At 39.8% G+C, this 144179-nt stretch overlaps 5 protein-coding genes, 1 long non-coding RNA gene and 1 other non-coding gene across 7 annotated transcripts in view; 6 read left to right on the forward strand and 1 right to left on the reverse strand.

The window, feature by feature from the left end:
• Positions 1 to 21859: 21859 nt before the first annotated feature.
• On the forward strand, positions 21860 to 27784 carry serpine1 (serpin peptidase inhibitor, clade E (nexin, plasminogen activator inhibitor type 1), member 1). Its single transcript, XM_042401100.1, has 9 exons — positions 21860 to 21935; positions 24258 to 24496; positions 24997 to 25221; positions 25354 to 25548; positions 25657 to 25855; positions 26007 to 26107; positions 26636 to 26722; positions 27142 to 27225; positions 27330 to 27784. The coding sequence occupies exons 2-9, from the start codon at positions 24259 to 24261 to the stop codon at positions 27368 to 27370; spliced, it is 1170 nt and encodes a 389-aa protein (XP_042257034.1). The 5' UTR covers positions 21860 to 21935; position 24258; the 3' UTR covers positions 27371 to 27784.
• A 3098-nt stretch (positions 27785 to 30882) lies between these two features.
• Positions 30883 to 33020, reverse strand: LOC121889127. The gene is made up of 3 exons (XR_006093445.1): positions 32944 to 33020; positions 32668 to 32791; positions 30883 to 31308 (listed from the first exon to the last, which is right to left on the reverse strand). It is a non-coding gene; the product is annotated as an uncharacterized LOC121889127 (long non-coding RNA).
• Positions 33021 to 33818: 798 nt separating this feature from the next.
• On the forward strand, positions 33819 to 54858 carry ap1s1 (adaptor related protein complex 1 subunit sigma 1). Its single transcript, XM_042400834.1, has 5 exons — positions 33819 to 33990; positions 37705 to 37883; positions 45136 to 45244; positions 46991 to 47128; positions 53913 to 54858. Exons 1-5 carry the CDS (start codon positions 33988 to 33990, stop codon positions 53958 to 53960), a joined length of 477 nt encoding a protein of 158 aa, XP_042256768.1. The 5' UTR covers positions 33819 to 33987; the 3' UTR covers positions 53961 to 54858.
• Positions 54859 to 62661: 7803 nt separating this feature from the next.
• vgf (VGF nerve growth factor inducible) lies at positions 62662 to 69674 on the forward strand. Its single transcript, XM_042401190.1, has 2 exons — positions 62662 to 62905; positions 65956 to 69674. The coding sequence occupies exon 2, from the start codon at positions 66006 to 66008 to the stop codon at positions 68202 to 68204; it is 2199 nt and encodes a 732-aa protein (XP_042257124.1). The 5' UTR covers positions 62662 to 62905; positions 65956 to 66005; the 3' UTR covers positions 68205 to 69674.
• Positions 69675 to 101963: 32289 nt separating this feature from the next.
• Positions 101964 to 102045, forward strand: trnal-aag. The gene has a single exon. It is a non-coding gene; the product is annotated as a tRNA-Leu (tRNA).
• Positions 102046 to 104152: 2107 nt separating this feature from the next.
• Positions 104153 to 113848, forward strand: snapc2 (small nuclear RNA activating complex, polypeptide 2). The gene is made up of 6 exons (XM_042402079.1): positions 104153 to 104588; positions 106685 to 106858; positions 107125 to 107263; positions 108407 to 109066; positions 109302 to 109390; positions 112880 to 113848. The coding sequence occupies exons 1-6, from the start codon at positions 104373 to 104375 to the stop codon at positions 113258 to 113260; spliced, it is 1659 nt and encodes a 552-aa protein (XP_042258013.1). The 5' UTR covers positions 104153 to 104372; the 3' UTR covers positions 113261 to 113848.
• Positions 113849 to 122849: 9001 nt separating this feature from the next.
• The window catches only part of LOC121889859 (mucin-17-like), a 26266-nt gene continuing 4936 nt past the window's right edge, over positions 122850 to 144179 (forward strand). The window contains exons 1-9 of the mRNA XM_042402080.1: positions 122850 to 122859; positions 123015 to 137594; positions 137725 to 137840; positions 138613 to 138677; positions 138899 to 138944; positions 139032 to 139087; positions 140955 to 141076; positions 142328 to 142387; positions 143898 to 144069. Coding sequence (XP_042258014.1) covers positions 122850 to 122859; positions 123015 to 137594; positions 137725 to 137840; positions 138613 to 138677; positions 138899 to 138944; positions 139032 to 139087; positions 140955 to 141076; positions 142328 to 142387; positions 143898 to 144069 — 15227 coding nt within the window. The remainder of the gene's footprint in view (positions 122860 to 123014; positions 137595 to 137724; positions 137841 to 138612; positions 138678 to 138898; positions 138945 to 139031; positions 139088 to 140954; positions 141077 to 142327; positions 142388 to 143897; positions 144070 to 144179) is intronic.

Consider the following 144179-nt stretch of genomic DNA (forward strand, 5'->3'; position numbering starts at 1 on the left):
TGCCAGGGGGAGTACAAACAAAATGTTACGTGAACACGATAAGGGTGTGCCTGAATACAAATATGTTATTTGGCAAAGCACAAATAGTGGGTTTTTTACGAACATTTGTTTTATACAAATATTTTAAAAATCATTTGTTTTGGGGAAGAAGAAAAAACCATGTCAAATACCAGTGTGTAGGTCGGTTACATCGCTATCTCAGTCTCTCTCCTCTGCTCCCCTGTTACGTCTATCAGCAGGTCTCAAGTAGGGGAGTCACATCAACCTGCTATATGACATCACTCCTGGAGTTGGGGGTGTTCACTGACACTGAGCTACTGACACAAGGAAAGTGCTTACAAAGGACTCTCCATAACTTGTTGGTCCCCTTCTCCTTTTCAAAAAGTTAGGTTGTAAAAAATAGGCAATAAATGAAAAGTTCAAAGCAAGAATTGCATTTGAAGTTCTTCTCTACATATTACACGCTGAACTGTCTCTGTGTTATGGATGTATAAATAAGTAGATGTCTGTCTGCACATTGGAGATGCATTTGGTTTAGCTCAGTAGTCAGCTCAGTCATCCGCTTTGTAAGATAGTTTATTCATAAACACATATTTTAACACTTTAATATCCTAAATTAAGAGTGTAATAAAAATAAAAACTGGATTTGTATGCCTATTTCCACTTTTATTCGAATACAAATACAAATATAAATAATTTTGCCTCAACAAATATAAATACAAATACAAATACCGGGCTCTCTGCACATCCCTAATACATGCACTGCCCTGGAGCTCGCCGTTGCTGAGGGAGAATTTGTTGCTTATGGCTATTAAAACTGCAAAGGTGCTGCAAGAGGAGATGGTCTGTCCATTCCTTACATGCAGAGAGACATCTCGATGGGGAACATAGCCGTATTGTGAGGCCGATGCGAGCTACTGATGAGGAAATGCACTTCAGCTACTTCCATGTGTCCATGTGCAGTGTGCACCTAGATACAATAATTCAGAGGTGCATGACCAAGCGTTGCACCTCTGACCAACTTGTGGAGCCTTCGTGCTCGACACGAAAGACACAATGACATCATTTTTGGTGCACTCACTCTTGCGCTGGGGACACTGCATCGAGCATAAACCTAGTTAAATGAGGTCATGATTGCAAGCTTGTAGTCATTCAGAGACTTAAGCCGTGTCTCAATTCAGGGGCTGCATTGTTCAAAGGCTGCATTTGAAGACCGAATGCATCACAGTGGTGGAACCGAGGCTGTCCAACTTCGAAGGCTATCTAGGAATGCATTTTATACGCATGGTTACGCATGGTTACTTTCTCGTCTGAAAAAAATATAAACTGATAATATATGGTCAGTTTATCCAAACAACACCTATTTGATAATTTGCTCAGACGTTTTTGGAGATGTTTCGGAGACACTGGCCAGGTGAGACCAGCCGGTCATCTCAGCCGCTAGCAGCCCAGCTCTTGAGATGATTGGCCGGTTAATATCCGTCATCATCCCAGGGAGAACATCCAATGAACTGATCTGTGTAGCTCTTTGGTAATTTACTGCTGGCTCTAATGTCTCCACAGCATTTTGATTTTTGAAGATAAATGTTGTTCTCACAGATGAAATCTAAAAATTGTAGCTGTCACCTGGGCCGAATTATCCATATATTGCATCGGGCGAGCCAATAGATGCATTTTAATCAGCATAAAAAATATAAAGTTTGATGTGGTTAAAGCAGTAAAGCAGTCTGCATTGATTTATAAATTAAAATGATTGATTCTGACAGTATCTGTTGTCCGCAGCTGCTTTATACTATATGAAAAGTTTCTCCTTCAGTTCATTAAATCCCTGAAGCATCTGAAGGCAGGAGGACACAGATTAATTAATCTGTAGCCTCTACACTTCAGACTGCTCAATTAGAATGGGTGACATCAGATTACCTGAACTCTTTAATACTGTATGTAATGAAACTTCCTTCCAATTTTGTTTGCAGTTTTTCAGTCATGTTTTATTTTTGAAATGTCTTACTAATACTGTTGCATACATTTTGCGATATGATATGACAATTTACAAACTTGAGCTAGTGTAGAATTAAGACTAAAAAGCATTTGATTGATGTGATCATATACAGGGCTTCTTCAAAGTTTTTTTTTCATTATTTAGTTCTTTAATTAATTGTTAAAAAACAGCAACACGTGTGTGTGTTCACATGGTGCTACCAACCCTCCTCATTGCTGACTTTTAGCTTCTCCAAGCACTAATTTAAACCTCTTGCCATCCCAATGTAAAATTTTCTAGATCCACCACTGATTGGTCAAGGTATTAGAGTTGTATGAGATGCTCTAGGCCTGGCACACCCAGTAGCCTACTGGTTAAGATGCATGCCACTGCTACGTCTGCTTTTTTGTATGTCATCAGCATCAGCAACATGTATGTCAGCTCTGTACTGTTGCTAAATAATAAAAGAATAAAATAAAATACAAAAAAACAAAAAATATTGAATTGATCACCTACCAAGGCATGGTGGTTAGATTTCGTGTCCATATTGTTCTGGAATTGCTGTGATGGCATGCTGACATCAGTAACGATGACGATGATGATCTACAGCAACACTCATTTTCTTTTAATTGTAAAGATTTAGATTTTATTAGTCTGGTCAGTAGCCTACAAATATTACAAATAGCCCACAATATGAATATTACATGGTCATTTAATTCTTGCAAGTATTATTTAGTGACACAAAATGTTTGATAACAAACTTCTCAGAATAACATCTGTACAGACTAATGTTAAGATCCGACATTGTAATATTTGACACATCAATGAAGGAAAATACTGTGTTGTATTTCTTGTATTTGAATTTCTTTATGTCAGTATGTGAATGAACTGAAGGTGCACAGGCAATATGATGGTATTCTTTACATGAAAAAAAATCTAAATTATACAATCTAAGTAAAATAATGTAGTAATATGGAGCTTAGAGAATAAATGCTGTCATGATGTCACACAATATTTTAGTATGCTATCATTATGATATCTTTATTTAAACAACAATTATTGGAGACTTCCTGTATATTCTAGAGGCGCTGCTAGAAACTTTGGCTTGACTGCTGCTGCCCGATCATGTCCACTTTCCAGATGGAATCCATCTCAAATTAGCCTGCATTGTATGTTGATTTTTTCTAAACTAACTGCACAAACAGTATCTTGTAAAGATTAATATACAGTAGTATACAGTCAGTATAGAACACAGTTGTCATCTTCTGTTGCCTCTGTGCCCCCCTACTGCAGCTGCTGTCACTTTTAACTGTAGAAGGCGATAGTTGGACTGGAGGTGCAGCTCTGCAATGGGATGATCACAGCTTGGACTGGTTTCCTGTTGCTTTACATCTTTTTTTTTTACATCCTCTCCTTTTTTGTCTCTTTTACCCCTTGTGTTGTCCGTATGTGGTGAGAAAGTCAGTGCATGTGTCACAGAGGGGTTCTCCTAAGGAACATTGCTGCATGGGAAAGATGAGTAGGATTTTATAAATAAAGTGGAAACAGCCGGTGGAAACAAGCATGCGCAGTTGAGTCTCGGAGGTGCAGGCTGGGCTGGGATAACATATACCCTAGAACCAGTGGAATGGGTAAACAGGATATGTGCTCCTTTTATTACAAACAACTCTCTGTTTCTCCTTCTGTTATTGTCATAAATCTCTAACTTTACTGGAAGTGTGCATGGAACAATGTGTTCAGGGTCGAGCCTAGACTTGTAATGACAACTCTGAAGCACTGAACCTTCGCCAGCACGCAGAGGATGATGGGAAACACAGCAGGGGAAACATGACTGAGGCTGAAGGGGCATGTTTGTTATAATACTGTAAGAAGTGAGTCACTGCAGAGAGTTGTGTGTGCTTTTTTGCTCCTGTAGTTTTTATATTAAAAGAACAAGTGGCCTTGCATACAAAGATGGGGAAATATTTTGCCAGCTTCCCTGGCACAATGATCAAATTCAGGGCATGCCCCAGTACCCTGATGCATTCCATGTGGCCACGGCATCTGCAGTTGGGATCCCAGTGATGTTTCATGTATTCCCCATCTGTCTCTCTCCCCTTGTTTCTTGACGTCTCTCTGCTGTTGCTGTCCAATAAAGGCATGAATTGCCCCACCCCAAGAGAAAAAAAATAAAGTTAAACCTGCATTAACTGATCTTTTTGGCCACTTGGAATTGTGTTTCTTTTCTTTTTTTTATTTAGAGAGATGAGACAAAACAGGTGATACAAGACATAACAAGACAGAACGTAATCCAACGGATGACATGACAGGATTTATGTGATAAGACAAACGTGCATTGAGGATTTACAGCGATAACAGCAGAAAAGAAAAATTCAGATGTTAGTACTTATGCAGGTGTATGGCAGTCTGTTATACAGGATTTCTGTGTGTGTAGGTGTGAGTGTGTATGTGTAGAAGAGCAATTGGGGCGAGTGGTTATAAAAAAAAGATTAATAATAATGATAACAAGTAAATAAATAAATATATATTTATAATATCCCCTCCCTTTTATAATATAAAGGGAGAGGAATGGAGAATTTTTTTAATTAAAGAGAATAATTAAGTTAAAGTCACTCATCTCCCCCTCCTTTCTGTCAAGCCGCACCTCACCAGCCACGGCGCCACGGCCTGCTGTCCCAGAGGCGAAGCAAGGAAGGAGTGAGGAAGAGCAGAGGGGAGGAAAAGGGAAGAGAATGGAGAAAAAGGGAAAAATGGAGAGGGAGAATAAATAGGGTAAGAGAAGAAGATATCCCAGTTACAGCCAATATTTTCTTTGTGTGTTAAATGTTTTGACTTTGCTTTTTTCCCCTCTCCCCTTTCTCTTTTATCCTTTTTTTTCTTCTGAAAATAAATTTGGATTTTTGCTTATTTCTGCGTGGGGCTGGGATTTTCCCTTCCTTAGCTGCCTGGAGTTGTGTTTCTGTCCACCTGGTGAATGTAAGTCCAAGATTCACCCTCTTTAAGCTCTGTTTTTGCTCTCTACCAACTCCTGAGGGAAATATCTGGCTCTTTAGCTGCTAAATGCTCCACTATGTTTACCAGCTAGTCTACAGCTAACTGTGTGTTTGTCGTTTGGTGATGAGCAGGTAGTGTGTAGTGGTTTTTTAGATCTAAAAAGGATCAGAAGGCTTTGAAAAGCTGAATCAAAACACCAAAGGAGAGAATATCTTTTGGAGGAATGCTGTTCATCTTCCAGAAGTTCCACACACTTGAGAATTTCTGACAAGGACCACTGCAGATGTTCTGGAGGCTTGTGGTGGAACTACATATTTAATTTGTCACCTACGTGTATTTCTCCCAATCCTACACTGAATCAGTGCATCACAAAGTGCAGCATACCTCCATCCTCAAACACAAATACACCCACTCCATCACCAAGCTCTTTGTGCACTAAACATTACATTATGTCATAATCTGCACTTTTCCTCAGGTGATTTGATTAAGTAGTGCCCAAAATTAGAGACTGAGACTATGCTGTTGTCTGTTAAAATGCTGTGAATTTCCTCATGCTGATAAATTCAGGCTAGATTAGTCACCAGGTTGACATATTAGTTTTTTAAGTGAAATGTCTCAACAACTATTGGATGGATTGCTATGAAATAACAGGAAGTGAAACATCTAGCCCACTGGGTTAAAGGGCACCAAACTTCAGACTGCCCTCTTGTATAGTATTTATTTGTTTAGTCTTCTTGCTCAGACACAGATGTGTATCTCTTGCAAGACACTGACAGCAAACTTATCAAGGTTCTGAGACATAACTGAGTGTATAACTGTACACACTCACAAAAACACTGATTCATAGGCCCTCATGGGTGGTGCAAAAGTAGTCAAGAGACAGTGAGTCATTGTCCTCGAGATAAAGGTACAAAAGAAGGGGTGAGGTGGAGGTAAATCAATCAGGACTTGATGTGCAAATGAAAGTAGCACCAACATACTGTGTCTACTGCTGTAATGCTGGATTTCACAGCTCCATGTTTGAGGTGGTATAAGTTTCAACAAGACTAAGAGTCTGCAGCCATGCTAGCAGCTTTGTGAGGTTTTTGTACTTAGATACAGTGGTGCCTTGAGATGATCCTTCAGTACTTTGAGATGCATCAGCATGCTAACATGCTTGATAGTTATCGTAGTTTAGCATTTTAGCATGCTAACATTTGATAATTTGCGCTAAACACAATTTAAAACTGATGTTGATGGAAATGTCATTAGTTTTGCAGGTATTTGGTAATGAACTGATGTATATGATCAATTTTGACCACGTGGTGGTGATAGACGAAATCACAGGATCTCCAAAGTGATTGAAATTCATGAGTGTCTATACAAAATTTTATAGCAATTCATCAAATAGTTAGAATATTTCAGTCTGTACAGTCTGTACAAAGTGGTGGATCGACTGACTGACATCCTTATAGCCTTGATTGGCTGGGAGTTAGGCAGAGTCACGTACTGCCAAGATGGCGACGGCGGGAGTGGCTCACTTTGAGCTTCAAAACAGCTCTTCAGAAACCAACGGGTGACGTCACGGTAACTACGTCCATATTTTTATACAGTCTATGGCTAACAACTTGAAGGGGACAAAGAGGAACAGGCTCGATAAACTGACTTGGTTCCCCAGCAGTCTGGCAAGTATGGCACATCCTGACATACTTTGAAACATCACGCTTCAACAGAGATCAAAAGAAGCAGCGCAGGACACATTGATACATTGTCTTTATCTCCAATTGTCCACGATCATCATGCACAGTTTGCAATACTACATCACGGAAATTACTCAGCACAACAAACTGAAAACTAACTTCCCACTTTTTCACCGGCAAATCCTCCTCAGGAAAGTATGCGTGTGCCACATCTCTTATTTTTTCTACTGGCAAATCTATCCCACAACAAAGAGGAATCAGCCTTCTGGGGTCCGTTTCACAAAGCAGGTTCAACAAACTCTGAGTCTAATCCTGAACTCTGAGTTGATCTACTCTGAGATAAGAAACTCTGAGTTTCCGGTTCCAGAACAGCTGATTTGAGTCAGTTTATTCAACTCGGAGTAGTTTCACCTGGAGTTAAGCGCGTGCACCACAACTATAAAAAGCCAGCATCAATGGAGCCCCGATTCAACGAGTCACCATGGCAACGGGGAAGAGGAGGGCTGCGTTTTTCGCCCCACCAGAATTAGAAATCTTAATGCGATAATACGGCGAGTTTGAACATGTTTTCAAAAAGAAGTGCAACACCACTGCAGCTGCAAAAGAGAGGGAGACGGCTGCTGCTCGGGTCAATGCGTAAGTTTAAATGTAGTACTTTGCAATCACAATAATATTACAGAGGAAAACTGCTTGATTGGTCGCCTATTAATTTATTTTATTTAGGTCCAATCCCGCGAGGGAGAAGCGCACTTGGCAGCAGTTTAGGATAAAATATAAAAACATTGTTCAAACAGGTGAGACCTCGGCATAATCTCATGGGGGTACCTCACTTTGATCATGTTTTACATTGTAAAGTAAATATTAAGTGGCTGTTTGACTGTGCAGTTGTTTTATCCCCAACATAATGCTGGTTTCACACACATAAATGTCTTCTCATCTACATCATGTTCTGTTAAATAATTAATCCTATTTAAATTAACACAGACTTCTACTCAGCCAACAGAAAGAAGGCAGATGTCCGTAAAACGGGTGGTGGCCGAGCACCGCCACCTCTAACGGAGGCAGGGGAGCTGGCCCTAAGCCAGAATTTAGGAAGGCCAGTGGCTGGCCCCGACACTGTACAAAAAACTTCCGTTTGCAAAGAAACGCAGCGCAACACACAATATCTGCTGGGATGTGAGAGAATTGATTACGATTAGTAATGTTGCAAATGTAAGGACGGATTAGGTTGTGTATGTAGATGATGGACTGTGACGTGAAATGGTACCGCTCAAAAAGATAATTGTCTGGAAATGCTAGAACATCTATGTGCGGTCTGATAACCATCTCTCAACGAATATTTAATTCTCTGCGCAGTAATGCTGCACCTTCATCCACGGGATCGTTATCAAAAGGACATGCCATGTTAGTGAAAAATGTTACTGTGTCTAATGGACTTCTAATATACTGACTCTGATTTTTTTAAATGATTTTTTTAAATGACAGACGGCAGAACTAGGCTACGCCAAAACTCGCCTGCTGACTGAATGAATGAGGAAATCAAATGGAGTGTGTGGCTCTGAAAGAGGGCGGAGACTGAGAGAAACTCGAGGTTCATTGAGAAAAACCTGGTCCCGACCAGGTTAGGTTCATAGAGTCTGTTACTACGGTAACTGACCGAGAGCTTAAGTTACCCCTCTCTGTGAAACAGGCTAGAGTTATCCCTCTTTCTCTGGTTTGAGTTACCTCCCTTTTTGAAACGGAAAACTCAGAGTTTCCCTCATTTCAGGGTTAACAGACCCTGAGTTTTCACTAAACCTGCTTTGTGAAACGGACCCCTGATTCTGCACCCTCTCCTCCCTCGAAACAGGTGGAGGAAGATCAGGCAGTTTTGGGAATCAGGCCAGAACCAGAACCAGTACTCATATCCACACACAACGGTCTCTGCTCCAAAATGCGAAGGCAAAGGTGAATGACGCAGAGGTGATGGTGAAAACACTTAGTTCTTAACTTCAGTAGTGGACAGAGCTCCTTACTATGACGCAAGTTCAACATACTCAGGATATCGTTTTGTTAGCTGGCTTTACTGAGCCTAACACTTGCCATCCAGTAACCAGTACTATGAAGCTGGCAATCAATTAGCTCAGTCAACTTGGGGTTTTCCTATCCTGCTACGAGTACATTCATGTGAATGAGGTGGGGTTGTTAATTACAAGTGACATCATCAGAACCATGAATGAAATACTTTAGTGATCCCAAGTATCTGCGGAAAACTTCTGTTTAAGGGACAGCAAAAAGTCATATTTGGCAAAGTGAAATATAAACGAAAGTCTGTAATCATGTAACAGAATAAGAAGATGTAGAAATAGAAATAATTTCCAAATATTAAGAGTACACTAAGTCTTAAAATACACGTAGTTATTATTATATGTGACTTAATGAAGAATGAATGAAGAAACCATTCTGAATATGTCACATAAAAAACTTATAAATAATGCCAGACTGTTTGTGCTACTGAAGGAAAGAGTGGAGACATAGTTAATGACTTATGAGGTCTATCTGACCCAAATGTTGTATTTATAATCATGGGAGCCAATTAACAGTGGATATTGCTCTTTTATTTATCACTTTATTGTAAACTCACTTTTGTCAATGTCAGGATCCTGTAGGAATGATGACTATTTTGATTGACAGATTATTATCTGATCCTCTGATCAGATCACATCTGGTACCTACACCATCTCCAATGCAAACCAATGCATGAAGTCACACCTTGCCACGTTCATCTTTATATACAGGGTATGATGTAACCAGAGGTGTTGAGAAGCAAATAAAACAAATTCGCCAACATGTTTAAAAATAAGTTTTCTTACCTAAAACATGATTTCACAACTTGATGTCAATCAGAATGATGTCACAAAACATAGGGATCCATTGCCAAACAGGACAATTACAATCAGCAAAACAGAGTGATCAAAAAAATGAACTCAGGCTCAAGGCACAAGGCTCAGAATGGACATTTTTAGGGTTTTTTTCATAAAAAGCATGAACATGTATACTAATACTACTATGCTACTCACATGCAAAATGATGGCATTTCTGATGGCCTTATTTGTCCAGAAAAAAACAATGTATGGCATACCTGGCTGACACATATAGTGACCATGCAATAAGCTTATAAATGAGGGGATTTAGGCCTTTCTGCTTTGTGGGACAGCTAATAATGAAGACAGAGAAGGCAGAGACATGCATCACAGACCTCCTCACCATAATCATGCAGTATTGGTCTATATGGCTCAAGAACTTAAATCTACCTATGGTTACCTGTTTACCTGACAAGTGACCTTTGGTGGTCATGTGAGCAATAAATGTCATTTCTGCAGGAAGCAGAAAGAAAGACTGTGTAGCTATCACAGTTTTATAAGTAGGATGACCATATTTTCAAACCCCCATACCAGGACCCTTAAGCGTATATTACCACAAGTTCATGCACGCGCACATGTACGCACCATCGGCGTTTTCATCAGGATGAGGGACAATTATTTCAGCGCTTAGCACACCTACCAGGAGTATCCAGATGGCTGTCACCGGCGTTTGCCCCATTGAAGTAGGTTGCAGAGGTGCTAATTCCCACTTGTAGCAGACTTGCCAACCTGTACGTCAAGTCCAACAGCAAGAGGCAGCAGCTTGTAGCCTGCCAAAAAGCAATAGAAGAAGGAGAAGAGAAGAGTTCGACCAATCATAGCACCGGATTCATTCTTCCAGCCTTCACCCAAATATATGGTCCATACATCCATGATATGGTCATACTTGACAAATACGTAATGACATTACAAGAGATTGCAAATCGAAAGCAACATTTCAATGATTTTAACCCTCTCGATCCCCCTTCTCACTCCAGCTGGCTATTTCCTCAAGTGAGGACTCTACTTTTAACTCCTTTGTAAACGTAAACGGACTGGGGTGGATGTGAAAAGTTGAAATTGTAAATTGTGTTAAGTTAACGCCGACCTTCCAACTTTGGGAAAATATTTAACGTTAATAACTTGCTTGTTCACCAGGCATTTAAGGTGGCAAAGTAATGTTAGGATATATTGTCCTTATGTCGCAGATTGTAAAACGTGACTTTTTCATAGTGTGTATTCACAATTATTTTTGCAGCCAAACCTGTTACTGTAATGAGAGGAGCAGTGGCACAATGGAAAAAAAAGTGAGTTAATGTGCCACAGAAATAACGTTAACATCACCTAGAAAGTTACTAGGAGGCATGTGTGCACAGGTGTGTGTAAAAGGCAGAATGGGCCTGTTTCCTGTTAGGTGTGTGTGTGTGTGTGTGTTTGTGTGTGTGTGTGTGTGTTGGCACTGTAGTCTATAACTTTGCCTATTCTGAGAAAATTTTCTGAGAAAAATTTCAAGGAAACACCCCCTCACTGCAAATTAAGTACAATATTTAAGGAGGGATGTAATTGTGTTGTCTGCTTTTGTGGTTATGTTTTGTTATTTGTTGTTGTGTTTTGTTATTTGCTGTTGTGTTTTGTTATTTGTGGTTGTGTTTTGTGATTTGTTGTTGTGTTTTTTGATTTGCTGTTGTGTTTTGTCATTTGTCATTGTGTTTTCCTATTTGTCGTTGTGATTTGCACTTCAGGGCCACCGTAGAGAACTGTTGTATTAACCAGCTCTAAAATATTTATTTAATTGTAGCTACAAAATAGTCTGGTTTGGGTTTTACAGCTACATCGTCATCATCTTTTCAAATTAGCTGAAAATCATTGAAAATTTTCAAAAATCAAATTGGCTTAAAGTTTGATTATTGTGGAGGTTTAAAAAATATAAACTATACAAATGCAGCAGTAGTGGGAGGTTAGTGTTTGGCCATCTTAATATGATCTTTTATATCGGTATTTCCACTGTACGTGACCGAAAATGTACTCTTGCAGTGTGTACGCAGCATTTTCATTGGCAGGCACTTGATGAAGCAAGGAGTAAGTGTCCTGGAGCTCTTTAGATAAGACCGACTCTCTCTTCAGCCATGAGAGCTAGCCGTTAGCATAGACCACTGACAGGCTCTGTTAGAAAGAGCCGCAAGCATCATAGGCAAGCAACAGTCTTGACAACGATATTGATAGACACACATACAGACAAATCAGTGTTGAATTCAGATGTGTGGTGCCTTGTTTATGGTTTTATATTGGGTTAGGTAATAATGAAGTGGGACAGAACATGATAAAGGCCTATGTAACTGCTGAAAACAAGTATAATATAATTATTGTGGTGAAAACTGGGACAATTTGGTAGTGAATGTAAAACAAAAACAAGACATTTTAGTGTTTTACAGGTATTTGTTGGGATTTGGCACACCCAGCTTGAAACTGGAACGATCCTGGACAAACTGGGACATCTGGTCTCCGTATTTATAACACCTTTTAGGCAGGGGGTCAAGATGGATGGACGGGCATAGAAAGCATATGACTTTGACATCAGAGACCACAGCTTGTATCCAACTCCTACCAACAGTAAACATTGGCTTCCTTTAATCATGGCCACCATCTTTCTCTTACTTCAACCAAGTAGTTTTAGCTGCCTAAAATGAATTAGACTTTAACCATAAAAGTGGCAGATCATAGGAATTATTTTGGAAGTTGGAAGATTTGCTGAACCAACATTTGAATATGAGCTTTCTTGACCCTGGAAATTGCAGCTTGTCAAGAAAATTCTCATCAAAAAGTCCAACTTACCTTGCCTGAAAGCGTAAACTTTAAAGAAAATTCAAATCAATCAAACATGTGCTTTTTAACTAAACAAGCAGTACAAAACTGATCTTCCGAAGTACATTGATAATTCCAATTCTAGTCACTCCCTCTACATCCTGTGTTGCTGTTTTGTGAATAAACCACGCCATCCAAGGAAACATTGGGTGGATCTGGGCAAGATGCAGGTCCATGCCAAGTCCAGACCATTGCTAAGATGCCAAGAGTCCAAAATGTGTTATCTGTGAAATCACTGAAGGGCTTATCTGGATTTAGGCTTGTTACAGCGTTAGAGAACAGGAATGTGAAGTGTTCCAGACTCTTTGTGTTTATGTGTTTTATCTTGTTTTATCAGCAGGAGCTGGTCAGGTTATGTAACTGTGTTCAATTCAAGTATGTTCATGAATGCAGTGTACCAATCTTCTGTCTGTACAGACAGTCTGGTTCACCATAACCTCACCCACTTACTCACTCCAACCACATGCAGGTAAACACAGACCAAACAGTAGAATTTTCCTTTTACCTCCTGCCTTGTGGTTTACCATCATATACTGTACATCCTGTTGCTTATACACTGAACTCTCTGCTCACAACAACAAAGGAAGGATTATGTAACAAAGTCAGTTTAGGCCTGCAGTATATAACAATATTTTGAAGGCCCAATTAGTGTCTTGGGTGGATAGGTTGAGCGGTGCCACTAGGCGTCATAAGATGACATCAACATCACACAGTCGTCATATATAAGTTTAACAGTGACACACTGTTTCACATATGATACTGACTTTATTTATCAGTACTTATGAGTTGACTACCTTAGTATATGTCTTTTCTGGTTTCCTGTCCTGACAGGGCATTCTCCAGAAAAAGAGAACCCAGCCCTAGTGACTTCAATTCTATTGTAGAATGGGTAACTGTTCAGAATTAATTCAACAGAATGTATAACTTAAGTCACTTTCACTCCTGTAGTTTCGTTCAGATGGTCTGAATCCATTGTAGTCTTTATATCTTGTATTGTAATATTATGGGGGGATAGTTACTGTGTGGCTGCTAGGTTTCACTCACTTTTTAATGAAGACCTGATAAAATACACAACAAACCCTAGCTTCTCACTTTCTGATGTATCAAATAAAACCCATGCTGGAGTGCATATGGTTAAATAAACATACATTACTCATTATGCCAACAGCAAACACTATGTTACGGTTTGTAAATAAAATGCGCCTGACTCATGGTTGGAAACAGGAAGGGAACAGTGGTTGAAACGGGAAGCAAACAATGGCTGTTATTGTTATTGTTAAAATTACTGTATTACATGAACAATACACTAACAATCATTTGTGTAACTGTAACTGTATCGAGAATTTAGGAGTCTAGACTGTCAGTTTGAAAATGTTTTAATATGGTTCAACATTTCACTTTGAACAATTAACTTGAAGCCTCATGGATTTGTCTGTCTGCACAAACCTAAAATGATTTTACAAAATACACTTAAGCAAATGAAATTAAAAAAAAGTTACTGCTTTCACGCACTGCAGTTCTTTAGTTTTTTTACAAAAATAATTTACAAACTTGTAACAGAATTTTGTTGAAAACATTACTTGACACTATATAATATAAAAACTGTATCCCTAACCCTTTATTCAAGGCTGACAGATGTAGGGTATTTTTGACAAAATATAAATGAAATTAAAACAAAACAAAATTCTGTTTGTCCACATGTATATGCTTTGTAAACGATAAAGTAATTTACCGTACAATTCTCTGGCATAGAAGACAGGTTTATGCTTTGAAAATGATTTGACTATAATGCTTAGCCAAGCCTCACGTACTGACAGTTGGTTTTAAGGTTAATGAGAACTATAAAACTACAAAAGAGCAGACCACTACACTTAAAATTATTTCAAGTACTGTACTTCTTGACAGCTGTAATATCAAAATCTTTAGAACAGAAGATGTGCAAGCTTTCAATCTGAACAGTTTTTTCTCCATACTTTCAAATTCTTCAACGTCATCTATTCAAACTTTTTGCTTAATGGTACAAAGCAATTATTGCAAAGTTGTTATTTATTTTCCTCTTGACAGCCCACTGACCAAAGGCAGGTTGCAGCAGGAACCCAACATGTTAGGCATCATCACATTGCCTAAATATTGTACTGGGTAACCAAAATGCTTCAGCATTCATTATTGTAACTATGCCTGGTGACATAGTGAATACTTGCACTGCTAAATGGCGAACTACTATAGCTGGCAAGCTAACAGGTAACATGCTAGCTGGCTAGGAACATATTTGCACTAGCCAACCACAAAAGACTGCCAAGCTAGCTTAGTCACTAACTGAACAATAAAGAAAATAACAGTTTGTAAAGAGAGGGACTACTGTATACAGTATTTGAACTATTGACACCTGTCTATGACTGCCTGCAGACCATTCCTCTACTGTGGAACAGTTTATACTTCAGCAGAGCAAAGTTATATCACTGGATCTTGTGACACAACCTTAACCTGCCTTCTTTTGGACTTTCTGGCTCTCTGTTTCCTTAAAGGTCAGCACCGTCAAGATGGTTTGCATTTGCTCATTGACACATAAATTAGCTTGCCAAAGTTCACAAAATTTTAACTGTATGCAAAGGCTGAAAGCTTTGCATGAGTTTACTTCACCTCTGAGAGTGGGTCTACTCGAAACATTGATTCCATTGAAGTGACTGCTTGACCAGAATGTGACAGGACGTGTCACACCAAGAGTCAGTACATGATGATTATGATGCTTGATGGGAACTCATATTACCTCATCACACTAGTGCAATTCCATTCAAGTCTTGTTTTTTACAACATACCACAGTCCTAATAAATTCCAAGACTAATAAGATAACCTTTCTTGCAGTCTCTACTGTGAACTCAGGAAGTGTGGCTATCGCTTCCACTTGATTCACTTCCTGTTTTCAATCCCATGAGGCATCTGCTGTTGTCTGATGTTACATGACAAAAGCAGGGCTTTTCCAGTTTGTTCTTTCTAGTGCAAACAGGGGGGCTCTACAATTGAGCCAGAGTTGCACAAACATCTCTCTGACAGAAACTAGCATCTTGCAAAAGCACATCAGTACATCTTCCATGCGGATTGTGCGAACCCCAGGAGACTCCACTCCAAAAACTGATGCAGGCAATATTAAATATTTTTGTGTTCTGTTTTTCATTAAATAAAAACAAGTCATGCAAATCAAATGACAAAATATGTTGTCTCTCCTTGCTTTTAAAAACGACCCAAAGCTTTCTCTGATCTGATGCAGGCAGGAACCATAGACTGTATAAAAATATGGACGTAGTTACCGTGACGTCACTCGTTGGTTTCTGAAGAACGGTTTTGAAGCTCAAAGTGAGCCATTCTGGCTGTCACCATCTTGGCAGTGCGTGACTCTGCCTAACTCCCAGCCAATCAAAAAAGGGAAAAGAGGTGGGCCGAATGGCTGAAACAAGCCATGTAGCAGCTGGCGGACCTGTCACTCAAAGCAGCCAAATTTAAACTGGTGAGTTATAAAAAATTCACCCCCGTGCAGTTGTCATGAAAGGGGGAATTATCTATAGAGATCAAAACTGTTTTGTACTTTTTTGTACTTGGCTGTAAACATGTTTATTTCTGCTGTAAAGTTGGGCATTTTAACATGGGGGTCCATGGGGATTGACTCGCCTTTGGAGCCAGCCTCAAATGGCCATTCAATGAACTGCAGTTTTTGGCACTTGCGCATTGGCTTCATTTTTCAGCCCTGGAGGTTGCCGCTTGGCAGGAACAGAGAAATGTATTTGATTGTTTCCTTATCTGCCATCACTATGGTTAAGGTTTGGTGAGGCACAGAAACTACTTTTTCAGGGAAATAACAGGGTTAGGAAAAACTTATTCATTAAGGTTGCTGGCTATTGTAAGTTGCATGCTTTGTTGAACCATCCATCCACTATAAAGTTTTGTGACTGTAACTCACTTATCTCTGCCCTTGCTCTGGACATTTCACACAGCCACTAAAAGGTCCTTGTCTGTTAAATGTAAGCCTACTGTCATATTTAGGCATATTTAAGTGTGTTTGTTTTTCTTGGGAGGAGTGTCTTCAGGAAACATCCAAGCAGTCACATTTCCCAGAGGTTTTACTATGCCGAATTAAAGACTTATAACATCCTGTCCATCATTTGGCAGTGCTGTAGATGACAAAACTTTTGGTAAAAAGCAAAGACTAGCTTGACGTCAGATTCAGAGTTGAATTATAACCCATTAATTAAGTATTTGTTGTTGAACCGTCTGTAACACCATCGATTATAGCTGGATTTAGAATGGAATATAATTTCTTTTAGAGATGCAGGGACTGAATTAAAGGGAGAAATATATTGTTACTTAACAATGACCTTAACATTAACCTGTTGTATTGTTGAGTTATCAAGGATACTTTAATGTTTTTGTGTTGATAAATTTTAAAGATATCATTAAAAGAAAGCCTTAACATGGTGACAGTGAGGAAAATACTTCAGGCTCTGAAGTCCTCCAGTCCTCCAGCAAGCCAATAGCAAAGCTTCAAATTCTGGATTTCAAATTCCATTCATCCCTTGGGCAGTCTAAAATCGTCTAAAAAAATGTTTCGATTAAAAACTTTTTAATCGAAACATCAAACAGTTATATAAAATAACACAATAACACAAATAACATAACAGCTCAGATAACTACACAACGCAAAGACAATGATTCAAACAAGATGCAACTACTGTATGTGGTTTCAGTGATAGAAGCATCCATACCAACCACCACAGCAATGATAGAGAGCCTGAAAAAAATCTTCGTAACAACTGACAGACTAAACATCATATACATTCGCTGAACAAATCTGAAAATATTGCATTTTCCACTGAGAATAAAAGGAATGGCAGCCTTTTTTTTGTTTTTGCAGACAGAAGCTTGACAGTCACATGACGTGGATGCAGGCCAATAGAGAAGAATAGGCCAAAAAAACATCGGCATCTTTCAATTTTAGAGCTTTTATTGTGAAACTAATACAATTTGCACTGTGGACCAATGTACGTATTACATATTTAGATGTGAGACTGGGTTGCTTATTTGCATGATGTATCTTGCTACCAAGCTATTCTAGAGCTATTTTCAAGTCAAGTCAATTTTATTTGCATAGCCCAATATAACAAATCACAAATTTGCCTTCGGGGGGCTTTACAATCTGTCCAGCAATCCAACATCATCTGTCCTTAGACCCTTGAATAAGAAAAAACTCCCTTAAAAAACCCTCCAAAATGGAAAATAAACAGAAATTGTGTGTACATAACCAATTTTTATTCATAGGATGGATAAAAAAACAAAACAAAAACAACAATTTCCTGCCATTGTCTAACACAGTGGAATTTCTGGACTGAGGAAAATGACTCGTTGCTGATAAAACCCAATCAGTGTACTTATTAACAATCACGCTCTATAGATTTAACTTTATGTCCTAATTTATATTGTAGCTTTGACCTTGATTTATATATTAATATATGTGTGTTTCCTTCATAGAAGGCCTAAGACATAAGTGAGGTAAGCAGCTGTTAGGAAATGAGGAAATTGGAAAAATTCTTATTTTATGTACTGTCTTTATGTTTTTACATTGCACCAAAGGACTGCTTAAACATTGTTGAAAAGAGTGGCATTGAAAGGGTTAATCTGCCAGTTGGAGGAGGGAGGTGGAGCCTGGATTGGCTGACAGGCCTTAAAACAGGATTGGGTTTAGGTGTGAATCCCTTATCCCTGACCTGCTGCACAGCACTGAGTTCCTCTGTTTGATGAGTTATTTGACTGCGTGAATATACAAAACCAGTCTACTAACAGTCATAAAAATCATCACTACTGAACTGAACTGAACTATCAATTCAATTTGATCCATTAATCTCAGACTCTCTCTGTGTGTGACCGCACTCCCATAATGTTTAACCTTATCTGCAACAATCCTGTCATCAGTCCATATTATTTTACAACCACCTGGGATCTAATGACTACCAAGACTGTGTGTTGTTGTGTGTTGTCTTGGCAACAGTTTATTCCAATGTTTCTGAAGCCCCTACAGAGAACTGAGTGGGTGGTACATGCCAAATTTCCACTGACAAGCTTATATGGAATGTACCAAATCTTGAGGGGATGTGGGGGTTATGTGAAGTTAAGTAAACAGATGTGTTGATGCATCTTTATATTTTAGGCAACACTGTCTGAACAAACGGCAGGATGACGTGTAGTCGCAACAGTGGTAAAACAAAAGTCTTATAATAACTTCTGAGGTCACTGACCCACTGCTCAAAGCTATTATCCTGTCATTTGTGCGGCTGTGTCTGAGCACGCACTCACATTTCCAAGTTATTAGTGGGAACTTTGTATTATGTGCTTTAACAAGGCAATTAAAGGGCAACAACACTTAAACAGCACTAACAGGATGCAGAGATACAGTCATCAGAGTTCAAGAAACAAGGCAAAAAGTACAAAGCACAAGAGAAAGATAAAAAGCAGAAGACAATGACATCAGGGTAGTCTAGTTCCTAAACCATGTCATCTCAGTTAATAGCCTGGATTTGTCCTTTGCTTTGGTGTCATAGTAAGACAGCAGGTATGTCAGTCTGCTAAACTTTATGCACAGTTTCAGAACAATCATAGGAGCTTTGTTAAGAGACATGATGGAACTAACCCTATTTTCATCATCTTTAACATCTCATCTTTGACGATTTAGCCAAAAAGCTGGCAGTGTCAGTTATCTTTGATAACCTTATTTCAAGGGGAATTAAAGAGAATTTCTTCATTAATGACTTTGTAGGAGGACATTTTTGTCTTTGAGAGCTGGAGTGGGCGTGTTACTCTGGGCATTGGTGTTACGGTAAAATATGTTTCAAGGAGTCCAGTTTTAGTCTGAAGGCTTATCAGACACCAAAACACTGCACAGGCAGTTTATAATATTATGAGACAGGATATTACAATTCATCTCAACGACCACAATCACTTAAAATAGTCTACCATTCCAGATGAAGTCGCACTGGGTTGCAGTAAATGCTGAACCAGGTAAAATGTTTGACATATGACCTTATGATGTTTTGGCACTACTTTCCTGATCTCTCAACAAGACCACTGTCTTTTTTATGTCTTTGCAATCTAAACTCAATGAATTGTAGCAATAGGGATAACAGCACAAACAGTGTCTACAACACACATGGCTAATCACTGGGTCAAGTGACCTCTGTCTGATTTTTGGAAAGAAACAGAAATCGTCAGAGGCAGCCCCCCCAAATTCTGACATTGAAAAGATGTGGGGAGAGGGGGTTTTAGATGCTGTGAGAAAACCTTAGATCACTCAACCACCACTACAATACTTTGTTGTTCCATATTAATGAGTAAGTAACACCACTCTGTAACTGTAGTAGATGTACATTTGGTCTGCAAATCACCATCTAGCCCAGTATCTCAAAAATATCTTCATATTGGACGATTCCACACCTCAAGCAACATTCAGTGCAAATGTAGGAAGTATTGCATCCTTTATGTAGAGAGACAGAATTAAAGGGTGTGCAGGTCAATGTGGTGGATGGGTGTGTAGCACCCAGGAGACCAGAGTTTGTGTCCTGTCAATGTCTAACGATTAACCACAAAATTTCCCTACACTCAACCATACTGTAGTTTCCATGCACTGATATTGTAGAAGGAAATCATCTTTTAAAAATTGTCATTGAACATAATCCAGGATTTGCAGAATCACCAATATCAATGTCTACCTGGTGTTAGAGTTTTTTGTCAGGAGTGATTCTGTTACTCTGGATAATCCACAGATTCTCATCTGCTATTTCTTTGGCAGAAAGTAGTTCTAATGATGATTGTCATTGTATTTTGTTGATTATCCAGAGAAACTGGGACACTGTTTCTGGAAAGAGATATGACTGTTATTGTAATTTTTCAAAACTGTGAGCATCATAAACTAATTTCCATTCACCTTCATTGTATTGGTGGTGAAGGCAAAAATCTCAGAGACAGATACCTCAAAACCTGGGCTAATAAAACCAGAACTATCTGCATGGAAAGGTACCACCAGAGTGAAGAGAGAAAACATGTTTGTTGTGGGTGACCCTCCCTGTCTTTCCTCCCTTAACACCTTAGTATTTGAAATGGCTCAACACCCTCTGAAAATCCTAGTTTGTCCTCTACTCACTGAAGGAAATCAAAACCTTAGACATTAAACACATTCCATAACTGAGGCACCTAAGGGAAGCTCTTATTGGCTTTGCTTTTTAACTTCTAAGACAAGTGGTTTTAATCAGAATTTTTTCTGCCTGAGGCCTCATTCCACATAGATGGAAGAGGTATGTTAATTCCCGTTCTCTGTCCTGTCTACCAGATGCTTGGTGAGTAGTGGGATAAGGAATGCTGGTATCCCGGACCAAATTTGGTGTTTTGATGTGTCACTCCCCAAAGTGAGAGTCAAGAGAGTGATTGTATATTACGCTAATGTTAGAGTCCCACTCAGTAACATTAACTTCTGTGACTGGTGGTAAAAATCATTAAAATAATAAAAGGTGATCTTCGTGGAAGCATGAATGTGTGTAAAATTGCTATTTTAGCTTCAGGGTGGCACTAGCAGAGAGCAACCTGCTCATTAGATTCAGTTATTTCTTGGTGGCTTCACATCAACTTTTAAATGCTGTTTTGCACAAAATGACTGTGTGGAGACCCTGTGGATTTTGGCCTCCATCATTTACATTAAAAGCACATTTGAAGGGGATCTTTTGATAGCCAGTATGTACAGGAGGAATGATTACAGCGAGGAAAACCTCTCTCACTTTTCATATGAACATTTGACTGTTGTTTTAAGACACACTTTTAAAATTGTGAACCTGTCCTTATAAGCCAACATTAGAATCTCACATGTTTTTACCAAAGATCACAATAGATTAGGCTAGACTAAAGTACTTATTCATGAGAAAATGAAACAAAAAAATTACACCCATTTCCTTTACAGCCACCCAGACTTTTTCTTCAGGAGAATCACAAGTCATGTAATGGTGCAGCCCCTGGCTGTCAGCCAACTGATGATTTATCAATTTCAAACATTCAATGACCCAGAGGGATCCATGTATAAAAAACATGACTGCACCTTCCCTCTGAGGACACCATACTTCCTGTACATGCCAGAGTGATGTGTGTGTGCGTTTGAACAAGACAGGGAAAACCATTAAGTGAATTTCCAAATGAGCTCTGTCATGCTTTTGGGCAAAAGAGACAGACAGACAGAGAGAGAGGAAAGTGAGTGTGGGAGGGAGAGTGGATGTGTGTGTTCATGAAAAGGAAGCCTATCCAGACAGTGTCAGATGACATCATCATCACTAATAACTTCTGTGTGTGTGTGCGTGCGTAGGTGGGGGGCGGGGCTTCAGACCATACAGCTCTACACTATAAAAAGAAAGAAAGTCATTCAGACATTCAGACTCAAGCAGCAGCCACAGCAGAGACGGAAACCGAAGCTGTAATAACAGAGACCATCTCTACTACATCTCACACACTTCAACTGCAAGGTAAGCACTATAAATGGAATAAACAGTCAGAACCTAACTTAACTCTTTAAATATTCTATTCATATTACTGAGAAATGAGCGTGTAAACACAAGAAGTCATTAGAGTTATAAGACTGTGTCAAAACGTTTAGAAGGTGTGTCAGTTGGTTATATCTTGCTGCCTCAAAGATGCTTAAAATAACTGATGCTTCTAATGCCAAAAAGTCCAGAAATACAGTTTAAATGCACGGTTTAAACATCAGTGTGGGCAAAATCAGGACCTAAAGTCAGTCTAAGATTCTATTTAGAGCAACAAATTTTCTTCTCTAAATTGAGTAAGATATAATCTTCATTTATGTTGCATTATTTTTTCTGTCTTATTTACTGTATGTTTGTGTGTATTTATTGGTTTATTTCATTATGGTAAATATTTATTTGACCTAAGAGAAGTCACATTGAAATACATTTATTTAAAAATATGCAAAGATAGCTACAGCCATCATTTCTACTAGTACTGGTGGAATTATAGTCATTATTATACCCATACATTACTTATCAATTCATTTTATACTAGATTTAACACTAGCAGTGGTGGAAGATAACTTTGTACATTCACTCAAGTTTTTACTTGAGTATTTCCATTTTATGCACCTTTATACTTATATGCTACTAACTGACAGCTTACTAGTTAATTTGCAGATTCAGATTTTAGGGGTGTTCTAACAAAATCAGGAGCTGCATCCTGATCAGGAGCCGCCATGTTGGAATCAGTGTCAGTCTAATGTTTTATTTAGAGCAACAAAGTAAAGACATCTTTATTAAGTATTTTTGTGTTACATGCATATGATAAAACAAACAAAAACAGAATGCAAGTAAAAAAAAAATAAGGGTTATGAAAACAATTCCACATTGAAGCTACAAACTATTAAGTACAAGCTGTGTAGTTTTTGGATAGTGTGAATAACCACCTTAAAAAGGTGCACCAGTAATCAAATTATGCATATTATTATACCTATATGTGAATTAACACTTCACTTTATACTAGATTTACTTAACACTATATTTATTCATCTAATACCACAAAGGTGAAGTGGTGCGCAACTGGGAGATCAAACTGTGTGTAATTCTCTGTGGTGAGCAATAACGGCATGTTTGTTCAGAGCTGGAAGTGAGTAGTTAGGCAAAGACAGACTGAGGTCATAGTGTTGACCTTTGACCCAGCACCAGCTCTGTGATGCTGCTGGCATGTAAAGCTGCACCTATGCAGTGTTAATGCCTGCAGTGGAAAACCAATATTACTGACACACAGATTTTCCAGTTAACACACTGACATGAACATGAGTCACACACACACACACACGCACACACACACACTTGTGATGCAGTATAGCAGTAAGGACATTCACTGACAACATTTGTGCTTGCACAACATTTAAAGGGTTAGTTCAACTATTTAAGATGGTATCCTAGATTAGAAATGAAGAATCTGAATATCTGAGATGATGCAGTAAATTATTTGAAGTTGAGTTAAATAGGATAGAGGGGTTTATAATTAGACCTGGCTGATATAGGGATTATATAATAGAGGCACAGTTTAAAGGAGGGGTAGATGGAATAAACAGAATGTTAAACTGATGGAATGATGTCTAACTAATATGAATGATCGCTGAATCAACAGGTTAGTCATGTTGTTCATTTGTATTCATTTGTTTTGTTAATACTGGCATGTTTACTGGCATACCAGTAATTATGCCAAAGTTTGGTTTTTGTTTGTAATTAAATCTTTGTTACAGTCAGCTTACTAATGTGGAATCATTTCCGGTGTCATTGAGCGAAGTTAATTTTCTTTCAACTCCCAAAAGAAAACTGTTTAGAGTTACTCTATTACTCACTGTTCCTTCTCAATAAGAAACAGAAACACTGCACTCACTGACAAATGTGTGTTTCACTTCCAACTCTTTTGGGCAAAAGGCATTTAAGTCTGTCTATACTGTCTATTTAAATAGAGGTTTGAATAGACAGTATTGGGCAACATTTTGTCCATCCAACACATTTGCTGAGCTTTTGCTCTCCTTTGGAATAAGGTGCTATATTTACTCTCTCACGATTGACGCATTTTACATGTTTGTGCAAAGAAGAGTAGGGGCAGGTTTTATTAACCCAGTGACTATTGGCATTCAGTGCATGTTTGAGAAAAAAGCATTTTTTCAATTGACTAAAAGGTTTTACCTTTAGGTTTTAAATTCAAGTGTACTTGAGGCACACTAAATCAGAATTTAAACCAACCAGCATTTGTGACAAAAAAATATCACAATCAAACTTACCATCTTATTTCTTTCCCAGGATGCTTTGCGTGTATATTTTCCTGTTGCTAACCCTGAGCAGAGTGGGGCTGGGCTCCCTACAGGATAAACAGACTGACTTTGGCCTGAAGGTCTTCTCCCAGCTAGCCCAGGGCTCCGTGGACCAGAACGTAGCCTTCTCCCCGTATGGGGTGGCCTCCGTCCTGGCCATGGCCCAGCTGGGTGCTGCTGGAAGCACCCGTAAGGCCTTAAATACTGCAATGGGCTTTTCACTGCAAGGTGAGTCATACAGTAGTTAAGAGAAGATGGTTTGAGGATTCTTTTAGGAAATGGGACTAACAGCAAACCATAACAGTGTACAGAAAAAAATAATAATTTAGAATATAATTGTACAATAGTTTCAACTTTTTATTTTTATGCTGAGTGCAACAATAAAGAAAAAAAAAATCACTTTATATTGAGTGCAATGCTTAGCAGCCATATACAGGTGCATGTACTGTATGCACCCAGTTGTGACTGTCCTGTAGCACCCTGTACAGGCCCACCAGTCTCACTGTAGCTGTAGAACAGAAATTTATAATATGTGACAGAAATAACAATTAGAATAGGAATAAAAGGAATTGCATCACAAATTGCATTAGAAAACTAAAAAATAAAAATAAGAAAAACCAAGGTTAATACAATATAATCATAAGCTTATACATTGGTGTATTATTGCAGCAGTTAAATTGGTGTATTATTGGTGAGCGCATTAAACCGTTTTCTCCGCTCTCCTGCAGAGAGAGGGATGTCTAGGCAGCAGCGTCTCCTGCAGCGGGACCTTTCCAGTGAAGAGGGTGTGGAGATAGCCAGCGGGGTGATGGTGGAGAGGAAGATGAGCTTGGAGAAGGGATACCGCCGGGCTCTGTCCAAGGCCTTCCAGACCCACCCTCACCAGGTGGACTTCACCAAGCCAGACCAGGCTGTCGGCATCATCAACTCATGGGTCTCAGACCACACTGCAGGTACTCACAATAACCAGCTAACAGCATGCCATCTTCTCCAAAGACACCCTCAACTTTGTTTGAAGGGGGCTGCTTTCTTTGCTTCCATCTTTTGAAACCTTTGTGATTTATATTTTGTATTTTCTTCTGTAGGTGCCATCCCTGAGTTCTTGGCATCTGGATCTCTGACTGATGAGACTCGCCTGGTTCTCCTTAATGCCCTTCACTTCCAGGGCCTGTGGAAGGTTCCCTTTGACCCCAAACTGACACAGGAGAGGATGTTCCACTGTGCCAATGGCAGCACCGTGCCTGTGCACATGATGAGACTTACCCACCGCTTCAACTACGGTAGGCTGAACACGCTGACTCAGTGCAGATCTCAGTTTGATGCTGGATGACAGAAAGTCTATTTGCTACTTAGAAAAATACATATATCTCATTCTCATCAATCAACAGGTGAGTTTGTGACTGCTGATGGTGTGGACTATGATGTAATCGAGGTGCCATATGAGGGCGACTCACTGAGCATGCTGCTGGTGTCACCCTTTGAGCCTGAGGTGCCATTGAGCGTACTCAGTGCAGATCTGAGCAACCAGAGGATTCAGCAGTGGCGAACAGAGCTGAGGAACGTCAAAAGACAGCTGGCCATGCCCAGGTGAGGCAGACATTAGACATTAGACTGTCCTGTATGAGGGTAGATAACAGTGTAGTGTAGTTTTCTGGGTTGTTTGTGTCATATTGATTCTTCCATGGCTACCAGCCTTAAGCAACGAGTATGAAATGTTAATTTTTGTGTTTTTTTGCAGGTTTACTCTGAACTCTGAGGTGAATTTGAAGACTGCTCTCCTTAACATGGGTCTGGGAGACATGTTCAACCTGGCTACAGCTGACTTCACACGCATCACCAGTAAGTTATAGAGTGAGGGTATAGAGTTTGTCTTCACCACACACCATAAATAAGACAATTAACTTAGGACAGATAATCAACAAACAACATGACTCTAAAAAACATAGATGCAGTTTTAAAAAGTCCTAAAAATACAGAAAGAGGCTAAATGCAAAATGTAATTAAAGACAGAGGCACAAGGAGGCTGCATTCAGTACTGTAAATGCATTATCAGGAAGAACTTGCTGTACACGTTTATTCTGGCTCTTACTGGTCTACAGCGCCTCCTTAAGGGTAAAAGCTCAAAGTTCAAGTGCAAAGAATGAGAGGGATTACATGGTATGACAAGCTTTGCTCCTAGTATTTAATTATTAGTTGCATCTGAGGCTTCCGTATCATTTAACAACCTGTATATGCATTAACTAATATCAGCAGTTTCCCTTTATTTCAAACATTGAAGTGTCCATACCACACAACCACATTACAGACTACAGTAAAGTGCATTCAGATGAACTATGTATCTAATCTCTCTGTGTTTCTGCCCTCCAGCTGATGAGAGACTGTGTGTTTCAAAGGTCCTGCAGAGGGTGAAGATCGAAGTGAATGAGCAAGGAACCAAAGGAGCAGCTGCAACAGGTAGGCTCAATACTGAATCACATACACACACACACACACACTAAAGGTATCAATTTGTTTCATGTGAAAAAAGTGAATGTTTGAGTCAAATAAAACCCATCATCTTATAAATTGGAATTAATCTTTAAGCAAAGCTGCAGTCAAAGCCAGAAACCCCTGATAAAAACAAGTTTATAATTATTTTATCCACGCAAATGAAACTTGTATTCAAAATGTACAGAAGAACCACATCCAGTACCGCATACTCGTGACATATTGACACACTCATATATAGTGAAAGTCATGTAATTTTTTGTAATTAGTGATTTAGCAGCTTACAAAATAGTACAGTTAAAATGTGACAATTGTACCATAGTTTGCCTGGGGGGCTGCACACATTACAGACACTGACCTGTTTGTATGTTTCCTCTCTCTGTTAGCTGCTGTGATGTTTTCTCGTATGGCAGTGGAGGAGATCACTCTGGACCGACCGTTCCTCTTCCTCATCCAGCACAAACACACAGGTAACACTCTTATTATGTTTTAATATGAAATGTCAATTTACAATACCATTGAGCAGTGCAGGTGGAGCAGGTGGTTTATGTAATGTTTCCCTTCCTGTGTGCAGGTGCTGTTCTGTTCATGGGTCAGTTCAATAACCCACTCTAAACAGCGGCCTTCATTCCACTGTGCCAGACTACTGCTGCTCATATGCCACATGATGACCATACATATGATGACCACACCAGACCAACAGGATTCATGTGGCTGCTTATGACATTATCGACTTATTTTACTGGACATTTTATTTATAATGTGCCTAATGCAAGAGGACAAAGTGACACACCTATTTGACATGACTGAGACATTCTTTGTAAAGAGTTTATGTTTGCTGTTAATTTATTTCTCTGAATGTTTTATGGTTGACTAGACAGTACGAAATATGAAGGAAAGTGAGATTTTTTTTGTGTGACACAACAGACACTGATGCACTTCACAGAGAGAGATGTTACTGCAGACAGAATGATGGCTGCATTAGTGCCAATAAAGATGTATTTTTTATCTGTTTTTACTGTTGATTATAATGTCTATTTTTGTGTTATTATGTTTGTATTTTTGTAGTATTTATATTTATTAAAGTACAATGTTTTTACAAAGCTGCAGTCTCAGTGATCACTGTAGTATTGAGTAGATAGATGTGGAAGGTCAACACTGACCCCTTGTGTCCAAATAGCCCAAATTCATAACTTCACAACAGTTACCAGATTGGGTGGTTTTGGTGGGTATTTTTGGGCATACTGTGATAATTTGGGCAACATTTTGCACCATTTGAGCAGTTTCCACTGATGAAGAGTTTGACTATATTCCAAATAAGTTCAGCAGTTCAGCAGGCTCAGTTTGACACGCAATGACTGCTAATTGAAGAAGAAGAAGAAGTATTCAGATCCTTTTCTTAAGTAAAAGTACCAATACATCGATGTAAAAATACTCCATTACAAGTAAAAGTCCTGCATGAAAAATCCTGCACCAGTAAAAGTACATAAGTATTATGAGCTTGATGTAGTTAAAGTATTGCAGTAAAAGTAGTGGTTTGGTCCCTCTGACTGATATATTATTATATATGACATCATTAGATTAGATAAGAGGAGGAAAGGAGCAAAAAAAGAAGTTAAAATTAAAATAAATTCAGTAAAAATACAAGATTAAAAAAAAAATCCAAAATAAAAGATAATACTGCCACCTTAATGATGATATTGATACAATAATAACAATGATAGCAACAAAAATAACAGTAGTGGGTATGTGTGTGTGTGTGTGCGCCAGTGAGTGAGTGAATGTATTATATAGAATGACTGATTATTATAAAAAAAAAAATAAGTAAGTAAATAAAAAAAAAATAGAATTAGAATTAAATTCTAACAACATTAACTTTCCCATTCTCTTTAAATGTATTTTTTCTTGTGTGTTATACTAATTCATTTATTTCTTCTTCTTGTTCTTATTGTTGTTACCGGGTTGTTTGAAAAGGGCAATAATTTGTCTACCAGTCACTATACTTATTTATGGACAGGGTGCGATTTGTAAAAAAATGAGGGGGGGGTTGAAATGTTTTTATTCATGAAGATAAATCAGAACCACAGTGCTCATATATAGACTATGAAACCTATTAGGCTATTTTTTGCAACAGTAACATTTATAAAATAATTATGAATTTTAATAAAACAATTACAGAATTTGAACTTGACCACCACATTTGCAGGAATATTTTAATCAATTTTTTAAAATTTAACTCATCAAGTAGGACACATAGGATCAAATATAACAAAACAAAAGGTTAAATGCTCATCTAACATACAAGAATTAAATCCCTTGAATCCCTTTCAGTACTGTGTATAGCACCACTCGGCCAGACATGACAATACACTTAACATCATTCTTGTAAGTCACTTTTTAATTCAGCTCTATGTGCGGCATGCAGCAAACTTTAATATCGAATAGAAAAGGCAATTTCTGAAGAAACTGTGGTGTGAATGCTGGCTGTTTAAAGGCTGATGCTAAACTGGATTGCTGACTTTAATTTGGATGAAAAAGCTGAAGTAGTATGTATGAGTTGGAAAAGTGGGAAATTTTTTTTAAGTCTGAATGAGATTTAAAAGTTGTATGAAAGATGTGAGACATTTTAAGGTTTGAATGGAGTATGAGTCAGTAGATAGGAGTTGACAATGCATGAAAAAGCAGCTGAAGCAGTATGAATAGTTAGTGGGAAGATTTCATTTGTAGTAAACTTGGGATTCACATATACAATTGAGTTCTGTGTGAACTTTTTTCACCCACAAACAGATAGCTGCATTACTGCAAACCTTTTTTGAAACCGCTAACCTTTGTGCAAATCTTCTTTATGTACTCACACATTGGGCCCTATCTTACACCCGGTGCAAAGCGACGCAAAGTGCAACGCAAGCGTCTTTTCTAGTTTAAGACCAACGCAGTTGTCATTTTCCCATCCAGCACCCACGTTGTTTAAATAGCAAATGCACTTGCGCCTATCTGAGCACCCATGGGCGTGTTGGTCTAAAAATGAGGTGCAGTCAGGCGTACTGTTGGCGCACTGCTATCTTGAGGTGGCAGGAAGTGATTGCGAGATTGACCAACAAAAACCTGGTCTGAAGTCAAGGCGCTGTATTTCACTGTTATTCCAAGGGCGCATTGTCAAGATAGTAATATGTGCCAAGATAGTAACATGCAAAATATTACAAATAAAAGAATTATAATGTGAAAGATTATTGTGTACATCAATATATTTTAAAAAATACATAATGGTGAGTCCAAATATTTATCAGAATTAGCTAATTGCAGTGATGACAGATGAAATTGTCTAATTATTTGACCAAACTGTGGCAATACACATAGGTATTTAAACAGACCCATCAGGTTGAGGGTGTCTGTCAAGACCCAGCACACAGATATGAACAACAGATCAGACATGGATCAACTTTCCTGCTACATCAATGCATGAGGACAAGGGGAACACATGGGGAAATAAATGAGGTCAAAACAATGATTAAACTAAAGAAGGAAAGAACTGTGGACAGCTTCTAGCTGCTGCTGGCAGCAGGATCAGCACCTTGGAGAGCTGATCAAATCCTGATAAGGCCATTTCTGAAGAAACTGTGGTGTGAATAAATAGTTAAATAAGTAAATAGTTGTGTGATGATTTTTTGTGTGATGATTTTTTACATGATTAAAATTAATGATTTAATTTTTGAACAATATTTAACAAATTTTCTTTAACAATTTTGAGATTACAGTGATCAGGTTTCCATACTTTCAGCAATTAAAACCCCTCTGATTTTACTTGTTACCTGGGGGAGAGAGGGTCTGGGAGTAGTAATGGATCGTATGCTTTCACTTTGTGCACCAGCAGATCTGTTTCCTCTGCAGAGAAGTGTTCCTTCTTACTACCTGGCAAATGTGCCATTATAATAGCAATCCACCAAAGTACAAACGCACCTGGCTTTTAAAGGGAATGGGAGATGTCATTCTCATTGGTTTATTGCATGTTATGCCCAAAACAAACCCATGATTAATTAAGTGACTAAGGACAATCCTTTCGAACCATTCGCTTGGCGCTACGACCATTTTTTCTGCCATTAAACAAAAGTGGATTTGGACCCACCGTAAATGCACTTGCGCCATGCGATTCAGACTGTGTGCTTAGATCATTAAAATACGGTTAGGGTTGGGCTTAGGGTTAGGGTTAGGGTTAGTTTTGTTCACAAAATGTCATGCACAGCGTCGAGCCTCCTTACGGATTCAAAAATTACATTTATTTGTTAAGATATTTTTTACACATTCAATCATTTGAATTCATTTGCTCAAAATGTTTTTACACAATCACACATTTGAATATATTAAAGAATGTTTTCACGCATTTAGATATGGTGACACACACAGCTACAATACATATGACCCTCATTTTATTCCATATGCACCTGTTTTGGAGGTCCTTGATATGAAAAAGTTAGAGATTGTCTGGTTTTTCAAAATCCCAAGAGTGCTGGATTTTTCTTGCTTCGATTTATGTCCATTGCTCACTTTTTGCTCCTCTGGAAAGCGGGACAAAAAGTAATGTTATGTTATACTATGTTTTATCTTTCTATTTCTATACTCAGAATATTTAAATCTGAACCCATGATTTGAAAGTTTTTGCTGTTTAATAAATGAAATTCTGACTGAATTTTTACAAATTTCTGATTTGTTTCTTTCATAAATTTAATAAATAAATAAGTAAGTAAATAGTTGTAGTAGTATGCATATTTAAAATATTTTTCATTGTTCAACACAGGCCATTTCAGTAGAGGCATTAAATATACAACAATAAAGGAGAGAGAATTTAGTTTTACTTTTGTACAGCACTTTGTAGGCGGGACTTTTTACAAGCATCATTAAGTTCTTTCATAATTCGATAGTAGCCTACAGTCCAAAATGGTGGAGGTGTAGCTCTGCTGCTGCGTGCTGATGTTGCAATGGAATGACCAATTACCTTTCACTTCTTATTAATCTAGTTCTTTGTCTGTACAACAGGAGACAACAAGGAGAAGGACAGCAGCCTGGCTTCAACCAGGAGGCGAAAGACAAAGTGGAGCATCTTTATTTAACCCAATGGTCATAAATCAGGATTGGGCTCATCATTAGCCGTGTTTCCATTAACCTATTTTATGTGCATTTTGAAGTATTACATTAAAAAAGCTTAATGGAAACGCAAAAAATTGAAAAAACTTCAAATTCAACCTCAAAAAAGAGTTTACGTGCGCAATGGGCAATGGAAAAGCATTTGTCAAATAAATAATGACGTAATAAACATTTAACTCACATGACTGATCAGCTGTTTCCACCCTCAGCGTCTTCCAGCCTCTACAGATAGCATGAAGCATGGCCAATACTAGCTGACATAAAATAACAATGACAACTTGCCCAATTGAAACAAATTCCAAAAGACCTCCCTCCATTTTTCTCTCATCAAGGCAATATAACTATTTGTTTTGTTTCTGGTTGGCAACCTCTGTTTCTTCTACTCTGTTACTGGCGGATTATTTAGCCTATACTGCCATCTACTGATGAAACTATGTGTTGCATAGCCTAGTTTATTCGCTTCAAACCAGTTGATGGAAACGCACCTAATTTGCATTGTCCTTTTTGCAACATTTAAAAAGTTTGCTTAAAGTTATCTTGTAAATCTAATGGAAACACAGCTAATGTCATCTCCAGGTGAGTGTGCTGTTCTGTGCTTGCCTACATACTGGCAGTACCTACAGTTTGCTAACTTAGTGCTAGCTGTGGTAGTTGTGTACAAGCTAGTTCACATTAGATCATTTAGTTCAGGTGAGCAGCAATAGATGCTGACAACTGTAAACTTGCATGGCCAGTGTTAGGTAAACACAACCAGAATGGTGGACAGTACAAACCTCTAAAATGTCCCCAAACTGCATTTCAAACATATGACCTTGGCAACATGTCTATCCATCCTGCTGTGCACTGTGGCTGGCGTGCAGCAGTGTGGCTCCTCGGTGCAGTACCAGGAAAAGAGATCTGACAAGGAAGAAAGAAAAATTCAGTGCCCCATATTGCTGTTTTCCAAGCTACACATAATACAGCCTCTTTGCTTGACTCAAACTGTTAACTTATAGTCCTTCTGAATTAACGTTTCCCATTACTCAACACCAGACACCCACTGAACATACTGTTAGGAAAGAGCAGACTGGCGGAGCAAGCACAGACACCAAACCTAGTGCTTGAATGCTATGTGTGTCAAGAAAAGTACTGGGATCCATAATGACACCTCTCTTGCGGACAGAAGTCGGAGTAGCACTGTGTGCAACTTCTTCTTGTACTAGTCTAGTACATCACAACAAAACAAAGGGAGGCACCACCTTGTGGTGCTATTTGGCACTGCAGTAATACCACATTTACTAGACTGGCCATTAGAAGCACAACAGTGAACTCCAACAAGAGCAGCTGATACACACGCTGCAGCCCAGATGACCATATAAAGAAATCCGTCATGAGTTGAAATCAGCTCAGTTTCAAAGTAGAAAAAAACGTTGGAAAGTGAATGTTCAGAGCATTTTTAAGCTGGTGCTTTTTGCTCACAGGGATTACTTCTACATAAGGGCCCTATCTTACACCGGGCGCTTTGCCCAATGTGTGGGTGCATAAAGAAGATTTGCACAAAGGTTTGCAGTTTCGTTATTTGAAACTTTGGTCACGTAGAATATATCTGACATTGTAACATTTATATATATATATATATATATATATGTATATATGTGTGTGTGTGTGTGTGTATATATATATATATACACACACACACACACACAGAACACACACACACACATACACACACACACACATATATATATATATATATATATATACAGAACATATATATATGCAACTTCCATAGTTATTTTTATATAAATTATATATTTTTTAAAAATGTTTGAGTAACAAAATAATGTAATATGTAACGTAATTTTTAGATTTGACGAATTGACAAAGATAGTGTTACCTGACAGGCAAAACTCAGGGCTTGGGGTTTTATGAATTGCGCATGCTCCGCAGGAGCCGGAACTGCTCAGGGAATGGGTCCAGTGTTTAGTAGTACAGCATCTGACACAGACATGGACTGTCAACGTTAGCTGCAGTGTACATATTTACGTTGGACCAGGCAGTTTAGAGGTAGAGTTCGTCTGTGACGTCGTGGTAGCTTAAAAAGAATCCGAAAAATGGTAAGTTACTCCGTCTCGTTCGCTAAAAAGGCAGCAGTTAGGTGCTAAGCTAATGCTAGCAAGGTGTATGATATCAGGAAGTACCTACCTGCGGTACCTGCACCTGGCTTCTCTCAGCGTAGCCTGCAAGCTAACAGGCCGTAGAACAGCATACGGTGTGAAATAGCCCTGACTAACGTAACTGGCACACTTTGGGCTTTTAAATCAGCTTATAGTCGTGTTATGCTAGTTGTTTCACAATAACATTCGGTAATGTTAACATTTAGCATGACAGACTGTGATATTTGAAGGTCTGATTAGCTGCCGAGCTTCCTCATAGTTACTGAATTAAGCTTCAATTGTTTGTCAGTGTCAACAATAAAGGTGTCAGTGAGATGTTTCTGTCTGTCTGGCAGTCGACAGGATGTATACACAATGAGTAATTGATGATTAGATTTAAGTGCACGATAAATGTTAAGTTATTAAGATAAAATATATCATTTCTCTTGAGGCACTGTTCTCACATTATTGGTACATTGTACACAACGCAGTTAAAACAAACTCATTTTTTCTTTGCACTAAACAGATGTGATTTCCAATAACTCCACTGGCAATACTCAAATATCCTCCATCCAAGTATACTGCTGCTGTAAAACAAACAGACACCACACTTTCTCTTTGTCATAGAGACCATAGAGAGAGCAGGCAGATGTAAGTAAAGACAACTAGTAGGTAGTGGTAGAATTGTGTTATGATTGTGTGTATTGTAGAGCCTTTAATAGAATTAGATGAATCCCACAGTCACTGCAGCATGTGTTGATTTTCCTGGTCGCATCAGGTTTGTGTAACTATACCTGTATGCTTCTTCTAGCTGTGGACAGGCATGTTTGTTCATGTGTGGAGAGAATATCACACCAAACTCCATTTAGATATCTGATGACAATAGATTAATCAATTAACATCCACTTCAGAACAGAACGCACAGCACCTACGTATCCCCAGCTTATGAAGTTCTAATGGCTAATGTGTAAGCATACCATTTCCTACCTACATACTCAGCAGACACAGAGTTAACATTGTCATCCCATTGCAGTCTTGTTTGTGGCTAAATTACAAATGCAAGTACAATAATCACTGATCTTTTAGCTCTGTTTTGGTCTCCACCAACTCCTGAGGAAAAATACCTGTCTCTTTAGCTACTAAATACTCCACTATCTTAACCGGCTAGTCTCTAACTGTGTCTGTATGCTGTTTGGTGCTGAGCTGGTAGTGCACAGTGGCTTTAACAATGTGCTGTAGAATTAAAGCAACAAGCTTATGAAATGTCTTTCTTTAACTTCAGAACTGTGGAGCTGTATTATAATATTGTTAGCTTACTTTAACTTCAGCACTGTGGACCTATATTATATTAGACCAGAGCTAGGTTTTAGCTGACACTAAAACTTGAACAACAGGCCACATTAAGTAGTTTTAAAGAGAATTTTGTGTGATGTTCTCTATAGTGCAGCATGTCTCCATTTAAGTGTTCTCCATGAGGGCTGAAACTCACTGAGGGTATTTGGATTGAAGTTGACTGATGAAGACATGTATGATTTAGTTAAAACTAACCTTGTTTGATAAAAGCAGAACCAGTATTTAAGCATAGCCTTGAAATGGGCAATATGTCACAATATGGATAGAAATCATGATACATTAGATATGGAAAAGCATGTGAGAAATAGTTTATGGATAAAACATATGAACATGTTTTTTTTTTTGTTTTTTTTTTTTGTTTTTTTTGAAAATCCAGTAAAATAAATACCTGACAAATAACGGTATGGTAAAGTATTCTGAATTCAAATAATAGATGAGTGTCCAGCACATGCAAATGCTGGTTGCTAATACAAAGAAAAGAGGTAAAAGTTATTGAAGGGGGTATAATTACCTATTCACTCTCACAATAGCTCACAGTATAATGTACATTTCCACAGAACAAAGTCATTAAGTCATGCTCACGATGCTGCTGCTCTCTTTTCCTCTAATACCAACACTTTAACACTGATGCTGTTTTATTTTTATAATTATCTTCAGTCACTTCCTTTTAGCCAATTTTTGATCGTTGTCAAGGTAAAGCTGTTAAGAAACTCAACATTCCTGCAGATGTTTCACATACCAGGAAGGGAGGCGTAATGCCCTTTAGAGCTACTGAAAGGCTTTTAATGTGAAATATCTGTGCAGGAAGTAGTGAATTTCATTGAAGCTAACTTAACTGTGAAAAAACAGTAGAAGAGACTGGAATTACATACTGAATGAAAATATATTTATGTTTCAGAGGAGAAGGTGTTCTCAGCAGAGTGTTGAGGATGTGATGGAATAAATGCTGTGAAAATGTACATTACACTGAATTTATCAAGACAACAAGTCACCATGGAAGAAGTGTTGAGTTTGCATTAACAGTAACAGGAGCAGATCAAAAACAAGGGGGCTTCATACTAAAATATGAGAAATGAGAGGCCAGTCTTTAAATAAGATTGTTTCATATAAATACCCGGTCCTCTCTGCAGGTGAGGTAAGTAAAGGCCAGTCAGTGCTGAAGATTTTATGGTACTTCATCTCATTCATGTGAAATCATATAAAAATCCATTGTTGCCATGAATCAATGCTGCTGCTCAGCTAGTTTGTAACACTGCCCACAATTGCCTAATACAACTAGAGATAAATAGTATGGCAAAATCTTTATCTCACAGTATATGGTACCAGCCAAAACTTGGGACAGACCTGCTCATTTTTTCTTTATTTTTGCTATTTTCTACATTGTAGAACAACACTGAAGACCTTGAAACTATGTTTGAAATGATGTTTCATATTTTAGATTCCTCAAAGTAGCCACCTTTTGCTTTGATGACAGCTTTGCACACTCTTGGCAATAGCTTAACCAGCTTCATGAGGTAGTCATTTGTACTAGGTGATGCGTGCAGCAGAAGTGTGAGACTTGTAACTATTTGAAATTCCTTTATTGGAGCAGTAAAACTGCATTTTCCCATGTTGCCAGATAATACATCAACATGAAAGCCGTCATTAAAGTATTTGGCTGACAATTTCTATATTTTTCTCATTGTCAATAAATCTCATGTGCAGAGCCAAACCAAGAATGAACTCATTGTATTCAAAGCCTGATATATCTTATTCCTCTGTGCTGTAGAGCTCTGTTGTTGTTCAAAAACGGTTAAAAACATGTCAACAAGCCACACTGTTGAAAGAACTTAAGTACAATGTCAAGAAGAAGTTGTGATATGTAGTACAACAAGCGAGTGAAGCTGTAAATGAAACCGCGTTCCCTCACATGATCAGTGGTGTCTGCCTTACACAGAACTACTTTCCTGAGACTGAAAATGTGATCACTGTTATTAGTCTTTGGAGCCGTTTCTAAACAAACTAACACAACCAAACTCTTGGTGATGAAGGAACATGTCACCTGGTGCAGTGGTGTGGCTGACTGACGTGTTTTTAATAGTTTTTGGACAACAGCAGAGGTCTATGGCAGAGTTATTTGATATATCAGTCTTTGGATACACATACAATTCTTGTTGGTAGGATACATACATCGTTGGTTTTGGACTTTGAATTGGATTTGTTGACAAAAAGAAAAATACAGAATATGACCAGATTGTTTTTTTACTTTGACATTATTAATCAATACTTTCCTGTCCTTGTTCCTCTCTTTGCTTTTAATGTTTTCCATCCTTGTCTTTGCAGATGCGTTTCATGCTGCTGTTCAGCCGGCAGGGGAAGCTGCGGCTGCAGAAGTGGTACACAGCCACAGCTGAACGGGACAAGAAGAAGATGGTCAGGGAGCTGATGCAGATAGTGCTGGCCCGCAAACCAAAGATGTGCAGCTTCCTAGAATGGAGAGACCTCAAGATTGTCTATAAAAGGTAAAATGCTAAGTCATTAATTGTCACAGAAGTGTCTTTGTTAGTGATTCTTTGATCAATCGATTAATGGCTTTGGCTATAAAATGGTTAAAAAGCCCATAGTGCATTTCTCACAGGTGGTGTATTCAAATTGCTTGTTTGCAGTTCAAAACCCATAAATGTTTAATTTTCATAATAAAAAAATATTCGTAAAAATCATATGACAAAGAAGAGTATCAAATCCTCACACTGTAGAAGTTAGAACCAGTGAATGTTTGGCACTTCAGATTAAAAAAATTTGAAAATTGATGAATCATTTATTACAGTAGTCGCTGATAAATTTTCTGTCAATCGAGTAATCAGCTTAACCTTAGTTTCAGCTCTATTCATGACACCTGAATATGTGTGTGTTGGGGTTTAGACCAGCTGCAAAAAGGTAGAAAATCACTGTAAATGTTGGACTTTGGAAATTACAGTGCAGTCATTTAGTTTTAGAACACTTGGTTATTGTTGCACAAGCTGTGAGGAGTCATTTCATATTTTTGGCTCAAGGCAAAAATCAGAGAGAAGATCCGCACACTGCACTAGTAGCTCCCAGCAAATTTAATTGAGCAATGTTTTGATCTACCAGAGATCTTCGTCAGGCATTGTCAAATCACCATCACAGAGCAAGACAAACAATATGTAGCCACAGACGTATTCAGCAACTAGTACAGTGTGCGGATCTTTTTTCTGATTTTTGCCTCTATGTGATTTTTGAACAAGCACCCGTGAAAGTTTTTTGGATGTGCGTACTCTCACTCTTTTTGTCCTTGATATTTTTGGCTTAAACCATGAACCACATGGATATTCTATCAGCTGACATCCTCTCAACTGACACTCTACACAATCTAAAACCAAACAGTCCTATTGGTTCTGCTTAAAGGTGGAAAAACGTCTGTTTAAATACTATGGTAGCCACTGTAACCATAGCAACATGTTCTAGGCAATAGCTATTAAACAGATTTATTTACTCATTTATTTATTAGTAGATGGATATTTTGGGCATGTCAGGTTTTATTGAATAGCAAACAGTATAGACGGATGGATATGACATGCAACAGGTCAGCTGGAATTGAACTGAGGATGTTGTGGTTATGTGGTATGTGGCTTAAGCATTTATTTATTGGTATTATTTTCTACCAGGAACTGGCAGCATTATTTGCAGCACTACTGCATGTTTAAATCTTTATACTATTGTCATAGAACATATTTCTTCACCTAAAACAAAGACCAGGGCCTTGTTTCCCAAACACACCTTAATGATGATTAATTCACAAGTGACTTCTACACACTCGTAGGAGGCTGAGAGCATCTTAAGAAGCTCCAGAACTTACTGGTGGAACCGAAAATAATATTTGTATTCATTTTAAAGTCCATAATTATATCATGAACACTTATGGTCTTTGTTAAGTGATGTTGATATCAAATGAGAATTAATGTGTAAAAAAGATAAAGTAACACAAATTACTTCAACAATTAATTTACACAATCTAGTTTGTGTCATCACTGTCGTCTTCTCCTTCTTCTCTCCTCATTTATTCATTTCTTCTGGCCAAAATACCACTTTCCTGATGGAATATTTTCCATCTCTGGATCTTCTTTTCTTTCTATTTCTGGTGTGTATGTTGTTTGCTCACGCTTACATACAGCAAGTCTAATACAGAAATGATATTCATGAAACTTATAGGAACAGCCACTGCTTCATTTTCAGCTGAATATGATCTTCAGAGTAACTTCTTCCTCAGGCAGCAGCTAAATCAAATAAAGTAAGTGACTAATAACAGCGATCATGTTTTCAGTCTCTGCAGAGTAGTTCTGTGTAATGTAGAGGCCACTGCACATGCGCTGGAATGTGGTTCCATTTACAGAGGTTTGCAGTGATACACAAAATGACACTGTGAAGACAAGTCCAATATTTTTGTATTACAATTACTTATGACGATAACCTACTGGAAAACACTTTCTTAACATCAGCAGTCCTGTTGAGAGAGTCTATTTATACCTGTAGTTCAGTTCAGTTGATCCAGACAAAAGAAATTAATGATCATCTTTGTCTTTAAGATCTGGTCTGCTTTATGTTCACATTGTCTTTGACTAATGAAGTATGACACTAGTCATGAAGTCACATGGACAGACAGGTAACTTATTTATTGGACAGTTTTTATGAAGTCATCCTGTATCATCAGCACTACATGGATCCACAAGGGGAAATCAATTTATGATGACTGACAGCAGGTCATGCTGCACTTTACTGAACCCTATGTGTATATTTAGCTTTTCTTTCACAAGCCCTGATATTTGCTCTTCAATGTAGCTCACCTGTGATTATGAGAAATATATTATTCATGGCTGCTGCCCAGTTACACTACAGGCCAATCACCTAAATGGTCCACACTAAAGTCCGTTAACAGCCAACATGTCAAGTTTCAGGTTTTACCTCATCTGTGTAAAACATCAGATTTCCACACTGCACTGTAGAGCAGGAGTTTTCAACCTTTTGTAACATAAGGCCCACTTTTATTGATTTGATTGAAAAAAAAATTTCCAAAGACCACCTTCCCAAATGAATGAGAAAAAAAACATAACATGACTAGAAACGGAGAAAAAATAAACTGTAAGCTGTAATAAGCTGTAAATATGTGTTATGCCACTGTCAGCTGTAATGGCCAAAATAAATACTCTGCTTACCTTCAGTGAGACACTTGTGCTTACCTCTGGGAAATAATGAGATCAAGCTGTGGTGGAATGGGTGAGAGGCTGACAGGTAGAGTAGCATTCAAAGTTGCTTTCAATTTGTTCCTTGCCTTTGATTTTGTGACAGTCACAATGGTGAAAGGCAATGGAAATTTGATTGCCTGTTTTGACAGAGAGGGATATTGACTGGCAGCCAGTATCCAGAGTGAAGCAAGGTCAACTTGTGTGAACTGAAGCTTCAGGCTGCTGTTAGCTGATAGTTCCATTAGTTCATTTTCCAACACAGTGGACAGACCCATGTCTTCTGAAGCAAGATCAACAGAGAAACTTAGGTAGCTAGCTAACAGTGGCAAAACATATTTGTCTCTACCTGATGATGTGTCGTGGTTGGCGTGGTGATATTCAAACGGAGCAGGTTATTGAAATTATGCATTTTAATTTGACGTTTTTATTTACGGGAATTCTTGAGCACATTAAGATATAAAAATAACTGCTTTGTAAATTACCAAAAGAAAATTTAATCTAACCATTTGGCAGTACCAGTGTCTCTGCGGCCAACTAGATGGCGCTCTGAGGCCCAGCTGTGGGCTGTGGCCCACTGGTTGCGAATGACTGCTGTAGAGTACCTGTCCTGTGTGGCTGCTGTCAGCAATAGAGGAGGTTGTACCAACATCTGACTCAGTGTCTAACGTTAAGTTAGTTTAGTTTCGTTTATTTGCACAGAGGTTACAATAAAATATTCCACTTTTAAAAAGTTATATTGATTTTGCAGGAGAGGAAAGAAGCCCATACAAAGTCCCCCCCTTTCATTTCAAAGTCATTAAAAACATACGGGGTCATAAAAACAATACAACATCAAATAGACAAAAAACATGTATAGCAGAAAAAATGATCAGACAGAAATTTGAACACTTTAAATGTACAAGAGATGTAATACATACCCAGGCACATAAAATTCTATTCAATTCAATTCAATTTTCAATTCAGTTTTATTTTTATAGCACCAAATCATAACAAAAGTCATCTCAGGGCACTTTTCACACAGAGCAGGTCTAGACTGAACTCTTTAATTTAGAGAGACCCAACAATTCCCCCATGAGCAAGCATTTGGTGACAGTGGCAAGCAAAAACTCCCCTTTTAACGGGAAGAAACCTCACGCAGAACCGGGCTCTAGGTGGGTGGCCATCTTTTAGATAAAAGATATATTTTTAAATGTTTTTAGAAAGTTATTAAAGAAGATGACAACTTCAAAGTTGTACTTGGTGAATAAGTAGTTAAACTGACTTCACTAGCATACAACACTGGAGCTGAGAGTGTTGGAGCAGCTAACTTAAACGAGTTGCACTTCATTGCATCTCTCTGCCCTCCATTTCCATCATCCATCTCTGTTGCTACCCACTGTGCTTGTTAATGCTGGGATAGAAGACTTCATACTTTTCATCTCAAAGGAAGCTTCAGTTTTAATGTCAGGCTGGAAATCCCTAGCGAAGTCAAATATACCTGTATTTTGATTTTGATTTTAGCACCTTATCTGTTTTTTTTGTTTGTTTGTTTGTTTTGATTTGAAATCGGTCAAGGATTGATTCCCAGGTAGCAATTAAAAAGTCTTACATTTGACTTCAGTAAAGCAGCAGTGTCTCTGATTTTAGTGTGTGCACTCTTTACTTTAGTTCACCTCCCACAGACCGATGAAAGTTCTTGTCTGTTTGTATGTAGGCTGAGCTGCATTAGATTTTAGGTGGGTGGACAGGGTGAGACCCAGCATTCCACTCTCATTGATTTAACTGCACACACACACACACACACACACACACACACACATATACATACACATACACACATACATACAGATGCCACAGTGTGTGAACAGAATGCAGAGGTGGACAAATAAAACAAAGGAGAACCTATCAGCCTGTGCCTGTGTTTTGGCAGGTGGGTGGGTGATGAGTCAAGCACAGAGGGATTTCCTGCAGAGAAGATGGACCGAGGGAATACTGCACTTGTAAAAAGAGCTCTGCTGCTCATCACAAATCTCCTGTTAACCCTTTAAGCCTGGCATTTTAGATTTGTTTTAATAGAATATAGCAAATGTGGAACTTGTCAAGTTATAAGATATTAGACTTATTCTCAAAGAAAATCTCAGATCATACAACCCTGATATGATCTAGGCATGAACTAAACTTAGCACAAAAATTAAGTAAATTTGTGTTTGGTAGATTATTTCTTTGTTGTAACAATGCTTTTTGCAATAAATCATGTTCTGTTGGAAAGCCTGTTTATTTCCCTTTTAAATGGTGCCACATTTGTAAGGAACATGCGTTTGTGGGATGAGCAGCAGTGCCAGGCTGTTGTGGCTGTGTATGGTTCTTCCACATGCTACGGAGGCTCCTGTTTGTTAAATGAATTAATTGCTAAATTGCCAATATGTCTTGTTTCTTCAAACTTCAATCATCCAATCCACCAAACAAGAGTCAATGGCAGAATAATCTGTTTGGCATTGGCAGAGAAGATTTGGCATATTTTTCATGGACGCAACCGACATACTCAGCTCTGCTGCTCATCCCATAAATGCATGTTCCTTATAAATGTGGCACCATTTAAAAGGGAAATAAACAGGCTTTCCAACGGTATAAGATTTATTGCCAAGAAGCATTGTTACAACAAAGAAATAATCTACCAAATACAAATTTCCTTACTAATTGTTTTAAGTTTATATAGCTGTCCTCTTGTAGTTCAAACATGCAACACCCTCCACGCAGGTCTATAATAAAACCAGTTACTTCAGTTATTATAAAATGCAGGTAAAGTTGAAGGTTGCATGCTGTAGGTTTTAGCCATGCTAGTAGTTTGGTCAGTCGCTCCACTACTTTGGTCCAGACTGAAATATCTCATTGGCTGTTGGATGGATTGCCATGAAATTTGGCACAGACATTCATGATCCCCACAGGATGATGTGACACCAAAGTACTCTCAAGGTACTTTATGATCTAAGAGGTAACAGTGACATTGGTGAAGTCTCAGTCTTGGTACTATTAGATTTAAATGCAGGATTTGATACCATTGACCATAACATTTTAATTAAAAGGCTTGAGAAGTGGGTAGGAATTTCTGTCTCAGTACTTGACTGGTTCGCCTCCTATCAAATGGACGACGGAAATTTTCTGTGTCTCTCTGGAACTTCATCTGAATGTCGACATTGTATGCCTCAGACTAAGTATTAAATACTTAGTCTAAGTATTGATCCCCCTTTCTACAATTGTACTATTATAATTGTATTATAAATACATCCTGCCTCTTAGCCACATGATACATGAAAACAGCATATGCAACCATCATTATGCTGATGACACAAAGTTATACCTGTCCCTGTCCCCTGGAGACTTGTGAAATCACTGGTTGAAAGCATCAAAGACATAAACACCTGGATGTCCCCCAACTTCCTCCATCTTAACCATGATTGATGCTAAGCTTCTGCAGCAAGAAGTATGTTCTCTGCTAGTCTCTTTTTCCCTAAAGAGTACTGTACAGGTTAAAAATCTGGGTGTCATCATTCGCTTAGACCTAACATTCTAGAGCCATGTCACCAACATCACAAAAACTAAATTTTATCAGTTAAAGAACATATCCAAGAGGATTCTTGTCTCAGACAGATACAGAATAACAACTACATACATTTATTCATATCTTGTTGGTTGGACTATTTCAATACCCTCCTCACTGTCTACCTAGAAAGACTGTGGGCAGACGACAGCTCATCTAAAACGCTGATGCCAGAATCTTAACCAGAAAGAGCAAATTTGACCACATCATACTTGTTTCACAACTGACTGCAAAATTTTACTCCTGGTCCATAAAGCTCTAAACGGCCCTGCTCCACAGTACCTCTCTGGCCTACTCATTCAATATAAACCAATCAGAACTCTTAGGTCCTCTGGCTCAGGCTTTCTAGTTGTTTCAAGAGTTAGAACAAAAAAATCATCATCCATTGTTAATATAGAAATATCAATTAGTGCAGGTTTAACACATGATGTAGCACAACCTCACTGTTGTCGGACAACTGTCTAACATGTTTAGTTTACAGGGAGGTTAAGTGAAAAGACAAAATGTCAATTGACAGTGCAAAAAGCAAGCTAGAAGCTAGGAAGCAATGGCAGAATTCATGGAACAACTCAATGTCACTATATTATTAACCATTGTGCAGTATTTTGGTGTCTGATAGCATATCCATATCAGATAGATAGATAAATACTTTATTTATCCCAAAAATTAAAATGCAAATCATGGAAATATTACTCAATCAAGCCAACACAGACATTTTTATTTTTTTTTAACACAGGGCTGTGTTCAGTCTAATGCCTGGTAAGGGTCAAAGGCATTAATGTATGGAGGAATAGCTTATGAAAACAGATGTTACAGTGAAGTGCAAATCCATCCCCATTGACTTTGACCATTTATTCCTTTTGAGGTTTTACAGTGTTTCTCTCTTTTATGATTGTGATTTTGTGTGTGTGTGTGTGTGTGTGTGTATTCATGCAGGTATGCCAGCCTGTATTTTTGTTGTGCAATTGAAGAGCAGGACAATGAGCTGATCACACTGGAAGTCATTCACCGCTTTGTAGAGCTGCTGGATAAATACTTTGGCAGTGTAAGTCTTAGATCTCTAAAGCTCTCTCTGAATATTTTACCTAGATTTTCTCTGCTGTACAAAGCATTATGTGTGTTTACATGTACTCAGGCAACCAGGTTACAGTCCGCTATCTCCAGTAATCTGATTTTTTTAACTATCATTTAAATGAGGAACCTGGTTTCTGTAATCAGGGCAGGATATTAGAAAAGAGGGAAAACATTACATCATCACATTTGAGATGCTGAAAACAGCAATCTTTCGGCAATACTTAAAAAAAGATGAATCGATTATATTATGTTATCATACAGTGGAAACTGCTTATAGTGATCACGGTTACAATGATCAACCGCTTATATGGATCAAAAAGCTGGGGACAGAATCATCCCTATACAAATGCTGTTTAAATAATTTTCTTATAGTAATCAAGTAGTCCGCTTACAGTATTCATTTTGTGCCATGATACACATATGATATGTACTTAGCAGCTGCGGCACTATTATCAGGCGCTGTGGCCTACTTCCACAGGTTTGTGCTGAGGTGTGGGGTGGGGGTGCGGTATTTGTAACCGTCATGAAACAATCAGAAAATAAAGTATTATTCCTCTCATTCACCGGTTTTCTCACTACCACCGCTCACTCTCCTCGTCCACTCTCTAGCTCACTCGACCACTGCTTCTGTCTCTCTCGCTCTCTCTCACTCTCTCTATTCTCTCGTCTTTTTTAAAATGAGTCAGGAAGCTGTCAGCAAAGCCTAACTTTACTTTTAACTTTATCAAAGAGAAATGTCCTCCCCTCTTCTTAATAATGTTTTTGTGCCCCCTCATGGCAGGGTTGTACAGCGGGTTTCATTTCTCCAAAAGTTGATTCTGATTAAACTTTCTTACTGCAGGCCCCTGTGGCCCCCACCCCCGCCGCCTAAACACACGACCCCTCTGCTTCAGGCTGGTTACCTGGTGCTGCACATTGACATCATGACGGGAAAAAGAAAGTCATTCTCTCTCGATGAAAAGCATAGTCTCCTTGAAGCTTATGACAAACTGCCAAAATCGAGCCAACGAGATGCAGCAGCAAAACAACAAGCGTTTGAAACTACTATATTTTGAAACGGTCAATAAAATTCAGTAAATAGTGAAGCTGCACATTGCATTGCTTTATATTCATGTAATAAATATGCAAATATCAATTAAATGGTAATCTGCATGAGTAATTTAGAAAAAGAAAAAAAATCGGTTATAATAATCGTCCACTTATAGCAATCAATTTCACCCAAACAGACGTGATCACAACAAGCATTTTCCACTGTATTGTAATAGTTCCAGGTAAATTTAATTTTTTTCAGCTCTGAACACAAAGTAGCCTATAAAAGTATAAACAAGTGGGCTTCCACCACCAGCATTTAGATATTTGTTAAATTCAAACACTTTTCGTGCCTTTCTCTCTCACTGCGCTGTCAGTCTACTCCCACACAAACTGTTAGCAACACGCTGTCTATCCATGACTTGTAGCTACAGCAGTTAGTTTACTCTTTCTCCAATGAGACATTAAATTTTGCAGTTAATCTGCGGTTCACATGCATACCGAACTGTGGGGGGGCGATCCGTTGGGATCACAGATCAGCTACGTTCCGTTACACCACTAGTTAATATCAGTAAGCCATGCTTCTAAATTCAGGTTGTGGGTGGGGAGAAATCTGGTTACTGATCTGCTGCTTGTGCATGTGGATTTACAGAAACTATACCTTGATGATTGGTATTTGTTTGTACAGGTGTGTGAGCTGGACATCATCTTCAACTTTGAGAAGGCCTACTTCATTCTGGATGAGTTCCTGATGGGAGGGGAGATCCAGGACACATCTAAGAAGAGCGTCCTCAAAGCCATTGAACAAGCTGACCTACTGCAGGAGGTAACCTGACCCACTATCTCTGTTTCTGTTCTTTTTCTTTGCCTGGTTGTTGGTTATCAGGAGATTAGAGTTAAAGGGAAACCTCAGTATTTTTCAACCTGGACCCTATTCTGCCATCATTTTGTGTCCAGTATTGAGCAAGAGCGCTTCAGCCAGTAGCCACAAACCGGGCTAAAATGTAATCTGATGGGGCAATAGTGCTAATCAGCTAAATATTCGCCCATGACTTTGAAAATCTTTTAGATAACACAAACTTTTTGGTACTCCAACACAACAAACTCCTCCCAGCACTCCTCTCTCCAGCTTTATCATGGCTCAATATTTAGCTGATTTCGACAACAAGTCAGCTCTTGCGATTTCAGAATGAGACTTCTCATTGAGCAAGACTTGGTGAGACATGCAACAAACAAACCGGATTAAGCAAAAGGTTAAGAAAAAAGTTTTATTTCTCTGTATGGTCCTTAACATAATGTTGTCAGACACTTACAATAACAATCTGTTCCTGTCAGTGGCAAAAACAAGCACTTTTAGTGGATGGACATTGATGCTTGTTATGCGGCTGCCAGCTGAAGCGCTCTCACTCAATATTGGACCAATTTCAAAAACTGTTGTCCCCATTAGTCACTTATACACAAAATGATAAATGAAAAATAGGGTCCAGGTTGAAAAATACTGAAGTGACATGGTAAGAGCTGGATAGCAGAACTGAAGTTTTTATTTTTTCCCTGACATTTCTCTTATGAACCACAAAGTGAACATATGATGTGATCAATCTATCAATCGTCACCCTCTGAGCTGTATCAGAGAGATCATGATTATTAATTTAGTTAGCAAATGCCTCACGCTTTCTTCCTCGAGGTTAACATTTTATAGAAATCCCTCTGACCTTGGTGAGGACACTCTTTGTTTCAGTAATTTTCTCATTTGCTGTAATACATGGTGGGAAGCCCTGACAGTAGAAATGTGGATCTGATCTACTATTTAAGACAAATACCAAATAAAAATAATAGCAGGGCCCCTGAATCATTTTGTTTCCACCACAGAAACCAGAGTTTTACATAGTTTCCCGGTGCCAAAAAAGTCCCTGCTTTCAGAGGTGGTGCTTTCTGATCTGGTGGAGTTTGTAGTGCTGAATGTCATTGAATGGTCAAACCCAAACATAGGCTGCTATAACTTGTGTACAGCTTTAATCATCCAGTTACTAGTGGTTAATGTGTGAATATAACTGGTAATATTACGACAGGGAAGACATTTCTTGTCATTTTTATTTGATTAGATTATGAATCTGTTCAGACTTTTAGCTTTCAATACTTGGTAGTTTTCAATATTTGGTGTTACAAACACATCTTGGTTGGTGTCAAAAAGCATTGAGGTTTAGTACTAGCACTAGTTGCTCAGTTGACTGACCCATGAGTTTGAGAGCAGTCTTATCTGTGGTCTGCCATAAATTAGATTATATGCATTTTTCTTTCAGCATTGCTGAATATTTTGGCGGGCTGCATAATGCTATAATTAGGGCTGCAACTAATGATAATTTTCATTATCGATTGATCTGTCAATTATTTTCTTGATTAATTTATTAGTTGTTTGGTCCATATACTGTCAGAACATGGTGAAAAATGTCAATCACTTTCCCAAAGTCCAAGATGATGTCCTCAAGTGTCTTGTTCTGTCCACAGCTCAAACTACTCAGTTTACAGGGTTTGTACCAGGGCTGGAAATCCATGAAAACACTTGAATATTAATGTGGTATTTTCAAAGTTTGAAATGTTTTTGGATTTTGAATAAAGTGCTTGAAAGTGCTTGAAATTGCAATTGCATTACTTTCATGGCCAAGTGCTGGATCAGTGACACATTTCTTTTAAATTTGTCTCCCTTTTGTAGAATGCCGTCACTAAACATAATTTTGGTTGTTTATAGCATAGTAATACACAACAACATACATACATACAACATACACAACCATACAAAAAAAAAAAAATCCCCCTCTCACCCCCCTCCCATGGGGGGTGGTGATGTGTCTTCCTCAAGCTCGGGTCCCTTGGGCCTGGGAGTTTCAGGGTTCTACACAGTATCTTAGCTGTTCCTAGGACTGCGCTCTTTTGGACAGAGACCTCAGATGTCGTACCTGGAATCTGCTGGAGCCACTCTCCCAATTTGTGGGTCACAGCCCCCAGTGCTCCGATTACCACTGGCACCACTGTTGCCTTTACTCCCCACATCTTTTCTAGCCTCTCTTTCAGCCCTTGGTATTTTTCGAGCTTCTCATGTTCCTTCTCCCTGATGTTGCTGTCGCTTGGGAATGCTACATCTATCACCACTGCCTTCTTCTGTCATTTGTCGATCAACATGTAGGGGCTTGTCCCTCCATGATGGTTCCTCCTCTGCATCATCAGGTTTCTGCTGCCTGAGGTATTCACTTAGCTGCTCATCTTTGGGGGCCATCTTCCTGATGTATTCCTGGATCTTGGTTGTTTCATCCGGGATAGTGGCTCTGACGCTCACCAGTCCTTGGCCTCCCTCATTCGGCTTAGTGTACAGTCTCAGGGTGCTGGACTTGGGATGAAAACCTCCATTCATTGTGAGGAGCTTCCTTGTCTTGATATCAGTAGCCTCTATCTCCTCCTTTGGCCAGCTTATTATATCAGCGGGGTATCTGATGACTGGCAGTGCGTACATGTTGATGGCTTATATCTTGTTCTTCCCATTCAGCAGACTTTTCAGGACCTGCCTTACTCTGTGTAGGTATTTGGCTGTGGCTGACTTCCTTGCGGCTTCCTCATGGTTCCCATTTGCCTGCGGGATCCCAAGGTATTTGTAGCTGTCCTGAACATCTGCAATGCTGCCTTCTTGTCGTTCAACCCCCTTGGTTCTGATCACCTCCCTTTGATACCATCCGACCACACTTATCTAGTTTGAATGACATTCCAGTGTCGTTATTGTTGATCCTGGTGATGTGAATCAGTGAGTCGATGTCTCGCTCATTCTAGTGCAATTGGCTTTGAGTTGGCATTTGAGTCATTTTCCACAGCCCCATTGAGTTCTTGATGAAGGTTCTTGTGTCCTGTTGATGTTGTATGTTTCCAAGCATTCCAGTATCCATGTGTGTGGCATGAGGGTCTCCGGCAGGTCTCAGACTGCTTCTCTAATTTGGGCCTGTCTTATATGCTACTTTTGTCTAATTGACGTCCAGATCTACATTTCCCAGTTATCTAGATCGACATTTTCTGGTTATTTATCTCCTGCAGTAAATAACTATTTGGATCATTAACTCGGATCACTTTTTGGACCCCGGTATGGATCAGGCCAAAGTTTCCCTTCATTCGATTTGGGACGCCATTCAGCGGACCACATCTGACATAAAGACTTATTTTGACTCTAAAATTGAGACCATCCAAACGAGTCTCTCTAACATTCAAGGATCTTTATCCACCTTGTGTGATCAAGTCTCTGAGCTTGAACATAGGGTGAGTGCTTATGAGGATAACGTTGATGACCTGATGAAACTTAAACAATCACTTGAAAAAGAAAATGCCTACCTGAAGGAGAAAGTTGATGATGCAGACAACAGAAGTAGGTCATCTAATCTTCGCTTCATTAATGTCCCCGAACAAAGTGAGGGAAGAGACATGATCGCCTTTGTGAACCAGCTGATTCCACTACTGCTTTGCAAGGAGAATTCCCCCACGGTCCCAGTCATCGAAAGGGCTCATCGCCCTCCCACCTTCAGCTCCTGCACTAGATCTGCTCCCAGACCCATCCTGGTTAAGTTCTTACATTTTCACATTACATTACTCTCCACACTTTGACCCTACGATCCAACTGCCTAGGCAGAATCTGGACTCATCGCTGAACATAACGTTCCTCCACATGTTCAGGTTCCAGTGCATGTGTTGCTGACACCAGCGCAAACGGGCCTGATGGTGAAGAGTAGGCCTCCTGGCAGCCCTATGAGACTGGAGATTGGCTGCGTGCAGTCTGTTCCAGATTGTCGGGGTAGAGAGCCGTCAGCCATATCGTCCTGCAAACCTTGACTGCAAATCTGTAGAAGACAGCCTACGGTACCTAAGTGCTGACAGGGTGAGGAAACGGTCTTCTTGGGGTGTCGTCTTCTTGGGATGCCCACTTTGCGGCCTGTCTCTGACATCCCCCGTTATATGGAACTTGGCCTTCACTTTGGAGATGGTACTAGGGCTCTCTCCAAATAATGCTGCAACTTGGTTTTGCGGAACACCAGCTTGAAGTTGTCGAATCGCACAGGCCCTATCCAGATCAGTCAAACGTGGAATGCCAATTCTTGGAGCAGACACCTACTGACCACTGTAGCAGGGCCCATGCTCACAGGTGCTTCCAATCAGGTGCCAATCAGTCACCTGATTAGCAGCACCTGGGGGAGTCAATAGCAAGAGCAAAATAAGCTTTTTGGCATTGGCAGAGAAGATTTGGCAAATTTTTCATGGACGCAACCCACATAGTCAGCTCTGCTGCTCATCCCACAAATGCACGTTCCTTTCAAATGTGGCACCATTTAAAAGGGAAAAAAACAGGCTTTCCAACGGTATAAGATTTATTGCCAAGAAGCATTGTTACAACAAAGAAATAATCTACCAAGCACAAATTTCCTTACTTTTCATGCTAAGTTTATTAATTCTTTTCACTGCTTCAGGACCTCTTTATTCTGTCATCGTAAAACAACCTGTTCATGCTTTTAATTTGTGTGTATTTGCAATTAGAAGATGAATTGTTTCAAGTGCTCTCGGTACTGATGAAACTGATCTGATTTTACGGGTCATTTTTCATTTCTTGTATCTAGCTTCTTGTACAACTGCTGAAGGTGGGGGGTGTGGGTGGCAGATGATGAGAGAGCTGTCTGTATCTGTGTATTTGTAGTCTATGTTTGTTATATAACGTTGTCATTGTAAGTATGTGTTATATTCTGTATTTTGTGTGTTTTAGGACCCCCTTGAAAATGAGATGCTACATCTCAAGGGGCTATCCTATTAATAAATTCAACTAAATATATATATCTATATATCATCCAAAACATTAAAACCACTTGCCTAATATTGTGTAGGTCCCCCTCGTGCCATCAAAACACCTCTGACCCATCAAGGCATGGACTCCACAAGACATCTGAAGGTGTCCTTTGGTATCTGACACCAAGACATTAGCAGCAGGTCCTTGAAGTCCTGTAAGTTGCGAGGTGGAGCCTCCATGGATCGGACTTCTTTTTCCAACACATTCCACAGATGCTCGATGGATTGAGATCTGGGGAATGTGGAGGCCAAGGCAACAACTTGAACTCTTTATCATGTTCCTCAAACCATTCCTGAACAGTTTTTGCAGTTTGGCAGGGTGCATTATCCTGCTGAAAAAGGCCACTGCCATCAGGGAGTACCAGTGCCATGAAAGGCTGTACTTGGTCTGCAACAATGTTTTGGTAGGCGGTACATGTCGAAGTAACGTCCATATGAATACCAGCACACAGGGTTTAACATTGGCCAGAGCATTACACTGCGTCCGCCAGCTTGCTTTCTTCCCATAGTGCATTCTGGTGCCATCTCTTCCCCAGGTAAATGATGCACAGGCAACTGGCCGTCCACATGATGTAAAAGAAAACGTGATTCATCAGACGAGGCCACCTTCTTCCATTGCTCTATGGTCCAGTTCTGATGCTCACTTGCCCATTGTAGGCGCTGTTGGCGGTGGACAGGTGTCAGCATGGGCCCTCTGACTGTTCTGCGGCTACATAGCCCTATACGCAGCAAGCTGCAATGCACTGTGTGTTCTGACACCTGTTTATCATACCCAGTATTAACATTTTCAGCAATTTCAGCTACAGTAGCTCTTCTGTGGGATCGGACCAGACGGGCGAGCCTTCGTCCCCCACGTGCATCAGTGTGCCTTGGGCAACTATGACCCTGTCACTGGTTCACCAGCTATCTTTCCTTAGACCATTTTTGGTAGTGACTGGCCACTGCATACTGGGAATACCCCACAAGATGTGCTGTTTTGGAGATGCTCTGACCCAGTCATCTGGTCATCACAATTTGACCCTTGTCAAAGTTGCTTAGATCCTTATGCTGGCCCATTTTTCCTGCTTCCAACATATCAACTTCAAGAACAAACTGTTCACTTGCTGCCTAATATATTCACTTCATCTGTCAGTGGTTTAAATGTTTTGGCTGATCGGTATATTTACAGTGGGATCTAAAAGTCTAAATGGGAAAGTGGTCTCAGACATTTTGGACCCTGCTATGTATGTATTAAAGATATAGTGCTAAATGCACACACACACATACATACATACATACACACGCATGCACGCACACACATATATGTATATATATGTGTGTATATATATAATTTGCTTGAAAAGTGCTTGAATTTGATTTAAGAAAAGGTGTAGGAACCCTGAGTGTCATAAAGGACTAAAGAAATTAGAAAATATTCACATTTGAGAATCTGGAACCAGAGAATTTGGAAATTTTCCTCTTAAAAATGACTCAAAACAATTAATCAATTATCAAAATAGTTGGCGATTAATTTAATAGTTGGCAACTAATCGATTCATCCTTGCAGCTGTAGCCATAATGTAATGTGACGGAACAAGGCCTGAGTCTGCTCGCTACGTCTTAGAGCTGGTAGCTAATGAAATATTCATATACACATATCTTTTTTATTGTATTCATTAACTGGTGTTCTTTGTACTTACTGTGATTAATTAGTGAACGTTAAAGACTGTAACTGAGTCTTCCAATCTCTGTGTCTGTTTTCTTCACAGGAAGACGAGTCACCCAGGAGTGTGTTGGAGGAGATGGGCTTGGCGTAGTACACAGCACCGTTGTGAGAGACTATAGATACTAAGGCAGAGGGCTGGATGAGTGGGGGTGGGATGGAATCTGGGAATGAACATGCTTGGACTGACAGCACTGGTTCTGTGTATCTGTGGGCTCTGGGGACTGATAAACAGTGTTTAACTGAGGAAGAGACTCAGTTAGGACTGGAAGATCCTTGTGTGTGTCTGTGTGTCTGTGTGTCTGTGTGTCTGTGTGTGTGTGTGTGTGTGTGTGTGTGTGTGTGTGTGTGTGTGTGTGTGTGTGTGTGTGTGTGTGTGATCTGTGTGTGGCTGCAGGAGGGTTCAGAATTTTAAATGGGTGAGATGGAGTCCAGTTTGCTTATAAGAGTTAAGATAATAACCCACCATGGATACTGGCTTTAGAGCCATACTGAGGCAGGTTTGTAGTTTCGCTGATGCTTTGATACAAATAGCACACTGTTTCATGGAGTTTGGTCAGATACTCAGTGTGGGCTTAAGAGTAGGTTGGGGATTTTGGGAATAGAAAAAGAGAGAGAAAAAAAACTGGGAATCACTTAAAGGATAAGTCTGGTGTTATTATATATTTTCTTATTGTAAACAATTCTCTTGAAGAGACCAAATCCAACAATGTGTTAGTCCATCTCTCAGTACTTCTGACTTCCCTACCCTGTGTGTCGCTCTCAGTCCCAAGCACATTGGTTCCTACTGAAGATGTAAATCTTAAAAAATAGCTCACAAATATATAGTTTTGTATTTAAAAAAAACAGCTGGTCACTGTAGTTTTTAACAAATGTTACTCAAACAGGAGGAAGTAGTGCATTTCAAGGGGACTGTTTTCAGCGGCGGATGAATCCACATTTGTTGCTTCACAGCACAGAGAAATAAGATATATCAGGCTTTGGATACACACACAGTACTTGTTATTGTTGGTTTTGGACTTTGAATTGTTGACAAAACAAAAACTACTGGATATCACCAGACTTATTTAAAGAAAAAAATTCAATGTTTTTGCAGTCTTGCTTTTGTAGTGTTCGCCATTATTCCTATTGATTATGGAAGCAATAATATACCAGAGAATGAGTGTTCCACCAGTGTGTTGTCATCAATATCAGGACACCTCGTAGAGCTATTATCCCACTTGGATTATTACCTGTCACCACTGCAAAAAAACCCAAAACAAAACAAAAAACTGTGTTCAAATAGTCATCCAATTTAAGTCATGATTAGTTCTGTTTAACTGATGGTTGCATTGCATGAAGCTTTGGTGTTATTGCTATGGTTACCTGCAGTTTAATATACAGATGCAGGGTTTCCCACAGAAAAGCTGTTAGGTCTGGTGACGAGTATCTTTTGACAGGGGTCGGTGGCCCGTTGCAGACATGGCAACATTAAGGTAGGCCCCGTCTGTACCTTTCACAAATGTAGAGTGGTGGTTAAAGTGTTGATGAGTTTTCCTCAAATAGTTCTAACAGACACTCACCAACCATTAAGAAACATGCACTTTCTGTGGCCATGGTGCAGCTTCACTGCTGGTGTCGGTGGATGCAGCCACTCTGTTAGATACAGTCTATGTCAAACAGAACCAGACAGGTTGTAAACGAATCCCCAATTTAACCATATTATATCAACTGGATTCTGAATAGAAATCAACTGAAACATACAGTGTAGTAGTCATCTATAATGTAACTAGGGATGCACCGATCTGACTTTTTCAGTCCTGATACCTGGGCTTTTGGTATTGGCCGATACCATGTACCAATCGATGACCAGTGTTTAATTAATAAGCTGTATACCTCACTGTGTGGAGAAGACTGGGATCATTCTTTTATATGTAAGGCAATATCAAGCTTGACAAAAACGTTGCTTTCTTAACTTTGTAAAACAAAATGTAACAAATAAATACATAGATATAAATTTACTGAATTGTTATTTATTAAAATAATGGTATCCAATACCAAATCGATCCATTATCACGGATACCCAATCCAGCTATTTGAGTCAGTATCAGACCAGTATCTGATATCAGTGCATCGTTATTGGTGCATCTCTAGTTGTAACACTGCATGTTCATATCTATGTACTATCTCTGTACTCTAAAAGATCTAATGGATGTTAACAACAGGCAGGCTGGGTAATTTACTTTCACTTCCAGTGAAGTCATTTAAGCACATGATGGCTTGAATGGCCTGTGTTGTTGCTTTGTGCATCACATTATAAAGCCGGGTTGAGTCAGCATGATCCCAAGATCTCAGCAGTGAAGATACAAGTGTCGTCATAACTAATAGGATTTGAGGGCCACAATTACGACATCTTCCTTTCTTTTCTGGCCTCACTCTCTAGTTGTTCTAGTATATAATCCAGAGATGGCATCAGAAACACCCGTCACTATATTGCAATTTATTGAACAATTGATGCTTCAAGATTTTATGTTGACTTTTTTCATACAGGCAGAGTTGTACCTTTTGAAATTCATTCCCGTATCTGTGATTGGTCCATCTTACCCAATACAGTGGGCCTAGGCTGTTAAACTGCAGAATGGATTGAGAATAATGAACTGAAGACATTTGAGATTTGCATCACAACCTAAAATAGCTTGTTCCCATATGAGCCATTCATATGCACCATAGATTGACTGATGTACTAACAAGATTGAAATGTCGAGTCTATCTTATGCAATTTAACAAAGTGCAACTGAGAATCACATCCCACTTAGTTTACCTCCAGAAAGCAGGAAGCTAACGCTGAGATAGAGTGACTGACACTACATGTTAGGACTGGACTCAAGTTCCAAGGCAATTAGAAATAAATGAATAATAGACAAGTACATCCTATGGTCAGACATAATTTTATGAATTTTTATCCTTTGAATGTCTGGTTGTTACTGATGTTGCTGATCTAATCTGATGTCTGTGTGAAATGCCATCAAGGGCAGGAAGGTAAAATGGCAGGATCAGATATAGATGCTCTTCCTTTAGTAGATGAAATGACATTTAAGTTAAACAAAGTGCATTCTTTAAACAGTAGTATGCCTGCAATCAGTTTTGAATGTATTTCTTAGGGGTGTAACAGTTCACCAAAGTCATGGTTTGTCCATACCTCATGTTTTAGGTCAGGGTTTGGTTTGTTTCCCAGTTTCTATTTCAACTTGATTTAGTTTAGACTGGCATGTAAGTTGCTGGAAACGTATGCAAATGCACAAAGATCTTATGTTTATTCTCACACATGTGCAACTTTTGCTCAGCACCTGTACGAGGCCCATGCAGGCCCTATACAAAGCTGACAATGTAGAGTGAACATGTGCACTGTTACACCCCTGGTATTTAGTCTAAAGTTAGTGTGTGTTGTGTTGTGTTCTTATATAATGTATTACATGTTTACTTCATAAGCTGTGGACAGGGATGATTATATTAGCTGTACTATCAAACTTCCTTCGCAGTCACTTTTAAGGTATGTACAAAAACTCATCATTCATCACATGTAGTGAACCAGATTTTCCCTTGGATTAACTATTCGGGAAAATAAATGATTGTACAGTGTCTGCAAGCAGTCTTATCCATGTTCCTTCATGGCAAGATGAGGTTTTAAAAAGCCAAAATGCTTCAGGAACCACTTAGTTTCAGCAAATGTTCACTTTCTTCAAATAAATACATTGAAATAATTATTTTCATAAAATCAGAACTGATTATTACAATATCATGTCATCAGTGCTTTCACAAAATGTATCAATCACTCATTTCACACAGCTGAAACAGATCTTTTCATTTAAAATAATTTCTTTTAGGCTGAATTACAATATTAAGACAACCAGGATTCCAGATACATTGTTTTGTTAGCAGTTGCTACAAAGGTCTTGTTACATTTTCCAGTCCTATGTAAACCTACAGAGGAAAACCTTTCTTGTACTGCCTCAAAGTAAATGCTTATCTTTCATTATACAGGATTATCATTTCTACAGTGTTCTATCAGGAATTCTGAATCTCTGAACCTCCATCTAATTTCTTATAGGAAATTACTTTTCTTTCTTTGAATGCTTTCATCACATTCCTAGATCACAGCCTTTCAAATGTATGAAAGACAGGGGTGTGGTGGTTGGTAGTAGATGTGGATGAAGGAAAGTTGGATGGCAGTGGTTACAGGAGGAATTTGGTTTTAGCTTGACTGCTTTCCTTCTTTTCTGGGTCTTGCTATCGTGCTCAAAGAGTTGCTGCAGTGCAATTAAAGAATGATGTGGACTGTCAAAGATGTGATCAGTTCAAGTGAAAAATGTTTAGATGTTCAGATTATGCTTGAAGTTTGTACACTGTGTGAGCAGCTTGATTCTGGTTGGTGATGGGTCTCTATTTAGTTTTGTTTTAAATATTCTTTTTTTTAATGCTCCAATATTGCTTTTAACTACAACAAGAAACAGACAACAGCTCATGACAGACCATCCACCCACCAGCCAAGTTTGTCACACACCTCATGTGACCTCCTGAACATGTTATTGGTATATTTGTACAGAGAACTTTTAAGTGAATATCGAATTGTCATTGCAACACTATGTTCTTTTAGAGGGCACATCCTCATGACCCTTGAGTAAGTGTACTTCCTGGAGAAACTAAGAAAGTGTAGAGGTCTTAGTTGGGAACAGGCTGCAGTACATTCATGCTGAACTTTTCTAAGGAGGGGCAAATGGCACTGCAGAGTCAGTTCTGTTGAATGTCTGTTCTCTGTACACATAAATCCTTTTGTTTTCCTCTGTATGAGACACCTGCTGAACTCTAAATGTTAGTACATGTTCCAGGAGTAAGGGCTCATCGTGTGATCTGATTGTTTTCTAATATGCCAGAGATAGAATGATGCATTGTATCGCTGTGTAAGAGGGACAAATGCGAAAAAAGGAGCACACAGGGAAGAGAAGCTGAAAATGTGTTGCAGTACAATCTGCTGGAAACTGCTGCAAAACAAAGACACCAGCTTGTCGGTTGTTTCCGGACCAGCATCGGAGACGAATCATTTCAATTCTGAGATGGCAGTATGTTTAATAATTTGAGAAAAATGTTACAAATCTTTGTCAAGTCTTGAATTCCGTCATAAATCTCAAAATTCAGTCTAATCTCAGAATTTTAATGTATTTTTTCCTTTATCCCTGTGACCCTCAATATTCTTCAAATGAACTAGTTGGTGCAATGTGACAGATGTGCAACATGTTTCTAGTTGTTTTGAATGGCCACTCATTAGAAAGCAGGGTATCATAACCTCCCCCTCTCTGCATCACACTGCCTCCCCCAAGAATTTGGTGTCTGTGTCATGACTTTGTAGTTCTGACGGGATAACAACACTCACTTTTGGACAGTCTCACCTCGAAGACATTCACAGGGTTGCACACAGTTGTATGCGTACTTTGACACCTCAGCACACCTGTCCAAATGCTGCTTAAAGTTGGTGTGATTGTCAGAAATTCTGTTTTGGCCACAATCCAACAAGCACTTCATTTGAAACATACTGAAAGGGCAATCCTCCTCACATTCTTCATATTTGAGGGGCTTCCTGTGGTTGTATCATTAACCCTGACCTCTGCTGCCCCTTTTTCTCATTCAAAGGGACATTCTTCTAACGTGGATAACTTTTAATAGTGTGTTAAATAACGTTTTTTTTCTTCTCCACTGGGTGAGATTTTATTTAATACCCAGTTTCAACTTTGTCTTTAGTCAATCAGCTCATCATATGTTTTGACTTAATCAATTTGGTGATTGTCATAAATTAATTAATATAAAAGAGAATGAAGATTTTGATTTTAAATCTCTCTGTTTGAGGAAGAAAATTTGAGACAGTGTATTGTTGAGTGAGCTGTAAAGGGGCCCTAGTGTAGAAAAGCAGAAGCTCTTTGAATCTGTGTAATGGTCTACAGGCAAAGGCTAAAGGGACTTGGTGTGTGAATGTAATTTTATAAAGAAATAAAACATTTTAAGCAAAATCAAATGGTGTGTTCCTGATGTTTTGTGATAGTCTGGCTCTGTCTTTTTCACACAAGCACAAAGTGTTGAAATCAGAAATTATTGCAAAATACAGAGCTTGGAAAAATATATTCCAAAGTCATGATGTATAAAAGGTATGTTCTAAAACACCAGTTCTCTTCAAATAATTCCCAAATGATTTAGTTTTAACACAGAAATGAATGGAAACAGTATACATATTTATGTCCAAAACATTAAAACATAACCAAAATGAATGGGGTAGAGTCGCATTCTAGATTATTAAAAACAAATAAGATATGGAAGCATTTGTAAAGATAACCAGAGATTTCCAGACTGTCCTCCTGAAAGAAATGACAGCATCAGTTATATTTTGAAAATGCCCAAAACGACTAAACGACGACCTAAATGACTCTTTCAAGGAGTGAAGGAGGAAGAAGCCTGAGATTACTTGACTGCTGTTCATTTATCCCACCAACAGTCAAATTTGGATTCTTTTTAATCGCAGTCTTTTAACCCTGACCAAGTAGTTTTTGTGCCTGAACCTAATGATCCACAGTCTCTCATATACTGAACATCAAAGGTTAGACAAAATCTAGTGGATCCAATGGTTCAAGGCACCTGTAACCACACCCAGCAGTGATGTCATGGTGTACTGACAAAAACCCTGGAGTACAGTTGCACATCACTGAAGCAACATAAGAAATTGAATCACTTGAGGTCAAATGCAAAAACAAGATTTTCAGGGTCTGTTAAGTTGCTCTGTAAATGTCATTTTTCAATGTTGTGTACTATAAACAAAATTCCATCTCATCCATTTTTCCACCACTGTGCCTGAAGAAGAAGTGTTTCAAAATACACTTTCATAAGTTCTGCATTTGGAATTTTACTTAGGAAAAAGAGAAATCTGAAGACCTGAACGCAGCACTCATACCACATTCTGTCCTCCAATGACTCCCAACTGGACCTCTCAGCATTTAACCTTTATTTCAACCTTTCATGCCTCCCTTTATTTTCATTTCACAGTGGCCTCTTCCACCTGTTCTCTCACCACACCCTCCTTAAAAACACAGTGTACCATCTTCATTGTTCCTAGACACTAAAAGCTGTGTGTAATGAGTGGGCAGCCTGAACTTTGAGGTGATTCACTACTGTTGATTCCTGATTGAGAGTGCAGATGATGACCTGCAAGTGGTGCTGCATCTGCAGGTTTTTCACCACCAACCAAGGCTCTTGTGTCTGTTTAAAAAGACAGAAAATGTTATTTCAAGTCTTCACAACCAAACAAACGTGGCAAATGAACAACAAATCATTTAGAAACCTGTTCAAGTTATTACAGAGATGGTGCCCTCTGTTTTTGCTCAAAGATGGTCTCTGGTGTCAGATGTGAATGTTCATGATCTTTCTCCAGTTGTCCACTGACTCCTGGTGAATGATACTTTTACCTCTTCCCAGTGGATGCTGTGAGTGATTTTGGTCTGGTGTTCACAGACTGCTGGGGCCAGATGTATTTGATATCATTTTTATAATGTGCTTTGTATGAGAAAGAATCAAGGGCTGTTTTATCCTTGTCTCCAGATCACAAATAATAACTCTTGCAGTGCTCATTTTTACACCACCTTTTCACCAATCAAGTGAAAGCGCTTTTCTTTATTAGTTTAGTTTAATATTTGATTTGTTCATCTGTTCAACATCTAAACTTAGGATCCACATTAGTTGATTAATACATTTGCTTTATTTACTTTTCAGTCAAGTATTTGTTTCATTGGTTTCCTGTTTGCTTTGATTTCTAATCATTGTTTTGTCCACTTCCTGGTTGAGGATGGTGCTCTCATGAATGCGCACACATGAATGCAACTTTCTCTAATAGGTGTTGGCAATATGGACTGCATGTGGACAATATGTTTTCCTTGCAGCCCTAGTAAAATTAACTCTAGCCTGAATAGCATACTGTGGAGTTATTGTACATTTTAAAGCATCAATGGAAAAGTCAATGTTACCATCATTGTAATAGCTTTAATTGTTTGTTTAATTTTACCCTAGATATTAGCTTGGTGGTTTTGCCAGACAGTATTTAAAGCATTTAAAGCCACTGTTAAGTTCATTTGGCCTTATGTCTGTGGGCTGGGGGACTCCCTCTGTGTCAGTAAATTTTCTTTGTTTTGCATTTATGGAATTTCAATATGTATTTTGAAATTGAGAAACAGTAAAAAGCAGAGATCTCAACCAAGTTCCTGGACTTTTGTGCTCATTTCTGGTCCTCCAAACCTCACAGAACTGCTTCCCAACATCCTAATCAAATGGGTTTCAGATACTCACCCTACACACCTCCGGTATACAACAATCCAGGCTCAATCATCTCAGTGGTGGCGATCATTTTCTCTGTGTGGTTGCTTTTCCTGCTCTTATGTCTGTCTGAGGGTACACAGAAATCAGTCCATAATGAAAGCCACAGTATTAGCTTGAGACACGGAGACACGTTCCTCCTCGGCTCAGGAGGGCCTCAGAAGGGCTGAGTCCGGCCCTGAGAGATGTTCCCATAAACGGCGAATTCATTCACCAGCTTCTGTTCATTCAGCAGCTCGAGCACTGCAGCTAATTGATTCGATCAGAGAGGGGAGGGGGTGCAGAAAATCTTATGAATGAAACTCAGTCTGGTGACGTCAATGGGGACCGCTTGACGCATGAATCATGTGGGCCGGGAGGGCGGAGGTATAAGACAGCCGCAGCCGCTGTCTGTAGTCCCGAAAACAGACGAGCCAAGGAGCGGAATCCCGAGAGAGGAGCGCAGCAACGGAACCCAACTCAATCACAAACAACAAAAACAGTGACGACAGTTAACACCAGAGGACAACAACAACAACTCACACACAAGAACCACACCACAACAGCACAGTGCAGGCAGCGGGCTCTGTGCATGACAACAGGACTTCTAGCAGCTCGAAGTGTGACGTGACGAGGAGGGGAAGCTGGAATCCCCCCGCTGCTCCCACTGAACTGCAAGTAAGTGTCAACTTATTTGGACTTACTTAACCTTCTTTTCTGACAAATAATATCCGTTTTAATGCTGGCTCATTATTAATCCCGAGATATTAAAAATAAATAAATAAAATTACTCTGAAGCCTGATAGGCAAACCAAATCCCAATTTGTTTCAGTGTGCAGAGCTTCACAGCACAACATATCACACATGTACAGAAGAGGTTTTTCTTTTCTAGCAGAGTGTGTTGTCTGTGGTGCTTGATGGATTGTATCATGTTTGATAGTTGAAGTATAAAACATTTAAATTCCCTGTAAGAATATGAGCTATGACAAATGATATCGTTTATTAATCATATACATTCCAAAACATCTTTCACTGCCAACAGAAATATACATGAGCGGTTCTGGCGGTTTTTAAATGATGTTGTGGTGATTTGCGACCACTGTGGGAGCTAAATATATCGTTTTTTGGACTGGCCATATTTCTTTGTTTATGGTCAACACAGAGGTGGCCGTATTGTCCTCCTCCTCCTCCTCCTCCTCCTCCTCCCTATCATCACCATCATCATCATCATCACCACCACCACCATTATCGTCACATCCAGCCATCATCACCATGGCTCGCTTTGCCAGAAATATCCAGCCTGAAAAACGAAGCAGAATGAAGTTACTACAACCTGTTCCCTTTGTGTGCATTAAGGTGTGGTGACGTTGACAACAAGAAGGTTATGATGCCACAGAGACAGTGACCATGACAGTCTTTTGTCGTGTCTAAAATTTCTACAGAACACTGAGGGTTAGATATGTAGGCTGCGGGGAGGTTACTCATGAAGTCTGGAGGTGCTTTTACGCTTTTGATTTTGCTTTATGATTTTGCTTGATCCAGCAAAAGCGGATTATTAATCCGCTTTGCTGGTATAAACTCTGTGACCTGCTCAGGCCAGAAGCTCACCTTCTGTAAGAGAGAATAAGACTGGGAGACACATGCAAGCAAGGCGGTTCGTTTGGATTGTATAGAGCATGAGCTCGGTCATATTACATCCTGTTTATCTTAATCATTCGCTGCGACTTTGCGCATCACGCATCACATACCCCCTGCAATCCAGCCACCTCCACTGCAGAACCACAATCACAATGCCCGGCTCCACCAGTTTTTTGCTCTGTTACTGTGTCTTGAAATATTTGTTTTGTAACTGAAAAGGGAGGAAATAATTTCGTAATAGGAAAGTTAAACACGGTTCCAGAGATTTTCTTGAAAAGAGTGTAAATATTTAGAAATACGTTTGTATTAGGATGACAAATAATAATCTCCCAGATGACAGGTGTTTTTTTTTTCTTTTTTTTTTTCGCTTTTCTTGAGGAAATAAGATTTTTATGAAGGCATAATAGACACAATGACTGCAGATATTTTTAGCAGTGTCCTAATACTAACTGCAGCAAACGGTGTCGCTTGGCGTTTAAAAGAAGATCAGGTTATTGTGGCGATGTAAGCCAGCTGGAACCACACAGTGATCTTTTAGACCTGCGTGCATTTTAACACAAATCCAAGAATGCTGGGTGGATGGGAAACGTTTGTTGATGCCAACTGGAATAAGGAATGACATAACCCCGCAGTTATGTTCAGCTGCTGTGATATTTGAGACAAACCAGTCAACGTTACTGCACTTGTTGCAACTCAAAACGCTGAAGATTTCAGCACCAAGGACAGCGGCGGGTCCCTCCCCCGCCAGCAGCAGCATCAGGGGCTGTCCTTGGTGCTGAGCTGAAGTGAGTAACATTACTCCCTAAGCAGTGGTGCCTACTGTTGGTACTGCGTATTCTCACCTCGTCCTGCTCAAGAGTTGGTGCTTTTTGGTTTTGTATGTGATGTCTTACATTTTACAGTTGAAATGTCTTGAAAACAATGAGAGGAACTCCCGCACATTGTCTCGCTCACTGCTGGAAGGTTCATTAAATCACAGTGTTTTGGTCCGTCCGACCTACATCAGGCATATTGGCAGCATTTCCGTAGGAGCTGCTTCAACCATCCAATTAGAGGACTACAGAGATTAGTTTGACAGTTGTGCACCTTGACGTACGAGTCAGCAATACCCCGAAAATCTCAAAGTAATACAAAATAATAATGCCAATAAATTTTACAATACCAATAATAATACCAATGCCAATAATGTGTTATCAAACATAATAAACCCATTAGAGGGTCAGAAAGGAAAGGTAAATTAAGGAAAAGTGTAAATTTGTAAAGAAAGAAAAAAAACAAAAAACAAAAAAACTTTGCAATATTATCATGCATTAGAAATTATATCTACCTCCAAATGGCACTAAATTGTCACAGGTCAAGGATGTACTTTGGCAAAGCATAAATAAGGGCACAAATGCCAATTCATCATTAATCCGTATGGATCCATATAATCTAAATATTATAAGAAATATTATAGAGGCTAGGGATAAAATAGTGCAGAGGACCATTACACTTAACCAATGCGTAGATATATTTCACCCAAAAAAACAGTGTAAGGAACAGGAAAAAATGTGAACCTTGTCATAAAATCATGGCGGAAAAAGGATGGCAAGGGAAGTTTTTAAAAACAGTTGAAATGTCTGAAAATCACATGTTTTTAATATGTGGTGCTATGGACACATTTTGTTTATTACAAATAAAAAAGAAAAAACTGGATTGACTGAATACTCAGCACTAAATTATAATATAAGTGTGTGCTTCCTCATTATTATTCCTACTATTCACCAACAGGGATCAATAAAAGTTACAGATTTAAAATGATTAATTATAACCAATAGCCCAGTCCAGTGCGGTACTGTAGTTCAGAGGTTTATTGTCCCCATTCAGTGAAAAGATCCTGGTTTTAACCCATGGTGTGCAGTTTGAACATTCTCGCCTTGTTGGCAGGGTTTTCTTTTGGATTTCCCTACTGTGGACCAAAACTAGATCCAGTCTCCATCTCTTTTTTCTTTTTTCTGTGTCAGGGTCAGGGGAAGGTTGTTGTTAAAGTTGATAAAAAGGCAAATGTTAATTGCAATTAAATGTTCATTTCTGTGTTTTTCTCTCTTCAGGCATTTCTGATCCCCCTTGCTGCTCACAGCCAGCCCTGTTCTGAGTGGCCATGATTGGGTCCCACGATGCCTCAAGTGCCCTTATCCTTCTGGTCCTCCTGACAGGGGCTTCTTCAATCCCCCATCTGTCCGACCCCAGCCCTATCCTCACCCCTGGAGATAACCTGCAAAGTGCTGTTCCTACTGGGCTGGTGGTGTCAGGAGAGAGGGAGAGAAGGGATGAGGAAAGACAATCTATACAGAAAAGAGAAGCAGAGGAAAAAGAGCATGAGGACGAGCTGTTTAAAGATGTGGATCCCAAAACACTTGCAGCAGTTTTACTGGAGGCACTGAATCACTCACAAGTAGAGAGAAGGAGGGACGGAGAGTATGGGATGGAAAAACAGATGAAGCCTGAGATGGAGGAGGTTAAAAAAGAGGAGGCATACAGAGAAGTGAGAACAATGGAGGGAGCAGACCGAGACAGAGATGGAAGACAGGAGTTAGAACTGCTGATGACTGCACAAGGGAAGGAGCGGGAAAGAGAGGAGGCAGATGAGAGGAAGAAAGCTCAGGAAGAAGAGGAGAAGATGACAGAGAGGGTGACCAGTCACACTACAAGCCAGACAGTGCAGGTCCAAAATCAACAGCAGCCTGCTATTGCAGATGGAAGGGGGGTGGATGGGCTGGATGGTGTCCCCCAGCAGGAACCAACTAGCCTGGAACAAGGCAACGAGGAGGAGGAGCAGCTCAGCCCAGAGGAGCTGAAGAGCCTCGAGACCATGATGAAGGAGTTTCCTCGTTTGAACATTGCCACTAGGAGGGAGGGAGATTCAAAGCAAACCCAGAGAGTGAGCAGGGGTTACAGCACCTACAATGACATCATACCAATAAATAAAGGCAGCAACCTCGCCATGTCTAAGAAGAAAATGAAGTGGCAAGAAGAAACGCAGAAAGCTCTGAACTTCCCAACATTCAGGGGAGGCAATTTTATGGAGGAATTTGAGGACAGTAATTACGCTGGTGGTAATGCAGCACAGTCCCAGCCTCCGTCGCAGCAGGAGGCAATGGAAGATGATGAACCAGAGGAGGAGGAGGAGGAAGATGAAGAGGTATTGAGTCCAGAGGAGGAGGAGGCTCAGGCAAAAGCAGAGCAGGAAGAGATGAGGAGGCAGGCAGCTGAGGCCCAGAGAGCCAAAATGGAGGAGGAGAAGTTGGCCGACATTGCCTCAGACATGCTGCTGCGCTACATGGTCAAACAGAACAACGGGAACAAGAAATACAGCTCGTCTCTGTCCAATGCAGCAGAGGACAAGAGGTCTGATGAGGAACAGGGAGTGACAGAGGAGGACGATATCGATCCTCAGACTATTGACAAGCTGATCGAGATCTCAAGCAAGCTGCACCTCCCTGCAGATGATGTGGTGGACATCATCAGCGATGTGGAGAAGAAGAAGAAGAAAGACGTGCTGCCTGAGATGACGTCACGTTGGCAGCGCCCCCTAACGCCCCTGTCTGTGTCATCATCGACCAATGACTTTTCAGTATCACAGACCAATCAAATCAGCCCCCCTGTCGCTAAGCAACCCTCACCAGCTGTCAATGTCCTCAAGACCTGGTTTCAGGAGAAGTCTCCAACAAAATCGCAGGATCTCTGGAGCAAAACTACAAAGCCTACAAATCAAAATCTTTGGCCAAAACCTCAGAAGGCCTTGTCAGTCAAGCAGGACCCCTGGCTCAAATCAACCAAGTCTGTTTGGACTGGTTACCCCCCTTACCCCTACACATACCCCTCCTACTACCAGAGGAAGCACTACTCAGACTATTACCCCATCTATGTCCCTACTCCTCCAAGACCGAAACTCCGCTATTATGTCCCCAGACCTGCTCTCACCCTCAACAATCTCCTGGGAAATTCAGTGGATGATGCGTACACTTTCCCTCCCAAACGCCGTTACCATAGCTGGGTCCAACCTCGGCTGAGAAAACCCCCCTCAGGCCTCCACCAGAAGCCTTACTACACCAGCTACCCCCTCCCACTGTACCTGCGGACATTTCAGCCATTACTCATCCCCAGACCTCACTCCCCTCCCAGAATGCCTGTAATCCCTCCTCAACAGAAGCAGTTTTATTACTCAGCCCCAGCACCCACAGCGACTAGGAACCAAGATTATTATGTGGCTGGAAAGCAGCCAGATAGCAGCAACCGTGACGATCTGGAGAAATACATTCAGCAGATACTCATGAAGCAACCAGAGATGTTGGACTGAAGGAGGGATGGAAGGAGAGAGAATGGGAAAGATGGAAAGGAAGCGAGATGAGACTGTATGTCTTCATATTTTTACTTTGCTGGTATTCTGTTTCCTATTACATATGTAACACATTTCTTTATCCTATTTTGATTGGCTGTCATTTAGAAAAGGACCTTGCAAAGGACTTTTTTCCAGTGACAGTCTGAATTAAATGGAACTTTAGTAGGAAAATGAATCCACACTCCTCCTCCCCTGTGAAGAAGGGGAAACAGTATGAACATGGTCGGTTGGAAAGCATGATGCTGCACACATTTGTATCATGCTATAACTTTTCATCCAAACTCCCAGCATCACAACATTCTCCATTTGGACATTTTACAATGCCAGAAAAGGAGGACACTTAAATATGTTGTTACCTGTACCTTTAATAAATCCTTTTTCAGAGTCAGAGTGTGAGAGCTGGATACATTGTAGGTAGTGATGGATGCTGGGAAATGTTTGATGGCTGATGTAATTCTACTCAAAACAGAACATTTATGTGATAATCTGTCAGGAAAAATATCTCAAATATTATCTCTCAGTAATGACATACACTACATGGCCAAAAGTATGTGGACAACCAAGAACTGTGGTCATGTAACGTGATTCTGACACCATGTTCATGAATGTGCTGCTATAAAAGCCTGCAGTCTTCTGGTTTCAGGCTTTCCAGCAGATGTTGGAACCTGGCTGCAGAGATTTGTTCCCATTCAGGCACAAAAGCATTAGTGAGGTCAGCACTGATGTTGGTGATAACGTCTGGCTGGTGTTGGATGGGAATGAGGTTCTCCCACAGCAAACTGGGAAAAGCATTTCTATGGAGCTGACAGGGGTATTATCACGTTGAAACAGGAAAGGAACAAACACAAACTGTTGACACAACAAGTTGGAAGGACACTACTATCTAAAACATCATTGTATGCTGGAGCATTAACATTTTACCTCATTGGAACAAAGACACCCAAACCACAAAAAACAGCCCCAGACCACAAAGGTGTCCAGATACCTTACTCATGTCTTAAAGGGGATACATTTTTATGCGCATAATTTCTGTGTTGTTTGTATAAAAAAGCAGCAAAAAATGTCACCAAAAGAATTCCTTTTCATTGTGCATATCCACACATACCCACCTAAGCTGTTTTAAATGAAATATAACACAGCAAAAAGCATATTTCATTTAAAGGGCAGTGGGAGCCACACTAACATCACTATAATGGCTTGGATGACTCATCCTTTTGCATAACTTCAATTACCTTGTTGCTATGGTGCCAAACCCTGGTCAAACTGTATATGGCATTCTTTTACATATGATGCCTTCAGAAGAGGATACAGCTGTTGTGTTTAGTATGAAGCAGTGAGCATACTGTTCTTTTACTAAACACGCGCATTTTAAAAAGACAAGGCTGATGTGATTCTGTATTTTTCTTAATATCAACAAATCCAGTGAAAAGACCAAAACCAATAATGTGTTAGTCCATTTTATTTTTAAAAAAGGCTCACTAATGTATGGTGTGTGTGGGATTGAGTCAAAATAAACCACAGTGTGTGTGTTCATGGTAATGAAAGAAAATATCACCCAGTGCAACACTGTGGCTCATTGATATGTTTTTAAGTTTTTGGACAACAATGGAGCTATACAGCACAGAGGAATAAGATATATCAGATTTTAATACAAACATAACACTTGTTAGTAGAACTTGTTAATAGATCCATTCATTGTTGGTTTGGGTCTTTTCATGGGATTCATATATTTGTATTATAGAATATCGCCAACCTTATCCATTAAAGATAGTCCATGATTTTACTAACACGCCCCAAAGTGCCCTCCAAATCCCAAAGTTCCCTTCAGCTCAATGAAGATTATTTAATGTGATTTTAGTATTCAACATTCGTTTGGAAATGATTCTCTGGAACTCATTCCAATGGATGAATGAATTTTAAAAACATAACAAAGGTATTTTTTTACCGTATGGATTGGATGACAGTGTTATAAAATTATTGTTGTTTTTTTAACATGACAAAAAAAGACTACTGGTGAGATTTCTTGTTTTAACTTACATGGGTTACTGATAATCAGTAATCAATAAACACTTCCTTTTTTCCTTGTTCTCAAATATGTCAGAGGGAATAAGATCAGATGTTGCTCTTTGGTTTGTTGGTATTGTTGACCTTTGTGGCCATCTGTTGCTAAGGGATGAGCAAATCACAGCGTGTGTTGCCAAGCCAAAACAGAATCATGGCATTGACAATCTTATCATGAAAAAAAATCTAACATGAGGCCATCAGTTAAAAAAAAGAGAGTGAACTGAAAGGAGGAAGCTTTTTGTAATTTTTAATGATTTTTTGATTTTTATGAAATTAAACAGGAGTTTACAGATTAAGAAAGAGGAAAGACTGAGTGGCTGAGTTATGGAGCGACAGACCAGATGTGAGGGTACAGTGTCTGCACGTTTATGTGTATTTGCATCTAAAATTTGCTTCTTTGAAGATGTACAAAGCATCAATTAAAAATGAATAAAAAAATCTTAAAGATGACAGAAACAATGACGTTGGTGTACCTTAAAATCATTGTTTGAGTCATGTATGCAGCGAATATTGTCTATGGTCTTTCTAGATGTACCTTGTTGTAACCATCGTAATAAACATGCGTTTGCTGGATGTAAATATGCGCATGTCAATGACTACGTTTGCTACACATAAAAAAACAAATAAAGTCAACTATTTTTATTATGAAAATGCATCATTGTGGAAAGAGAGAATTTTTATGTGAGTGTGAGAGGAGCCAGATAAGGTGGTTTGGGAAGTCCAGGACATCAGATTCCAGGATAGCCACCTTACTAAGCCTGGACACTCAGGCATTCATATGAAACAATGTTGAAAACTCACCAGGTGGTTGGCAGACTTCTGTAGTGATTACTACACTTAGAAATGAATATTATGCACTTGTAAAATTAAAAGGGACACCACCTCAATTAATTAATTAATTAACTAAAGGTTCTATATGTAGAACTGTGAAGCAATTTACATGTGTTAATGTTTTTTATTGCGTGATGAGTGATCAGGTAGTAATGTTATAACACAACAAAAACTGTGCTATCTAACTAGAAACACCCTGTAGATATTAGCTATCCAGCTAATGAGATGGCTGGATAGTAAACACGATTGGTAAAAAAAAAAAAGTTGGCGGTTTGTGGGTCGGGTCAGGTTCGGGTGGTCTGTGTGTGTGTTTATGTGTGAGCGAGCGAGCGCACGTACATACAGTGGGGGGAAGGGCTGACTGGCTGGGAGTGAGAGATGCTTTGCTGAAACATGGTGCAAAACACAACCTGCAATAGTCTCGAGCATGTAAGCATGCACGCGAGCACATGAGCGTGAACACCAGGATGTTGACTGTACCTCATTTAACGGCCACAGATGTCACGAATGAAGAGGAATTTCTGATTCCTACATACAGAACCTTTAATCAATTAATTAATTAATTAGGGGGGAAATTAATTACATCAAATTAATTAGTCTTATATCTGAAAGTCGTGAACTCTGAATACAGAGAACTTCATCTCCGTTAAAAAGGAATACACAAATACACAGTCTGTCCTCACAAGAAAAAACAACAGCATAGATATAAAATTCAGGCCTAACGACCTATAGTTATGTTTACACCATCTAGCAGCTGTAGGAATTATGTGTGGGAAGTGACACAGGTGAGATGACGTCAATATAATGTGACTTAATAGATGATTTGTTAGCTTCTAAACCATCAACCTGTCTCTTAGACCCCATCCCAACTAGGCTGCTTAAGGAAGTCTTACCCTTAGTTAGCACCTCTTTACTAGATATGATCAATCTGTCATTGGTAACAGGCTATGTACTACAGTCCAGTAACTATAATTAAACCTCTTCCTAAGAAGCCCACTCTTGATTTAGCCAACTATAGACCTATATCTCATCTTCCCTTTCTCTCTAAGATCCTTGAGAAAGCAGTCACCAATCAGTTGTGTGACTTTCCTCATAACAATAGTTTAACAATAGTTTACTGAGGATTTTCAGGATTTAGAGTTCATCATAGCACAGAGACAGCATGGAAACACTCCATAAATTTTCATTGTTATGCAGATGATACCCAGTTATATTTATCAATGAAGCTAGATGAAACCAATCAGTTAAAGAGACTCCAAGCATGCCTTAAGGACATAAAGACCTGGATGACCTGCAATTTTCTGCCACTAAACTCAGGCAAAACTGAAGTTATTGTGCTTGTCCTTAAACACCTTAGAAACTCTTTATCCAATGGTACAGCTACTCTGGATGGCATTACCCTGGCCTCCAGCACCACTGTAAGGAATCTGGGAGTTATCTTTGATCAGGATATGTCCTTTAACTCCCACATAAAACAAATCTCAAGGACTGCCTTTTTTCACTTATGTAATTTTGAAAAAATCAGGCACATCCTGTCTCAAAAAGATGCAGAAAAATAGTCCACGCATTTGTTACTTCTAGGCTGGATTATTGCAATTCTTTATTATCAGGCTGCCCTTACAAGTCTCTAAAGACTCTCCAGCTGGTCCAGAATGCAGTTGCATGTGTACTGACAAGAGCTAGAAAAAGAGATCATATTTCTCTCATTTTAGCTTCACTGAATTGGCTTCCTGTAAAATCCAGAATAGAATTTAAAATCCTTCTCGTCACCTACAAAGTCCTTAATGGTCAGTCACCATTGTATCTTAAAGAGCTCATATTATCATATCATCACCTTTTGGATTGTCTGGACTCAGTATTGCAGAATATTTTAAGATGCGCTGGTCTTCAGGTAAAAATGGGGGGTGATGTGTTGTTTTGTCTTTCCCTGCCCCTCTAATCTCTTTTACAACACCTTTGAAAACATCATAAGCTGATATGAATTCTGGGTCCTGCATTTAAACCAGCCCGAAGCCCAAGGTAGCTGCTGATGCTGTAGAGCTCCCCTTTAGTTGTCTAGATGGATCCACAAAATTGCCTCAAGACTGTATTTAGCTTGGTCTTTTTAATGTACTGAATGTCAATGTTTATATTTTTGAGACTTTGCCAAGTCTGAAAGCAGTTCAAAGCCCATGTTGTTTGCCTTACAGTGTTAGTTTTGCTCTTCTCAAACTTGTCCAGGTTGGCTGATGTCACACCTGGAGGTTTGCACTGAAGTATCCAGGCTTATTTCCTCCCCTCATCCTCCCCTGATGACCATTCATAATTTAACTCAACTGTTATTTGTGGAAATATGTTCATCTTTGCGGTGCAATGTTTGTTACAATCTAAGCTAGATAACATCCATTAATGTAATTAACGAATATTAGAACACATGTAAAGCAGAGTGATAAATGTATAGTTAAAAGTCCCAGTGCTGTTGTACTCTATATCAACACTCATGGAATGCCTCTTGTCCAATTAAATTACTTGTTCGGAACTAACTTGTATAAATTGCAATATTGATTAACCAAATAAACATAGAATACAATCAATACCTTAATTTTCTAATCTGTAAGAACCATTAAGAAAGGTCAACATGATCTTTGTACTAAAACCATAGCTAAATAATTCACTTACACTAGTTAATATCAAAATACACTCATGTGGTACCATGTCAATTAACAGATTTTGAAGCAGAATTTGAATTTCCCATAATATCAAAATAATTAAATTGTTCTGAAACACAATAAAGGTTAACATTGGTTACAAAGTCAAAATATATAATTTCAAATAATTTAGTGGCATTTTGACTATCCTAGGTACTCATTGTGTAAAAAAGAGGAGAGGAGGAGGAGGATACACTCAGAAAGAAGCTTCTTCCAAAATTTACTTCAGACTTTAGACTCTAGAGAAAGTGTGAGTGGAGGGTGGTTCATCCAGGTTGGGGCAGAAAAACAAAGTCGTTAATTCCAACTGACATTTTCCCTTTGTAGCTGGGAAAGGCTGGGTTTTTAGTTCTGTTCAATGTCTTTTCCCGACATCCTTCATGCCTTTAGGTCAGAGGTCATTGTGTCTGTGTGTGTGTGTGCTCCTGCACCTACACAGACTGTTAAACCAAAATAAATCATAATGTTTTTGAGAGAATTTTAGCTTCCTCTCATATTCCTGGGTTCATCCCCTACACTTCTTAGCAACTTTTAAAATAATAAACATGCAGGTGTTAAGTCACAAAATAATGATAAATTCTGACAAAGAGTTAAAGTATCCTCCATTAAAATCAATACAAACCACGTAAATTCAAAGATGGTGCACAGTCTCTTTCTTGCTCACTGAGTTCAGTGCAGCTTAGCAGCAGCGTGCTGCTGTGAAGATATGTTGCAGCAATACGAGTGATCTAATAGTCTCATTTGTATTGCTTGCAGCCACCAGTGGAAGACCTGAGTGTTATTTTCAGAATTCTTTCTGTATCAACTGGATCTGAACAGAAAAAAAAAACCTGGTGGATCATTTCACGCATTTCACCATTTCAGGAGCAAGTGGTTGCACAGTTTTTGCGTCCAAATTAAATATACTTTTGTCTAATATGTAGCATTTATAAGACTAGACTTTGACAAATGTGTTGTCTGTATTTATTACACTTGTATTCACAGCCGTTTTTCTAGGTGTTTCCTGGTTTTCATGAAGAAGTGTGGCTTATCCATATTTTGCAATGCTTTACATTTCTTCAATTACTTGGTTCTATTAGAACTGAAACACTTTCAAATTTGAGGGTCACATCTGTTTTGGAGTTAAATATAATGAACATATTGGGTATCAATATCTGTGAGAAATGAAGCCTAGGCTATTTGTCAATCTACATCAAATCCACCTCTGAATTGGGATCCAAATAATCCTGAGTTCTGGCATCAATTTAATCCAGATCTGCCCTAAATTTTGAAATACTCAAATACAGCATTTTGTCCGGATTAAAGGCAAAGTTGGATTACCAAATCTGAATCTAAATCTTCAGGATCAGAAATCTTTGGATCTGCTTTGAAATACCTAATTTTCAGATAAGATCATAATTTAATCTAATCCAACCAATATAATCCTGTGAGATCATTTTGAAATACTGGCCCCAGAGTGACTGAAATGTCTAGCCCTCTGTGGGGTAGTTATATGTACTATGTAAATTGTACAGTAAATTGATAAAACTGATGGATGGATGAATGGATGGGTGGATGGATGGATGGATGGATGGATGGATGGTTTTTGAAGCACTCACTATGAAATTAAAAGAGAAAGAGAGGGACATTAGGAAACAGTATGAGGACTGTGAATATCAACAGCAAATCTCATTAAAATCAAGGTAATAATTCTTGAGAGAGTTTATCATCAAAAAAATCTTGGTCGGGCACAAATTCTAACTTCTTATGTGTTTGGTTTAACAAAATTATGAAAAACATGCAATACCAGTCAAAAGTTTGGACACACCCTCCCGTTCCCTTGAATGAGGGAGTGTGTCCAAACTTTTGACTTATATTGTATTTTTTCACTTAGTTCTAGTGGTTTCTCTCCATGAAGATAGTTTTGGTTTTCTTTGTACAGGTTTTAAGGTATGTCTCTGACTTTTCTGCATCCTCTCCAATACAATAAATGTAGATGGAATTTAGTTTGTGCTGCCCACAGCTTTGAAAAACAATATTTTATTCAGAGTAAAAGGGACACCATGGTCAGCACACATAAAAATTAATGGTGCAGGTTGCTTTTGTTTATACATTAGCACTGTATAAACAAAAGCAACCTGCTCATTTATTTCAGGGGACGATACCAAAGGTACTGGCAAAAAAACACAGGGTTGTCCAACAAATAAGTCGAACCTGCTTCAATGCAACATCATCCGGCAACACACTGATGGGCAGTCAAACATGTGGAAGAACACATTTCCTTCAGCAGAATTCTACTGTTGTGACTGTCAAGATGGAGGGACATTTTTTCTGGAGAAAAAACCACACACACAAAAACACACCATTCAGCTTCATTGTTTTGAGGTGGAGGCAGAAATATTAGAGACCCTTAACTGAAAACTTGGACAAATGAACATGAATAAATACCATGAGAGGGAAATGTTTTTTGTCATTTGCCTGAGTGTCCCTTAAAGGATGGGTTCACAGTTTTTCAAGTGTGTCTTAAAACAGTTAGGTGTCCATATGAACACTTAAAGAAGTTTTTCCTCACTGTAATCACTCCTCCTGTTCATACTGGCTATTAAAAGACCCACATCATAGATTGTTTATAAAGATGGGCAACATGCTAGCTCCCCAAAAGTGAATCCAAAATATCTTGATCGTCCCATGGTGGCTGGTTGCTGTATAGGTATAAACCTCACCCCTCCCATGTTAGTGGATGGGACATGAGCCAAACTAAAAGAAATCAAAGCCCACGTCCAATAAAGTTTTCCCAAAGATAGTTTCTCATTTTAGGTAATTCTCAGACAAGCCGAGTGACTGCACTAGTTTTTGATGGAAGATGCTAATGTACGTTTTCATTTGTGATTCACTGCCAGCTGTAGCTGCTAGTTACCAACTGGTTTTTCCAGTAACACTTCATTTTACGGGTCCACAAATTTCATGGTAATTAGGTGGTAATTAGCAAGTAATTTCTTTGAAATTTCTTTGAAATTACCCCAAAATTTACCTCAAATTTCATGGTAATTAGGTGATAATTAGCAAGTAACTTCTTTGAAATTACTCTGAAATTACCTCAAAATTTGTCTCAACTTTCATGGTAAGTAGTAATAAGCAAGTAAGTTGTTTGAAATTTTGTTGAAATTACCACAAAACTACCCAATTTCATGGTAAATAAGTGAGTTGTTGCAGCTTAATTTCCGAGTAGTTTCTGTCTAATTTCTACTGAGTGGACCCCTTAATTGAAGTGAGTTGTTGCTGCCTAATTTCCAAGTAAGTTCTGCCTAACTTCTGTGAATCATACCAGTTTAACTTCCAACTAGTTTCTGTCTAATTTCTACTGAGTGGACCCCTAAATTGAAGTGAGTTGTTGCTGCCTAATTTCCAAGTAATTTCTTCCTAACTTCTGTGGATCATACCAGCTTAACTTCCAACTAGTTTCTGTCTAATTTCTAATGAGTGGACCCTTAAATTGAAGTGAGTTGTTGCTGTCTAATTTCCAAGTAATTTCTGCTTAACTTCTGGGGATCATACCAGCTTAATTTCCAACTAGTTTCTGTCTAATTTCTACCGAGTGGACCCCTAAATTGAAGTGAGTTGTTGCAGCTTAATTTCCAAGTAGTTTCTGCCTAACTTCTGCAGGCCAGTAAATTGAAGTATGATTTTTAACCATTTAAATTCTCACCAATTTCTGTACAATTTCAGCAGATCAGTCCAACCTTGCAACAAATTTCCAATATATCCGTTTTTTAAAAATTGTAGCCGCTATAAATTTCTAGTTACTGACAAATACAACTTAATAATCAAGAATCAAGTTACAAATTGACCGTTTTAAAAGTCCTTACTTCCTTATTAAGGCCTGATAATATTGTCTTCACACCACTCAACAAATGTCACTTTTATGTTTTCAGACAATACATTAACAAAGAAATTAAATTTATACAAGGTTTCTGACATGAAAACACAGCATTTGTGTTGTGCTACTTTTACACATTAAAAAACAGTCTGATGTCTTTAAGAAGGCGTCCAACCATTCCATCATGTTTTTTGGCCAACCGGTGGTTCCACTCGATGAATCTGAGGTTCATCTTAAGAGCTGTGGCCGTTCTCCTCCCCCTGAATCGGTAGATGTTCTCCTTATAAGAACACCAGGCTCTCTCAATATGTTATTTATGAGACTCTGTCTGTAGATACACAAAGTGTCGCCTATGGTTGGCATGATAATGGATGGAACCATAAGCTCTCTCCAACAATCTGTGATAAAAACAAAACTAATAAAAACAAACTAGTGAAAATTAAACTGAAGCTAAACCAAATTCAACAACTCTTGGGAGTGTAGCTCCTTTTAAGGAATACGGCAGTGCATAATATGTGTGCGTAGTGGGTGAGTAGTTGAGTGAGAGAGCGAGTGGCAGAAAAGTGATGTGAATGTGAGCAGAGCAGAGGAAAAGGTTGGCAATAAGTGGTCAGTCTGATAGTAAATGTATAGTAAAGACTACAGTGTGTAAGTTTAGAAATGCTGCAGCTTGTCAAGACCAAGAAAAGTCACGTCTGTTGTTTCCCCAACTGCTGGAAAAGTGAAGGGGGTTAGCTCCAAAGTTAGCAACAATGGGTTAGCCTAACCTGAAGACACTAAACAGAGAAAGAAAACGGAGAAATGTCTGGCTGCTTAGTCTCCCGACTTTTACTCAGTAGAAATTAGACAGAAACTACTCTGAAATTAAGCTGCAACAACTCACTTATTTACCATGAAATTTGAGGTAAATGCTGGGGTAATTTTGTGGTAATTTCAACAAAATTTCAAATAACTTACTTGCTTATTATATCTACTCACCATGAAAGTTGAGACAAATTTTGAGGTAATTTCGGAGTAATTTCAAAGAAGTTACTTGCTGATTATCACCTAGTTACCATGAAATTTGAGGTAAATTTTGGGGTAATTTCAAAGAAATTTCAAAGAAGTTACTTGCTAATTACCACCTAATTACCATGAAATTTGTGGACCCGTAAAATGAAGTGTTACCGGAAAAACCAGTCGGTAACTAGCAGCTACAGCTGGCAGTGAATCACAAATTAAAACGTACATTAGCATCTTCCGGTGTTACCGTTTTTCCTATGCACAGTGGATTTTATCCCCCATCACTTACATTAAGTGCAGCATGAAGGGATCTTCTAATGGTCAGTTTGAACAGGAGGAATAATTACAGAAAGAAAACATGTTTCAATGTTCATTCAGGCACCTGACTGTTGTCTTAAGACAGACAAAAAATGAACCCACCCTTTAAATGAACAAAAATCACTAAATTTAGGCTAATAACAGCCTTGATGGCCTGGAACATTTTTAAAACTATTGTTCTTCTTGGTAATAAATCGTTAAAAACAAATCAAATCTTGGGTTAGGAATGATAATCCCCTGTGATCTCTGTGTGGTCTCTCTGGCTGATTACAACACAGACAGTAATTACAGGTGGGAAGGAACAGAAAACAGGCTTGCTTTGATAAGTCGTGCCGCTCCGGGGTGGGGGTGTTCAGCAGGTGATTAGAGGTTAGGATACTGATGAGGAGGAGATGCTGATTGTGGGCTGAAGGGATGTGCAAACGCCCACGCAGACCAGTAACCACTAATGCATATCTTTGTCAAGGTTTGAGAAACACTGAAATTCATGGAGGTGCCTTAGAGTGGTCATTGCTCCTCCACTGGAGCCTTCTGATGTCTAATGACAAGGACTTTCACAAGCTGCCAGAGCTCATTCAGTCATTCACCCTCAGGACAGGCAACATGAACAGATGTGTAAATTGACTCTGGGTGTGTGTGTGTGTGTGTGTGTGTGTGTGTGTGTGTGTGTGTGTGTGTGTGTGTGTGTGTGGTTGTGTGTGTGACAGAGATGCACAGAGATAAAAGACAGAAAGGATGAGATGGGGGCATGCATTAGTAAATGAAAAAGTCAAAGCAAGACTGCAGGTAAGGTTGAGGCATGAGGTTAAAATTAGTTTATGGCTACACTGAAATAGACTCAAATGAAAGGCTGCTGGTAAAAATAAAAGAGCAGACCAGAGCCTGGGGAAAAGAGAAGACAGATGACAGGTTGAAGGAAAAAGTACCAGAGGGCTGGGCAGAGGCAGAGGCAGGGAGGAGGGAGGGATGAGTTAAGGGAGAAGTGGAGAGGTTGATGGTTGCAGCTCTGCCCACGGAGAGGTGCAGCAGTGATTCATGATGTCACGTGGTGAAGACTGGGTGACTCATCCACCAACATCATCATGCAGCCACTGCAGAGCACCCAAACACACACACACACACACACACACACACACACACACGTACACGTACACACACACACACACACACACACACACACACACACATAAAAGCGCACACATTAGACATACAATATGTATGCATGCTGATGCAAATAAAATCACGAGCTGATCAGACATATTAATGAGCATGTACTGTAAATGCTCAAAAGTGAACATGAAGCAGCATGCTCATTAAAACTATTACACACATGCATGAAAATAAACATACAACAGCTGCTGGCAACGATGAACAGAAGTACAGAGGTAAGTCTGGTTATCTCTCTCTCTCTCCCTCACTCTCTCTCTCTCTCTCTCTCACACACACACACGCACACAGACACACACAGTTGTGTTTCCATCCCTTCAGAGGACATTGTATTGTCTTACATTCATTTCCTTGACACTTACCGATAACCCCAACCACTTTAAACCAAGTCTTCACCCTAAAAAGAATGATTTATATAATGGGGATTTGCTTTTTGTCAAATGAAGAAGCACCTTAGCCCCATGAAGTTAATGCTGGTGCTGGTAGCCTCTTCATTAGTTAAAGGAGGAGGATCCAACACAGACTTGATCATTTCATCAATTTCTTTATTTAGCCCAACGTTTTGACTTACATCTTCATCAGGGGCCAATTAGGAACACTGGGTTGAAAACCACTTTTTATACATTTTCAAACATCACAAGGCATCCTATAGGATAAGCATCATTCACTAATCGAGCACCATCTTGTGGTTAAATTAAATTATAACACATCAATCCAGCCAAAAGGACAAATCAAATATCAAATTCCAATATAATTTCCAACAAATTGTTTCAAAGCCAAATAATAAGTTACACTTAGCTTGTAAGGAAACACCTCAAGTCTAGCTCTTCATTCAGTTCATGTGGTGATAGTGTGTTTAATTTATGTATCCGAAATGCTTCATGTTTTAAAAGCAATGGATCCAGATTGCCACCTCGCTTATTGCAGTTCACTTTCTCAAAGCCTTGAAAGTGAAGACTAGAAATTGTGTCTGTGTTCTACAAAATGTTTTGCTGCAGGAGAGGTTAGACCCTGTCTCCTAAGAGTGTTTTTGTGAACTGAAATGCAAACCTTCAATTGTTGTTTTGTCCTCCTCATATACATCAAGCCACATGGACATTTCAGTATGTAAACAACCCCACTGGTGCCACAAGTAATACGTCCCTTCACATTAAAAGTCTGTTCTGAATGGGGATGTCTGAACTCTTTAGTGCGGGTTGTGTTGTTGCAATGACAAGGAGAATTCAGGTTATCATGGACTTTTGGGTGGCTTCTCAAATCTGAAGACACTAGAATGACTTTGTTTGAAAGTCACATTTTTGTACAAACTGTAGAGTGTTCTGGGTTCAGTTTGACCCGTATTTATTCAAAAATCACATTAAAAAATGACATTTTATTAAATTAATTGAAATCATGAAATTATGTATTATAAATTATGTTCTCCTGTTTTAGGACCATAATAATATAGTATGCTTGTGATTTTTTTTTCCATAGCAGTTAGTGTAAAACCTAAACCTAGCCTCAATACACTCTCTCTGCAAGCTTCTTCAAGGATTAATCACCTTTTTAATATGACTGATGAGGTATTTATGAATGAAAAAAAGATTTGTGGTTCAGAAATTTGGTATTGAGAGTAATTATGAGTCAGAATATGAACAGTATGTGAGGATAAACCCTGAGTGGAGTGTTACCCAGAGGGTTAATCCAGGAAGGACACATGTAACAGGACTACTAAAGGCTACACCTTAGTCATGTCCTCAGTAATAATTCTAGAATTTTAGGGCTTTTATCATGAAATAAAGAGATGTTTTCATTCTACAAAGGCTTGTTTAAGGAATTTATTACCTTCCACAACAGCTATACATATGGCACCAGGTTAAGTTTACAGAAAATATAACTAAGTAAAATAATACTAATCTGATATTATTACTGAGTTGGGTTGTAAGCTTGTCAAAAATGTCTCAGGAGGGTGGAGTTGTGTGTGGGGACACTAGACCTCAATATTTTTTTCCTGTATCTCTCTCATTGGAAACAAAATGATTCTACTGATCTATAATGATGCCTTGGTTGCTCTTAATCACTGTCACTCTATTGTAAACTCAGGGTTTTTGTCCCCGCTAGGATTCTGATCCTCTGAGGCAGTGGTTCCCAACCTTTTTGGCCTGTGACCCCTTTAAATATAGCAAACCCGGGACCCCTCGGCACACATTGTCTAACAGTTAAGTTACAGATTAGTTTCCCACACACCAAGGTTACATCTTCTAATGTCTGGTTTTGTCTGACTAACAGTCCAAAACCCAAAGACACTCCGTTTATCATATCAACATCATCATCATCATGTTTGACAAGGAAAAGCAATAAATCATCACATTTGATAAGCTGAAACCAGCCTTTTTTCTTTTATTTTTGCTTAAAAAATGACTAAAACGATTATTAGTTGCTGATCACTCTGTCAATCGACTAATCAATTGATCGACTAATGTTGCAGCTCTATACTGAGGAATTATTTTGTTTATTTGAATAACTTTTAGAGGCTTGAGGAGGTAAAATACAAAAATCCATGAGAAATAAAGCAAAAATTAGAGGAAAGCTTGAAAAAAAATCACAATTTTGTGTCCAAAATTTGTTTTTGTTTTTTCTGTATTCCATCCTGTCGTATCATCTCACGACCTCTTTGATTAATCCAGCGACCCCTTTTCGGGGGATTGGAACAGGGGTGTCAAATTCAATTTCATCCTAGTATCACATCCTGCCTGGACTTTCTGCTTGTTTTTTGGACTCTTTGTGTTTTTGTACTTTTGGTTTTCTCTGTTTCCCTTATGTGCTCCTCCTCTCACCTGCTCTGCATTACCCTTGTTAGCCCTGCCCTGCTGGTAGTGTCTTCCCCAGTCTATCAGCTCCCAGTCTGCTCTTGTGTTGTGTCACCTGTTCCTTGTCTAATTACTTTAGTTCCTGTTTTATTTTGAAATGTTATCTCCTTGTGTTTTGTTACCTTCACTTCCTGTGTTTTCCCGCCTTTCCCTGTCTCCTGTGTATATGGTCAGTGTTCCTGGTTCCTGTTCTCAGTGTCTCCTATGGCTTTTGAGTATCCAATAATATATTCTGCGTTTGGGTCCACCTGCTCCACTCACTGCATGACACCTGGGCATATTACATAATTACCTCTGCATTCAATTAAAATTGGTTTTAATAATAACTTAATAATTAATACTTAGCTCTGAAAGCAGAATTCTGGGGGGAAAAATGGCAAGCAGACATGCAAGTTTACAACTATTATACAATTTATTTAAAAAAAAAAAGAAATAAAATACTGGTAAGTAATTAAGTCAAAAGTCAAGTTTGTGTAGCATATATATATATATATATATATATATATATATATATATATATATATATGTATATAGCAATTTGATTTTGTGAACTTTAATCACTTAAAGGCCACTTAAATACGCCATTAATTGCCTTTCTTCCTTTATTTCAGAGATGGTCATTTAATAATCACCTCACACGGGTGCCATAAAATATGTAGGAATAACAATACAAACAAAAACGACTTGACGATATATCAAGATATTTATTGAACAACCAAGGAAAAGGGATGAGTGGGAAACACTAAGAATATATACGGATATACAATTAAAATGAATGAATGAATAAGTGAAATCGGGGTCACATTTCAGATTTCTATGAGCTGTTAACAGCTCCATCAAATAGTGATTTTGACATCTTTCCAACCTCTTAACCAGAACTAAGGTCTCTTGTCTGTCTCTGCTGTCACTTACAGTGGCCCTTGAGGCTTGTATCAATCAGTTTGTGTTGTGCCAAGATAAACCATAAATCTGAGTCATCGAGGTTGATACTGAACATCAACCTCCTCTTTTCCCATGACTGGGTGACATGAGCATGCACCCTCTACCTGTGTGATGTATGGTTTTTAGTATTATTATGATACATTGCTGTGTTTCTCCTACTAAAATGCAGTGGCTACCTACATTGAAAATCTGAAGATTAAATTCAAAATGCTTCACCACAGTTCTTCTGCAAAAATTTTGAGGACCATTCAAGACTAATGGTCCTCAATTATTCATTAGACTTATTATAAACCTATTACAGTATTTATTTATGTATGCCAATTTTAATTTAATTTCAAAATTGTTATTTCCTGTGTATGGTTCCTATTGCACATTCAGCGTTGATGGAGGGGAGTGCTGTCTCTGAGTTGTCCCTCCAAGTATTTCTCCCATTTTACTTTTAATTTTAAGCAGGAAAGCAGGAAATGGTCCATGCCACACCGGGTCCATCCAGTACCACAAGCACAAACGCACACCTACTTCAAGAGAAACTAACAAAGAGCGCTCCATTCCCAGCCATTGTGTCATGCGCAATGCCACATCACAGAACCCCAAGGCATAGTATGATGGGATGAGGGCTGGGAGCAAAAAAAGTGAAAGCAAAAAAGCAAAGAAAAGTTGTATTTCTCTGTATGGTCCTTTCCATTATGTTGTCACCTGAGAGGCCCTGAGAAGCAAACACCTTTTGTTCTCCAGGATCCTAAACAATGGTCACGCCAAGGCACCTCCAAAGACATGCAAGGAGATACCTGTGTCTGGGATTTGGTCAACTTGCCATAATATTACAGTCACCTGTGGTGCAGGTGGGCATGCAAACTGTGGAAACTTCCAGTGGTAAGTGTGTGACTCCACAATCTCTCTTAACTTCAGACTGCCAAAATGCACAACCGACTACGTCTATTAAACCTAGGAATCCAGTTATGAAAAGGCACCGGACCACAAAATTCTTTCAAATGTTGAATCAGGCTAAAATAGTCTGGGATCCATGATGTAAAGCAAAAGGGTTATTTGGCAGACACCTAAACATCTGGAGTATGACTCCTAAACATGAACAACTGGAGAATTTATTCTGTGATTCCAACATTTACTTTTTGGGTCTGACAGAAACTTGGTTAACTTGTTCCTCTCCAGAGGCTGCAATAACCATGTCTGGTTACAATGTTTTTAGAAAAGACAGGGATCAAGGGAGGGGTGGAGGGGCTTTACTCTGTCAAAATCACTTTAAAATGTAATCAAACTGAATGGCCAAGGGAAGTTTTACCCTGGCCTCCAACACCTTCGTAAGGAATCTGGGAGTTATATTTGATCAGGATATGTCCTTTAACTCCCACATAAATCAAATCTCAAGAACTGCCTTTTTTCACTTACGTAATATCGCAAAAATCAGGCACATCCTGTCCCTAAAAGATGCAGAAAAACTAGTTCACGCATTTGTTACTTCTAGGCTGGATTATTGCAATTCCTTATTATTAGGCTGCCCTAACAAGTCTCTAAAGACTCTCCAGCTGGTCCAGAATGCAGCTGCACGTGTACTGACTAAAACTAGAAAAAGAGATCACATTTCTCCCATTTTAGCTTCACTGCATTGGCTTCCTGTAAAATCTAGAGTAGAATTTAAAATCCTTCTCCTAACTTACAAAGCCCTTAATGGTCAGGCACCATCATATCTTGAAGAGCTCATAATACCGTATTATCCCACTAGAACACTGCGCTCCCAGAATGCAGGCTTACTAGTGGTTCCTACAGTCTTTAAAAGTAGAATGGGAGGCAGAGCCTTCAGCTATCGGGCTCCTCTCCTATGGAACCATCTACCAGATTCGGTCTGGGGTGCAGACACCCTCTCTATGTTTCAGAGTAGGCTTAAAACTTTCCTTTTTGATAAAGCTTATAGTTAGGGCCGACCAGGCTCGCCTTGGATCAGCCCTTAGTTATGCTGCTATAGGCCTAGACTGCTGCTTCCCATGATGCACTGAGCTCTGAGAATTTTTTGTGCTTTCTCATCTCACAGGAAACCTTGGGTTCTGGGCCGAGCCTTCGCGGTCCTTCACAGACCTGATGGCATCCTTCCCTGGCTATTGCTGCTTATACTTATTGTTATTGTTATGATTGTTGTTCTTCTGTCCCCCCTCCCCCTTTCCCTCTCTCTTTCTCTCTCTCAACCCAACCGGTCAAAGCAGATGGCCGCCCATCAAGAGCCGGGTTCTGCTTGAGATTTCTACCCGTTAACGGGGAGTTTTTCCTTACCGCTGTTGCCAAGTGCTTGCTCATGGGGGACTTGTTGGGTCTCTGTAAATTAAAGAGTATGGTCTTGACCTGCTCTATGTGAAAAGTGCCTTGAGATGACTTTTGTTGTGATATGGCGCTATATAAATAAAAATTGATTGATTGATTGATTGAAGTTGAGATTGAATGTGTTGGTGTGAACATCTCACTTTCAACTGAAATGTCTTTTACTTTAATTTGTAGGGGAGAATGGGGTAAGTCGAGCCAGTGGGTAAAATGAGCCAACCCCTATATCTATGTAACCATAAACAAAAGTAATCATGTCACCACAAATTAAGGAAGTATAGCTCACATTACTCAATCCATCAAGCACATGGGGAAAGTGGTAAGCAAAACAGAGCAAAAAAAAATTGTCATCATGTCACTAACATTATCAGTCTTGTATCTTAATTAAAATAAGTTTTGGACATTATTACATGTTAATTTAAGTCAGTGTAAGCTACTGTAGGATAAAGTCCCTGCATGTTTCAAAGGCAGACAGCACAAGCCTCAAACAACAGACCAGCTCTTTCGTCAGCCCTCAGGAATGCTGGCCCCCATCTCCTGCATGGTCACCAAACCAGACCACTGACCCAAACCATCTTTGATCTCTCAAGCTACAAGAGCCAGCAAGATAGAAAGACTAATTCACACCCCAGTGTGAACTGATAGTACCATTTGGATAAACTACCCCCACCATTGGTTATCATGACACATCTCTAAGAGCCAGTCACACACAGAGATGAGCTGGCACCAACTTTAATCCCACTGTGGATTTTGATTTTCAGGACTTGAGTGACCAACCCAAGAACTGATCACTGGACAAACCAGCATAAGGGACAAGACACGCTGCACTATATGCCATGCCCATTCACACTCTCTCTCTCTCTCTCTCTCACACACACACACACACAGACCCACACCCTCAAATGGCATGGACTCCTGCCGTTTGCAGTCAGACCAAAGACCAGAGGACTGTAAAACCCATGGATTAGTTTTAGATTTTGTCTAAGGACAATTATTGTTGTTTGTTGATTTGTGTGTATATCTTATGTGTGTTGTTATGTGCTTTGGTTAGACTTTTATTCCACTACTTTTAAGCCAAGACATGTACCACTAACATAATCCCATCATCCATGATAACTCTATCATGTTTAGTACCATTCTGCTTGTTTCACTGTCAGAACGCTAAAGCTACTATCCAAACTGCAAAGTTAGGAATCATGAAATTGTTAAATTTAAATACTTTGTTATATGGAGTAACCATATTCAGGAACTGTACCCGCCTGTCCGTGGACAGGGGGGACTGACTTTGATCCCCAAGAACCCCTGGGATTGGCTAGGATGCCCCTTCTGGGCGAGTAGAATAGTGAGGATCAAGCCTTGGAGAACATGAGAGCATAAACTAGGAGCTCTCTTCCAATGGAACCTTTTCAAGTCCGGACCGGCCGAGTCACTCATCACTACCAGATCCAGACTCCAGCTCCTCACCCCAGCACAACGGACTCCATTCTCCACAAGAAGCCACCCCAGGGAGCAAGCAAGTATTCGTACAAAAATTCCATCAACTTGCTTAAACCTTGGTGCTTTCATGATTTGTAATTTCAATTGGAAATTCTGAACTAAGCTGTGGTACCATTGATTTGACTTGCTGCTTCTCAGGCTACAGTCATCAGTACCAGCTACACAATAGATAACTCTACATCATGCATTTAAATCATTTTCTAGTCATAGCCCTGTGTACCAGTTTCCCTTTTCCTCTTGTGTCTTGTCTGTAAAATGTTGTAGTGTTAAGTACTTGTAGCTGTAGTATTAGTAATGAATGTGTCAGTCACTAAACCTTAAAAAAACTATACCCTTGCAAAATCATAATTAAGATTAATAACAATCATATTATGGTGGTGGTGGAGAGCACTGTCTAACATGTCAGTCCAAAATCTCCCATAGGTGTTCAATCAGGTTGAAATCTGGTGACTGAGAAGGCCATAGCATATGATTCACATCATTTTCATACTCATCAAACTATTCAGTGACCTCTCGTGCCCTGTGAACTGGGACATTATCATCCTGGAAGAGACCATTCTCCATCAGGACAGAAATATTTCATCATAGGATAAAGGTGATGACTCAGAACAACTTTGTACTGTTTTGCAGTGACCCTTCCCTCTAAGGGACAAGTGGATCCAAACCATGCCAGCAAAATGCCCCCCGCAGTATAACAGATCCACCAGATCCTCGCTGTAGGGGTCAGGATTCAGACCTGTTCCAGTTTTTCCTTTAATTAACACAAAAACAGGAAAGTGTCCTTGATAAGTCAACAATACGATAAGTTAATGATAAGGCCATTAGTTTTAATTATTTTTCCCTTGATTCTGAGATATAAAGTTTTTTGTCAGTTTTTGATAGCGGTTCAATTCCATTTCAAATTTCTGCCAGTCAGCTGCAACCCGGATCCAAACGCCACTATCTTTGTCAAGAAAATTAAAATGTGAAATTGCTCATTTAATTTTGTATTTCCAAGAGTATGGAGTATAAACATAGAGTCTTCCTCAATTAATGTTGAGCCATAATCTCCAATAAAGCACTCCAACATTATGTGTGTGTGCATCAAATCTTGTACCATGGCCATATAAATGGGATGAAGACAGGGTTGTTAAACTGGATTTTACATTTCACATCTTTCATTTAAATCCTGCAATTGTCACTTTCATATATTTTTCATCTAACTGGATTTAAGATTGTGCATTTCATTCAACCCCCACAGTTACGTAATTTGATTATTTATGCATGTCACATTTAATTTTTGCTCGTCACCTTCATATATTTCACACACTTCAGTTATTTGTCCATATTTCCTTTGTACAATCAATATTTAATTTCAAATTTTACATCCCATTTCAAAACTATTACTATTTCATTCCTTTAAATAGATTTTAATATTTCAATCTAATATTGCTTTGTTTATTTCATTATTATAATTATCACTTTACTTTTCAAGACAAGCCAATTCAATTTTATTTATATAGCACCAAATCACAACAGAAGTTATCTTAGGGCACTTTCACATAAATTTATAGTATCTAGACTGTACTATAAATTTACAGGGACTCAACATTCTCCCATGAACAAGCACTTGGCGACAGCAGCAAGAAAAAGACAGCAGAAGAGAAACCTCGAGCAGAACCAAGCTCTAGGTGGCCATCTGTGTTGATCAGTTGAGTTGAGAGAGAAAGAAGGAGAGGGAGAGGGAAGAGATAGACACTGTCTCTCGGACCCAAATTGGAAGATGGTTCATCCTGATAGCTGAAGGCTCTGCCTCCCATTCTACTTTTGGAGACTCTAGGGACCACAAGTAAGTCTGCATTCTGGGAGCACAGTGTTCTAGTAGGGTAATAGGGTACTATGAGCTCTTTAGGGTTTAATGGAGCCTGACCATTAAGAGCTTTGTAGGTGAGGAGAAGGATTTTTAAATTATATTCTGGATTTTACAGGAAGCAAGTGCAGTAAAGCTAAAATGGGAGAAATATGATCTCTTTTAAATCATATTGCACATATGGAGAGTCTTTAGAGACTTGTTAGGGCAGCCTGATAAAAGGAATTGCAATAATCCAGCGTATTAGCAACAAATGCGTGGACTAGTTTTTCTGCATCTATTTGAGACAGGATGTGCCTGATTTTTGCAATGTTATTGCATTGACCGATAAAACAGATGATGATTGAATGGGATATGTCATACTGACATAAAATCCTATAACCAAGAGTCATAGAGATACAAAAAATCTTCAGGGTTGTGTAAATAATAGCCTACACATGTATGAGAATGGTTTGGTCTTTTCAGCCCTAACCCTAACCGTAACCCTAACTCAAGCACTCCAGGCCTTCCTCCAAGCCTGTAGTAATGCCCTAAATTGTCAGTAGTATTGTGATCTCTGAAGGTGACTCATTTTGGTCACTATTTCCACTAAAAAAGAAAAAAACAAACAAACAAAAAGCTTCATTTTTTGTATTTAGCCTTCAAAGTGCTCTCTGAAACTAGGCCTGGGATGGCTTGTGTCCATGAAATGAGAAAAATAAAATTTTGTCAGAGAGCTAAACCAAATACAAGGAAAGGTCTCGACTTGGAGAGTAACATATGTCAGTAGGGAAGATTCTACATGGCTCCTGCTTTTAAATACTGACCTTTGAACATTGACTTTGGTGCATATTTGAAGGTTTATAATTCAGCAGCAAAAAGGGCTAAAGACATGGTACCAACTGTTATAGAGAGCTCTTGACCTCAGCTATTATGTGAGTATAGTTAACAACAGGGGGTGCTGTCAAATATGGGCAAAATATTGTTAAAATGAATTTTCATCCTTTTAACATTTAGATATTTAAAATCTGATTACACAAATGTGTTTCCCATACCCTTAAACTCCTCAGTGTGTTCTCAATTCAGTATTTACAACTTCCAATTCTGAGAAAAACACTAATATTTTTTAAAAACCACAATTCCCTTGAGCAGCATCATGCAGCTTGATACAAATCAGCAACACAGTTGTAGTTCTTCCGGTTTGCAAAGTAGGGTTGTAAAATGATATCTCTCTATAGCTGTGTCTCAATTTAAGGGCTGCATCCTTCAAAGGCCGAAACTGAGCATTGTTAAATGAGACGGTCTGGTCTACGGAGGATTTCCAGTTGTGTCACTAGCTGTTCCAGCCCCTACACAAAGCAATGCTCCTGTCACCTAGCAATCTTGATAGCTGCAGTTGACATTCGGGACATAGCTAGTAGAAATGGAGCCAGAACTTTTAATGTTATTTTAATGTTATTTTCTAAGGCCTCATATTTATAAAATTGAAGTTAAGGACCTGTAGACATACTGTTATTCCACTTCTTATGTACTTAATTTATGTTGTAAATAGTTGATAAGACCGCTATAGGCTAAATGAAATAAAGACACACACACACACACACACACATATAAATATACATATACATATACATATATATATACATACACACACACACACACACACGCATATATATATATATATATATATATATATATATATATATATATATAAACAATTACTTTATTTTAATTAATTCAATATTTTTATTTTAAAAACTAATCTCTGGAGTACAGAGAAAAGCCTGTCCATTCTCCATTCTCCTCTGCCAGTGTACCTGCTAACAGCAGCAGCTCAGCTTCAGCACACCTACATGATTGTACTGTTACAGAATAATCAAAGCTCAAAGCTCCACTAACACTTTTTTCTCACACAAAATAAAACCTCATTGACAGAGAGATGCAGTGGATTTTTATTCAGTCTGTACTGTAGCTATAACAAAAATCCAAACTGTTATGTGGCTTAATAAAATAAAACAAAATTTAATATAGAGTGATCTGTTCATTTTAATACATTTATATTTAAGTAAATGTGGTGATATCTGCACATATAGAGCCCCAGAGGCAGCGCTGTTGTTCTGTCCAGTAAAAACATGAAACTTCACTTTACATTCAGACAAACTAATGTGGCAGCTACAATTATTGGATTTTATCTATGAGACCAACATAGAAAAGGAATAGATATCATACATCAACATGCTGCGGAGACATTATAGTCAGCATTGAATAATCAAAGAGCTGCACAGATCAGTTCATCGGATCATTTTCTCCCTGCTGGGATGACGGATGTTGACCAGTGGATCATCTCAGGAGTCGGGCTGCTAACAGTTGACATGATCAGCTGTTCTACCTGGTCAGAGGCTCCTCGCCTGAAAATATCTTAAAACTTAATAAAGAGACATATTAAAAGTCCTACAGCAAAAATTACAACAGCTTAGCCTGGCTCAAAATCTCCACCATCGCTGCTGCACGTTGGTGCAAAATGCATTCTGGGATAGGTTGGAAAGTGAAGAATTTATCCGTTGGATCCTCCAAATTTGGGAAAAGAAGGCTACATTTCTTGGCTGCATTTGGAGGAGCCTTCAAAATGAGACAGCTTTGGTCGCGCCGCTGTGATGCATTCAGTTTTCAAATGCAGCCTTTGATGAATGCAGCACCTGAATTGAGACGCAGCTATTATCTCTCTATATAAAGCAAGGAACCTCTGTCTGTCTGTCTATCTGTATGTATGTAAGTTTGTCCTTCGCATATCTCGTGAACCGTTCATTGAATCTACCTCATACCTTGCAGATGGATTGCTGGGAAAACAGGGAAGTGCAATGTTGATGAGTTTCTGTTCTTAAGAAATATATAAAAATACCTCATAAGTAACACTGATTTGCTTCTTCTTCTGCCCGTGGAGTCAATGAACGGAAATACCTATAGCACTGCTCTACCATTACAATCCACATTGTGGTTGGAGGTGGGATTACATCCATAGTGTTAATGAATTGAAAACGTTTAAGAGACTTAAGCTCTACTATTGAACTGTATAATGTTACAGTGAACAAAAGTTGGCATGTACGTTCAAGACTCAGTGCTCGATGTCTCAGGCACGTTCAGAAATATATAAAAGTACCTCATAAACAACTTTGTTTCTGCTTCTTCTTCTGCACGTGGATTAAACAAGCAGAAATGCAGACAACACCACTCTGCCATTGCAATCCACATTGTGGTCAGAGATGGGGCTACATCCGTAGTAATAAGAACTACCATTATGCTGTCCTCACTAAAAGTTGTTGCAAGCAGCATATTTTTCAGCTATACAGCCAGCTTAACATTATCTCCAGCATTGCATCCTCCAAGGTTCAGACAAGTTGATGTGTTTGGTAGGATTTAATTGAGGAAAATATGTAATTTGTAAAACTGAAAAAGAACACAAAATACAAACAAGTACCTTTTTAAGTACTACATAATATCTATAGTACACCAATAGAGAAAAAAGGCGTTTAGGGAACATCAGTAAATTGTAGCGTCTACTGATAGTCTGCATTACAGTAGATTAACAGCCAACTTTCCTGCGATTAGAACTGATTTCAGAGCGGTTTCTATGGTAACATACTTTGAAAAGTCTACTTTAACCGTGGGGGAAACTGATGTGGTACCAGGAACATTACTATTTCTGGCCGTAACATTAACCTATCATATTGTTGAGTTATCAAGGACACTTTCAGGTTTTTGTGTTGAGAAATGTTAAAGATATCATTAAAAGAAAACCTTAACACAATGACAGTGAGGAAAATACTTTGTACTACTACTACTACAATTCCAAACCTTCAAATTCTGGATTTCAAATTCAATTCATTCCTGGGGCGCTCTAAAATCTACGTTTTTTTATTGAAATAACATAATAATAACAACTCAGATAACTACACAACACAAAGACAATGATTAATTTTGTGTGATTTGTATGATGTGAGAATGGGTTGGCCATGCATGCAACATTACAGGCCAGCGCACACACCGGGCAGAGGAGATGAGACATAGCTTCCTCCTCAGACCTGTGAGGAGGAGGGAAGAAACCCTCCAAGCATATCACCTTTGACCTGAAAGAGCTAGTGATGCTTTTAGGCGTAAAAGCGGGGTTTGGAACACAAAATAGCTGAACTGCCATCTCCCTGGATCCTGAGGCATGACGGAGCCACAGAGAGAGCAGATAAATCACTAACTCTTTTTGCAGATGTCAGAGTCAAAAGCAGAACTGTTTTGGCTGTTTAGGCTGACAGGAACATAAGTGCAACCTGATCCAAATGTTCAAAGGGCTGACAGGAACATAAGTGCAACCTGATCCAAATGTTCAAAGGGGGCTTTAGCCAGTGTGCGTAAAACCCGCGCTAAATCCCACTGAGGAGCCACCAAGCATAACACTGGCCAGTTTCTCTGTATGCCCCTCAGGAAGCATTTCAGCAGAGGGTGGCTAAACACAAATCTGTCATCAAAACCCTTGTGACTGGATGAGATAACAGCAGCGCAAGTTTTAACAGTGCTGATGGTCAAATTCCTGTTGAAGGAATGAAATCACGAAAGGCAGGGAACATGTAGTGGGGTCCAACTCCTCTCTACACACCAACACTGGAAAGCTGTCCATTTGGCTGTATAAGATGTACTGGTAGACGTGGCCCTTGCTCCCTGAATACTACAAACAACATCTTGAGAGAGCCCCATTCTCTATGCGGTCCCATTCAGCGGCCAGCCCCACAAACACTGGTATATTATCGGGTAATTCCTGATCAGCATCCTGGGCCACAGCCAATGCACAAACATGTCCACTTCCAGCGGAGGATTGTCCCACATGCTCAAGATGAAGCAGAGGGCATTTTTTCCCGTGCAGCAAACAGGTCCACCTCTGCCCTGCCGACTTGCTCCAAATCTGGGAGGCCAGATTGGGATGGAGGCTGTGGTCCCCCTGATGAGGACCCCCTCGCGACATAATGTCTACCCCTCTGTTCAATTCGCCAAGAATATACACCACTCTGATGAGTACCACTCTGAGTAAGCGTGTGCCCAGCACAGCAGCTGTCTTGATATGTTCAGAAGCTGCACTGAGAGCACTCCTTATTTGCCATTTATGTAGGCTACTATCACTTTGTTGTCTGTGGTCTTTTTTGGAAATAAAGGAGTAAAACCTCTGTTTTTCCTCCCCCTGAAATAGCATTTTTCACCAGGAGTTCCTGCAGCTCTGATTGGAGAGCAAGGCAGTGTTTGGAGATGACAGAATGGTTTTCAGAATCCCGTTGAACCCTGGGGTTGAGAGGGAAAGTGCAGGGTGTAGCCTCTGCTGATCAGCCCACTCATCCAACCATCCATTGAACACACGCGCTTCCAATCTGAGTAATGCTCTGAGAACGGGCATACATACATTTGCTGCACTGTGGTTGTCATGGTGACAAGCTAGGCCAGAGCCCTTAACGCCTTTGCATGTGCTAGAGAGTTCTCTGGTGCAACCCATGGGGGGCTCATGTTGAAAGGGCTCAGTGGAAACCCCCGGGGGCTGCATTACACATGAATTTGCAGCTGGACAACGCTAGGGAGGAGGTGTGTCACAGAGACAGCAGCATGATGAAGTCGCCGTTCAGGAGGGCTCATAACCTGACATGGGTTAGGGTTACGCATGATCGTGTTCCCATCCATTGAGGGGTGAGAGGAGGTGCTGCACACAGACAGAGGCGTGTGCGCGCTGTCCATATGAGGCGCAGTGAGGGTGCCCGTGGGCTCATTAGCACACATTATGTCAGGAAATTATGTGTGAGGGAAATGTGTGACAGAGGGAATGTACTGCTTCAACGATGCAAATCCATGCTGCCTATTAACCTAGAGGTTAAGAGCTGCCAGCCCACACACAGACACTGTAAAAAATATGAATGTAGCCACCGTGATGTCACCTATTGGTTTCTGAGTGGTTTTGAAGCTCAACGTAGGTGGCATCGCCATCTTGCAAGTGCCTGACTCCTCCTAACTGCTCTGTTCCTGAAACATGCCCACCATGCTCACGGCTGCCAAGCTAGCTAAGGCTAACAAACCGGGGTATGTGACTAACCCTGCGGTCTTCTTGCTCACGGTTGGTATCGTTACTGTCGCAGTTTACATTACTTGAGGTAAATTAACCCGAAACTATACAACAAAACTTGAAAAAATGATTTATGTTACTGAGATTATACTACACAAGCTTAAGCAACATTTATTTAATACATATTTAATGAACAATTTGAAGCAAATCAATTAACCTGAATTTAGTTGTTGATTTTGATGTCACTTGATTATACTTTTAACAAGTTAATGCTAAGTTGCATGTGATGGTAGCCATCTACTATCCTTGCAATAGGCTTGCATAGCCATAATTATTATTGGCACATTTTTTTAGCCTTTTAAGGAATTATACCGAGGAAGAAAATTTGAAAATCTACAGTTCGATTCTCACTGTGTATAACAGCTTACATTAAAGATTATAGTTCCCCACATTACTGATCCCCCATCGCAAACAGTATGCATATTTATGGTTTTGACAATGATATAAGTCTGCAAGGAACTGAAACTTATGTGTACTGCTAACGACAGCGCTGTGTGAGATTATTATCTTGAATATAACTGTTGAGAAAGAAAGGCACTTTTATGTGTTACAAGAGGTTTTTCAGTACATCGGTCCTTACTGAGGTCATGGCCACCTGTGATGCCTCCACCAAGCCTGCTACACACAGCATAAACTGTAAGTACCAGTCTACTTGACTTTAGACAGCTGATATTACATTACATTGTCTTCAAAGGACCAAAAAAATGTATTTAAAGACTGTCAACTATATTTTGAGGTGTTTTGAGGTCCGTTTTATCCTGCAGATGTAACATAATAGTATTGTCAATATACAAAACTAAGCCACCCTTTATAATTAACTTTATATTTTTCATTACCTGCAGCATTTATTACATTCATTTATTTTCATCTCATATTCACAGTGTGGATCATTGGTGACAGCTTTTTCCAGCGTGGTGCCCAGAAAGATAAAGAGACTATGGGAAGCAACCTCAGCGTGCCAGATGTCCCTTACATTAGATATGACCGTCCTAGGCTAATTTTCAAAGATGGACTTACTTTCACACCTATTGGAAATTATATGTTTTTAAGTACATTAGCTAATTGCCATAAAAACCACCTCCAAACACCACGAACTGCTACAGTTGGCAGTGTCACTGCTTTTGAATTTGGCCTTAAGGATCCATTTTGTTAGGCCTAAACATAGCCTTGAGTTTATTTTTTAGTTTTAAATATTGTTTTATTTCCTTTATTTAAAATTTTATTTGAGAGTTGATCTATGATAACTTCTGGTTCACATTTCAATAAATTATGGTAAATGGACTGTACTTGTACAGCGCCTTTCTAGTCTTCCGACCACTCAAAACGCTTTTACACTATGAATCACATTCACCCATTCATATGCTGAATGGGTACAGATGCTACCATGCAAGGTACGAACCTGTCAATCAGAGGAAATCTAATCATTCACACACTGATGGCACAGCCATCAGGCGCAATTTGAGGTTAAGTATCTTGCCCAAAGACACATCGACATGTGTACTGGAGGAGCCGGGAATCGAACCGCTGATCTTTAATACTGACTATAATGTTAGATTTCACATTCAAATCTGACTGTCAATTGAAAGGACAAGCAACTCATACCATACAGATAAAACATTAAGCATTAATGCTCAACTCTTTTGCCAAGGGATAGAAGTCTAGTTTAGATAGAAAGTGAAAATACTCGCATGCAACATTTCAGACTTCCCACCTTTCTCAAGACATTGTCGTGAAATGTCTTGAGAAAGGTCAACGTTGACAAATGCAGAGTCCATTTCTGTGTGTGCAAGAATATTTTCACTTTCTACTTGAAGATAACTAAGGAGCCTTTCATCCAGCTGCAGAGCCTGAGAAGGTTTTGGAGAGTGCCTTTTATTTACTGCTCTGATAGAAGTCTAGTTCAAACACAGATGAATGTGACACAGGTGCTGGATAAAAGGGCTCAAAGTGCAAAAACAAAGAATTACCTGCACACTGAATAGTTCTGAAGACCCCTAGAAGATATTATTTATTTGTGACTCTGAGAAGATGTTCCTCAGGCAAATACACAGGCACAAGTATTGTGAGGCTTACAGTGCTACTTGAAAGTTTGTGAACCCTATGGAATTTTCTGTATTTCTGCATAAATATGACCTAAAACATGATCAGATATTTACACAAGTCCTAAAACTAGATAAAGTGAGCGCAATTAAACAAATGAGACAAAAAAATAAACTTTTCCATATATTTATTGAGGAAAATTATCCAATCTTACGTATTTGTGGGAGGCAAAAGTATGTGAACCCCTTGTGAACCCCTTCTGCAGCAATGACTTCAACCAAACATTTCCGGTAACTGTTTATCAGCCCTGCACATCAGCTTGGAAGAATTTTAGCCCCATCCTCCTTACAGAACAGTCTCAACTCAGGGATGTTGGTGGGCTTCTTTGCATGAACTTCCTGCCTCAGGTCCTTCCACAGCATTTCTATAGGATTAAGGTCAGGACTTTGACTCAGCCATTCCAAAACATTATCTTTCTTCTGCTATAACCATTCTTTGGTAGAACGACTTGTGTGTTTAGTGTCGTTGTCTTACTGCATGACCGACTTTCTGTTGAACAGATACTTGGACATTTTCCTATAGAATGTGCTGGTGCAACTCAGAACTCATAGCTCCTTCAATTATTGCAAGCTGTCCTGGTTCAGAGGCAGCAAAGCAGGCCCAAACCATGTTTCACAGATGGGTTAAGGTTCTTATGCTGGAATGCAGCATTTGCTCATCACCAAACACAACGCTTCTCATTCAAGGCAAAAAGTTCGATTTTGGTCTCATCCATCCACAGAACATTTTTCCAATCACCTTCTGGCTTATCCACGTGGTCTTGAGCGAACCGTAGATGGCAGCAATGTTCTTTTTGGAGAGAAGTAGCTTTTTTACTTGCAGCTCTGCCATGCACACCATTGATGTTCAATGTTCTCCTGATGGTGGACTCATGAACATTGACTGTGGCTACTGCACCAGAGGCCTTTATTTTCCTAGATGTTACCAAGAGCCAAGAGCAGGCATGTAATACTCTGAGAGGCCAGTCCTGGGGAGGGTAGCAATGGTGTTGGATGTCTTCAATTTGTACACGATCTGCCTGACAGTCGACTGGTGGAGTCCAAACTCTTTAGAAATGGTTTATAACCCTTTCGAGCTTGGTGAGCATCAACAATTCTTCTCCTAAGGTCCTGAGAAATATCCTTTTTTTGAGCCATGATACACTTCCACAGACCTGACTTTGATAGGGAAGACCCAGATTTCTCTTCTTTAAATAAAGCAGGGCCTCCCAGACTCACACTTGATTGTCATCCCATTGACTGAAACACCTGACTCCACCCGACCTTTGTGTGTTTATGTTCCATAGATATTCAACTTTGTATTTGAATGTGGTTTTAAATTTAACAGTGTACTACCAAGATAAATGGAATATGAATGTACAGTAGGCAGTTCATCCACATTAAAATTATTGTTGCTATTAAAAGAATATTGAACTGTTCTCAAAGCTTACTGTCACTATTGTTGGGACGGGCAGTAGTGCGTTTGGTTATTAGCAATAATTCATAATTATCATAGATAGTTATGAATTATGAAATCAAGATATTGTTAACCTTAATCAATAATTCAGGCACTAACTGTTGGAACTGTGAGGAACACAGTTGATTATTTGCAATAATTATCAATTATCAAAGATAATTAACTAATTATAACAATAGAATTATTAATATGAATTAACAAATACGGGGCATCACCCGGAAACCGGAACAATAACCAAACAAGGTAGTCTCATAAATGGGAGTTCACCTAGAATGTTAATATCTGAGAGATAAACATTCAAGGGTGAACAAAGAAGGGTGAATTCAAGCTCCGACTCCTTCAATCAGCCACTTTTCACAATATGTTACACACAATAATGACAAAAGAACTTCTCTTTAAAGATATAACAGTGTTTATTAAACTTAGCAAAATTAACAAAGTTAACAAATGCTTTATTAAATAAACAACTATTCTAAAATGTAATTCTACCAAACAAAACAGAACAGCTATGTATAGGGTTGGACACATGCAGGGGAATGCATGTGTGTGTGTGTGTGTGTGCGTGTGTGTGTGTGTGTGCATGACAAGATGGCGACAGGGCCTGACATGATGACGTCGTCGGACTGCGACGCGGATGTGACTATGGGAGGAAGTCACGTCACGCGGAAACTGAATGGCGGAAGTACAGTGGTGTCTTGTTAGACAGAAGCAAGATGGCGCCGCCTGGTGGTCGGCGTCTTGCACTCACCCAATTCCGTGAAAAACACACGTGTCTGATGGTGGATAAGGAAAGACAAAGCAAAGCTTTGCCTGATGTTATCTGACCATCAGATGTGCAAAAAGATGTCGGTGCGTGTATGTGTGTGTGTGCGCGCGAGTATGTGTTAGTCAAAAGAGAGGGAAGAGGGAGAGAAAGCGATCGTGAGAGGAAGAGAAGCAGTTCCTTTGTCCACAGAGAGTGCATGTACGCAGTCTGTAACGCACATTGTCTGGTTTCTGATCGACAAAGCAACTTACTTCCTCACTCACGATGGCACAAACACAGCAGTAGTCCCGAGCGGGACAAACACAAAACAGTCTAGCATGGTGAACACAACTAAACAGGCAGCAAACTTAAAATACTCCTAAGAGTAAGCAGCCTCTCCCTGGGACCTTGTCTTTGTAGAAAATGATTGGGACTTTTACTTCCGTAACCCCCAACACCTAAAATAACTCTTTACCTTCACTGTTCTGTTGGAAGTAAAGCATGGTGTGCAGTGGGCCTATGAAAAAATCCAATTTTTTATTTTTGTGTAGTTTATTCAAAAACATCTTCTTCAAACTAACCAGTGGGTAGTCTGAAATCCTACGACGTCCAAATGACACCCTCTCCTGGATTTTACACACCCACAACAAAGGAATCTGCACAATATAAAGTGGCAAAATGCTGTCCATTGGTTGGTAATGTAACTTTTATAATTTACATACATTTCAACGAGTAGGTGTGTGTTAAGCGGTTTTAAGGCACAACGTGGAGGCGAAGAACCACCCAACACAAAGCAGAGGGTGGTTCGCCTCCGTAAAGTGCCTTAAAACCATTTACACACACCTACAAGTTGATTATCCCGCATATACCATGGCCATTTGCCAACAATATAGAATAAAAGCATTCACAAGTTTGTGGTGAAAGTTTTGTTCTCAGAATTGAAAAGTTATGAAGCAAGAGCTTACCACTGTCATGACAACTTGCCATACTGTACTCGCCACCAGCCTGAACCAAGACATAAAATTAATTTAGCAGAAACGCAGAGTATGTCTCCAAATCAGTGTTCTTTTGTTTTTGGTAGTGAAAGTTTCTCAGTATATTAACTGCTCATTTTGTTGTCTTTTTTTGTATTCATCTGATCCTTCTCTTCCTCTATCATTTTAAGCTCTTCAGGTGTCAGTTCCTTGTGCCATTTTTCGCTTGGTTTCTTTGTTTTCTTCTCTTTCTCTTTCCTCTGCTGGGTACCATTCTTTAAAACTTTATAACGAGTAAGCTTTGACAGCTGCGTTCTTTAGTGGTGCCATGGTTACAGGTTGGGTGGCGGATGAATTTAGAAAAGTGATTGAGCCGAACTACATGTGCAATAGCCTACATGGTTTTAATGCACACCTGCCGGCCAATCAGAAAAGAGCATTCATCCAGACCATGGTATAATCAGTTGTATTGTATGTATTGTGCACATGTAGCATATATATTTCACATCATTCAACCTTACTGCAAGTGATGAGACACCAATTAATTAATCGAGTTATGAAAAAAAACATCCCTAACAATTTTAATGACCAATACTGTCGTTTGTCAAGTACAGACACAAAAACTTTGCTGTTTGCAGCCAATGTGAAGATTTTTTGCTTTTCCCATATCACTTTAAATCCAATTACAATTCCCTTCTGGCCAATTATTTATTACATCAATTATATGTAATAAGAAATGGAAAAGCAGATAGAGGACAAATTGAAATAGAGATGGTTAAAGAAAATGACAAATATTTGTCATTTAAATGAAATCAACGTTGTGATTGGGAAGAGAGCAATTTTATGTCAACGTTTATCAAACTAGAATTACGAGAGCAAATTAACTATGACTATTGTTATGACTTTTGTGCCGACCAGCAGTATGCACGGGTAGCGTGGCCGAGCGGTCTAAGGCGCTGGATTAAGGCTCCAGTCTCTTCGGGGGCGTGGGTTCGAATCCCACCGCTGCCAAGTACTGTTTTTTGAATGTTTCAGGCGATATTTATTTTTTGCCATTTGATAAAACCTGATGTTGGCGAAAACTACAACGCTACACCGCTTTTGGTAGTGTCTCCGAATTGATTATATTGTCGTATTTTACCATAGGACGTTTACATAGGACCATGGAAAATGGACTACTTTTCCCTTTGTACGTCATGCAGGCAGTACTCAGTTCAAGCTGCAAACTTATACCGCTTATCTCGCTGGTACTGCCGGACTCCCAGCCGCTGGCTTTTTTAACATTAATTGTCCATAACCAAAGTGTTGGTAAAGCTTTTTTGTTAGGAGTCACACATGGCCTGTTAGTTGTGCGAATTGTTTGCCTGGGCTATAAAAGCAACCCGGAAGCACTTAACTGTAACTCCTGGGCTTCAAATAAAAGTTGGAGAGTGTTGCTTCAAGAAGTTTGATTCCTCTGACATGACATGCATTTTCGGAAATTAAGTTGATTGTCGCCTGGAATGGCTTATATGTTGTTGCTATGTTACTTTTTATGCGAATAATGTCGCATTGTATGGTCTCAGATCACAGGTTGTATAATAACTATATCTAGATACAATATTTACTGTATATACCTACAGTGAGGATGCATACAGTCTATGGATAAGGACGTGATATTTATTTGATATAATTTGTTTTGTTTTATTACATGCATTTATCTCAGGGACCATACACAAAAACCATAAAAGAAAACCCAAAACAAAAGATTAATCTCATACAAGAAAACGATATGTCTAATACCAAATTATTGTACCTGATTCCATCAGCAGTCCCATTTATATTGTTTAAAGTAGATAAAAAGGTTTGAAATGTACCATAATTTCAAGTCCACTTAAAGGTCCAGTGTTTAAGAGTTAGTGGTATCTAAAACTTTAAGTATGTTTTAATTAGCATATAATCACCTGAAACTAAGAATTGTGTTTTCATTACCTTAGAATGAGCCCTTTATATCTACATAGGAAGGGGACATCACTGTCCAATCTGAGTAGCTGCCATTGATGTATTATAAGAGCTGGACCAAAAATGGCACCCATTCAGTCCTATAAGAATTGCTTGGATGGCACATATGCCAAAAAAAGTTTCTACTTTCCAGGTTTACTTCCACATAGTGCGGCCCACTGAATATGCACAGTATTGTTTCCCCCACTGGCCCCGCCTGTGAGTTCCCACTTGGCAAGTAGACTTTAAATTGTGATAACGTCACAGATTTTTAAATTACTTTTCTCAGCTCGAGGAAGGTTTTACAAATATTAAAGCTCCAGGGATCAGAAGTTCATAATAGTCATAATTGACCTTGTTTGCAGTTCGAGGTGTCCTGTCAACAGTTTTACAGACATCTCTTTTATAATGGTGGTCTATGGGGAAAATGCTTTTTGGGCTGCATGGGGATTTTTCGCTACAATACCAGGAGTGGCCACTGGGAAAATTGGCTGTAAGGCTGAGCAGCGGAGCTCTATCCAGCTCTTATAATACATCTATGGCATGGATGTATAAAGAGAATTGGATACAGTGTCGGAGACATCTAAACAGTTTACCTTTACCTTGACAGTTATATCATTAATAGAGGTTACATCACAGCTTTTTAAGGCAAATAACTCATATTTGTTTAAATTCAGACAGAAACCTGAAGCTTTTGAAAATACATCACTGCAGAGAATTTCCTGAGGAAAAAAATAAAAACTGTGGACCTCTGCAACATGTATCTCTGGCCTGTGGTGCGCTGTGGCCAGCAGGTGTCTTCAGTTGGTTGCAATCTGCAACCTCACTGCTAGATGCCACTAAATCATACACACTGGTCCTTTAATGGAAATTCAATCTCAATATTCTCTTAAATTGTGAATTTAAAAAAAAAATCAAATTGAATCGCAGCGTACTTTAAATGTTTTTAATTTTACTTGTTGTTATGCCATTTACACAAAAAGGTTCTTTTACTGTCCCGCAACTTAGTTACAACATAGTTTTGGGCCTAATTGCCCATCTTCATCCTGAGCAGAGGTCAGATCAACTAAGCCAAATAAAGCGCGGAGTTTTAGCGTTGCCATTTACAAAGCTGGTGCTTTTATTCTGAAAATACCACAGCGGAAGTAGCAGTATTGTTTTTGTAGCGGAACACAGTGGACACTTGATAGTAGCCTATGTTTGGAAGGTGAATGTTGTAAAGCCAGATTAAAGTGTAGATCAGTTTTGTATCCACTCAGACTCCTAGCTAACATTAGCTAGCGTTAGCTTCGTGAAGCATTCAGCCTGGGCTGGTTGTTGTTTGGTTAGCTTGGTTTGTGTAGGCACCGTGAGTGGACATGAAGCCGCCTCCTCGCACGCGAACTAAACCAGAACGCGACCTGAAACCTGAGCTGTTACCGCAGCGTTCAGGTAAACTGGCCTGTAAATGGCAGCGAGCGGAGCAGAGAAGGCTCCTGAATGCCCTGAAAAGACTAAGCAGTACCGCCGGGATTCTGAGTGACATCGACTACGATGTGCTGAGAACATCCGTCCGTACTCGCTCCATTACAGAGGTAACGTTGCTAACACTGTTCTCAAGGATACACCCCGGTTCCACCTCGCTACATAAGCATTCCAGTTCAATTACTGTTTATTCTAACCAAACAAACGAACCGCAATTAAGGATAGGTTTACAATTTTAAAACAATAGTCAGGTGCCCCAGTGAACACTGAAATAGGTATTTCTTTCCATAATTATTTCTCATTTTCACACTGACCTTAAGAAGATCCACAGTTCTCCTTCTGTGCAGAAATGTATGTAAAAGTCTATTTGAAGCTAATATGAAGCTTAAGCCGTCCAAAAGAGTCAAATTAAGTAGATATCTAGTCTTTTTAGTGCCAAAGTCCCTCAATTTCTTACTATACTTGCACTGCAGCTCAACAGGGCAACACTGACCGAGGAAACACAAAAGGGGGGATTTAATGCTAAAAAGACTGTACATGTGGCAGATGTCCACTTGATATGACTAACTCAGACTGCTGAAGCCTCATATAAGCTCCAGATCAGAACTTTTACATGCATTTTTCTACAAAATGACTGTGTGGACACACAGGATTTTGGCCCCATCACTTACACTGCAAGCGCATTTGAAGGGGATCTTTTAATAGCCAGTATGAACAGGTGGAAGGATTACAGAGAGGAAAACCTCTTTCTTCACTGTTCATATGAGCACCTGACTGTTGTTTTAAGACACACTTGGAAAAACTGTGAACCTGTGCTTGAAGTGACCCTGACCTCTTACTGAAGGCATGGTTGTGGGGAAGTGATTAGTTCACACTGCAGCGGCATGGGCGAATGTTATGTCCCCAATTTATTTTAAATGACAATCATTGTATAACCTGCAAATTATCAAAAATGGCCATTCTAAGTCACCAGAATTAAAGGATTAAATTTGTTAATTCTATATCAATCAACTTATTAATTTGGCAAGAGGATGCCATCTCCACTGTCCTCCACTCATTCTTCACACACCTTGAAAATAACTGCACCTACATCAGAATGCTGTTTGTTGATTTCAGCTCAGCATTTAATACAATCTCCCCCATGAAACTGCACTCTGTATCTGGATATTGGACTTCCTCACAAACAGACCAACAGACAGTTGGGATTGGTGGTCACACCTCCTCCACCCTAGTGCTCAACACTGGAGCCCCCCAGGGTTGTGTGCTCAGCCCCCTCCTAATCTCGCTGTACACCCATTACTGCAACCCCCGACATGGAGAGAACTCTGTTGTGAAGTTTGCAGATGACATAACCATCATCGGCCAGATTTCAAACAACGATGAGAGTTCATATTGGGAGGAAATCAACAATCTTGCAGAACGGTGCACAGAGAACAACCTACTGCTCAATGTCAACAAAACCAAGGAGCTGATTGGTGATTTTTAGAAAAAAGAATACAAAGACACACAGCCCTGTCTACATCAGTGGCGCTGAGGTGGAGCAGGTGAACAGTTTTAAGTTCTTTGAAACATCACAGAGAACCTGTCATGGATATCACCTATCTCCAACCTAATAAAAAAAAGCTCAGAAACAACTGTATTTCTTAAGGACACTTAAGAAGGCAAAATTCCTGTCCCAAGTTCTTGTTAACTTTTACAGAGGAGCAATAGAAAACATTCTGGCTGGAAACATCACAAATTAACATGAGATGTGCATGGCCCAAGACAGGAAGGCTCTGCAGAGGGTGATTAAAACCGCTGAGAACATCATCAATACCCTTCTACTGAGCATCAGTGATAAAGGAGGAGCCTGCACAGAGCCCAAAGGATACTAAAAGACAGTACCCACCCCAGCCACAGCCTGTTCACTCTGCTGCTGTCTGGCAAGAGATACAGAAGTATCTGCTGTCGAACCACCAGACCACAGAGCGGCTTCTTTCCTCAGGCTGACACACTCCTCAGTTCATCTTCTGTACTCCAATATAAAAAAATGTTTTATTTTTATGACTTATTATTTATTCATTCATTTATGTAATTTCTGTTTTTGTTAGTAGCATAAAGGGACTACAAACTACATTTAATTATACAATCTTGTGTGCTTTGGGTAGATCTATGTTTTTTAAAGATGTTGTGTGGACTATAATGACACATATCTTCCTTCCCTTAGATCCACTCTGTGGTGGAATCTCTGAAGAACAAAGTGATCTCATGTGCCAGCTTCAACTTGAAGAAGAAGAGGTGGGAGGAGAAGAAGGTCAGAAAGCCCATTGAGTTGTGGACACACATGGCTTCTGCTGTGGCTGGAACACTTGAAGAACCCATTTCCACTGCTTTCTCTCAGGTGGGGTAAATCTGACCAATCCGTTGTTCTTATTTTACATTTTTGTTTCTGCACATTATTGAAGTAACACAAAGTTTTTGTCTCAAAGGAAACATTTGTAAGCACTAAGATGCATCTTTGCCTCATTTTGTTCTGCAGAGAAGAAAATGCATTTAAAAAATACCTGCAGGCAAACCTGTATCTATGTTATCAGTTGTGGAATCATCGGCACAACTTTGAATCTTTCGTCTCTCTCCTCCCATCATGTTCCTCTCCCTGATTTTCAGATGTTGATAGTGTCGTCTACAGAGCCTCGCACCCTCAGGAACTGTGACCCTCCCCAGGTCCATAGACCACCCACACAGGAAGACAGGCCTGCTGATCGCACTGTCCCTTTGAGACCAATGCCTCGTTTACCAGCCAAAGGTATGGACCTCCAAATGATCTGAGCGTTATCAAATTTGCTGAAATGTGGTTGACAGTAAATATCAGACGTCAGGAGTCTGTGTCATTTCCAGCTGATATAATGAAGCCTCCTGCCTGACCACAGCTACTCTTAAAACACTCAATAAAACTTGTTTCTTTATCTTTGTTTTGCATGTTTTATTCTTTGCTTCAGTGTACATTAGTGATTATGGTAGACCAGCTCTGCAGAGATGCGGGTCTCCTATTTCTGCTCCTCACTGAAATCATTTGGCTGCTCAATTTGCTCCTGAATCAGAGGACAGGAAGGAATGAGGAGGAATCTGTTAGAGAACAGACTGCAGGATGCATTTATGAGATGGTTTTTCATAAAGAGAAAATAAAATATAGCAGTGCAGTGTTTGGTTGCAAAAAATAGAATACTGCTGGAAATGTTACATGATCTTGAAAATACCTACAAAATCCGAACATTACTGGAAAATGTAGTCAAACCAGTAACATGCATGCAAGTGCTTTATAAAGCAGCAGAATATACATGTCAGATATTCTTATCAGAAACACATTCCTCGCAGCGTGTTTTTAAACACACGCCCTGCATTGCTTGCCTTGTTACAAACAGGCTGTTGCATTTCTTTCCCTTTAAAAGAGCTGGAACTTGGATTTGAGACCTCCTGGGCAGTGCACAAATTTATGTTTGGAAATAGTGGAAACAAAAGAAGAACCCATGACAATGGCTACACCTTATCTTACAGGTTAAGTTATAAATGTGATGAAAATTTAACAGGTTGGTCTCATGTCTGAATAAGAAACCAAGTCACTAATATGTAAAAGTCCAGACCAGCAGTTTTCCTCTTTAAATGTTCAAAAAATTAATATCCAGCAAAATTCTTTACATACATCATTCGAGGAAATAGGAATCTCTCTGTATAAAGCAAGGAATCTCTCTCTGTCTGTCTGTATGTATGTATGTATGTATGTATGTATGTATGTGATAAATTCTTCTTGCTTAGCTCTGGGTATGCATTGAAGGATCATTATCTTAGAATATTTTGATACAGATACGTGGTCCCAGGCTCAAGAAGAATCTCCAAGATACTCCAAGTAAGCTTAACAGCTTTAACTATGTGAGATTTTTGTCCACCTCAGGTTTGTGTCCTGCCACCAACACAGCCCGTCAACACCTGGTACTCAAGACTCCAGCACCAACCATTGGCCCAGCCAGAAGACTCCCAGCACCATCCCAAGTGGTCAGAGTGACCAATAGCAAAACCCCTTCACTCCACCAACAGCTTTCTGCTGCAGCTGGAAGCTCACCTGCTGCTACCTCTCAGTCTGCTGCTCCCTCCTGCCAGCGTCCTCCTCCATCCCTGCTGCGGCCTGCTGCACAGACCACAGACCAAGCAGCTGCTGCTGTCACAGCCAGTTGTAGCTCTGCAGCAGCGGTCAAGTCTCTGAGCGATGGCAGCTCTGTAAGCCAGACTAACCAGCAAATCTCAGAGAAAAATCCCACCACCAGTCCATCCAGTCCTCACATGCCCCTCTCCTCCTTGGCCCCGACTACTACTCCATCCTCTGCCACCTCCACCAGTTCAGCCACCTCCAACTGCTCCTCCACCTGCCCCAAGCCCACAACACTCTCCGCTCCTGCCGCAGCAGTTCATGCCAGGTTTGGTCGCACCAGCAAATACGCCACAAAGGACAGTCCCAGGACATTTGGCGTAGGGTGTGTAGTGGACTTCGAGAGGATCTATCGCTACCTGAGTGTCATCCACAAGCCGAATGACGAGTGTCATCTCACCCCCATGGGTGAGTCAGGGATTCATTCATTTAGTTTCAGTCTTTAAAGTGTACTTTAATGTGAACTTTATGGCACACAAAGTATCTGAACAAGTTGCGTTCAACATACAGCATCACATCAGTGAGTTCACCTAAACATGGAATATTGATTTAGGATTTAGGACTGCCCATGTTTCTGCAGTTGTTGATGTTCACAGAGGCCTGTGACTGTTTTCACATAACTGTATTGTCTTGTGTCCCTCAGAGAGTGCCATAGTGTTGGATCTATTGATGTCTCTCCCAGAAGAGCTCCCCTTGCTAGACTGCAACAAACTGCACAACCACCTGATCCAGGTACAGATGCTGCAACAGGCTTGCCTGTTTATCACTGGCTGTCACAAATATTTACAGAGTACAGACATTATAGTCTTCTGCATACTCTTTATTTTCTGCATTAGCTCCACTGCTTCCATTAGCCCTAAATATTGACCATTGAGCAGCCAATTAACAGTATGCATCTCAGAAATTTCTGTTGCTGAGTTGGTATGTTTTTAAATCAGTGGGTTTAAGTTCAGAAGTAATTGACCTAAAGCCGAGTTTGAAAGTTGATAGGGGCCACATTAAAACATTAAAGGATGTCTCGCTCCATGTAATCCTTTCATTCAGCCGCTCAGAGCCGCACGTTTTTTTGTCTGCAGCAGGGTTTACATTAGCCAGCTTTTTGCCGGTATCACATGTAGTTGTCTGGCAGATGAAAATATCAACGGCCAAAATGTCTGGTGGGAAATATGCCGATTGCTAAATAAATAAACTCATTAATAGCATATTAAATTGGTCTAATAATGAATTATAATATTAGACAATATTAGAGTTCATTCTGCTGACTAAAATACATTTGTTGGATCATAGCGTTTGTGTTTTTGTGTTTTATTGCTGTTTAAATATATTCTATTATATGGCTATTTCAACATATGTCCAATAGTTGTTCTGTATGGCTGAAATCTGGAACGTTAACGGACATATGGGCCATCAGGTGGAAGATACATCCTACCGATGCATTTATTTTTTATTTGTTTTGCAGTTGATTTATATTTAAAGTTCAAGGAAAACCGCTGTTTTTTTTAAAGTTCACTAAATGTATGATGTTTCCAAAGTCAATGAGTAATCATGTTAAATAATCGTGATCTCAATATTGACCAAAATAATCGTGATTATGATTTTTGCCATAATCGAGAAGCCTTAACTGAGAGGCTGCGTAAAGGGCCAGTATAAGATAAGTAAGGAGTTTTTTGAACTGTAAATCATGCAAAGATATGCCGGTAGAGCCAAAGAATATTAGGGCTGTAGTCTCCTGGTCAACTGGTTAATTAGTTGTTCGATATGCTCTCATCCAACCAAATTCTTATTGGTCGAATAATCGCTGTGTTACTGTCATACGAGAAAAGTGCTACATCAATAGCCTTCCAGGATTAATACATTTGCTGCGGCGGGAGGGACAGACTAACAAATTACCTGTGAAAACGGGGGTGCACACCCCCGTTGTTTTCACAACTTTGAACTCGCCCAACCTAATGGAGACTGCTAGGTGTAACTGTACTCAACGTTTACTGAACGTACTGAACAATTACTGAATGAGTGTTTCTTCTTTAATTATAACAACGAGAACCCCCGTCAAGCCAAAAAATCTATATTTAATGCCAAAAATAATGCCAAATAACCATTCATTCAGAAATCAACAATGTTTGGGAGCCTCTGTGCAGCGCTGTCCCAATGCGCAAGTCAACCTCTGTGTCATTGCCTGGGAAACTATTGGTAGCGTAGCTCCGTTAAGGAATACAGCATTGTGTAATATGTGTACGTAGCAGGTGGGAAAGAGCGAGTGGCAGAAAAGTGACAGAGGAAAAGGTTAGCAGTAAGTTGTCAGTCTGGCAGTAAATGTACAGTACAGGCTAGAGTGTGTCACTGTCCCGTAACAAGCCCCCCCCCCCACGCAACTAATCGAGTAGTCGAAGATTATGTACGATTTCAGTCGACCAAGATTTTCTTTGGTTGACTACAACCCTACAGAATATATAGACCTGGAAATGTGCTGAATATGGACCCTCCAAAGAAATCAACAGACACACAAAAATACTTTCTGTTTAGATTGGATGGAGAATTTTAGTTTCATTGGGTAGCTCATTCAGAGCTCCAAAATTGACTATTGTGGGCTTGCGGTAGCTGCAGTTGCACATTACTCGTAATTTGAAACACTTTCAACTTGAGAGTTGTGCTCTGGATGTTTCATACTGTATTTGGTCATAATAAAGTTTTTTTTTTCAACTGTGAGGGCAGTGTACACATGCTAGAGTTATCTTGCAGTTCATCTTCAAACATGCAGTGGTTGCAAGCATTTTACAAGCAAGTTTTGATTTAAGTACTAAATACTAAATACTTTGCGAGACCAACATGAAGTATATTGTGAACTTTCTATACCGTCACCCAGAGTATGTATGTATGTACACACACACACACACACACACACACACACACACATATATATATATATATATGTGTGTATATATATATATATATAATGTGTTCAGTGTTTCCCCTATAATTGTACAGGCCCCACTGGGCCAAAAGAGTCTTTTCTTTAATGCCAAAAATAACGACAAATATCCATTAATTCGGAAATCAATAATCATTTGCCCTTGGGAGCCTCTGTGCGGCACTATTCTGAAATGTGAGTCAACCTCTTGACACCTCGTCTCTTTAGGGTTTTTTCGGTGCGAACCACCGGGCCTGAAAAAAATTCTAGGGGAAACACTGGAATTATTATATATGACGTAAGTATAGAGGGAGTATTTTTTGCTATTTAGTTGGATGATGAAGAAACCATTCTGAATATACCACAAAAAAAAAAGAAACTAATGCCAGACTGTTTCTGCTACTGAAGCAAAGAGTGGAAAAGTATTAAATGACTGATGAGGTCCATCTGACCCAAATGTTGCATTTATAATCATGGGAGCCAATTAACAGTGTGGATTATTTTTCTAATAAAAGACAAGCTTTTGTTTTTATTTCCAGTTATCATCACACAGTTGTCTCATGTCACTCTGAGCTGCAGTGATGGAATCAGAATGTAAAATCATCCTCACTGTCAGCTATCACTCCAGGGATAGAATCAACTTTGCACAATTAAAATGCAGCTAAAATCATCATCATGTGTTTAGTGTTGTAATTGATCTCTCTGTTTTAAAACCAGAGTGGAAACAGAAAGCCGGGAACAATAAAATGTTTCCACTGACTTTTAAAAATATATATTGCTATTTTTTACTTGTCATTTTATTGTAAACTCAGGACTTATGCCCATAACGGGATCTTGTACTCTTTGTTTCCAGTGATCTGATTGGTCAGTGGTCGGGGTGTTGACAGGTTGTGATCCCATCCTCTGACTGATATATTATTATATATGACATCTATGCAATGGTATCTACAGGCTAGTGAGCACTGAGGTTCAGATTGATTCACCCATTAAATAAATGCACAACATGGGTTTTAGGCGTCACATCTGTGCTGTCTGACACTTGTAAAGTAACCAATCTGGCAAGCCCTGAAGCCCCTTACAAGTATCTTGGATTCTTTGCCTTGTAAGTAGCAGTGTGGCAGTAGAGGGGGCTTGCAGCAAGTATCATCACAGTGCAAGGTGAGTTGGTTCTAGCATTTCCTGGAAGCAGTATGTACCAGTACAGAATAGATCTGGCATGTACTAAACTTCACTGTATTGGTACAAAAGGTGTGTTCATTTTTTTGCACTAGCTGTGTATTAACCTGACAGCCCTCCTCTTTTTCATGTTTCAGGTGTACCAATGTCTTTCTGCTTCTGCGGATTCCCCAGTAGCAAGAGAAATGTTTAAAGTCTTAAAGACACAGAAACAAGGAACTGATGAGCCTCACACAGCAGGGTCACAGGACAGACTCTCTGATCAGACGGAGACACCAAGTGTGCGAGGCAGCAACCCAAAGCCAAAGCATGACAGCAGCAGAACCAACAGTCAGCTGGACACTGCTGACAGCAGCGATGTCACAGACAGTGAATGGAGGAAAATGCAGCCAGATGAAGCTGAGAGCCAATCACAAGAAAGCAAAAACACATCCAGCCGAACAGGGGACACAGATGTGATGGGACTCCCCCCACTTAACCCTTTCATGGTGCCACTGAAACTGTTGATGCAGAGATAGATTGAGTTTAAAATTAAAAAAACACACGTACAATGGTTTGTGTATATTCTTTAGTTATGTCTCTGTTCTGTAATAAAATGTTTAATTTAATATAGATTCTAGAGTTGAGTCACAAAGGTCATTGTTTGTCTTAGAGGTTAGGAGAGCACCGCTGCATTTTAATTACCCACCAGAATCTGTCCCTAGTAACATGTCAAGTATTGAAAGTTGATATCAAATGTTTGGTCAGGTTCATAGGCACGTCTATGTATTTTTTATCAGAAAGTTCCTTACTTAAATCAAAATGTTTTAAATAAAAATATCTAAATCTAAATCAAATTTAGACTATTTTTTCTTGGGTTCTCTGCTTCTGTTAAGACAATATTAACATAGCATTGAGAATATTGGCATTGAGAAGTCTGGCTTATTTTCTTAGTGAAGTAATTGCTTGTCTATTAAGTATCAGAAAAAAATGCCCATTGAAATTTCAGGAGAGACAGAGAGACCTAGAAAACCAGCAAATATTCACACTTAAAAGCTACAACCAGTGATTCTTTTTGGCATTTTTGTTTAAAAAATTACCAGAACGATCAAAATAGTTGCAGATCAATTTTATGTTGAATTATTAATCCACTAATCAACTAATCATTACAGCTCTGAGTTTTGCACAAATAAATGTTTATATTTGTCAAACAAAGGTACTAAAAAAAGTTTTGTTTTACTACCAGTACTGAAAATTGTCAAACCGTACTAAGTGCAAAATTGGGGGCATTGGGAGACTACAGCCTTTGTAGGATCATTGAGAATTAGTTTGCATTCTTTTGCAACAATCAATTTAAAATATTTTTTAAGAGACTCAATTTACAAATGTATTTTATTAGGAACAGTTTTCTTGTATGTAGGTATTTTACAACTTTGGCTTATTTTGTTCATTAAAGAAAAAGGGGTTTGCAGAAAATAGTTTTAGCATCAATTTTGGGTATCATATTTGCACTGAAATCATAAAAAATTCAAAAGATACACTCCTATAGAGGACCACAAGTCTGCGTTAAGACAGGCAAACATTATTGATCCAAAATCATTATTCACTACTAAAACATATAGACCGATTTTGCTGTGTTTGCCATTTTGGTTTGTTGTCTGAATTCTTTAGTGAGGATTTTTAGACTATAGAGTAAGTCTGGGTGTCATTTGAAATTTTGTGATACAAGTGCTGATACAAAACCTGAGTTTCTGTACTAATACCAAAACTACAGTGTGTTGGTGCCACAATGACAACAAAATACATGATTAGTTTCTCATTATATCTCATTTTAAACAGATCCTACATTTTGTTTATTATTACTACATACCAAATATTCCCATTTAAGCAAGAAACTTCTATTATACCAACATAAGAGAAATAGTGAAACAGATTTGTGAATAGCAACATGAAGTGACATGTTAAAAAAATGTAAAAACTAAAACATTTATAGTCATTATAATATGAAAAATAGAAAAGTATAATAATCATGCATTGCCCTGAATATTGTCTCATTGTTTTTGTGGCAACTGTCAACAACACATTGTGAAATCTTCACTTAATGGTCAGAGTTTCCTCTGTAGTGTAGTGTGACAAAGACGTGTTCTTGGAGGATGAAAGTTCGCTTGAGGTGGAGCACCGTTACCATGACACTCACTCTGTTTACACTAATTGTAAGAGCCTGAGATGTCGTGTGGAGTGTACAAGTGCAATTGTTTTCTTACTGCTTTACAACATTTGTCTTGTGCAACTTTGAAGCACTATCGCTGATTATGCAATCTCACAGCAGAGATGTGTCTTTTGGCTTCCTGGGAAACAGAAACCAATGGCCATCTTCACAGATATCACAGTATCCAGTTGTTCTGCTGTTCTTTGGTCTGATGATGGACAATTTTAATTTTTTTTTTCATTTTCATAACATTCTCTTTATCAATATGTTCCATTACTTATGTTATTAAAAATGATACAGTGAAAGGAAGTGGTGGAAAAATATTCAGACCCTTTATTCAAGTATCAATACTACAATGTAAAAATACTACATTATGTAAAAGAGTTGCATTTGTTTTATTCAAGTAATGTTACAGAAGTATTGTCAAGAGAATGTATTTAAAAGTAAAAATATTCATTAAGCAAAGTGGCCCCTTTCACACTGATATTTTATTAGTTATGGAAACATAAAATAAAGCATTACATGAAAAGACTTTACTCAAACTGTTGTCACAAAGTTGGAAGCACACTACTGTCCATAATATCATTTTGTGCTGGAGCATCAGTGAAACTGAGGGGCCTAGACCAAACGAGGAAAAACAGTCCAAGATTTGTAGTGTTTGGACAGATGTGTCATCTTACTTTTTGCCATATAGTTTAGTATATTCGATTATTAATTGTAATATATTAACCTGTAAGCAGCGTAGTAATATAAGCTGTCCAGGTCCAGCTTATTCAGTGTAACCACTTTATATACTTTTGGGTAGTTTAATCTACAATCATGTATCATATTTCATAAATTCATCCTATGTTTTCTATGAAAATATTTTTTACCTGTAAAATATCCAGGTCATTTTATAACTGAGAACACTGCATTGTGTTCATTTTAAATTACATAAAAAGGAGTTAACACTCTGTGATTATAAACATATTACACATGCTGGACTTAACAGCAGTTGTTTTGTCAAGTGCTATTTCCAAGGTCAAGAATGAGCATTTGAATCTTCACTTCCATACCAACTGTGCAAATTCTATCTGCTAATGAAGACTGTGTGATATGATTAAAAGCTACAGAACATCTACTGAATGGACCTTGTGGTGAGACTATTTTGTCAATCTGAAAATTCGATTGCAAATAAACTAAATAAATTACATATATTGGTATTTAATATTTTTCACCAAATTACATAACTTGTAGCATAAAAAAACAACATTAGGGTCATAAATCCTTAAGATATAATAATAATAAAAAAAGTTTGTGGCTAGTCAAAAAATGTGTAGGTGGGTTAGGTTATTTGGGGAGGAATTTGAAGATTACTTCTGTTGGATTACCTCACTCATTGTAAAATCCAAATGAATAACTTAAATTTGATTATAATCTGTGTTGTAACTACAACACAGAAACTGTATGAGAATTTCATAACAATAAATAATTACAAATTATATTTTTATTTACTGCCCAATTATTTACATGTTAAACTGTAAATTACTATTTGTATATACTGATTTTGTAAGAATCTCCAAACAAACTTTAATGTTTGTGACTTGGTAATTATTGTGTGTATGAATACCTCCTATGCATTTTGTTGACCTTGTAATAGTGTTTTTGTCAAGGTAGTCCATTTAAAAATAGCTATGTTACTGTACAAGTCAAAGAAAATAAGTAGCTGTTGTTCTGATTATTTGCGCTGTTTATGACTGGAACATGTACGTAAACTCTGAGGCTTGAGGAGTTTTGCCAGGCTTTAGTGTCTGATAAGATAAAAAAATAGCCCCCACCCTGTTACACCTCATCTTATAACATCTCTTCTGTAAACCTTTGACCTTCAAGCAGTGAATAAGTGAGGTGCGCCATGTGGATTCCACATGATTTATTATACATTATTTCTGCATACCATTACAGCAGTTATTGTAAAATCAAGATAAAGACCCACCTTTGACCACAGAGCAGGCACATTGTTGGTTAAGCTTACCTGTTGCTAAGCCACTACCTGTAAATGCTCTTCACATACTATCAAAACATACAACTACTAAGTAAAACAGCAGAGGTAAAAGGTCATGCACTTTTTAATCATGGTGGTATATTGTCAGTGTCTAATGTGGACACCACTGAATGCTTTCATATTGTTGTCAACAGCTCCCAAAGCTGTCAAGCTGTCAGCCTATATAACTGTGTTGTTGCCTACTGACAGTTTCTGCTGCCTGTGTAGACTCTGAAACTACTGCAACATCCAGTTGTACACCACAAAACACAGCCAAACAAAACTTAAAGCATTTGGTATAAGCCCAGAAACCAGCACATTCCAATAAAGTAAAAAAAATTATGGAGTTTAATCAGTTGTCATGGAGATGGCTCAGTTATACGTGGCCAACCCTGTCTCTGTATGGACATAATTTCTAGGAAACAGGGTTGAAGTGGTTGGACTGTCAGCATCTAGTCAGAGTCATCAAGTCAGGAGTCAACACTTACCACAAACTATTCAACACCTCAACATCTCCGCTGGTATACCCAAACCAACACAATACAATTTGGATTTTCTGAATTGTCTGGCACATTACTTTGATGGTTAGAATGTAGCGCTGTGCATTGTTTCAATTACTAATTTTAGATTTAGAAAAGCTACAAATGCTGTTGTACCCAGAAATAATATATGTCATAAGAGTGTCAGTGCTGAGAGGAGCATTTTGTTTATAACAATAATTAATAATTATCAAAGGTAATTATTAAAATCAATAAAGTTATTAATACAAATTAATGATAACAGGGCACCACCCGAAAACCAGGACCAATAACCAAACACGTGTCTGGTGGTAAGATGGCGAGGGGCAGATCGCCGCTGTGTCCCACATTATCTGGCCACCAGATGTGCAAAGGGGTGCGAGTGTTACTGTGTGTGTGTGCATGTAAACAGGGTTAGTAACAAGAGAGGAGAGAAAAAAAAAGAGAAGCGCCAGCTCACGGCGGAGTCCTGCGACCATGAGTAGAGAGCAGTAGTTGCTTTGTCACACAGAGAGCATATGTATGGACGGTAGTCTGTAACGCACGTTGTCTGGACTGTTGACCTACAAAGCAACCCATTGTCTTGCTCGCAGTGGCACAATACGCAGCAGTCCTGAGTGGGTCAACACAACTTAGCTTAGCGTGGTGAAGATCTTCACACTTGGCGAGGGGAAATACACGTGCACGGTGGTTACCTCCTTTAGTAAACTGGCTCACAGGGAAAGCTAAGCATCCTGCAGCACGGTTACAATAGAAAGGCAATAGGTGTTTTTGTGCAGCTGGTACTTATAGCTGAGGTGACGTCATGGCTGCATCATCGGCATTCCCTGTGGTGTTGGGACGTCTCTACCGATGAGAGTGTGGGGCTCTCCCAAATCTTGCATCAAGGTGTGAACTGCAGGGCAGTTTTGGAGGTGTAGTCTGTGTGAGTAGCCTTTAGGCACTCTTCCTTTGTTTCAGGGATTAAAGGATAAAGGCAGTCTTGTGGTCAGGCTTCAGAGTTTACAAATAGGCCTGCCTTTGTCTGACCACATGGTTGAGGCCCAACAAGAGTATATGTTAAAATGCTAGCGGCAGGGCTCTAGTTATGGCAATGTTGGTCGGTGGGTTGCCATGAAATTTGTTCCCCACTGAATGATGACTTGATCCCTTGATTTTTCATCTCATTCCATCATCAGGTCAAAATTTCACTTCATCCAATAATTTGGTTTATTATGAAATACCTGCAAAACTAATGACATTCCCATCAGCAGTGTTAATTAGCAAGTTCAGCCATATTAGCACGTTGATAGCAATTTTCTCAAAGGGGCGTTGCATCGAAGTACCACCTCACAGAGATGCTAGCACGGCTATAGACTCTACTTTTAGACAGTGAGAGGTTACCACCACCAACTCCATTGTTTCCAAAGTAAAGATGATGGCAGCTGTGCTGCAGTGTCAGCAGCAAGGACAGAGACAGTGGCTGCCACCCACATAAATGTGCACGGGTATTTGCCGCTGTCATGTGAGTTGATTATGGTTACACCTCTTCATCAGCATTGAACAGTGAAATTAATTAGCAAAAACAGTATCTGGGCAAAAGCTTCAATGTTTGATTATTAGGTCTGGGCCAGTAAACAATGTTTATGATATTAGTTAGCTAAATTAATTGCTATATTTGTGTAATTTTTCCAACATTTTGCTGTACTTTGAATACCACTTTTCTTGTAAACAAAGACAAGTTCTGTTTACATTCAGTGTTTCTTACCAAAAAGCATTGTGTGTATCCTTGCAGTATAACAAATGTGTTGGGTGCATTTCTAGTTCAGTTCAGTTTAGTTATTTATTGTCCCACAAGTGTAAAAATAGACAATAAAAGTGCTAGTGCTATAGTAAGGAGTAAGGATGTATGTTAAAAGCAAGGAAAACAGTAATGAAGAATAAAGATAAAAAAAAAAAAATAAAGTGCTAAGCTGTGTCAGGAATCAAGAGGCGGTGTATAATGTAATGTTCCTTCCACATAAAACATTATCAACATAAACCATAGTGACTTCATTATTGACAGTACACATGGAATGTAAAGGAATGTAGGGGAGACACATGATGATAGGTGTGTATGTGCAATAAACTTGAGTCATATTCAAGTGATTTTATCTCATTCCAGTTCCTCTTATCTCAGGCAATCTTGTCATCTGTGACGTTTAACTACACCTTGACATTGGGTGGATGCGTTTGGAAAGAGCTAATCCACTTAAGTCAGACACTTTACAGAGTGTAAATGGTGCACTTTGATAGACACATATGTGGCCATTTTGCATTTTCAGCATTTGGATTTTAGTATTTCGTGTCATTTATCACTGACATCCACCGCTGCCTGGGACGTATCTGGTCATGGCGTTTTCTTCACATTTCCTGATTATCTATGCTCTATTCATCTGCTTATTTTCTGCCAATGGTAAGACTCATACTCAACACATTTGCTAAATCAACACTTTTATGTCAACTCAAGCCTTTACTTAATATTTTTCATGTCCACTACAATTTTCATGTTGGTGCAAAATGTCATTCTAATGTTTAAATTTAAAAACAAAATATATTTGCATTTCCTTTTACAGCTGATTTAAGAGTTCTTATGCCATGTCAAGTCAATTTTATTTACTCAGTGCCAGGGACCTGGCCCTGGGACTTTATCATTTTGGACTTTACACTTTGTGCTGCTGTTGAATTGTATTGTGTTATAGTCAGAGGAGTTTCTAATATTTAGTGTACACCATAAATATTATGGATATGGGTATGTCATGTCACTGATATTCAATTTTTGAAAGAAATGCTCTGAAGGGGCTAGATTTGACAAAAACAGATTTCTTGGTTAAAAACTGGACATTTGTCTCTCACGTTGACCTCCAGTTTTTAAAAAACAAATTAAGTGTTCATCTGGTTTTATTTTAAAAAGTCCTAGATACCTTGATAGCTGAATAGTTAAGACACACACCACATAACCGCAACATCCTCAATTCAAATCTGACCAGGGACCTTGTTTGCATGTCATTCCCTTCTTGCTCCTTGTGTTTCCTGACTGCTTCTACACTATCTACACTATCGGCTGTCGAATATAAAGTGAGAAAAAATTTTAAATTGTGTTCCAAAGTTTGTTGAGTTTATTGCTTTACTGAGTAAATTTAAATCAAATTACAGAGTCACATCTGTTGAGTTTATGGTCAAAACTGACTGGTGTGATTTTATTCACAAAAAACACTGTCTTAAAGAACAAGAATTACTTACAGTCAGGGGGCACATTTCCATTCTCTGACAGGAATGTTTTCACCACTATTTCAATGTTTGACTCTTCATTGTTCACTTCATCCTCATCAGTTCAATGATAGTCTGGATCATGTTCTGTGTTTCTGACACTTCTCCTTTGAGATCATTTTAATCCTTATCAGTGTCTTGATCAAGAGTGTAGTCAAGAGCCTCTTCCGATGTGACTTTTCTGCTCATTGTGTTGTCGCAGAAGAAGCAGAGCTGCCTCTTAAATAGGCCTTCTGCATCATTTTTGACTTTATATACTGTAGGTGTCCTTCTCACTTGCTCAGTCTGGTTTTAAAAGAAAAACTACACAAGTATATACAGCAAGTTAGTATACTGCACTGGCCATAAAACAAGCCCTACTTTGTTTCTTAGGGAAAAAAGACCTAATGGGTTCCCTACTTTATCACTTGACTTGTAAAAGATTTTTGAGGTCAGTATCCTCAAATCTATTCAAAACCAAACTTAATTTCAAAACTACTTAGGTGTTAAATTAGTAACATTAATTCTTTTTTTTTAAGATTATTATTTGGCTTTTTGCCTTTATTTGGGAGTCAGTGTAGTGAGACAGGAAAGAAGGAGAGAGAGGGAGGTGTGACATGCAACAAGGGTCCCTTGGCTGGGAATCGAACTGTGAACGTTACAGTTATACAGTATGCACCTAAACCATTAAGCCACCAGGGCACCTGTAACAGTAATTCTTATGAACAATGATTCTCTCTTTCTACCTCTCCTGGTAAGTCCTTAATGTGGAACAAGGTGAGCATAGAATGATGTAGGAGAGCACAGGTCGTTAATGGTGGCAGAGTTGGAACAGTTGAGACTGCTGCAGGTTCTGTACCAGTACTGCCTCCAGTACCCCACATCTGATTTTAATTCCATACAAAAAGGGAAAATACTACTACAACTAATAATAATAATATATGACATGATAAAATGATAATAATTATTATTATTCTGGATGGACTTGTATAATGTGATCAAACTTTATATCTCCAGGTATTATTCTCTCTGTTTTGGGCAAAGTGGTTCTGTTCCAAAGATAGATAGAAGTCCTAGAATCCCTCTTAGTCTGGCCCCTCACCTTTGACCAATATGCCATAGGGACCTTTACAGGGTCCCTATAGGGTGAGCAGCAAGGTCCTAAATAAGATAGTCATTATCAGCTCCACCCTTAATGGGAATTCACACTTCCTCAAAATACATGGTTAGAGGAACTATTTGGATGTACAACTATTTATAGTGCAATGGTAATGACTCAGCAGAAACCACACCAACCTGCCGTATACATATGACCTCTGAATGGTCAGGCACCAGTCACTAGCAAGTTGAAATATTTTTTACTTTGATCCAGGCAACCTTTTCATGTTCAGTCTTCTCAGCAAGTACCATTGGTGAGCACTGAATGAGTCAAAATCATGACCCTGGCAGTGCTGGCTGGCCTTTCTAGATGAGGGTTTTCCACTCAGATGTTTGCCTGGCACAAATTCCAGAATGTCCAGGAGGTCAAAAAATGTTGAGTGTCCTGGACATTGATCGGATTTGAATGGCATTAATTGGTTAGGACATAAACATGTATACCTCTGTATATAATGTGCTGCCTCTTTCAGTCTGGCATGTAGTATATGCAGTATACATGTAAATACAGTATACATTTAAATGCTCATGAACATATCATTTTAACCCAGTCAATTTAATGATTCTTACTAATAATGTGATCCACAACTGTTTGAAGAATGCATAATATCCTTCCCTTTCATTTTAAATACCTGTATCCATCCTGCATCCAGACATTTATTTAAAGTTAGAAATGAATCATGGTGTTGGCAATTAAAGTCAGCAAAGTCCTCTGTAGAGAGAAAACTCAGTTAAATCAATGGGGGAGAAGATTTTTATGAAAACTGTGGCATAAAGATATGTAAAGATAATTATTGCATCATAATTACAGGCAGATAAAGATAAGAGTAGTCTACCAACCAAAAACTGTTCTGTATTCTTTTTGTGGGATTATATAAATGACAGGCATTCTCTTGGCAGACCTTGAATGCATATAAACTAAACAGGACGACTGATCCAATTTTCGGGAAGCAGCTACAATGACTCCCTGTAAAGATATTTTGATAGCATTTCCAACAGGCACATGAAAGAAGCTAAAATTACCTTCATATTATATATAATGAACTTTTCCTTAGACAGAACATTTGAATGATCAAAGAAAACATATATGTAGGAGAATAACTGTGCTTTTCTGTTTGTTTCAGTAACATTTGAGACAGCATCAGCACCTGAATCAACCAGTTCCACCAACATAACATCGGAACCTTCTGAGACCATCTCATTACCCGAACAAACCAGCCCCAATGACACAGTAACTTCCAGGCCTTCTGAAACCACCTTGGTGTCTGAATTAACCAGCCCATCTGAAATACTAACTTCTGAGCCAGCATCTGACTCAACTGGTCCAACTGATTCAGTAACATCTGAGCATGCAGAGACAACATCAGCACCTGATCCAACCAGTTCCACTGATGCAACATCTGCACCCTTCAAGACCACTTCCGTATCCGAACAAACCACTCCCACTGACACAGTAACTTCCAGTCCTTCTGAGACCACCTTGGTGTCTGAATCAACCAGTCCATCTGAAATCCTAACTTCTGAGCCTGCATCTGAATCAACTGCTTCAACTGATTCAGTAACAACTGAGACTGCAGACACAACATCTGCACCTGAACCAACCACTTCCATTGATGTAACATCTGCACCCTCAGAGACCACCTCACTACCTGAACAAACCAGTCCCACTGACACAATGACTTCTGGGAATTCTGAGACCACCTTGGTACCTGAACTAACCAGTCCATCTGAAATACTAACTTCAGAGCCTGTATCTGACTCAACTGGTCCAACTGATTCAGTAACATCTGAGCATGCAGAGACAACATCAGCACCTGATCCAACCAGTTCCACTGATGCAACATCTGCACCCTTCGAGACCACTTCCGTATCCGAAGAAACCAGTCCCACTGACACAGTAACTTCCAGTCCTTCTGAGACCACCTTGGTGTCTGAATCAACCAGTCCATCTGAAATCCTAACTTCTGAGCCTGCATCTGAATCAACTGCTTCAACTGATTCAGTAACAACTGAGACTGCAGACACAACATCTGCACCTGAACCAACCACTTCCATTGATGTAACATCTGCACCCTCAGAAACCACCTCACTACCTGAACAAACCAGTCCCACTGACACAATGACTTCTGGGAATTCTGAGACCACCTTGGTACCTGAACTAACCAGTCCATCTGAAATACTAACTTCTGAGCCTGTATCTGACTCAACTGGTCCAACTGATTCAGTAACATCTGAGCCTGCAGAGACAACATCAGCACCTGATCCAACCAGTTCCACTGATGCAACATCTGCACCCTTCGAGACCACTTCCGTATCCGAAGAAACCAGTCCCACTGACACAGTAACTTCCAGTCCTTCTGAGACCACCTTGGTGTCTGAATCAACCAGTCCATCTGAAATCCTAACTTCTGAGCCTGCATCTGAATCAACTGCTTCAACTGATTCAGTAACAACTGAGACTGCAGACACAACATCTGCACCTGAACCAACCACTTCCATTGATGTAACATCTGCACCCTCAGAGACCACCTCACTACCTGAACAAACCAGTCCCACTGACACAATGACTTCTGGGAATTCTGAGACCACCTTGGTACCTGAACTAACCAGTCCATCTGAAATACTAACTTCTGAGCCTGTATCTGACTCAACTGGTCCAACTGATTCAGTAACATCTGAGCCTGCAGAGACAACATCAGCACCTGATCCAACCAGTTCCACTGATGCAACATCTGCACCCTTCGAGACCACTTCCGTATCCGAAGAAACCAGTCCCACTGACACAGTAACTTCCAGTCCTTCTGAGACCACCTTGGTGTCTGAATCAACCAGTCCATCTGAAATCCTAACTTCTGAGCCTGCATCTGAATCAACTGCTTCAACTGATTCAGTAACAACTGAGACTGCAGACACAACATCTGCACCTGAACCAACCACTTCCATTGATGTAACATCTGCACCCTCAGAGACCACCTCACTACCTGAACAAACCAGTCCCACTGACACAATGACTTCTGGGAATTCTGAGACCACCTTGGTACCTGAACTAACCAGTCCATCTGAAATACTAACTTCAGAGCCTGTATCTGACTCAACTGGTCAAACTGATTCAGTAACATCTGAGCCTGCAGAGACAACATCAGCACCTGATCCAACCAGTTCCACTGATGCAACATCTGCACCCTTCGAGACCACTTCCGTATCCGAAGAAACCAGTCCCACTGACACAGTAACTTCCAGTCCTTCTGAGACCACCTTGGTGTCTGAATCAACCAGTCCATCTGAAATCCTAACTTCTGAGCCTGCATCTGAATCAACTGCTTCAACTGATTCAGTAACAACTGAGACTGCAGACACAACATCTGCACCTGAACCAACCACTTCCATTGATGTAACATCTGCACCCTCAGAGACCACCTCACTACCTGAACAAACCAGTCCCACTGACACAATGACTTCTGGGAATTCTGAGACCACCTTGGTACCTGAACTAACCAGTCCATCTGAAATACTAACTTCAGAGCCTGTATCTGACTCAACTGGTCAAACTGATTCAGTAACATCTGAGCCTGCAGAGACAACATCAGCACCTGATCCAACCAGTTCCACTGATGCAACATCTGCACCCTTCGAGACCACTTCCGTATCCGAAGAAACCAGCCCCACTGACACAGTAACTTCCAGTCCTTCTGAGACCACCTTGGTGTCTGAATCAACCAGTCCATCTGAAATCCTAACTTCTGAGCCTGCATCTGAATCAACTGCTTCAACTGATTCAGTAACAACTGAGACTGCAGACACAACATCTGCACCTGAACCAACCACTTCCATTGATGTAACATCTGCACCCTCAGAGACCACCTCACTACCTGAACAAACCAGTCCCACTGACACAATGACTTCTGGGAATTCTGAGACCACCTTGGTACCTGAACTAACCAGTCAATCTGAAATACTAACTTCAGAGCCTGTATCTGACTCAACTGGTCAAACTGATTCAGTAACATCTGAGCCTGCAGAGACAACATCAGCACCTGATCCAACCAGTTCCACTGATGCAACATCTGCACCCTTCGAGACCACTTCCGTATCCGAAGAAACCAGTCCCACTGACACAGTAACTTCCAGTCCTTCTGAGACCACCTTGGTGTCTGAATCAACCAGTCCATCTGAAATCCTAACTTCTGAGCCTGCATCTGAATCAACTGCTTCAACTGATTCAGTAACAACTGAGACTGCAGACACAACATCTGCACCTGAACCAACCACTTCCATTGATGTAACATCTGCACCCTCAGAGACCACCTCACTACCTGAACAAACCAGTCCCACTGACACAATGACTTCTGGGAATTCTGAGACCACCTTGGTACCTGAACTAACCAGTCCATCTGAAATACTAACTTCTGAGCCTGTATCTGACTCAACTGGTCCAACTGATTCAGTAACATCTGAGCCTGCAGAGACAACATCAGCACCTGATCCAACCAGTTCCACTGATGCAACATCTGCACCCTTCGAGACCACTTCCGTATCCGAAGAAACCAGTCCCACTGACACAGTAACTTCCAGTCCTTCTGAGACCACCTTGGTGTCTGAATCAACCAGTCCATCTGAAATCCTAACTTCTGAGCCTGCATCTGAATCAACTGCTTCAACTGATTCAGTAACAACTGAGACTGCAGACACAACATCTGCACCTGAACCAACCACTTCCATTGATGTAACATCTGCACCCTCAGAGACCACCTCACTACCTGAACAAACCAGTCCCACTGACACAATGACTTCTGGGAATTCTGAGACCACCTTGGTACCTGAACTAACCAGTCCATCTGAAATACTAACTTCAGAGCCTGTATCTGACTCAACTGGTCAAACTGATTCAGTAACATCTGAGCCTGCAGAGACAACATCAGCACCTGATCCAACCAGTTCCACTGATGCAACATCTGCACCCTTCGAGACCACTTCCGTATCCGAAGAAACCAGCCCCACTGACACAGTAACTTCCAGTCCTTCTGAGACCACCTTGGTGTCTGAATCAACCAGTCCATCTGAAATCCTAACTTCTGAGCCTGCATCTGAATCAACTGCTTCAACTGATTCAGTAACAACTGAGACTGCAGACACAACATCTGCACCTGAACCAACCACTTCCATTGATGTAACATCTGCACCCTCAGAGACCACCTCACTACCTGAACAAACCAGTCCCACTGACACAATGACTTCTGGGAATTCTGAGACCACCTTGGTACCTGAACTAACCAGTCAATCTGAAATACTAACTTCAGAGCCTGTATCTGACTCAACTGGTCAAACTGATTCAGTAACATCTGAGCCTGCAGAGACAACATCAGCACCTGATCCAACCAGTTCCACTGATGCAACATCTGCACCCTTCGAGACCACTTCCGTATCCGAAGAAACCAGTCCCACTGACACAGTAACTTCCAGTCCTTCTGAGACCACCTTGGTGTCTGAATCAACCAGTCCATCTGAAATCCTAACTTCTGAGCCTGCATCTGAATCAACTGCTTCAACTGATTCAGTAACAACTGAGACTGCAGACACAACATCTGCACCTGAACCAACCACTTCCATTGATGTAACATCTGCACCCTCAGAGACCACCTCACTACCTGAACAAACCAGTCCCACTGACACAATGACTTCTGGGAATTCTGAGACCACCTTGGTACCTGAACTAACCAGTCAATCTGAAATACTAACTTCTGAGCCTGTATCTGACTCAACTGGTCCAACTGATTCAGTAACATCTGAGCATGCAGAGACAACATCAGCACCTGATCCAACCAGTTCCACTGATGCAACATCTGCACCCTTCGAGACCACTTCCGTATCCGAAGAAACCAGTCCCACTGACACAGTAACTTCCAGTCCTTCTGAGACCACCTTGGTGTCTGAATCAACCAGTCCATCTGAAATCCTAACTTCTGAGCCTGCATCTGAATCAACTGCTTCGACTGATTCAGTAACAACTGAGACTGCAGACACAACATCTGCACCTGAACCAACCACTTCCATTGATGTAACATCTGCACCCTCAGAGACCACCTCACTACCTGAACAAACCAGTCCCACTGACACAATGACTTCTGGGAATTCTGAGACCACCTTGGTACCTGAACTAACCAGTCCATCTGAAATACTAACTTCTGAGCCTGTATCTGACTCAACTGGTCCAACTGATTCAGTAACATCTGAGCCTGCAGAGACAACATCAGCACCTGATCCAACCAGTTCCACTGATGCAACATCTGCACCCTTCGAGACCACTTCCGTATCCGAAGAAACCAGTCCCACTGACACAGTAACTTCCAGTCCTTCTGAGACCACCTTGGTGTCTGAATCAACCAGTCCATCTGAAATCCTAACTTCTGAGCCTGCATCTGAATCAACTGCTTCAACTGATTCAGTAACAACTGAGACTGCAGACACAACATCTGCACCTGAACCAACCACTTCCATTGATGTAACATCTGCACCCTCAGAGACCACCTCACTACCTGAACAAACCAGTCCCACTGACACAATGACTTCTGGGAATTCTGAGACCACCTTGGTACCTGAACTAACCAGTCCATCTGAAATACTAACTTCAGAGCCTGTATCTGACTCAACTGGTCAAACTGATTCAGTAACATCTGAGCATGCAGAGACAACATCAGCACCTGATCCAACCAGTTCCACTGATGCAACATCTGCACCCTTCGAGACCACTTCCGTATCCGAAGAAACCAGTCCCACTGACACAGTAACTTCCAGTCCTTCTGAGACCACCTTGGTGTCTGAATCAACCAGTCCATCTGAAATCCTAACTTCTGAGCCTGCATCTGAATCAACTGCTTCGACTGATTCAGTAACAACTGAGACTGCAGACACAACATCTGCACCTGAACCAACCACTTCCATTGATGTAACATCTGCACCCTCAGAGACCACCTCACTACCTGAACAAACCAGTCCCACTGACACAATGACTTCTGGGAATTCTGAGACCACCTTGGTACCTGAACTAACCAGTCCATCTGAAATACTAACTTCTGAGCCTGTATCTGACTCAACTGGTCCAACTGATTCAGTAACATCTGAGCCTGCAGAGACAACATCAGCACCTGATCCAACCAGTTCCACTGATGCAACATCTGCACCCTTCGAGACCACTTCCGTATCCGAAGAAACCAGTCCCACTGACACAGTAACTTCCAGTCCTTCTGAGACCACCTTGGTGTCTGAATCAACCAGTCCATCTGAAATCCTAACTTCTGAGCCTGCATCTGAATCAACTGCTTCAACTGATTCAGTAACAACTGAGACTGCAGACACAACATCTGCACCTGAACCAACCACTTCCATTGATGTAACATCTGCACCCTCAGAGACCACCTCACTACCTGAACAAACCAGTCCCACTGACACAATGACTTCTGGGAATTCTGAGACCACCTTGGTACCTGAACTAACCAGTCCATCTGAAATACTAACTTCAGAGCCTGTATCTGACTCAACTGGTCAAACTGATTCAGTAACATCTGAGCCTGCAGAGACAACATCAGCACCTGATCCAACCAGTTCCACTGATGCAACATCTGCACCCTTCGAGACCACTTCCGTATCCGAAGAAACCAGTCCCACTGACACAGTAACTTCCAGTCCTTCTGAGACCACCTTGGTGTCTGAATCAACCAGTCCATCTGAAATCCTAACTTCTGAGCCTGCATCTGAATCAACTGCTTCAACTGATTCAGTAACAACTGAGACTGCAGACACAACATCTGCACCTGAACCAACCACTTCCATTGATGTAACATCTGCACCCTCAGAGACCACCTCACTACCTGAACAAACCAGTCCCACTGACACAGTAACTTCCAGTCCTTCTGAGACCACCTTGGTACCTGAACTAACCAGTCCATCTGAAATACTAACTTCTGAGCCTGTATCTGACTCAACTGGTCCAACTGATTCAGTAACATCTGAGCCTGCAGAGACAACATCAGCACCTGATCCAACCAGTTCCACTGATGCAACATCTGCACCCTTCGAGACCACTTCCGTATCCGAAGAAACCAGTCCCACTGACACAGTAACTTCCAGTCCTTCTGAGACCACCTTGGTGTCTGAATCAACCAGTCCATCTGAAATCCTAACTTCTGAGCCTGCATCTGAATCAACTGCTTCAACTGATTCAGTAACAACTGAGACTGCAGACACAACATCTGCACCTGAACCAACCACTTCCATTGATGTAACATCTGCACCCTCAGAGACCACCTCACTACCTGAACAAACCAGTCCCACTGACACAATGACTTCTGGGAATTCTGAGACCACCTTGGTACCTGAACTAACCAGTCCATCTGAAATACTAACTTCAGAGCCTGTATCTGACTCAACTGGTCAAACTGATTCAGTAACATCTGAGCCTGCAGAGACAACATCAGCACCTGATCCAACCAGTTCCACTGATGCAACATCTGCACCCTTCGAGACCACTTCCGTATCCGAAGAAACCAGTCCCACTGACACAGTAACTTCCAGTCCTTCTGAGACCACCTTGGTGTCTGAATCAACCAGTCCATCTGAAATCCTAACTTCTGAGCCTGCATCTGAATCAACTGCTTCAACTGATTCAGTAACAACTGAGACTGCAGACACAACATCTGCACCTGAACCAACCACTTCCATTGATGTAACATCTGCACCCTCAGAGACCACCTCACTACCTGAACAAACCAGTCCCACTGACACAATGACTTCTGGGAATTCTGAGACCACCTTGGTACCTGAACTAACCAGTCCATCTGAAATCCTAACTTCAGAGCCTGTATCTGACTCAACTGGTCAAACTGATTCAGTAACATCTGAGCCTGCAGAGACAACATCAGCACCTGATCCAACCAGTTCCACTGATGCAACATCTGCACCCTTCGAGACCACTTCCGTATCCGAAGAAACCAGCCCCACTGACACAGTAACTTCCAGTCCTTCTGAGACCACCTTGGTGTCTGAATCAACCAGTCCATCTGAAATCCTAACTTCTGAGCCTGCATCTGAATCAACTGCTTCAACTGATTCAGTAACAACTGAGACTGCAGACACAACATCTGCACCTGAACCAACCACTTCCATTGATGTAACATCTGCACCCTCAGAGACCACCTCACTACCTGAACAAACCAGTCCCACTGACACAATGACTTCTGGGAATTCTGAGACCACCTTGGTACCTGAACTAACCAGTCAATCTGAAATACTAACTTCAGAGCCTGTATCTGACTCAACTGGTCAAACTGATTCAGTAACATCTGAGCCTGCAGAGACAACATCAGCACCTGATCCAACCAGTTCCACTGATGCAACATCTGCACCCTTCGAGACCACTTCCGTATCCGAAGAAACCAGTCCCACTGACACAGTAACTTCCAGTCCTTCTGAGACCACCTTGGTGTCTGAATCAACCAGTCCATCTGAAATCCTAACTTCTGAGCCTGCATCTGAATCAACTGCTTCAACTGATTCAGTAACAACTGAGACTGCAGACACAACATCTGCACCTGAACCAACCACTTCCATTGATGTAACATCTGCACCCTCAGAGACCACCTCACTACCTGAACAAACCAGTCCCACTGACACAATGACTTCTGGGAATTCTGAGACCACCTTGGTACCTGAACTAACCAGTCAATCTGAAATACTAACTTCTGAGCCTGTATCTGACTCAACTGGTCCAACTGATTCAGTAACATCTGAGCATGCAGAGACAACATCAGCACCTGATCCAACCAGTTCCACTGATGCAACATCTGCACCCTTCGAGACCACTTCCGTATCCGAAGAAACCAGTCCCACTGACACAGTAACTTCCAGTCCTTCTGAGACCACCTTGGTGTCTGAATCAACCAGTCCATCTGAAATCCTAACTTCTGAGCCTGCATCTGAATCAACTGCTTCAACTGATTCAGTAACAACTGAGACTGCAGACACAACATCTGCACCTGAACCAACCACTTCCATTGATGTAACATCTGCACCCTCAGAGACCACCTCACTACCTGAACAAACCAGTCCCACTGACACAATGACTTCTGGGAATTCTGAGACCACCTTGGTACCTGAACTAACCAGTCCATCTGAAATACTAACTTCAGAGCCTGTATCTGACTCAACTGGTCAAACTGATTCAGTAACATCTGAGCCTGCAGAGACAACATCAGCACCTGATCCAACCAGTTCCACTGATGCAACATCTGCACCCTTCGAGACCACTTCCGTATCCGAAGAAACCAGTCCCACTGACACAGTAACTTCCAGTCCTTCTGAGACCACCTTGGTGTCTGAATCAACCAGTCCATCTGAAATCCTAACTTCTGAGCCTGCATCTGAATCAACTGCTTCAACTGATTCAGTAACAACTGAGACTGCAGACACAACATCTGCACCTGAACCAACCACTTCCATTGATGTAACATCTGCACCCTCAGAGACCACCTCACTACCTGAACAAACCAGTCCCACTGACACAATGACTTCTGGGAATTCTGAGACCACCTTGGTACCTGAACTAACCAGTCCATCTGAAATACTAACTTCAGAGCCTGTATCTGACTCAACTGGTCAAACTGATTCAGTAACATCTGAGCCTGCAGAGACAACATCAGCACCTGATCCAACCAGTTCCACTGATGCAACATCTGCACCCTTCGAGACCACTTCCGTATCCGAAGAAACCAGTCCCACTGACACAGTAACTTCCAGTCCTTCTGAGACCACCTTGGTGTCTGAATCAACCAGTCCATCTGAAATCCTAACTTCTGAGCCTGCATCTGAATCAACTGCTTCAACTGATTCAGTAACAACTGAGACTGCAGACACAACATCTGCACCTGAACCAACCACTTCCATTGATGTAACATCTGCACCCTCAGAGACCACCTCACTACCTGAACAAACCAGTCCCACTGACACAATGACTTCTGGGAATTCTGAGACCACCTTGGTACCTGAACTAACCAGTCCATCTGAAATACTAACTTCAGAGCCTGTATCTGACTCAACTGGTCAAACTGATTCAGTAACATCTGAGCATGCAGAGACAACATCAGCACCTGATCCAACCAGTTCCACTGATGCAACATCTGCACCCTTCGAGACCACTTCCGTATCCGAAGAAACCAGTCCCACTGACACAGTAACTTCCAGTCCTTCTGAGACCACCTTGGTGTCTGAATCAACCAGTCCATCTGAAATCCTAACTTCTGAGCCTGCATCTGAATCAACTGCTTCAACTGATTCAGTAACAACTGAGACTGCAGACACAACATCTGCACCTGAACCAACCACTTCCATTGATGTAACATCTGCACCCTCAGAGACCACCTCACTACCTGAACAAACCAGTCCCACTGACACAATGACTTCTGGGAATTCTGAGACCACCTTGGTACCTGAACTAACCAGTCCATCTGAAATACTAACTTCTGAGCCTGTATCTGACTCAACTGGTCAAACTGATTCAGTAACATCTGAGCCTGCAGAGACAACATCAGCACCTGATCCAACCAGTTCCACTGATGCAACATCTGCACCCTTCGAGACCACTTCCGTATCCGAAGAAACCAGTCCCACTGACACAGTAACTTCCAGTCCTTCTGAGACCACCTTGGTGTCTGAATCAACCAGTCCATCTGAAATCCTAACTTCTGAGCCTGCATCTGAATCAACTGCTTCAACTGATTCAGTAACAACTGAGACTGCAGACACAACATCTGCACCTGAACCAACCACTTCCATTGATGTAACATCTGCACCCTCAGAGACCACCTCACTACCTGAACAAACCAGTCCCACTGACACAATGACTTCTGGGAATTCTGAAACCACCTTGGTAACTGAACTAACCAGTCCATCTGAAATACTAACTTCAGAGCCTGTATCTGACTCAACTGGTCAAACTGATTCAGTAACATCTGAGCCTGCAGAGACAACATCAGCACCTGATCCAACCAGTTCCACTGATGCAACATCTGCACCCTTCGAGACCACTTCCGTATCCGAAGAAACCAGTCCCACTGACACAGTAACTTCCAGTCCTTCTGAGACCACCTTGGTGTCTGAATCAACCAGTCCATCTGAAATCCTAACTTCTGAGCCTGCATCTGAATCAACTGCTTCAACTGATTCAGTAACAACTGAGACTGCAGACACAACATCTGCACCTGAACCAACCACTTCCATTGATGTAACATCTGCACCCTCAGAGACCACCTCACTACCTGAACAAACCAGTCCCACTGACACAATGACTTCTGGGAATTCTGAGACCACCTTGGTACCTGAACTAACCAGTCCATCTGAAATACTAACTTCAGAGCCTGTATCTGACTCAACTGGTCAAACTGATTCAGTAACATCTGAGCCTGCAGAGACAACATCAGCACCTGATCCAACCAGTTCCACTGATGCAACATCTGCACCCTTCGAGACCACTTCCGTATCCGAAGAAACCAGCCCCACTGACACAGTAACTTCCAGTCCTTCTGAGACCACCTTGGTGTCTGAATCAACCAGTCCATCTGAAATCCTAACTTCTGAGCCTGCATCTGAATCAACTGCTTCAACTGATTCAGTAACAACTGAGACTGCAGACACAACATCTGCACCTGAACCAACCACTTCCATTGATGTAACATCTGCACCCTCAGAGACCACCTCACTACCTGAACAAACCAGTCCCACTGACACAATGACTTCTGGGAATTCTGAGACCACCTTGGTACCTGAACTAACCAGTCAATCTGAAATACTAACTTCAGAGCCTGTATCTGACTCAACTGGTCAAACTGATTCAGTAACATCTGAGCCTGCAGAGACAACATCAGCACCTGATCCAACCAGTTCCACTGATGCAACATCTGCACCCTTCGAGACCACTTCCGTATCCGAAGAAACCAGTCCCACTGACACAGTAACTTCCAGTCCTTCTGAGACCACCTTGGTGTCTGAATCAACCAGTCCATCTGAAATCCTAACTTCTGAGCCTGCATCTGAATCAACTGCTTCAACTGATTCAGTAACAACTGAGACTGCAGACACAACATCTGCACCTGAACCAACCACTTCCATTGATGTAACATCTGCACCCTCAGAGACCACCTCACTACCTGAACAAACCAGTCCCACTGACACAATGACTTCTGGGAATTCTGAGACCACCTTGGTACCTGAACTAACCAGTCCATCTGAAATACTAACTTCTGAGCCTGTATCTGACTCAACTGGTCCAACTGATTCAGTAACATCTGAGCCTGCAGAGACAACATCAGCACCTGATCCAACCAGTTCCACTGATGCAACATCTGCACCCTTCGAGACCACTTCCGTATCCGAAGAAACCAGTCCCACTGACACAGTAACTTCCAGTCCTTCTGAGACCACCTTGGTGTCTGAATCAACCAGTCCATCTGAAATCCTAACTTCTGAGCCTGCATCTGAATCAACTGCTTCAACTGATTCAGTAACAACTGAGACTGCAGACACAACATCTGCACCTGAACCAACCACTTCCATTGATGTAACATCTGCACCCTCAGAAACCACCTCACTACCTGAACAAACCAGTCCCACTGACACAATGACTTCTGGGAATTCTGAGACCACCTTGGTACCTGAACTAACCAGTCCATCTGAAATACTAACTTCTGAGCCTGTATCTGACTCAACTGGTCCAACTGATTCAGTAACATCTGAGCATGCAGAGACAACATCAGCACCTGATCCAACCAGTTCCACTGATGCAACATCTGCACCCTTCGAGACCACTTCCGTATCCGAAGAAACCAGTCCCACTGACACAGTAACTTCCAGTCCTTCTGAGACCACCTTGGTGTCTGAATCAACCAGTCCATCTGAAATCCTAACTTCTGAGCCTGCATCTGAATCAACTGCTTCAACTGATTCAGTAACAACTGAGACTGCAGACACAACATCTGCACCTGAACCAACCACTTCCATTGATGTAACATCTGCACCCTCAGAGACCACCTCACTACCTGAACAAACCAGTCCCACTGACACAATGACTTCTGGGAATTCTGAGACCACCTTGGTACCTGAACTAACCAGTCCATCTGAAATACTAACTTCTGAGCCTGTATCTGACTCAACTGGTCAAACTGATTCAGTAACATCTGAGCCTGCAGAGACAACATCAGCACCTGATCCAACCAGTTCCACTGATGCAACATCTGCACCCTTCGAGACCACTTCCGTATCCGAAGAAACCAGTCCCACTGACACAGTAACTTCCAGTCCTTCTGAGACCACCTTGGTGTCTGAATCAACCAGTCCATCTGAAATCCTAACTTCTGAGCCTGCATCTGAATCAACTGCTTCAACTGATTCAGTAACAACTGAGACTGCAGACACAACATCTGCACCTGAACCAACCACTTCCATTGATGTAACATCTGCACCCTCAGAGACCACCTCACTACCTGAACAAACCAGTCCCACTGACACAATGACTTCTGGGAATTCTGAGACCACCTTGGTACCTGAACTAACCAGTCCATCTGAAATACTAACTTCAGAGCCTGTATCTGACTCAACTGGTCCAACTGATTCAGTAACATCTGAGCATGCAGAGACAACATCAGCACCTGATCCAACCAGTTCCACTGATGCAACATCTGCACCCTTCGAGACCACTTCCGTATCCGAACAAACCACTCCCACTGACAGAGTAACTTCCAGTCCTTCTGAGACCACCTTGGTGTCTGAATCAACCAGTCCATCTGAAATACTAACTTCTGAGCCATCATCTGATTCAACTGGTCCAACTGATTCAGTAACATCTCAGCCTGTAGAGATAACATCAGCACCTGAACCAACCATTTCCACTGATGCAACATCTACACCCTTCGAGACCACTTCCGTACCCGAACAAACCAGTCCCACTGACACAGTAACTTCCAGTCCTTCTGAGACCACCTTGGTACCTGAACTAACCAGTCCATCTGAAATACTTACTTCTGAGCCTGTATCTGACTCAACTGGTCCAACTGATTCAGTAACATCTGAGCATGCAGAGACAACATCAGCACCTGATCCAACCAGTTCCACTGATGCAACATCTGCACCCTTCGAGACCACTTCCGTATCCGAACAAACCACTCCCACTGACAGAGTAACTTCCAGTCCTTCTGAGACCACCTTGGTGTCTGAATCAACCAGTCCATCTGAAATACTAACTTCTGAGCCATCATCTGATTCAACTGGTCCAACTGATTCAGTAACATCTCAGCCTGTAGAGATAACATCAGCACCTGAACCAACCATTTCCACTGATGCAACATCTACACCCTTCGAGACCACTTCCGTACCCGAACAAACCAGTCCCACTGACACAGTAACTTCCAGTCCTTCTGAGACCACCTTGGTGTCTGAATCAACCAGTCCATCTGAAATACTTACTTCTGAGCCTGCATCTGAATCAGTTGGTTCAACAATTACACCACCAACAACACCTACCATGACAACAATTCAAACAACCACTCGACCAATCTCAACAGCAGGACCCTGCCAAAATGGAGGATATTTTAATGGATTCAACTGTACATGCCTCCCTGGGTTTAGTGGAAGTTTTTGCCAATTTGTTGATACAGTTGAGCCAGGTACATTTACATTAACTAATACTGTTGATCTCTTGCAAGCTCTGTTTTTTCAATTTTCTGAGCACAGTTTTTAACCAGTTTTTCTAAATTTTTCATCCATGGTCTCTAATATGTTTGATTCTCTTTTCAGATAAACTCAACAGGTCAGTCGTGGTTAACGTGGTGATCAATCAGAAATATGATGAAAGCTATGACGACAAAACATCAGCTGTATACAAAGAGTTTGTGGCAAACTTCACTGAGCGGGTAAATGAAATGAATTAGTTATTTCAATTAATGTAGGTACTGGAATCTTTTTTTGAATTCAGGGAACACTGTATTCTATATTAGCAAGCATTTTTTAACATTCAGTCTATAATTCCAAGATACAGTGACCTCTATGCCATCAAATGAATATTGCAGTATGTTGCAATGATGTGGGTTCATCACCATCACTACGCAACTACTTCCTATGGCAAGAGATGAGTTGTGTGGTGACTTGAAAAAAAGCTATAGAGGGAAATATGTTTTGTTTTGATTTAGGTAGTAATCATATTTAAAATTATTCTGCATTCTGGATGCACATGTTCAGTTCAACTTTAATGACTATCATAAATTAATACAGACGGGTGACAAATGAAAGGAAAAACTGTTACATATCTGAATGCTTGACCTGTACAGTGAGGGGATCTTATCTGGTGGCTCTGTTATGCTGTGGGGGGCATTTTGCTGGCATGGTTTGGGTCAACTTGTCCCCTCAGAGGGAAGGGTCACTGCAAATCAATACAAAGCTGTTCTGACTCATCACCTGTATCTTATGATAAAGGTGATTTCTATTGTATATTCTATATTCTATATAATATATTTTTGAAGAATGTTGTTCCTCAGTCTTGGCATGGAGTCTACAAGTCTCTGGACTGTTCTGGAGGAATGAACACCATTCTTCAAAAAGATATTCCCTCACTTGGTGATGATGGTGGTGGAGAGTGCTGTCTAACACATCAGTCCAAATCGTTATGTTATGTTCGTACTATTTCAGATGGAGGAATATTACCAGAGACAGAAGATAGCAAACTTTAAAGAAGTGTTGGTAACTAGTGTCAGGTAATGTACTTACAGTCTGTCGGGAACAAAACATTGATTATTGAATGATTCTATACAATGTGTATACAGAAATTTTCCTCTTTATACAATTATTCTATATAATGTGTACACATAAATTGTCCTCTTTATCTATATATGAATGTTCTCATTTTAATATAATGGTGCTGTAATTCACAAAGTTGCCTTATTGGAAGATAATTTCTCTTGTTCTTTTCTCTTAGCCGTGGAGACTCTTCGGTCAGATTTTCAGATAACACTGTGGAAGAGGTAAAGCAAACACCTTTCAAGCCAGATACTGAATCAGAGATCATTCAGAGATCACATCACCCATTAATTGATTTATTTTTATTTCAGATGAGATTATCAGCTGACGCTATGGCTATCTACAGTATCACATCAAGAGCAGAAGTGTAAGAAGAGAACAGACACCCTTAAAGATCTTATACTGATAAGATTCATTAACATAATTTAGCTAGTCAACATACATTAGGCACTGGGCAGCTTTGCATGTAGGCAGCCTCAGATGGTAGCAACACATTAACTGGGACAAATTTAATCTTCAATAAGCAAACTTTCCATTTGCACACTGACTTTTAGAAGACTGTTTGATCTTAGTTTTAAAGGATAACTCTAGTTATTCAGCAAAGGCCAGCCTTTGTCACAGTCTTGAATTCAGTATCTCTCTTGAGCTTAATATTGAAGATAAAAGCCAGATTTTTATGAAGCCTGAAGACTATCGTCTGCTGTTAGCTGATCTTTGGTGCCACAAGTGATGTCAGCATTTGTCAGCAAGATGAGCATATCAGTACCTTCTTTACACAAGTACATTTCAAAAGACTGTGGGGTTTGATATACAAACACTGCTTATACAGACTGCTGCTTTCTACAGTGCCTGAGAAAACTCAATGCACTGCAACTTTAGAAAACACATGCAAATGGACAAAACACAAGCAAATAAAGAAAAGATCTTTACTATTTTGACGGCAAGTACTTTGCATATAGAAAAAAAAAACTGCAAATAAATGAAACACAAGCCTGTGAGCTCGTTCAGGCAGCCTAACTTAAGTTGCTACTCCACTCACATGGCATACTCCCCTCACTGCAACATATATCCAATGCACCCTTAAAATCAGTGGCGTACTTAAGTTGCCAGTGCTTTGCTCACACTTTTGCTGCTTGCCTGCTGCCACACTGCTCACACAAGCTATGCTGTCGCTTGCTGCTGTTCAAATAGTGTTCCAAAAGCACCATCTCTATTCCAGCATCCATTTGTAGGCCCTGAGTCTACGTCCCCATGGGGGCTTAGTTGGTATAGTACCAACAACATCAGAGCTTAGATGCCAAACATTAATGTCATATATATTCTACATGTACATAGTAGTCTATTCACGTGAGTTGGCTGACTGAAATAGAGCTGGTGGAAATGTAATGCAGACCAATACATTAAAGAATCTGAGGGATAACACAATTGTAATATAGAAGTTAGGAAGTAAGAGATATTGTAGATACTGAAGTGATCCTTTATGTTGTTTTTCAAATCAGATTATCTAGAAGTTATCTTAGCATGGCTTTTTATGAAGGGTGAAATGTCATATCATACTTGGTTTGCTATAAGTCTTTAGTTTGTTTCACCCATAATCTTGTTTTTTGAATTTGAAAATGTTTGCATCGATTACATTTAACGACACTGAAAAGTTACTGCTTTTCCAAAACTAAAGAGAGGTGAAACTGTTACCCTCTAACTGTATAAGCAGACAACATTGCTACTGAAAAGTAGACTACTGATACCTCAGTTTGTCACTTGACCCTCGCCTTACCTCATAGCGGTCCCTTCACCTTGAGAGCCCCTTTTAAATTACTATACTATATTAACTCGTATTTTCTGTATTTGCAGTGTTTTTTGTTCTAAATGTATGTATGTAGATGTATATGATATATGTAAATGTTGCATAAACCAAAAGGGTTTATTTGCAAGTGGAAAGTTATCTGAATGAACTGACATGAGAAGTCAGTGTGGGAAAAACTAGGAAAAGGCCCAGGTTGAAAGTGAGTGGAATTATCCATAGGTTTTGATTAATTACTTATGTCTTCCCTCAGTGTCTGACTATTTTGAATGAATTTGGTAAAGCTGTCCTCACTTTGTGATTTAGGCTGATGAAACTGGTGAATTAAAAAACAACTATAATGATAGGAATAATAGTAAATATATAAAAGTAAATAATCTCACCTACTGAACTTAAAATGTACTAATATTGTATGAAATTCTTTGTGCCTCAGTGTTAGTGTCACACATGATGTGGTTTTGGCAATTCCAAACAACAGCAGTGCCGAAGAACTATATGTGGATGACTTAAAAGCAGTTGAGGAGGCTGCTAACAAACTTGTTCATTGCACATCAGGTAAGACAGAAAGTCAATGCCTAATTACATACAAGTGGGGTCTAAAAGTCTGAGATCACATTGAAAGTCTCTAATATTTTCACATAAATCTGGAAATAATCCGAAAGTTTGAAGACTCAGAAATAATTAAAAACACAAGAAGTTGTAAAATAAAGAAGAAATGTTTAAAATTCTGCACTATTTCTACGTCAGCAATCAAATTTAAGCAAATTTGTGGCATTGACCAACTTAACTCCTTTGTACAAAAAGTCAGATTTCCTTGAGTTGTGTCCCTTCCATTGAAGCATGCGTTCAGGTGACACTCAGGTAAATTTGATCTACTCATCAGAGGCCCGTTCAAGTAACTCAACTTGCAGTCAGTGTTCACCTGTTATAAATATGGCTGTGCCTCAAGTTTCCAGCAGATCATTGCTTACTAAGTAGCATTGTAATGGAGGGACACATGACATCAGAACTAAGTGAAAGTGTCAGAAGTCAAATTGTTATTCTAAGCGAAGAGGGACTTTCTCAGTGTCAAATCATGGCTAGACTAAAGATTTCTAAGGGGGCAGTGCATGGAACTCTAAAACGCTTTGTAGAAACTCGATCAGTTGTATCCAAAGCATAATCAGGCAGACCAAAAGTGACCACACCATCAGAAGATCAGTACATCAAGCTTAGTTCCTGGAGAGAGAGAAAAGCAACTTCAACACAAATACAGAATTTGCTAAATAAAGAAGGCACTGGACAGAACAGAACTGCAAAAAGTCCTATTTACTGATTAATCGCAGTTGGAGATATGGCAGTAACAGAAGGGCTCTATGTAAAGAGATGAACATAAGAGAGAATGATACTCCAATGTATCAAACCAACAGTGAAACATGGTGGTGGGAATATTCCTGTCTGGGGGTATTTTGCCTACTCTGGAGTTAGACGCCTGCACTGAATTGACTACACCCTGACCAAGGAGAAGTACCACTCCATTCTTCAGAGACATGCTATACCCTCTGGTTTGCATCTTTGTGGAGAATGATTCATACTGCAGCAGGATAATGACTCCAAACACATCTCAAAGCTTTGCAAGAACTACTTGAAGACCAAAGACGATCAAGGAGTGTTGACTGTCATCGACTTTCCTCCTTGATCAATTTCCATGTTTTTCCTTTTCTACTGATCAAAAACTGTCCGTGAATATTCTTTCTGTTGATATCATATAACATACTATATATACATGTATAATGGAAGGTTATTTTTTGTTTTCTGAATTTTCAGATTGTCCTTACAATATCACAGCTGAACCCACAGTGAATGGCACAGATTTAAATTTGGAATGTAAGTATCACCATGTGTGTCTATATATGTGTGTGTGTGTGTGTGTGTGTGTGTGTGTGTGTGTGTGTGTGTGTGTGTGTGTGTGTGTGTGTGTGTGTGTGTGTGTGTGTGCTTTTCATGAAATCCACCCTTGGTTTTTGACTTACTCTGCACCCAATCCCTCTCTCAATTCCTCCTGTTGTTGTTGTTTGAAACTCACTCTTAAGTGTTGAAAGTTTTGGGCAATAAACTCCATTAATTGATTTAATAGATATTGGCCACTGACAAATCTACAACCGTATATTTTAGCCTTATAAGTTGTTAGCAAACAGTTGCCTTCTTACACATCTAGCAAACATGGAGCAACATTAGCATTAATTTGGAGTCGTGTTTCTGCTCACCTGATGAATTTACATCTAATAATTACTCTCCTTTTAGCTCTAGTTTGGTCTCTGTAGATGTGCTAGATACTTGAACTTCTTTTTTAAAAGTAACATTGTCTGTCAAATAACATTGGTACTAGGCAGGTAGCTTGAAAGACATTTTTTCTGAAAACAGTTGCCTTCTGTGGCTGAAAATCAAGAAATATGAGAGCCAAAACCAATGTCAAGTACATGAATGACCAAATGAACAAATCATAACACTGGATCCTCAAGCTGAACTTGTACTGAAGCATCACAGTAGTTTTTAGCATTGGTGACTGAAAGCACAGTTGTCTGCTCAGCTGGGATTTACTTTTTTTTTACTTCCTGCTTAAAAGCTTATTATGTAAAAAGAAAGTTCTGCACACTTCTTTTTCATATCATATTTTTCTGGCCCTCTTGCACCTTAGCACTGTGACACGAGTAAGTGATTTTCTCAAATGATTAAAAGCTTACAGAAAGGCAGCAAAACCAACAGAAACATGCATTCCCATAATTCTGATGCATTCACTTACTGATGTTTGTGCCAATGTACAGTACATTTGAACCCTGATACAACTGCTCAGCTTAAAAAAACAAACAAGTGAACTGCATAGTCAGTGATCATGAATCTTTTAATTGAACTAAACAAAACTGCTCAGCACTTCATGTTCAAAAAAATATGAGCCAGAAGTGATTTGTCATTCCCGCCTTAAAGCCAAAGGGTTGGTGATAATTCTCTGTAGGGTCAGCGTTATGACAAATTCCTTTCCTAATACACATAGTCATTTGATTCACTGCTAATGTGAAAATATTGATCAATTAAGTGTGGTTTTAAGAAGGGACAATAAAATGTATGTGTGGTTTATGTGGCTTCATTGTTAGGTACACCTGCTCGCCATCATAAAGAGCCAGCATCCCCAAACAGAAAATCGTGTGCTGCCACTAAATATTTAAAGCGTTCAAATGGGACATTGTGGTCAATGTTTGAATCAACACCGGAACTGGTTGACAGGCACACCACTGCAGGCACCGAGTGTACATGTATATATGAAAAAGCTGGAATAGACAGTGAGCTTATTGAACTCTTCATGTCTTTGTTTTTCTCCTTCTTCCTCTCATTCCTCCAGCTGTTTGTCAAAGGTTTGTGGATGATCCAGAACATGGCAAGTATTATGAAGCTGTGTCTGTTGATGGAGCAATTACGTGTGTGACTGTATGTAACAGTCACCATTCACATCCTAAAACATGCTACAACAACGGAAACTGCAGAGTGTACAGGGATATTGGACCTCTTTGCGAGTAAGTTGGCCATGCTTTCTAAAACTTTAATGAACTTTTTTGTATAATCATCTGATAAAAAAAACAATAGCATTTTTTCTGATTCCCCACACCCATGCAATACCTGCCTC

The sequence above is a fragment of the Thunnus maccoyii genome, chromosome 22 (assembly GCF_910596095.1).
Source record: "Thunnus maccoyii chromosome 22, fThuMac1.1, whole genome shotgun sequence".
In the NCBI taxonomy this organism is placed as follows: Eukaryota; Metazoa; Chordata; class Actinopteri; order Scombriformes; family Scombridae; genus Thunnus; species Thunnus maccoyii.

Coding starts and splice junctions, on each gene's coding strand:
- serpine1 (XM_042401100.1), top strand. CDS start 24,259: ATGCTTTGCGTGTATATTTTCCTGTTGCTAACCCTGAGCAGAGTGGGG. Junction 25,549..25,656: donor TACCCACCGCTTCAACTACG/GTAGGCTGAACA, acceptor ATCAATCAACAG/GTGAGTTTGTGACTGCTGAT. Junction 25,856..26,006: donor AGACAGCTGGCCATGCCCAG/GTGAGGCAGACA, acceptor GTTTTTTTGCAG/GTTTACTCTGAACTCTGAGG.
- ap1s1 (XM_042400834.1), top strand. Junction 37,884..45,135: donor CTCAAGATTGTCTATAAAAG/GTAAAATGCTAA, acceptor GTATTCATGCAG/GTATGCCAGCCTGTATTTTT. Junction 45,245..46,990: donor TGGATAAATACTTTGGCAGT/GTAAGTCTTAGA, acceptor TTGTTTGTACAG/GTGTGTGAGCTGGACATCAT.
- vgf (XM_042401190.1), top strand. CDS start 66,006: ATGATTGGGTCCCACGATGCCTCAAGTGCCCTTATCCTTCTGGTCCTC.
- snapc2 (XM_042402079.1), top strand. CDS start 104,373: ATGAAGCCGCCTCCTCGCACGCGAACTAAACCAGAACGCGACCTGAAA. Junction 107,264..108,406: donor GCCTCGTTTACCAGCCAAAG/GTATGGACCTCC, acceptor TGTCCACCTCAG/GTTTGTGTCCTGCCACCAAC. Junction 109,391..112,879: donor TGCACAACCACCTGATCCAG/GTACAGATGCTG, acceptor TTCATGTTTCAG/GTGTACCAATGTCTTTCTGC.